The 144,179-nt window shown below is 37.2% G+C and overlaps 1 protein-coding gene and 2 pseudogenes across 2 annotated transcripts; all 3 read right to left on the reverse strand.

Moving 5' to 3' along the window:
* Nucleotides 1–17,272: 17,272 nt before the first annotated feature.
* LOC113925976 lies at nucleotides 17,273–17,603 on the reverse strand (annotated as a pseudogene).
* A 3,453-nt stretch (nucleotides 17,604–21,056) lies between these two features.
* Nucleotides 21,057–99,642, reverse strand: ARSJ (arylsulfatase family member J). Of its 2 annotated transcripts, XM_027600689.2 has the most exons (3): nucleotides 99,166–99,642; nucleotides 98,429–98,579; nucleotides 21,057–26,109 (listed from the first exon to the last, which is right to left on the reverse strand). In XM_027600689.2, exons 1-3 carry the CDS (start codon nucleotides 99,314–99,316, stop codon nucleotides 24,705–24,707), a joined length of 1,707 nt encoding a protein of 568 aa, XP_027456490.1. In that variant the 5' UTR covers nucleotides 99,317–99,642; the 3' UTR covers nucleotides 21,057–24,704. The 2 variants fall into 2 exon arrangements, with proteins under 2 accessions (XP_027456490.1, XP_027456489.2); XM_027600688.2 differs by having other exon boundaries at nucleotides 98,429–99,297.
* Nucleotides 99,643–101,962: 2,320 nt separating this feature from the next.
* Nucleotides 101,963–102,393, reverse strand: LOC113925515 (annotated as a pseudogene).
* Between the last annotated feature and the right edge of the window lie 41,786 nt (nucleotides 102,394–144,179).

Raw genomic sequence — 144,179 nt, forward strand, 5'->3', positions numbered from 1 at the left:
GTTCTATGGAGCAGAGGTTGAATTTCCAAGTTTTGTGGCTTAGAAATTGGGTCTGCTAGAATCATTTCACCCACTACCCGAAATATTTACAAGTATTATTTAAGTATTTTGTTTAATATTAAATGGCAAAATTGAATCTTTATGGCAAAGTGAATCTTTCTTTTACGTTCCTCTACATATCCTTGACTAAACTGGCGTACTTTAAAATTGCCACCCCCCCCGCCCAGTAAAGCTTGCAATGTTTCTAGATGGGTGGTTCACAAAACATCAAGTTGAACATGTCTGAGATTTTTCTGAACATATGGCAAAGAGGTGGGAGCTAACACTTTTAGTTACTTATACTCGCTGGATTTGCCTGGACTGATATTTCTGGAACTTTAATATTACTCAAAATAAAGTAGAGAAAACAGCACAAAGAATTTGATTATTTCTGACTGGTGGTTGATCCCCAGTGTTGATGGAAATCTGGCAATTATAACAGGAAGAGTCTGATGGCTTTGGATTCTTGAATTTTAAGTCATTTCATAACTCGAAGGTGGCTGTTCCAATTTCAGTTCTGCTACTGACTGGCTTCCTATTATTATCACATTGTCCTGGTTTTTTAATGTGTAAAATGGGGTTATAATGCTGATCGTTTCTGCTTCTCTCTCCTTTAGAGTATTTCAGATTTTGAAATTCTTTAAGGTGAAGTATAATAATGCATGTCATATATCCGGATAAAATAAAAATATGTAACTAAGAAAATCACTGCAGAGGGAATACTGAAATGAGAGAAATAAAATGAAACTAGAAGTGAGTAGTAAAATATTTGCCAAGAGATACCGTGTGCTTGTTGGACATGAGCCATGATTTTGACTCTGTGTTCTCTAGCAGCCAACAAAAAGGAAAAAAAAAATGTGGGTCACACAATTCGGAGGGTCAGTATGACAAGAATTGACAGTATCAATAGCCATACAAAACCAAAAACAAAGCAGTTATTCCCAGGACACTATGATCCTGGGAACTTCTCTACCATAGATATATCAACACTTTCATAGGACAATTTCTTATAAAATTATTTGAAATAGACCAATGAGAGAACACCAAATTTAGTATGATCAATCTAGATAATACCAGAATACTATAAATTCAGGTGCAGTCTTTCTGATGATCTGACTTCATCCAGGGATTCACACTGCAGCACTTAGACATGGAAGGATTGCACAACTTTTCCCCAGTCTTCAGTCAGTCATGTTTCTTTCAAATGAGCCTTTGTTAAGAACTGGATTGCAATTGCAACATGTTGCCAGTTACATTTCAAATTAATTACCAGTTAAATTTCAATGGAGCTGGCAAGCAAAACCCACATTCTCCTGTGAAAGCAGAACTTAATAAGGACAGCCGCAACAAAGTAACCTGATTTCTTCATGCAGATGGACTGAAGGGGTGGGCAGGGCCAGGATTCTCCTCTTGAATATGAACCACAAAATGAGGTTGTTCAACAAGAGAGAGAAAAAAAATTAAAATATAATAATAAATGGAAAAACAGACATTTAAAATGGGTGAAGTCTAAAAACAATAGAAGCAGAATTAGAGTATAATTTTAAGGTAAGAGAATTTATCCCAAAGAAAAAATATTAATTTTAAAATATAAAAAAGCAATTGAATTACAAAAATTAAATAGACTTGAAAATAGATTCAAGATAAGAAGTGAGGTCTAATAAGTAAAAAGTTAAGAAAGAGGTTATTAAGACTAAAAGTAGTTTTTAAGAATATAAAGTTTTTGTATTAAAGCTGTAGAAATAAATTTTTAAGTTACAAGAAAATAAGAGCCAGAAAATCTAAGATATAAAAATAAAATAGAATAAAGATTGGGAGTACACAGCATATAAGTTATTAATAATAAATTTTAGGTGAATATTGAGGTGATGAACTGCAGAAATCAGTTTTTAGTAAAGGCAGGAATACCCATGCAAGAAGCAGGCTAATGGGAGTCGGTCATAAGGAAAGGTTTACTTGCAGGCGACTTAAGAGTCAGCTCATTGGTAGGCATGTCTTTCCTCAAAGAGCAGAACTATGCAAATTCCTTCATCTGATTTTAGTAAAGGACCTCACTCCTGTCAGAAAGTTTCACAATTATAAACATTTGTGTATCTACACCTTTACACCTCTGTTTTGTTTTGTTTAGGAAAAAGTTCTGAAAGTTGAGTTGACTAAAGAATATACACATTTTAAAAGGTTTTTAATGATATATGGTGTCAATTTGTCCTGTGGCTGGTAGCAATTTCTATTTAAACTGGGCAAAAAACCATCTTTTTTACTTCCACTTTGTCTAACCCTGGTATTATCACACTGTTTTCTTTGCTAATCTGAGAGGCGAAAGATATCTTGTTTTAAATTGTGCACCTTTGATTGTTATTGAGACTGACCCAAGTTCTTATAGAAGGAAAATTTGGTTATTCAGTATCTCTTCTCTTCCTCTTTCCTCTGTCTGCTAATCTTGATATAAATAGACTAGAATACTTTTAATTCTCACAAGGCAGATAACTTAATTGGCCATGACCTTGGAATAGACATGAAATACACAAGGTATTTCTTCGTATCCCTTTTGTTAAACCAGCCTTTCCCAAGCTTTGCGCTTGCTAGTTAGCTCTCAGATCTGGCTTGACTCCTAAGAAAACGGAAATGATGGTTAGTTAATGATAATAGTTGCTTGAATTCCCAACATCATTTGGTAACATAAAAATGCTGAAATGACTCTTAGGAACTTTCAGGTATTTTATTTTTTTTATTTTTTATTTTTTTAAAGATTTTGTTTATTTATTCATGAAAGAGAGAGAGAGAGAGAGAGAGAGAGAGGCAGAGGGAGAAGCAGGCTCCCAAGGAGCAGGGAGCCCGACGCGGGACTTGATCCCAGGACCCTGGGATCATGACCTGAGCCGAAGGCAGACGCTTAACCATCTGAGCCACCCAGGCGCCCACTTTCAGGTATTTTAATTAAAATTAAAAATGAATCAATAAATTAAACAGTTTTAGTTTAATTTGTTGAACTGTGAACAATCAAGCATAGTTGTCTCATGATAATAAAGTTGTAGGATCAGCTTTTTGTATTTTTTAGTGTTATCAGATCTTGAAATTAAAGTGAAGTGACAAAATTAATACGGTATTTAAATTGCAGGTAATATCCTATGTAATTCAAATTTTATTTCCTGATAACAATGTATGGACTACACATTTATATTATTATCTAATGTGTACAGATTGGCTCTGGTTGGCTTTTGAAATGTTTTCTTACTGCCCATTTAGAGGATATTGAGTATTCAGAAGAGAAGGTCGATGACTTCTGTGTTCTAAGGTGAGCAAAAAATTTGATCTGTATGTTAAGAAATATTGACATCTTTTACAAAAATAGTTTCAATATTGAAAAGGGAAGACAGATGTTCTCACATTTTAAAATTAAATTTCAGATTGCAAGGTATGAAATCACTGGAAAGGTTTTCAATTTCTTAGAGAAAATAAAAATTACAAAACGTTTATTCAAAAATTCAAGTAGCTTCCCTTTCATGGCAATCGCTCAAAATGTACAAAACTATTTGAAAGCCTAAAAAAATCCAAATTGAAATTTCATTAGATACTATTTTAGGATTTTTTTTGTCTTGCTTTTAATAGAGTTCAAGAATAACCTTTAACAAGGAAAGAGACATTAAAGGGTAAATCAAAGACTTTAATTTTCTTTCTTATTTTTTAAATTTTTTTTAAAGATTTTATTTATTTATTTTGGAGAGAGAGAGAGCGAACGGAGGGGAGGAGCAATGGGAGAGGAAGAGAGATTCTGAAGCGGACTCCACCCTCAGAACCCAAAGGTGAGATCAGAGACCAAGACCTGGGCTGAAACCAAGAGGAGTAGGTCACTCAACCACCTGAGCCACCCAGGTATCCCAAAGACTTTAATTTTAGCAAAATGTATGACTAGTAGAGCAGAGAATGCCTGAAATAATGAGTTAAATGTGAAAATGTTTTAAAAATTGTAGTAAATTAAGAAAAATCATCAGAAGGCAGAAATAACAACAACAAAACCCCCCACATATCCAGAACAGTAAGTGAGCACTAGAGTCAGTGTTTGCCAGAGAGCACCTGCTAATTGTTAGTAACCTAGAGCCTGGATTTTTTAAGGCCTGTGGCACAGGCTGGAGGCAGACCACAGGCCTGAATTTCATAGAAGTCTGAGTCAGAGTTAACTTCAAAAATCTGAGAGCCCAGTTCCCAGAGGACAATACCCTAGTGACTGAACATGAGGGGAAATCCCCTCACAGAAGACGCTATTGAGGATACTTGCCCATCTAGCCTTGGGTATTATATTTGTTTATTTGTTTGTTTTAAGATCTATGATACTTTGTCATCTTGGGGCCTTGCTGATCCTTGGAAGACTGCCCCTCCCAGGGCTACCTAATTCCTAGAGCTAGCTAAGGACTTGCCTGTGAGCCTGCCTTTCATATTCAAACCAAATAATCCTCAGTCCATAACCTCAACCACCTCTTTTGTGTAACTGTCACACACCAACCCGACTCCCTTTGCCTTAAATCACCCCAAGACCAGGTACCCAATAATAGGGGACCACATTATAGTCCGGAGGCCCCCCACATTATTCAAAGTATGCGATACTAAGCTTGCTTGGCTTGCCTACCCCTTCCTTCCGGCAAAAATCATGATAAAGCCTCTGCCCTTGTTTCTCTTTTCTTCCCTTTGCCTTCTGGTCAACCCTGGTGATTCCCCACATGGCTCTGCATGGCATGCACGCCCCAGTCTCTGGGAAATTGTGAGGAATAAAGTCTTTCTTTGAGGCAATTTCCTTCAGGTCTGTCATCTTACCGCGCTTGATTAAAACAAACCCCAAGTACACATTAAAACACACTGGGTTTGGGTAGGACAGAATATAAAATTAAAAGCAAATATAAGAAGAACAAAAATCTTTTAAGAGTTTCTAACCAGAATTTTTCTTTTTTTTTTTTAAGTAGGCTCCACACCTAGCGTGGAGCCCAGTGTGGGGCTTGAACTCCCAACCCTGAGATCAAGACCTGAGCTGAGACACGAGTTGGACACTAAACCAACCGAGCCACCCAGGCACCCCTCTAACCAGAATATTTTAACACACATGGAAATGGAGCATGAATTCACACTACTGTGTGACTTTAAAACCAAGCCAATAATTAAGTTAAAATGATTCTGGATTGGTAGTGGCCCCAAGAACCTGACAAAAGAACTTTAAAATCACCTTTCAGAACATTTCCCAGAGTTCCAATCAATATCATCTCCCAATAAAATGTCATTAATAACATGAAGAAATAAGCCATAAGCAAAGTTAGCAGAAATAAAACATTATGAACCTACCTGCAAAGGCTGTAGATATAATAATCAGAAAAATATGCTTGAGTATTTTTTAAATCTTTAAGAGTGAATCAAAAATATAAACAAAGATCAAATTGCTATTGATAAAGAGCCAAACAGAAGTTCTAAAAATTAAAATATAAAATTAAATTAAACCTGATCAATGGATAAAATAACACATTACACAGTTGAAGAAAGAATTACTCAATGGAAGATTGATGCTAAAAAATTATCCAGGATCAGCAAAGAGAGAGAAGGACATGAAAATATGAAAGAGAGGATAGAGGGAAGACTTTCAGATACCCCAAAGATAGTTCCAGAATAATAACATAGAAAGGATGGTGAAAAGGACATATTTAAAGAGATAATTGCCACTTCAGATGTTATCAAATTGAGAAAATTCATTGAGTTTTCTCAATTTGATATCTGAAATTAAAACAAATACACACCTAGACATGGTGAAATTAAAACATTAACGAAAAAAGAGGAGTTATTTAAAGCATGAGGGGGTAAAACAAATTAATCACAATGGAAGAACAATTAGATTAAAATTTGACTTCTCAACAGCAGAAACGGAAGCCAGAAGACAGTGGAATAATATATTCTAGGTACTGAAAGGAAATAATTGTTACCATAGAATTACAGATTAAACAGAAGTTTCTTTCACACATGAGATGTACATAGGTATTTCATGTAAGAAAAAGAATACAAATTCCTGGTTATTAACAGTCTATTTTAGAACATAAATCTTTTAATCAATTTAAGCTCTCCTTTCCCCCAAGCCTAGCCCAGTGGTTCAGGACTTGTGTTAACGGTGGAAGTGGAGCAAACTCTCTTACGACCTTGTCCTTTTTCAAGCTCTTAGTCCTCTGGTGTGGAGGCAGACAGGGAGAAGAGTCAAAATGTGTTTCCATGTGCAACTGTCTATGGATAATTGGCTGATGTTTCCATTGTTCGTTGAAATGCTCTTCCATGACTTAAATCCACTGTGGCAATTTGTTCTTCCCTTTCTGTCAGTTCCAGCTACTTCTCTGTGGTAGGCATCCAAATGTTTGTTTTCTAATGGGCAGATGTTTCCTGGTTCTGTGAAGAGCCCTAATGGATTCTAACCCTTGATGGCCATGGCTTGGAAGAGTCAGCTGAGGCTTAACCCCTTATGCTTCCCATTTCTGCCATGGGGATTTTACTTCATTACCTCTTATGGTTGGGGATACCTGTTCTAGTAGGTAGCTTTCCTGGAGAGTACTGGCAAACTCACTCAATTTCTAACCTATACCTACTGTGCTTGTGGGAAACATAATCTTGCCCATCACACAGTGGGGATACAGGCAATACCCCCTTGTTGTCTCTTCTCCTCTCTCTTGCCCTTCTCTTTCATCACTAACTTTAAGTTTAGGGCAGCAAGTGTCCTGCTGGTTCTGTAGCTTAGAAAATTTTACATGAGGATGACCAGAAGTCACAACTTAGTGGAAGGGATAGTGGTTCTGATATCCTCACCCATGTAGGATCAGAAAGAATATTTTGAATGCTCCTCCTCACCTGTGGGAGGAGTGTGGGAAGCTGCTCCACAAACTCTCATTCCCTTCAATGATGACTTCTAGCCTTCCTTCTCTGTATACAGTTCAGGGGAAGTGGAGAAGTGGAGGGTTGCTATAACGGATGGTTCTAGCTGTGCTGAAATAGTGCCTTTCAAAAATCCTCTCTTCAAAGTGTTTGGCCCCACAGCTGGTAGTTTTTCACCTTAGAATTTGACATTACTTGACGTTAGAATGTGGATTCTGGGCGTCACTTCTGGGAAAACAAGAAAATACACTTGTATTACTTGGTGTCAGACTATGGACCTTTAGGCATCTTTTCTGGGACAGTAAGAAGATTTTCCATGGGTTCTCTACAACATCATGTTATAATAACCTAACTTATCATTGAAGACAAAAATTGTCCTCTGCATAAATGTTATGCAAACATCACTGAAGATCGTTGGATTCTCTGTGCTATATTAAAAAACTGTTTGTAATAAAACAACCAAGTTTTAAAATATGGACAACTGTGGTTGTTGGAGATAGTATCAAACTATAAATAGCATTAGAAATAAACAATGAAGGTAAAGTAGGTGAAATGTACGTAAGAAAGCACCCTGGTTTGCGTAACTGTCCAGAATGAATAGTATACAGAGTCACTCAACCTGAGAACTTTAGGGTGTTCATTTCCTATATAAATTCAATTTCATAACTTTGAGACTAATTCTGAGTCCTAAACTACATTGGACTTGGAAGGAAAATTCATTTTCTATTTTCATTTCTATTCCACTTCTCAGTAAGATTAGTAAAATAATAAAAATTTTTGAGTGACTATGACTATTAGTCTTCTACAAGTTAGTACAAGAAAAAGGCAAATTCTTGCCACACAGAATATTCAGCCAGAAATATAAGTTAGTGAAAAATCCAGTTCAAGTCCTTGCCTTCTCAACTGTTGGCCAAATATTAGTAGGAATTTTTTTTATTTAATGTTTATTTCTTTATGAACTCTCACTAATTTCATAACTAACAGTTAATTTCAGGTTTTGTCCTTCAAGAATGACATATTGTTGAACGAATCAAATTCCTGTCACATTCCACATCTTTCAAAACCATTTCAATTTTTTAGAAAACAAAAAAAAATTTTCAAAGAATCCTACCTTAAAAGTATGACAATAATCTTAGGCATTGATAAATTTCTCAATAAGCAAAGAGTAGTTATCATAAATGAAGACTGATCTTGATGTAATGCTCAGCATATACCTATGAATGTATTCAGCAAACTTGTAGTTGATGTAATTAAGAAAAACAACAGCTTTTGGAAACACAGCTAAGGCTTATGAATCAACTCTTATCTGATGCAACAGTTTAAGCTCTTGAGGGAGACATGTGCATCAGATGAATGGCTGCCAGCTGCAGGTAATTTGGCAATAATTAGTCTGTCCCTAAAGTTTCCATATAACAAAGGGTGATACTTTTCATAAATCCACAAAGCCACACCCTAAAAAAAAGAAACATTTTTAAAAGTTTTATTTTATGGAATATATCTTCAGGATGTATTTCCAGAACTTCATTTTGAAAATATCTGTTACTTTTTTTTTTTTTTTAAGATTTTATTTATTTATTTGACAGAGAGAGAGCATGAGAGAGGGAACACAAGCAGGGGGAGTGGGAGAGGGAGAAGCAGGCTTCCCGCTGAGCAGGGAGCAAGACGCGGGGCTCGAGCCCAGGACCCTGGGACCATGACCTGAGCCGAAGGCAGATGCTTAACTGACTGAACCACCCAGGCACCCTGAAAATATCTGTTACTTTATATATTATTAAAGTGTAAACATACATGAAGATCATTTCAAGTTACTTCACGTTTTCCTGTTTCCACTGGATATTTGGCCAGATAATTGACGTGATGGAAGTGTAGATTTTAACCGTTAGGAGGTGGTAAAAACACAAGGGCTTATTTGTCTTTGTTGTGAGATACGAATTTCAGCCACAAAACTTTGGATTGTCATCTGAGATCTTGGTTCTTTCATTTACCAATTCTGTCTTATTTAAAGTAATGAAGTGATTAACATAAGAAGGTATAGGCCCTCTGACCTCTTTCCAGGTCATCTATTTGAAAGTCCTATCATTCATAGAAAGGAACTAACTCCAGTTAAGGTTCCTCAAGTTGCAGTCTTCAGTTTTGAATACGTAAGAGGAAAAAGAATTATTTATGGGCAAACACTATTCTTACTGATTGTCCATTCTTTTCCAGCAAACTCTAGTAGCTGCATATGACTTGTTTCATTTTGCTAAGAAAAATCAGTTATAGAATTTCAAACTGCTTTTACCCTTTTAAATTTCCATAATTTTGAAAAAGCTACAATATTATACCTTTGTTATTTGTGAATAGACTTTTCTATTCCAATATTCAGTGTGTGTTAATAAGACAAGCAGGCATTTCTTGGGTCCTCTGGTGTCACTCTTCCCGCCTCTTGTAATCACATGGAATAGTCTAATGTATGATCTAACGCCAACATATGGCTTCTAATATTCTTCTCCCCTAAAAGTAATGAGGGCTGCTTGGAGTATAGCTGACTCCACTTAAAGTCAGGAAAATAAGAATGGACTTGAAATATCTTGATGTTATCAAAAACAAGGATGCTTTCAGAAATATCTGAGGTAGTATAAAAAAAAGATAGAGACGCTAGTTTATCAGAGGGCTTCCAGCGGCCCAGTGTATCAATTTTAACACCATAAAGGAAAAAAAAATGATTATGGTCAATTTGAACCTGTGAAGTATCTTAAAGGAGACATGATTCTATGATGGAACGAAAAATGCACAAGTTAAAAAGTGGTTGTAATGCTCATATGTTTCCGAAATATAGATTTTTTAAATACATAAACTGATCTCTCTTCATTTTTTTCTAATGGAGATGAGAAATTTGAGAGAAACATGTAAAAGATGGAAAAAAAATCTTGTTTTCAATGTGGTGGAATGTATTTGAATTAGTTAATAAAAATAAAATGTCAGTGAATCAAAGGAAAAAGAGTGTATAGATCAACAAGACCTTGTGAAAAATGGCAAACTTTGAAGGGGGAAACTGCAGAATGCTTACATCTTCAGGACACAAAAGTGAGACCAGACAGGAATACAGAGGGACTTTGACAAGGCAAGTGTAGGTTTTAAGGAAACAATTGTGCATTTAGGTTGCCCTGGCAACAGGAGTGTCTTAATATGCTAAAACCTTATAATGAGAAAAACACGTGAAGGTGAAGTAAATCATAATTAGAGTGGTCCTATCTTCCTTGGAGATAGGTTTGGAAAAGAATTTGGGACAGGTTTATGCCATTGACAAAAGATGAAGTCATGAGAGAAAATTTGAGTGATGTTCTAAAGAGAGAAGTTGAGCCTGTGTGCTCACGAGCTTCTGAATTTGGCGCAAATCTGTTGTTTTTTCTACCGATTTCAGGTAAGTCAGGGAAAATAAATAAGTCATATACATATATAGTCACATCATCTCAATTACTATATATTAGAATCACCACTGGGAAGGAACATTAGAGAAACTGTGGGAGCTCATTTTTCAGGGCACCTGTGGAAGGTGGCTTTGGACGCAAACTTATAGCCGTCTGGGCTGTGGACAAGTCTCCTGGTATTACTAACACACAGAGTCTGGATATGTCCCCCCACTTAGTGATTCCACTTCTGTTATATTTCCTTCAATAACAGGAAACAGATAGACTTCTGAGTCTGCCATATTCCAGTGAAGGCAGCATTAATTGCTAGAACATTCTGCTTATATTGACCTAAAATTTACTGATTTCGTCTGTTCGTCCTAGGTTTGCTTCAGAGAGCCACCGAAGGCAGTTTAAAAAAACATTTTAATCTCTTTCTGAGCTTTAATTAAGCTAATGCCTCTTATAGTGTGTGTAACAATGATACGTTTAACTATGCCCCTTAGTAACTGTAACTCTATTATTAATCATAATAAATAACAACCTATGTCTATTACTAGCAATAATATTGTTTATTATGTGCAATTATGTACACATCACTTTATATTTTTTTTAAAGATTTTATTTATTTATTTGAGAGAGAGAGAATGAGAGCACGAGAGGGAAGAGGGTCAGAGGGAGAAACAAGACTCCCTGCCGAGGAGGGAGCCCGATGTGGGACTCGATCCCGGGACTCCAGGATCATGACCTGAGCCGAAGGCAGTCGCTTAACCAACTGAGCCACCCAGGCGCCCATCACTTTATATTTTTATAAACAAATAGGAACAGCAACTTTCCCTGGCTGTGAGTGTCTCCAGGCTGAAGAGTGTGAGGTACCGAGAGAAGATTGGTTGAACTCATCATTTGATTGATTTCAGACTTTTGATTGTTTGTTGCTCTGTTAACCACCTCTATCCAAAGGATGATGTGAGGGTCAGGTGAGACTCATGAGTAATGTGTCAAGCCAAGGGAATCAGTGACATCTATTTTTAAACATTATGATTTGTAAAAATTAATTTTGCCTTTTGCTGTCTTGCTTTGATTTAGCCCAACTTTCTTTTTGTGGAAAAATAAGTACAAATAGCTGGTCGAAGAGAATGCAATTTTTCTACAAAATTCTCATGGTTCTCATCTTGGAAGAAAGAAGTAAATAAAAGATCTGAATTTAAGTGGTAAAATTCTTGTGTTCTCTGTAGAGGATATATAGCCAGCAATGTGAAGCCTCTCACTACCTATTTTTCTTCCACTTATATATCAAGATTGGTTGTCTGATCCAGAGAAAGGGGGTAAAAAAGAAATGAAGTTACTGATGTTTTTATAAAACAGGCATTCTCTCTCTTTTCACACACAACTATAGGAAGTTCATTCAGCAACACTGGTTTAATTTTTGACTCCTGGATAATTTTTAAAATGACACATGTGAGGTGATACTTGAGAGAATGAATTTAACCCAGCAAATTTGACCCTATTACTCATTATTTATAAGGTACACTTGTATCCTAAATGATACTTTAAGGTTCTCAAAGAGAGATTAAATAATAATAACAATATTAATAGTACATTTCCTAAGATAAAGAGATGTTAGTACATTTGAATATTAGTTGAAATCTATGTGTTTAAGTTCCTTTACTCCTTGAGGGTGAGATAAAAAAATGGACTTTGGAAGTCAGATTTCAGCAATGTGTATTTTGTATGTAAATGGTGTACATAATACTTTTTAGTATAAGAGAAAAGACAAGCAACGACAGGCAAAATGTTCAAAGATCTACTTGGCAATATTGGATGAGCATGTACAGCATCCAAATCAGCTAATGAAATGCTTCAGCTCGGTAACTGGCTGCCTACAAAGAAATTTTAAGATAAATGTCAAAGAGAAAGACGCTTTAAAGGGCAAATAAATTATGAAGTAAATTAGCATTAATAACAAGTTATAAGGAAATCACAGCATTTTCATATTGACAAAAAAAACCCTTAAGATTTATTTAAGAATTGTAAAGGAAACAGAATAATTCACAGTAGAAAAAATGGTCAAATGATGGTTAGAGGGAAAAGGTGGGGTATAATGTGTTAATAACCTGAAGTTTATTGTAACCATAACTTTGTTTTGAATTGAAATAAGTTATATTTAGAGATTGAATTACATAGCTCATAAAACACTATTGTTTTGTAAATTTATCAGTCAACTTAAGACAATTTAGAATAATTCAAAATATATTTTACTAAAATTATCCTATAATACAGCATAAGCTAGGTAATTTGACAAGTGCATAAATGCTGAAGGTTAATAGAATCTAATTTAATAAACTTTCTTGCTTGAACGTATTAATGCAGTTTAATAGAAAATGGTGATTCATTCTCTGTTCACAAGTATTTAAAATTAAATCTTACATCAATTTTAGTTACAAAAATGATCACATATATAAAAATATTGACAATGCAGACAAACAGAAAATAATACAGATACTAATAATTCACAATCCACATAGCAGAGCCTTGCTTTCTGTTTTATGGTGCTGGATAATAATGTGACTCCATTAAAATTAATTAACATCTTGTCAGTATACATGCCTTTTTCCACCAGGAAATATAACAAGACAAATTTTTGAGCTGCAAATACATTTTCTTATTTAATAGCCAGTAACAACTGTAATTACTTCTGAGAACCATAATTCAAGCAAACATGTGATTATAATTAAGCATACAAATATATTCATAATGATACTTAAGAATCTGGTAATAGTAAATAAAATTCTTTTTTTTTTTTTTAGAGAGAGAGGGAAAGGGGAGTGAGGGGCAGAGGAAGAGGGAAAGAGAATTTTTTTTTAATTTTATTTATTTATTTGAGAGAGAGAAAGAGAGCATGAGTGGGGGTGAGGGACAGAGGGAGAAGGAGAAGCAGTCTCGCCATTGAGCATGGAGCCTGATGTGGGACTAGATCCTAGAACCCTGAGATCATGACCTGAGCCGAAGACAGATGCTTAATGGACTGAGCGACCCAGGCACCCCAAGAGAGAATCTTAAGCAGGCTCCACACCCAGCACAGAGCCGGACAAGGGGGCGCCACCTCACAACCCTGAGATCATGACCTGAGTCCAATCAAGTCCCTAGATTATATGCTTAACTGACTGAGCCACGCAGGTACCCCATAAATAAAGTTCTCTATTGTTGAAATATGATCACTACCTTTGTAGGTAAAATATAGATTTTCAATCAGTAGTCTTTTTCACTCTTAGATTAGGGTGGAACATACTGGGAACAGTGCATCCTAATATGAACTGTTGCTCAAAGACTTTTTTAACGATAGGTGCACAGAACTAAAAGGAGTTAATGTTGAATTTCAACAAGTTGGTTTGTTTAGTTTTTAAGCAGGTGAGACTTATTGAAAGACGAAGAGGGGCGTCTGTTGGCTTAGCGGGTTAAGCGCCTGCCTTCAGCTCAGGTCATGATCTCAGGATCCAGGGATCGAGCCCCAGGTCAAGCTCCCTGCTCAGTGGGGAGTCTGCTTCTCCCTCTCCCTCCCTCCGCTTATGCTCTCTCTCTCAAATAAATAAATAAAATCTTAAGGAAAAAAAAGAAAGATGAAGAAGAAAAGGTAAGCGTGCGAAAGAGAAAAGAACCAAAGAGGAGTGGGGGATAGGCAAATAGAGGAAGTGCTGGAGGAGTAGAGTGAAGAGGGTCAGAGAAATAGAGAAATAGTCATGAAAACATGAGAACAAAAGGGAGGATTCAAGGGGAATTCATATTTTCTCGGTAGAATATCATATAACCAGAGAGCCATATTTGCATAAAGGCATGGTTCTTTGTTTCAAATTTATACTTATTAGTACTTTTGATTAGAATTGAGTTTCAACTGGGATTATTAAACATGAATCAGTTGTGAATGAAATGCATATACAGATACATTTGCATTTAACCGTTCAATATGATTATTCACATTGCCCTAGTTTTATGATTTAATTTTAAAGGATTTGGATTTGAATAATTAACAATAACAAAAGTAGTTACAGCTTCAATCAGTTGACAGAAACCTGTTAGCATGATACCTGGTGGCAGTCATCTATAATGTAATGGGGGTGATATTTATTTAGGCCCCACTGATTTCTGCATGCTGGTTAACATGGTAAAAAGAAAATGATTAAAATATTAGGTGACTCTATTTGGCCTTTTTTTGTTCTGTGTTCAATGTTAATTGTGTACCATAGTGTTCAAGATACTCTGCTAGGTACCTATTAGTTTTATCACTGGGTTTGGGTAAATAAACATCTGGGAGTAGATACTGCTGTGTCATAGGGTAGGTACACAGTAGACATGTCTATTTTATACACCTATCATATATATATATATGTATATACATATATACACACACAAGGAGCAGACCTATATAGTAGACTCTACATATAAAATGAACTCTGGTAGTGGTGGGGTTGGTGTGAAGTATAACAAAAATAAAGTACACAAATCAAAAATGAGTAGCTTAATAATGTTGTAAAAGGTGAACATACTACCATAAGCATCACCAAGATAAAGAATTAACAGAACCCCAAAGCTCCACTTGTCCCCCTTCTCCCACACTCTTCCCTCTATGAAATAACATTCCACAATATGGATATGATATTGTGATATAATAAGAAAAATGTTTGGCCTTCCTCCAAGCTTCTGAACAAAGCTCCTCAAACCCTTGTATTTTCCAAAGTGATAAGAGCCATAGGAACATCTTTTGTTATAATATTTGGTTCTTGTTCCTGGCTTCTGAAATAGTTCCAGAGCCATAAGGTGAAAAGAGTATCATTTCTTGTTCATTATAGGTCCCTTCCAACCACCCCTGAATTTATGTTAATGAGGTAGCTTTTGGAAAGCCCCTAGGGATTAGGGCTGGTTGCCACGGGACCCAACATTATTTGTGGAACTTTCAGCCCCACCTCCTGACTTCTGGGGAGAAATGAGGGGCTGAAAGTTTAGTTAATCACTAAAGGTCAATGATTTAATCCACCATATTTATGTAATAAGGCCTATATTAAAAAAACCCTAACCTGAGGGATTCAGAGAGCTCCTGAGACCCTGAACACAGGAAGGTGTTTGAAGATAGGGCACACCTGCAGAGAGCTTGCAAGCTTTGTGCCTGTCCCCACACTTTGTCCTCCGTAGTATCTTTTCTGTCTGCCTGTTCCTGAATTGTTTCCTTTTATAGTAAACCAGTAATCTAGTAAGTAAACAGTTTTTCCGAGTTCTGTGAGCTATTCTAGTAAATTACTGTACCTTCAGAGGGAGTCTTGGGAATCCCTGATTTATTGTTTGCCACCAGTCAGAAGTATGGGAGGCCTAGACTTCTGATTGGAGTCAGAAGCGGAGGAAGGGCAGTCTTGTAGGACTGAGCCCTTAACCTGTGGGATCTGTGCTAACTCCAGGCAGTCTGTGTCAGAATTGAGTTAAATTGCAGGATATCTAGTTGGTACCCACCAAGAATTGGGGTATTGCTTGGTGTGGAAAAATCCCACATATGTGGCATCAGAAATGTTGGTGAGAGTAGAAGTGTTTTCTTTTTGTGAGTATACCATAATTTATTCATTCTACTCTTGATGGATATTTGGGTGTTTTTCAGTGTTGACCTACTATGAATCATGCTATATCCTTTTGTATGACTTTTGATGACTATAGATAGACATTTCTCTTCAGTATATACCCAGGAGTGAGATTTCTGGGTCATAGGGATATATATGTTCAACTTGCATTGATGGACTTAAGTTTCTAACACAGTTGCACCAATTTACACTCCCATGAACACTCTCACCCAGTTGTTCAAGATATTTGTCAACACTTGGTTTTGTCTTTTTCATTTTAGCCTTTCTGGTGGGTGGGTAATGGTATAGCATTATGACTTTAATTTGCACTTCCCTAATGCCTAATGATTTTGAGCACATTTTCAAATATTTATTGGCTATTGGGTGTGTCATCTTTTGTGAGGGACCTTTATTTCTTTTTTCTTATTGATTTGTAAGAGTTCCTTATATAACCTGGAAACAGATCTTTTGTTAAGTTATAGTTGTTATAAATAATCCTCCCAATCTATGGTTTATATTTAATAGCTTTATTGAATGATTTACATACCACACAATTTGCCCATTGTAAGTGTGATGTAGGCAGGTCAGGTCCAAGGACCCCGAGGGGGTCCCACAGGACCAGCCAAGAGGGTCCTTGGCTTCTTGCCATATAGAAATCAAACGGGAGCCAAGAGGAAGTGAGAGCAGAGTTTATTGAAGATATAGAGAGAGTGCAGATACAGACCGAGCATCCGGGAGACTTGGAAAGGAAAGAGAGAGACTGTCATCTTTGCTTGGTTTTTGGGAGGTTTTATTGAGGATAGTGGTCTGGTGTACATGTCCTCCCAAGCATGCAGGAACTAGTCAAAACAAGGACAAGTGCTCAGGTGCCCTCCATAAGTCACTTATGCCCTGAAGCCAAGAGTCTTGGCATCAAGGTGTCTGGAGTCAGTGGTCTTAAAAAATGACCTCGCCCAGTTTCTCCTTAAATGTTACCTATCATGCTGGAAGACTCCAAAGAAATCAGTAACTCCTTGACCTTGATGAGGAGGACATACATTAAGGCATGGGTAAAGCAGAGGTGCAGGTCCTTGCAAGAATAGAGGCAGCAAAAAAGCAATCCTTCATGGGGTCCCTTCATTTTCCTATCTCAAGTGTACAGTTCAGTGATTTTTAGTACATTGTGCAGTTGTGAAACCATCCCTGCAATTCAGTTTTTTTAATTAACATTTTTTAAATTTAATTTTTAAAAATTACAATAGACATTTCTTTAAAGTAGTACATTTACAGCCCAAATAGTTCTCAATTGTACACTTCAGATTTACCCAACTTCTTAAAAATATTTGAGGGAAGCTGCAACCACAGATTTCAACTCCATGATTATTTCTTTGCCCATTCTTCTCTCTCTTCTGTTTTCAAAATAACTTCTTTCAAGTAGGGTTCAAGTAGAATTTATCCTCCTCATATTTTGTCCACTGCTCATTAGGCATGATCTGCTGCCTCCTGGTCAGATCCAGTGCTCTCTCAGTGTGAAACACCCTGTGGTTATACAGGTTCTCAGGAAGCTTATGGCCTCTTTCACATCCTCATTCTCATATCCTGTATCATCTCACACTAACTCCAGTTTATTGAACCCTGTGGCATTGTGATACCATTTCCGAATAGCCTCCAGCCACTGGCTGGATGCTGCAATAGCAGGCCCGCTTGCCATTTTGATCCCGAGACCCCACAATTCAGTTTTAAAACACTTCCCTCACCCCAGAAGATTCCCTCCTACCTATTTCCTCTCAGTCCCCCTCCAACATTCAGCCACAGGCAACCACTGATCTGTGTCAAGAAGTGGCTGTCTTCATGGTTCTACACAGTTAGGCCTTTCTGAGAAAACATTATTGGCATTTGGGTTAAAGGACAAGCCTTGGAAGTTAAAGGGTATTGGATAGACCTTTAACCATCTGCTCTCATTCAAAGGGTAATAAAATTTACCTCTTCCAGAGCCAAATGCTTTGCGTTCTGTGGTGCAGACTTAATTCATTTACATTCCAAACAATTGTGAAAGCCTGCAGAGCAGAGGCTTCTCCTTTTTCTCAGAAGGGGAGGAGGGGAGAGGTATCCTGTTCCTATATAAAACCCCAATTCCTAATCTCAGGGTTCTTCTCCTGTGGTACGACTCCTGGACACGGAGTCCTAACCATGTGGCTGTTAGGAGGTTACCTCTGGGAAATTGGTGATGTCATCATGAGTAAATAATAACAATGACTCTGATCTCTACCCCAGCAAGGTCAGGGTTTCTTTCGGGATAACTATGAAGAAATATAAATAGTAAAAATGTATCAATTTTGCTGACAAGGATGAGATCCTGTTTGAAACCTGGTTTGCTGGGAGAGTCACAGGAGAACCTCATAGGCGGACTAACAGGATTTGAGAGATGTCAACAGAAGCTAGTAGCTACCATTTTGAAAGGATGGGGAGACCCTTGTTGGCTGAGGAGCGGGAGGTAGGATTGGAACAAGCAGCCCAAATGGTGCTTTTGGTTTTTGTTCTCTCTTCCAGGCAAGGGAAGAAAAGTTCCAGGAATTCCCCAAATTGGGCTGTGGGTAGGTAGACAAGAAGTCTCAGTTGCTTTCTCCTCCAGGCTAGATGAGAAAGAGCAGGAATTCCTAAAGGTGGGCTTTGGGTAGGCCCCAAAGAGTAGAAATTACTTTGTTTATTGCTTTCTCCTGTAGACAGGAGGAGACAGCATTAATTAGTTACCAAAACTGTAGTAAGGCTTTGGGCACTGCAGCTGCTAAGCTGCTCAAACCTGAAGGGAGATAGATCTCACTTGTTCCTATAGAAACACTTTGCTTCTCCCCTCCCCCACTCCCCTTCTACTGTGATCTCTACTGCTAAAGGTTTAAGTATGGGGCTCAGGACTTCCCGTCACCAGGGGATGAGGGTAGCTCTATGCACTCATCTCTTTATGCTGGGGAACTTTAGGAGGGGAGGAATTAAGATGTCAATAATTTGCTGGACACAGGTGTCTCTGTGCCTAGTTCTGTGGCAGGAAGTGGTGTGGGACTCAGGGATGGATAATGAAGGTACTAAAAATGTAAAATGTGGAGCCATAGAGGACAGAAAGAAACAGCGCAACCATAGCCCGGATGCTAGGGAAGTACACAGGCATGGAGCCAAAGAAAGAAAGAAGGGAAAAACCTTTCCACTTATCTACTTACCTAGTCTGATGGTCACTGCAGCCACTTCTCCCCGCTGGAAAGTAATAGCTTATCTTGGCAGCAGTTACTGTAACCTTTGAAAGGCTAAGTTAACTCTTAGGGCTTTGAGCAAAACCTGAAGAAAAGAAAGACAAGTATAATAAAAAGACTGTGTATTTTATTTTTACATGTACGTGGGCACCTTCACCGGAAAATGAAGACCCAAAGAAGTAGCTAGAATTGAATGCTACGTACTAGGTTGGACAAAGGGTGGTAAATTGTAAGAACGTGAGAAAACAAAGGGGTTTGGGCTAGGGCAGTTAATTGTGGAAACGTGACTAGAGAGATGAGGATCAGTTTAACAAGTTTGTACAGATTTCTCTCAGCCTTCAGTCCCCTTCTCTGGTGACGAGAATGTCTTCCTTCCTCCTGGTACAGGAGGGCACTTTTCATGGGAGTTTTATCTCCTGCCTTCCGGAAGAAAAAGAAAAAGGAAGGTCAGAGGTCCCTTCTTGCATCTGCCATTTTTAACTTGCCTTTAACTCACTCAAAGTAACCAATATGCCAAGACAGCATATTTTGGGGTGATAGACTCTGAACCCCTACATTTTGTTGCTGAATTAAGTGTGACTGCATAGTAGAAAATAATGTGGATGCGACATGCTTGTAATTCCCTACCTCCCAGGTGCTAGAGGGGATTGATACTCCAATCACAAAAAGCTACAAATAGAGAAATGTTAGTGGGACATGTATTAGAATGCATCTCCATGACTGATGAATTATGCTATAATTTTTTTGCTGAAAAAGAGCCTCTGGAAGTTCTGGTGATGGTGAGGTGAGAAAATACAGTTTCAGATGCTACCTCAAATCAAGGTTTTGCTTCTGTTAAACTTAGTTATAAAAATTTTTTTTCTCATAGTTGTTTAGGATTTAGAAGTTCAGTTGAAAGTATCCACCAGTCATTCACAACTCTCAAGGTTGAAGGAACATTAATTCTTTATTGTTTCCGGAGAGATTAATATGTCCTCTTGAAAATTGTTTTTGGATTTTTATTCTGAAAGACAAATTTCACTTTTCTTTGACTCATAAGATGTTCCTCACTTAAAATTTTCAGCTAGAGAATTTCTGCAAAGAGTGACTATGTAGACATTTCTCATGAGTTTATGTTATTTTCTTGCTCCTTTGCGGTTGTTGGGATTAGTTTTACACAAAATTGCATAAACCAACTGACCAAGAATATAGGATTGTAGAAAAATTTGAGAGAAAGGAAACTTCAAGTCATAGATATGAAATGGAAGATTAGGTGATGTGTTTGTCTGCCCAACTCACAAGGACATTTTGTTGTCCTGGGTTTAATAATGTCATAGCTAGCCTATAAATCAACAGACTTCATAGAGATGCTACAACCCAGCTTAAGAAAAATGTATCTTCAAAGAAGAATTCCTACTCTGCCAAATTGGAGAAGTTTATAATAGAACACCCAAGGATAGGAACTATAGTCCATGTGGCTTCATAATTCTATGAAGACATAGAGGTTTTTGCTATTTATGTTTTTTTTTTTCCTTTCACCATTTGCTACAAAAAAAATTATTCACAATTTAAGCCCCCACCTCTCCTTTCTGGAAACTCTCATTTCAGCTAATGTATTCTGTGATATTCAAAGTAGTGTTAGAATAATACTGTTCTGCCCTGTTAGGTAATAAAGATTATATAGATAAAATTGGCTCTCAGTTTTGTGTGACTTTTGCTTGGCTTTTGCTATAACATTCTGTTTTTATAACTATACATTATTAGAGTTACTTTTTTATAGTGCTAGAAATGTCTGCATTTCACATTATTGCTATTATTATGAGGAAAGCATTAGGGATGATTAGTTCTATTTTCAACAGTGAAATCCCTTTATAAGAAATGGAAAGCAAACCAAAAAAATGGAAAACAGAAACTCAAGCAAATATAGCTGAACATATGGACATACGTGATTATTTTATTTATTCATTCAAAAAATATATATTGAACGCTGACTATGAGCCAGGTATTGCTTTATACACTGATGAAGCAGATGTAAACAGACATAAACCACTTTTTTAAAAAGAGATTTTATTTATTTATTTGAGAGAGAGTGAGTGAGAGAGCACAACCTGGTGGGGAGGCAGAGGGAGAGAGAGAGAAGCGGGCTCCCTGCTCAGGGCTTGATGCCAGGACCCTGAAATCATGACCTGAGCTGAAGGCAGGCACTCAACCGACTGAGCCACCCAGGCGCCCCAGACATAAACCACTTTTAAGAAGCTTACACTCTAGAGGGAAGAGTCAGGAGAATAAAGAAAATATGTAAGTAAAATATGAACTATATTAAAGGGTGAGAAGTGCTACGGAGAGAGATCAATCAGGGAAGAAGTGTGGGGGAGATGAGGATGTCAATTTGATTTGTGTATGTTTCCCAGGAGAATGTACACGACCTGAAGGCAGGAACTCTGTCTGATGATACTTGTCACCAGACCCTAGCAGATACCATTACATGTGGCACTTCACAAATGTTGAATAAATGGGTGGATAAACTTGGCATTGAATGAATCCTCCCCTTTTCCTGATATACTTTTTCCTTTTCATATTACTTTATATAGTACATATATACAGCAGTCCCAAGACCTCCAGATGCCTGAAACTGCGGATAATATCTAACCCTATATATATACTATATTTTTTTCCTATGCCTACATACCTATGATAAAGCTTAATTTATAAATTAAGCACAGTAAGAGATTAGCAGCAATAACTAATAAAAAATAACAATTATAACAACATGCTGTAATAAAAGTTGCATGAACGTGGTTTCTCTCTCTCTCTCAAATATCTTATTGTACTGAACTCAGCCTTCTTGTGATCCCAAAGTGATGAAATGAAGCAAGGTGAATGACACAGGCATTGGGATGGCAACAAGTGACCTGACGATACAGAAGGAGGATCACCTACTTCCGGACTACAGTGAACTTGGAGTACCTGAAACCACGGAAAGCAAAATTGTGGCTAAGGCGGGAGACTATGTATATAATTTGCTTATTAGTTATGTTCATTATTTATTGTCTGCCTAACTTGGCAAGAGCATAACTTGCACAAAGGTAAGAATTTTTATTCATTTTGTTCATTGATACATCCCAAGCCCCTAGAATTTTACCTGACAAAGAGTAGAATTTAATAAATATTTGTTGAATGAATGTATATCTTTCTGCCAACATCTATTCTGATGGCTACTGACAAATTCACAATTTGGGTGCTCAAGAATCCTATGAATAAAATGCTTAATAAGCTAATCCTGATGCCAAATTCATGGACCTTGGAATAGCAAATGCTAAAGTGTATTTACTGTATATTTATTCAACTGTCAGTGGCACAGTGTTTTCTCTATCCTTCAGATTTTCAAAAAGGGCCTGGTCAAGAAAACTGTAACATTCACTCAATTTTTTGAAAAGGGAAGTAAGAGTATGTAAATATAGATGAAACAACTCCTTTAGTAGACTTGACAGACCTGGGGTGGATGTTTTCACTGGAAAGGGACTATAAGGGTTTGTTGCTTTTTTATTCGAATTAACTGTTTTATATCCTTTCTCATCCAAGATGCATAGCCATATCCACAAACTGTTTTCTGACAAAACTAGTGGGAAACTTATTTTTCAGTCCAGGACTTTCTTTTGGTCTCCTGGTAAAAGGATCAGAGGTTTTAAAGAGCTGCAGTTTACAGTTGAAAGAGCCACAGACAGCTCTAGAAATGCAGCCTGAGAATCATAGTTTAGGAGAATGACACCTGAGACCAAATGTCCAGTATTAACACAGTTTTAATGATTAGAGCATGAAAGTCAACTGTAGAGGATTTCCCTTCCTGGATGTCTTGAAATACCTAGAGGTTTGCTGAAAGCATTTTGGGAAAATATTTTTGATCATTATTTATAGATGACTATTATGTTAGACTTTAGTTTTTTAAGGGGCAAGATAGACTTAAAAAAAAAAAGATTTTATTTATTTGAGAGAGAGAGAGAGTAAGCACAGCACATGAGCAGGGGGAGGGGCAGAAGCAGACTCCCTGTTGAGCAGAGAGTCCAGGAGCATGACCTAACCAACTGAGTCACCCAGGTGCCCTGCAAGAGAGACTTCTCTTAAATCACAGTCTACCTAGGACCATGTGCAGGTGGCAGGTATTCTTACAAATAGCGAACAACATCTGTGAAGCCATTTCCAGATAGAAGACTGTGGGCTAATTTATTTCCATCGAAAAAGTTATGGTCATTAATAGAGAACTTAAAATCACATCCCCACCGTATCTACTTTGTGTAAGAGTAGGATCATTATAAATGTTATAGATTAACAAAATAACATTTTTCTCTATGAAATAGCCAAGCGGAAACACCTCTTATTTGCAAAATCCATATTATAAATAATATACAAATATATTTTATATATTTATATATTTAAAATACATATATATTTTCTATATTTATATATTTTTATATATAAATAATATGGTTGTTAGAAAATCATACCTTCAATTGCCTATTTGTAAAGATTTTTGTTGTAATACAATTTTATCTAGAAACTAGATCAGGAAAACCACACTAAATTTGCTAGTGCTGTAAAATAAGTCATTTTAATAATAAAGACAAATAAAGTGTTTATGATAGAAACAATAAAGTTGTCTCTCAACCCCGTACAACACTGAACTTCCAAGTAATCTGTAAGGAATATCTTCATCTTTTTACATTCAAAATAATGGTTGAACAATGATGATTATCATTTTTTCTGACTTATTTTCTTTTTATATTCTATGAATTCACACAGTATTACAGTAATTTATAGTAGTACAGTGCTTGGTAATCTTGAAGATATGAAATAAACTTCTAACAGTGTATAGAAAATAAAAATAAAAGTAATTTGTCTAACTTTTTATGAAAACAAAATAATTAATATTTTTTCTGTAAAATAAATTATGTACTTTACGTTGAAATGTCATTCTGTTAAAGTGTTTAGAAAATAGTTACATTCACGTTTTGGCAGTGTGCTCAAACATTCTTATTTGCCATTCCCTCATGTGTGATAAAATGAGGTGCAAGCTGTTTACACAGGAGGAAACAGCTTATTTTCACAGGAAAGGAAATGATACATGAAATGGAATTAATTTAAAAAACCCAAGTATCATAAGATGGAGATACAATAATTCACTAAGAAAAAGTACTTTTCAAGGCCTTTTGAGGTGAGGCAACCTTTGTACTTGATGAAAGGTATAGTTTTCATCATGCTACCCTGTAACTTCCATCAAATTAACATATTCATGGATTGCAGTTTAAAGCAAGTGTTTGGTCTGTTGACTGAAACACAACAGCTGAAATCCTTAATGAGCACTTTCACAAAGGAGCAAAAGAAATAAACATCTCCATTCTCCTCCAAGTGTGGCTTGCAAGGGTAGCACCTTTGGCACTGAATAGCCCTGTTTTCCCTGTGGCCAACACATGAAAATAAGCCTGGTGTTATGGTGGTGATATTATTGAGCCAGATTTGCTGGTTTACCTAGAAAACAGCTAAAAAGTCTTGACTAAGACTGACTTAAGTTTAACCAGACAGGAAAAAATGTGTACTTATCCACGGTGATGGCAAACACCAGAACGGCAATTTGGAAATGAACCTGCTTTCTGCTGTTTCTTCTTTGTCTTACTTTTCTTCTTCTTTTTCTCAGCCTTATTTTTGTTTGGCTTCTTTTTCTTGTATTCCTCTTTATACCATGGTCCCCAGACTCCTCCATTGAGCCGAGGGTTACTTCTGGGGTCTTTGGGGGGGTACCTGACAGGCACTGCAGTTTTGTTGAACTGCGAGAGCCTCCGTAGGAGCTGCTTCACGATTCCAGGATACCTGTGAGACAGGTCCACTCTCTCATATGGGTCAGCTGTGATGTTGAAGAGCCATACGCTTTTGCCGGTCGACAAGGTGATTCGTTCGTTGTGCCACCGGTTGGGCCCCAGGTTGCTGAAAGACTGAGGGGGAACCCAGTCACTGTAGCCAGGGTTTCCTGTAAGCAGTTTCCAGTGCTGCACCCTGATGGCTGACTGGATGGCAGTGTTCCAGATGCCGTAGCCTGCTGCCCACGAGCCATTTTTTGCCTTGGTATAAATGGGATCAATGTTGTGCAAAATATCCACCCGCGGTGAACGAAGGCCCTCACTTATGGTTTCCCAGACATCATAGCCATCCAGCTGAATGTCCTCATCAATCTGTCCTTCAGCCAATGAAATCAGAGTGGGGTACCAGTCGGTGATGTGCACAAGCTCCTTACACACCGTTCCCTTGTTTTTCAGAAGTGGACTATGCACAAATCCGACAGCCCGAATGCCCCCTTCCCAGTATGTTCCTTTGCTACCTCTGAGAGGCCAGTTACTTCCTCCTGCTGTGGGCTGGCCGCCATTATCTGAAGAGTATATGATAATGCTGTTGTTATAGAAACCATATGTCTTCAGGGCCAGGGTCACATTGTTGATTGCTTCATCTAAGCAGGAAAGCATGGCAGCATACCTCCGCCTATTTATATTGATAATGGATCTGTAGTGTTCAAAATACCTGCCGGGGGCTTGCAGTGGTGAGTGAACAGCTTGATAGGCAATATATAAAAATATAGGCTTTCTGGGGTCATGAGAAGCTAAGATTTGTTGAACTCTTTGAGTGTACATCTGTGTGGAGTAGATGCCATTGTCATAGTCCCAGGCAGCATTGTCATTTTCATACAAGTCATAGCCACACATCCCAGGACTGTCACATTTGTAGTGTGTATAGTAATCACCACTTCCCAAGAGGGAACCAAAAAAGGTATCAAATCCTCTCTTGGTGGGCATACATTCTTTTCTATAAAAACCCAAGTGCCATTTTCCAACCATATGTGTTGAATAGCCAACCTCCTTCAGCTTCTGAGGTAGGGTTGCGTTGTCCAGAGGTAAGCAGTTGGGTTGGGTAGGTCTTATGATAGAATGTTGAAGTCCGGTGTGTATCTGATACCTTGACAAGAGTAAAAATGTTGTCAGTGCAGTATAAAAGAGGTTTTACAATGATTCTTAAATTAAACAATGGTTCTATGAAGAGAAACTTTACCCCAAATGAAATAGGACCAATTCAGCATTTCTACTGTTGACTCAGAAGTCTTATCCTAATTAGCTTCATATTTAACATTTGAAATACATTTGACTCTAGATTAGTACTTTTGAAACTAAGATTTCACCCCTTATCTCAAAGTACTTTTGTTTTTTTTGAGAGTGCGAGTGGGATGGGGGAGGGGCAGAAGGAGAGAGACTCTTGAGCATGGAGCTCAGAGCCCTACACAGGGCTCGATCTCATGACCCTGATCATGACCTGAGCCGAAATCAAGAGTTGGACGCTTAACCAACTGAGCCACGCAGGCACCCCTATCTCAAGTGTTTTTAACGTTCTTTTAATGGAATTAATCTGAATAAACTTTAATCTCTTAATTAATTATATGACATAGAAAACTAATGTGATGAGGAAAAGGATACAAATGTTAGAGTAGTATTATTATTAGTTTTTAGTCTAGGGACCTCACATTAGCTCCTGAATCATTTCCTGAGATCTATTTCGAGCTAATTCTGAAGCACTAAAAATACAAGCAAAAGTTATATAAAAGTCTGCTGTTTGATTGTCAAAAAATACTTTATAATTAGTTCCCAACCTGTTAGATCTCTGTAAAGAGAAAGGGAATTTTTCTGGCTCACAATACATTATTTTGGAAAAACCATTTTAGAGTAAGGGTTTTAGCTAATGCTAGGGAAGGATTACATTTTCCCAAAAACAGCAGGAAACAAGTCCTTTCATATTTTTTCCGGTGTCTCCATTTAAAAAAAAATTACATTCACTTATAGTCTAAGAAAACAAGGCAAACATTATACATTAAAATTAAATGAATGTTAGTTTCCAGCATTGTTCTTTTCCCAAGGATATATTGCCAAGCACTTTTCCTCAGAGAATGGTTATCATCACATAAGTGTATGAATTTTCATTTGGGTCAAGATGTGTTTATTAGTTCATGACATTTAAAAGCAATTGATTCCATAGTTATTATATAAGTTCAAAAGGACTTTTAAAATAGAAAATACAGAAATTCTGAGAAAATGAAGGTTGCAGAAGGTAGATATGAAAATATCCTTGGAATCAAGTTACAAAGAGTAATATTGAGATCAAAATAAAAAATTTTTTAAATTGATTTAACCTGAAAGGCCAACATGTCATACATACCTTGGGTGAATAGTGCAATTTATTTAAATTTTCAAATGATAGTATAATGTAACTGTGAATTCTTCTGAAGCATCAGTTGCAGTAACATTGATGGTTTTGTAGGATCCATAGGGAAATTTGGTCACTAATGCAAAGCAGCATTCAACATGGGCCCTGTCTACTCTGCTGATCATTAAGCTGTGAAAGTTTCACAATTCGCCCAATTGTGGTAATTTAAAATGTAATAAACTCTCAAAGAAATAAGCATTTCATAAGCGTTATTTAACACCCAATTCATAAAGTATTATTACTATCCTTGATAATTTCTCATGATCCAGTTCAGGATCCAAAACATTTACTTGTGAAACCATCGATTTTGTATGAGTACATGACAAATTGGTAACACCTATCAATGTAAGCATTGAGTAAATTTAAAAATGGAAAAATCTGCATGGGTAAGAATTTTAATTATTAACTAAATTATTCTATGCAGAAAATGTACTGGGCCAGAGTATCTATTCAACTCATTGAATGGCTAACCAATTCAAGTCTTTCTAATCAAACTGGGCATTTTCTCAGCTAGTACTAAAAGCAAAAGTAATTGAGCCTTTTGAAAAGCATGAAATACAGAAAATGCTCACAAAAAGAGTAGGAAAGAAGAGGTCTGCTTCTTTCAGGAGAGGATACAGTGTTAGCAGATAAGTAAGAGACATCATCAAAACTATTAACTGTATGGTTTCTGTTTTCCCCACGACCTAGAACAGTTTTCATATTGGAAAATTTAGAACCAACAACATAAAGGTTGGGCAGCAGCTCATGAATAGAAGCAATCTTTTCAGGACAGACTCTTATTAAATGGATTCAAGACTTTGGGGCCAAATTGGTGGAGTTTGGGGTAGAATTTGTGGCATGGGTTAAGGGTAGAGTTTGGGGGTCAGACAGACCTGGGATTGAATTTGCTCCACTGCTTATTAGCTGTGTGACTTTGGGCAGTACTTAATCCCTCTGATCCTCAGTTTCCTTGTCTGTAAAACAGGGATAATAATACATATTGGGTCGTTGTAGCATTGAAAGAGAGCATAGAATCTGATAAGGAGACTACGTCAATAGATGGCAGGTTTCGCTATTATTACTTCCAAGTTCTGAGTCATATGTTATTTACATATTTGTACAAAGTTTTATTATTTATAGGCCTTCTTTCACATGCATTATTACATTTAGTCCTCACTACAACAGTAAGAAGTAGGATGCTTTTATGTTAATTTTATAGATAGAATAGAGATATAGAGATGACCCCCAACTCCTCCAGCCTGCCCACCAAGCTGGGAAATGTTTCCTGAATGACAGGAGTTAAATCTAATGCTTTAACTCTTTTTAAGAGTTAAAATCAGTACTTCTTGGATGCCTGGTTGGCTCAGTTGGTTGAGCATCTGCCTTCGGCTCGGGTTGTGATCCCGGGGTCCTGGGATCGAGCCCCACATCGGGCTCCTTGCTCAGCGGGAAGCCTGCTTCTCCCTCTCCTACTCCCCCTGCTTGTGTTCCCCCTCCCTCTCTCTCTGACAAATAAATAAATAAAATCTTAAAAAAAAAATCAGTACTTTTTGAAAAATCAAAGAGCAGGGGAAAAATGCCATCAGTTTTGAGAAGCAAATCTGTTCTAACTTTCTAATTAAAGAAAGGAGGGATTTTTGTAAATCAAATAGTGAGGTTTATATTGATTCCAGAAAAATCTGAGAACAATTTTTAAGTAGATGATTCGTGAGCATTTCAAAAAGCTAAGTTAGCTTCATTTTCTTTTTAAAAATTTTTTTAAATTAAATTTTTAAATTAAATTTTTAAATTAAATTAAATTTAAATTAAATTTTTTTAAAATTAAAAAAATTTTAAGCTTCATTTTCTTTTTTAAAAAATGTCAGTATTAGGTAAACAGTTTAGGAAAATGATGGGCATTTCAAAAATCTGCTCACTTTTTTTTTAATCTGCTCATTTTCTTATAAAATAATGAAAAAATAACTGTATGGTAACATTGTATATTCACCATAAGAATGATAATGTTACACATTAATACCAATTAAGGCATACAGATAATTTTCATTTATGTGATTTCTCTGGCTTATACAAGTCTGTGGACTAGGTAGGAGTGTTCCATTTATTATTTTCATCTAATAACAACAAAAACAAAAAACACTGAAACTCAGAGTAATTCAGTGGTTTGTCAAGTTTCACAGCTGTAAGTCTTGAAAAAAAAAAATCTGGAATCCAGATTTTTGGCATCAGAGGCTTTTCCATGAACACGCACAGATTATTGAACAGGAAGACCCATTTCAAGTTTGGGTTAATTTATTTGCATTAATCTTCAGTATTTATTCATTTGCTCAGTTAAGCAGTATACTGGGTGTAAAATGTGTGCCAGGGACTAAGTTGTTGTTTGTTTTGTCTACCACCTCCTGGTACCCAAAGCTTTGATATCCTTAAGTGAGCTCTAAGTCAAGATCCTTCTTGCAATGGGAGCGACTTTAAAGTATGAGTTCTCTGAACCCTGGGATCAGGTGGGGATGGAGACAGTGCTTTTAGTCATGGAGAACAGCACTGAATGCTAAGAAACTATTTTCTTTCTGGAAGGAGATGGTTGGAATCCAGGGAAGAATCTTTGGCTTGATAGTGACTCTGACTTGGCAGCAGCAACTAGCTTGATGATCAATAAGTCTTCAAAATACACTACAAAATAGTATATTGATCAATTGGTTGAAGACTGCTGATCTGGGAAGTAGTCTCTGGAACAGTACAAGAGGGCTCTTTCCTCGGCTTCAACACATTGGTCATTATTATCCACTTATTATTATAATCCATTATATATCCATTATTATCCATGACTTAAATAAAGAAACAGAAGAAATGCTTATCATCTAGGAGGAATAGCTGATATTATAAGTGGTATAATCAAGACTCAAAGTAATATAAATGACCTGAAATGTCAAAACAAAGAAAGTGAGATATAGATTAAAAATCAAGGAAGTGCTCAAAGAGTGAAGGGAATGTCAAAAAGATGCAGAAGCCTGAATGAAGGGGATCTCACTGGCCAAATATGGGACAATGCGAGTATCAAAATAAATGATGGTAAAAAATAGTAAAAAATTATACCCACTGAATAAAATAGAAACCCTGAGTCCATACTAATATAAATTGGTAAATAATAAAAGTTTGCTATGGAATAGGATTAATGACATAGTCGCACAGTACCTCCCCACAAAACATGTAATAAAAGAGTAACTGTACAGGGACGCCCGGGTGGCTCAGTCGGTTATGTGTCTGCCTTCAGCAGCTCAGGTCGTGGTCCCAGGGTCCTGGGGTCAACTCCCACATTGGGCTCCTTGCTCAGTGGAGAGCCCTCCTCTCTCTCGGCCTGCTCCCCCTGCTTGTGTGCTCTCTCTCTGACAAATAAATAAACAAAATCTTTAAATCGTAACTGTACAGTGAAAGCACCTGATAAATGCCATATTAATCTAGCGATCAAAGTTAACATCACCAATAACTGGGACAAACCAACATCATGTGCCTCCAGATAGGATGTAATGAGAGGAGCACAGCACTGTTTCCATGTGTGCCAGCCTCAGTCTCAGCATCACCTCAGTCTCATCCCGAGAAAACAATGGGCAAACCCAAATTGAGGGATATTCTACAAAATAACTGGTCTAAAATATTCAAAAGTGTTCAGATAATGTAAGTCAAAGAAGGAATGAGTTAATTTTTCCAATTTGAAAGAGAATAAGGGAACATGACAAATAATTGCAGCATGTGATTCTGAATTGGAATAGTTATGATAAAGGACATACTTTGAGAACTGGCAAAATTTTAATAGGGTCTAAGGATTAAACGGGAATAACAATGTTAATTTCCTGATTTTGACAGTCTTGTGACCAGTGTAGAAAGAGATTTTGTCAGAAATATAAAGTATTAGAGATGATGGGGCATCAGGTTGGCAGTGAACTCTCAAATGGTCCAGAAAAAATGTTATTTGTGTTGTACTTATAGGGTACTTGACTTTTTCCATAAGTATGAGATTGTTTCAAAATTCTTTTAGAAAGTCTAACAAAATCTAATTGGGACAAATGGAAGGCACTGCATGTTAAAAAGCAATGATTTACATGTTCGTTATGGATCTGGGAAGTTGGATATATCAGATTATGAATTTGAAAAAAAGCAAAGAGTTAAAATGCTAATAAGATCTTACATTACATAAGGGCAGTGTGCAGATTCTAAGAAGTAATAATCCTACTCTGTGCTAATCAGAACATATCTGGAACAGAGTATTCAATATTTAAGCATGCTCCCCCAAATGCATGTACATTTATTTATTTATAAATGACATACATTAGTACTGTACTAATTTATCAACATTATAAGCATACATGAAATAGAAACTAAGAAGAATGGGATACAAATAAATAGAAATAGAATTTCTGGTATTTTTTCTTGTATCCTAATGAATGATCCTGCATTGCCCTGGGGTGTATATATTCCAATGTGGAGACCACTGGTACAGAAAGTTGCTTGTAAAGAGATAAGAACTGAAACAGGGATTAATGAGAAGGCTATTACAGTAGTGTGGGTCAAAGATGACGGTGGCTTGGACTACCACCTAGTGGCAGTAAAAATGGAAGTAAGTGGGTAAATCAGATGTATAATTTAAATTTAGAACTGACAGGACAAAATCAGTGAAGGGAGGGTAGTGGGAAAGGGAGAGGAAAAAAAATCAAGGACTTCTGAATTTGTGGCTTTCATGTTTTGGTGAACAGTGGATGGACCAGCTGATCTCTGTTTTGTTCCAAAGTATACAATTATGACTAATGGATAACATTACAAAATGGTAGATTGCAAAACAACAACAACAATGCAAACAACAACTACAAAACCCCACAACTAAAAAAAGAAAAAAAAAAAAACAACAAAATAGACTACATAATCATCTGCCAGGGATTCTTTAAAAGATGTATTTGAATTGGGAAAGGAGTACAAGGTTACCTCTAAGGTGCCTTCTAAACCTGAGAATTCATGGATCAAGGATGACAGGTCAACGTTTCCTTAAAGAATGCTGTGCAACCTCAGAGCAGCTTTACAAAAACAAGTTTATAATATTATGTACAGGTGTTTGATAAAGAAGTTTCCACAATGCATCCATATATACTTAAGTTCTTTCTTTGAATAATATAAAGTTAGCTTAAAAAATAGGTTTTTCACATAATATTTTCTGAATGAAGTAATCATGACTAAAAACTAAACTAATTTTGAAATTTATTCTACTTTTTTGTTACCATCTGGGTACCATGTGAAGAAAATTCCATATGAACAATAGTGAACCTAGAGTTGATGCCAAATCTGTTAACATCAATAGCCATCATTCTCACTTTCCTGCCAACTTAAAAGACAAAAGCTAAGTGGGCCTTCAGCTTGGGCATTAGAATGTGTAAAGACTTCTGTAATCTTTTTAAATATTAATTTATACCACTGGGTTCTGGTAGTGGCAGTAGTTTTGAATTCTCTTTTGTCTAGGAATGACTAATATAATATCATTGTTTTAATCCAATTACATAGTTAATGTACCCTTATAAATACAAGATTCTTATAAAGATAAAACATGAATCCTCACAGTTCCATGCAGACTCCAGTGTCTAGGATTGTTACAGAATACAAAATCAGCCAATAGTGCAGGAGAAATTGGTATTTTGAATGGAAGGAACCAGGTATAAGACACTGGGTTATGAATCAAATGTCACTGAGATATTTATAAATTAGAAAAATATAATTAATTTTCCATATTCTGAAAGGTGTTCCTTCATCACTTCCTTCCAAAAGACTCTTTTATCTCAAAGACTGTCATTCTATTTATAGGCCTTAATTTCTTTCAGCTTTCAGTTAATTATATCTTCTGACAAGGGGTGTAAGTGGGAGAGAGGTACCATAACAACTCAATGTCCAGATTTTTATCTTATAAATGAAGGGGTATTCATTGGATATTCATTCATGAGATGAAAAACTCATCATAGTTTAGAATGAATCACTTATTTAAAACTCATTCACCTACAATGAGCCAGACACTGCTAACTTGGGGGTCATAAATTTGTAGAAGATGATTTCTGCTCACAAGGCACTCAGTTAGTGAGCCCTCTTGCTCAACTATAGACCCCAACAGTTAAAATCAGAAATAGATAAAATCGCTTAATTCATCCTCTAACTAAAACCCATTGTGCTTATTTCCTATCACACTTTCTTGAGGCATTAATGAAGGTGTCTTGCAATGACTGGAACATTCTAACCACCAGGCCAGAAAAGCCCAGATAGTAATGGACTGCCTAGAAGACTACACATCCCCTTCCCCACCCATGTTCATGGGCTGAACACATACTGACCCCTATCCACAATCATGTACTCTGCCTGCTCTCTTGCACGTACCCCCAACCTCCATCCTCTCCTTATAAAATTTCAGGTTGCCAGTGAAGAGGTCAGTTGTTAAGGCTTGAGCCTGCCACCTCCCCAGCTGCCTGCACCCAAAATAAATTTCTCTCTTTCTCTTTTCCAAAACCCCCTCTTGAATTATTGGCTTCTCTTGTGACAAGTTTATCTGAATTTGTTGGCCAACACTGTTGTTGGCAAACCCAGCCAGGAGCTATGCTTTTGATTTGCTGGGATTCCCCGGGATGGAGCAGTTGGCTGTGGCAACATACCAGGGCTTCCCCTCATTTCCTGAATTAGAGGCTATGATAGATGGTTAGGTAACAAGTCCAGTGTTAGAGACAGACAACAATTAGAGGATTATCATGACAGGAGTAAACACTGAAAGAAAGACAACCAAAGCATTCTCTGAGTACTCACAGAAGGTCAGAAAACGCTCTCAAAAGGGGCCATGTTTGATCTGAGTGCATTCATAGGGGTATCTAGGTGAATATGGGGAAAAGGCAGATATGTGAAACACCCAGAACAATATGGACAAAAGCACGTAGTCACAAGGGAACATGAATCTGAGGTGATTGTTGAGGGAGGAGGTGCCAGCCAGGTGAAGAGTTGAAGGGAAGGCAAAGAGAGTACTTCAATAAGAGGAGCAGAATGTTCAAATGCACAAAGGGAGAGAATTTGGCCCTCTGTGGATCAACAGTTCAGAATATGAGAACAGAGATTCAGACATATCTTGATGGAAGATGAGAATACAGAGACAAGTAGGTGCCAAGTTACATAGAGTTGTGTTACAGCATACAGCTGTACAAAGGTTTTTGTACTTAATGTGACACTCACAAGAAACCACCGAAATACTTTTGAAAAGACTAATACATAATAAAAGTTTGCATTAGAAAAAACACTCTGTAGTGTGAAGGGTGATTGTAGTGGAACAAGACAAAGACAAGGATGTTTTGCTCTAGTGTAAGAGATAAACAGTGACAGTTGAAACGGAGATGTGTGACAGTAAGGATGAGGGGAGGACTCTAACGAGGCACATCTGAGGGGGCTATAGGCTGTGGGGAACATGGGACAGGGGATGTTAAAAATGAGTCCCAAGTGTCTGGGCCGGGTGGTGGGGGTGAAAGGAGTTTTCTTGCATTAAGTTAAGAAATGTAGGAAGAAGAACAGGAATGAATAGGAAGATGATGAATCCTGCTCTGTTTGGTTGGAAGCACCTGTAAGATATCCAGGTAGAGATGTATACGATGAAATAGCTCTAAGATTTGAGACTCATTAGCATATAGGTGGCGGGTGAATTCATGGGAGCTCATGAGGCCATCTAAAGATAAGATGGAGACTGAGGGCCAAAGATGGAGCCCAGGAAATGCTATCACTCAGAAGAAAAGCAAGAGCACCAGTGAAAGAGTTTGAGATGAAATAGCTACTGTGTGAACTAGAGTAGTAAAGGGCAGTTTTAGAGTTGACAGCATCACATACGGTAGAGAAGCCAAGAAAGGTGAGAATTAAAAGACATCAACTGAACTTGGCAATAAGCCTGTATGACCTTGTAGGAGCCAAGGGCAGTCTGCCTCAAGACCGGCTACTTTGGCATGAAATTTATTTTGAGTTAAACACAGCAAATTCAGAAAAAGCTCTTTACCCACCCCACAACTTCCTGGATGTACCAGGAAGAGAGATACTAACATAAATTCCTTTTTACCTAAGAAACTTGACCATATAATAGGATAAACTTTGTTTTCCAAACCTCGCCCCTCACCTTCCCGCTAATAGACTTCCTTTCCTTTGTATCCTCAAACTCTTACCCCCTCCTTAGCTCAGAAAGTCAAATAGACCTCATGTTGCCTGACTGTCTCTGGAAGTTCATGTCTGTGTGGATTTCCCATACATATGAAACTAAATTTGATTTTCTCCTGTTAATCTGTCTTGCGTCAATTTGATTCTTAGTCCAGCTAGAAGGACCTTGAAGGGCAGAGGAAATTCTTTCTCCCTGACAACCTGGTAAACCATATTTTAGTAGAAGTCCAGATTTTAGTGAGTTGAGACCTGAATGGAATATGAAAACTGTGAAAATATTAATTTTCCACAAAAGTGGAGTTGGGAGGCAAGAAGGAACCATATCACTCAACATCAATTACAGGAAGAATTGTCAATTACAGACCCCAGCAAAAGAATCTTCGACAGGAAAGAATGATCAATTATAGGCCCTACTAGGAAAAGATATACACTGCATCCTCTAGAAGAAATCAACTCCTCCAGTTTCTCAGCCAAGGAGAAACCGTCATCACCCTGAACTCTTACTTTTCTTCAATGGACTTTAGTTGAGAACAACCCCTCCCAACTTCCTCCTTCTTCTCTATAAAATAATCTTCCTCTCCTTTGTCTGTTGGACTTGCCTGTGGTTTTGCTGTAGGTTGCAGGTCCCGAATTGTAATTCTTTACCATTCCTGAATAAACCCATTTTGCTGGTAAAATAATTGGCTTTTTTTTTTTTTATGTTGACAAAATGTATAGATGGTGAGTATAAACTATTTAAAGATGTATAAATGGAAGAAGGGAGAAAAAAGAAGATGGTGGGGCTCCAAGTGCTGATGTGGTGAAATGCTTATGATATATTGTTGAGTAAAAGAACATCTGGCTATGGCAGAATGTCTATTGTATTATTACATTTTTATAATAAAAAATGTGTACATTCCACGAGGACAGGGACTGTTTCACTGCTGTTCTGCATCACCTGGCTCATCATATAGGACATCAATAAAATTTTGTTGAATGATTAAATGAATGAGAGTGAGTATATATTCATAGAAAGAAAAAGAGAAAGACAAAATTGTAAAGATATACTCCAAATAGTTAGACATGATTATTTCCAGGGAGATGATAACAAGGGGAAGCTTTCATTCCTGATATATAAATTTACATATAATTTATATATATTATAAATAAAACTTAGATGAAAGGGTGTTAAAAAATTAGCTTACTCTAGTCAGACTAATTACATATGGGACTAATTTTTAATTTAAAATAAAAAAGAAATTAAATGCTAAATGAATGAAAATGTTCATCTCATCAAGGAACATTCTTCCTATTAGGGACATCTACTCAGGAGACCACCTTTAGACAGAAGAAAGCAGATGGAATGAGCTAAATGGATTCTATAATTGTCTTAGAAGCCAGAGAAAATGCTCCATTTAACCAAAAAAATAAATAAATAACTTGTCAAGTAACTTAAAAATTCCTGGCTTTGAATGGTCTTTCCTCATCATCAGTGCCTGCTGTTCATCCTTGCAATTGCCTTGCTCATCCACAGTATGTTAACATTTACAACATCAAAGCTTTTGCTACACTGAATACAGTCTTTCTGGTCTCATTAGAAACATGGCTGCAAATCACATGTTAAGTGACTTCTTTCTGGAAATTTCCCTTTTAATCTTGAAGTCGGTGTCCATCTTGCCAGTTCAGATGAAAGAATGAACACCAGAGGTCATAGTGCCCGAGGCAGGGCTGGACTGACCAAGGAACCTGTAGGAATGCAACTTTACTTGCTTTTAGGTATTAATCAGCACTACCCTAAAGATATAATCACCAGATGCACCAAATGAATCTCTAGCATAAAGAATAAAGATATTTTTCAGATTCTAAGTCTCTTGAGATGGGAAAGACCTCCAGGAGATCAGATGAAGTGGCACCAGAGCACCTGCTAGCATGACCTCATGGACCCCTAATCAATGGTGTCCCCCTTTTCAGGAGACCCCCACCCCCAAATTTTGCCCTTAAAACCCTTCATTTGCAAGCCATCAGGGAGTTTGGAAATTTAGAATATTAGCTCCCATTCTCTTGGGTGGCACCATACCAATAAATAGCTTTTTTTTTTTTAAGATTTTATTTTATTTATTTGACAGAGAGAGATACAGTGAGAGAGGGAACACAAGCAGGGGGAGTGGGAGAGGGAGAAGCAGGCTTCTCACGGAGCAGGGAGCCCGATGCAGGGCTTGATACCAGTACCCTGGGATCTTGACCTGAGCCGAAGGCAGACACTCAACCGACTGAGCCACCCAGGCGCCCCTAGCCTGTCTTTCTTTACTGCAAAAGCTGAGCGTCAGTTTTTATTGTCTTGTTGCACATCAGGTGGATGAACTTTTATTCAGTTACAGTTTTATCTATAGTGTGTATGTGAATTCTTGGTAGTTTCCATCAAAAGGCAAATTTACTTCCCAACTAGAGGTCTTCTCCCTGACTCTTTTTTTCCCTGTTGTCTTTCCTTCTGGAATTATTCCTTTTGAAGATCGATACTTTCTACTCCATTAAAAAAAAAAGATTTAAGGGGTCCCTGGGGGGCTCAGTCCTTAAGCATCTGCTTTCGGCTTAGGTCATGATCCCAAGGTCCTGGGATCGAGCGCCGCATCGGGCTCCCTGCTCAGCGGGAAGCCTGCTTTTCCCTCTCCCACTCCCCCTGCTTGTGTTCCCTCTCTCGCTGTCTCTCTCTCTGTGTCAAATAAATAAAATCTTTAAAAAAAAAAAGATTTAAGACATAAATAAAAGATTACCAAACATCTGTCTAAATGAACAATCATTTATATAATTAGTATGTTCCTTTTCTGTAAAATTATTTACACAGTAAAATTTAACTCCAGAGGTGTATTTATAATTATTTAATTTATAGAGACTATTTTAAGGTCACATATATTCCATAAAGCAAAATGTAACAATACTGTCAAAATAAAATTTTCAATATTTTTTGCTATTCTCTTTACTACCACAGAGTATTATTAAATCAATTTTTTCTAAACGTGCAAGTTTTAATGTCTTCTATTCTAAACAGAAAATGCACCTGAAGGTATGGACCAGAGAATACTTAAATGTTAAACCACATTTCATGTTATCAACTTTACCCTAGAGACAGGATGTGTTAAAGAAAATATCCCTAATATCCTTTGATACTAGAATTCTCAAAGTAATATAGATTCCTTAGAAAAAATTAAAAATCCTTTCAAATATTTTGAAAATATCTCTCCATTTTCTTTTGTATGCATTAGCCCATCATTATTGTTATTTCCCTAGAAATAGGATGGCCATATTTATTTATTTACTATTTTTTTTTAAAGATTTTATTTATTTATTTGAGAGAGAGAGAATGAGAGATAGAGAGCACGAGAGGGAAGAGGGTCAGAGGGAGAAGCAGACTCCCTGACGAGCAGGGAGCCCGATGCGGGACTCGATCCTGGGACTCCAGGATCATGACCTGAGCCGAAGGCAGTCGCTTAACCAACTGAGCCACCCAGGCGCCCCTATTTACTATTTTTTAAAGATTTTATTGATTTATTTGAAAAAGAGCAAGAGAGTGAGAGAGCAAGAGAGAGAAATTGAGCGGGGCGTGGCAGGGAAGGAGGGGCTGAGGGAGAGGGAGAAGTGGTCTCCTTGCTGAGCATGGAGCCCGACATAGGGCTTGATCCCAGGACCCTGAGATCATGACTGAAGTCAGATGTTTAACCGACTGAGTCACCCAGGTGCCCGAGGACTGCCATATTTAAGTCCAACATTTTCTTTATAGTTCTTACTTTGAAGACAAAAAATTATGAAGAGCTTGACATTTATGTTCACCATGTGGCTTCTCTAGGAATTAGCTACCAAAAAAGTGGTAACATTCTTGCATTCTTGAACAGAATTACTTCCTCTTAGCCAAGGTTAGGAATTATCTTTCAAATAACTGCGTATCTTTGCACTGAAATTATCACGTAGGTGAAAGTATTTCATGTCAAACTCCTGTGGAACTCATTAGTGTCTTAGCTGCAAGCCAGGTGAAAATAAACTGAAAGTAAAGATGATTTAGCAGGGAATATGTAACCATTATATAATTGGTGGGGAATGTGATCAACAAGACATGCCTGTCAATTGACCTTTGAGCTAGCCATGGGCATTAGGAGGCTCCTCACCCTCTCCCTGGTCCTGGGAATGTGGGTTCCACTGTCTTTCCTCCTCCCAGAGGCTGCTCCAAGGACAGAGCCTTGAGATGGTGATGTGATGTTGAGAGCACCTGCACAGTATCGGTGACTGAGCCCAGTTAGGGACTCTTAATAAGTTTTTAAGATTTGGAGGGAGGGTGCAGGGATCCATTCATCTTGCTGCCACCCAAGACAGGCCTTTTTTTTTTTTTTAAGATTTTATTTATTTATTTGACAGAGACACAGCGAGAGAGGGAACACAAGCAGGAGGAGTGGGGGGGGGGGGAAGCAGGCTTCCTGCTGAGCAGGACCCTGGGATCATGACCCGACCCGAAGGCAGACGCCCAACGGCTGAACCACCCAGGTGCCCCCAGGACAAACCTTTTATGTAAGTTCCTTTCGCTAGTATTAAAAATGCCACCCTCCCCCCAAAAAATGCCACCTACCAACCTAGAGTGGCCTATTTTTTAGGTCTCCCCTGTTCTCTGTGGATGGTGACAGGTTTCAGATTATACCAGGAAATCTACAGAGAGAGTTGTGAACCTACATTCTTCAAAGCCACTAGGTTTACTAATACTTTCAGTTGATTAGCATTATTTTTAAAAGATGCTTATAATTCAGGGCTCAGTGGGTTGGGTGTCTGCCTTCGGCTCAGGTCATGATCTCAGGGTCCTGGGATGGAGCCCCGGATCGGGCTCCCTGCTCAGTGGGGAGCCTGCTTTTCCCTCTCCCTCCGCTGCTCCCCCTGCTTTTGCTCACTCCCTCTCCGTCAAATAAATAAATAAAATCTTAAAAAATATATGCTTATAATTCTATGCTACATAACAGTTTCAACGAAAGAAAAAGAGAATTATTGAATAAAAATTCCATTAATTGGTATGACCAAATTCTCAAGGCTAGAGCCATGCATTTTCACACAGGCATCATTAGACTTAGAACTTAGGCAATAACTGGCATTATTAGATAATTTTTTTCCTAAAAGCTGAATTCATGGACTTCTGTCTGTGACTTTGCCCTTTTATTGGTTTCTCTCTAAATTCTAATAGTGATGGACTATTGATTCTGTCCTGAATACAGATATTGAACTATTTTGAATAGCTTAGGATTTATCGTTAAAATGGCAGCATTAATAAGCAATTAGTGCTGGCAGATAAGGATGTGGAATTGATATTTTATATTCTGAAGTGTTGAGCTTTATGCATAGCTTTAAATGAGAGTAGGAAAATTAGAAATTAAAATGGACCCCTTGCTTTAATAATTATTATAGATACTCTTTCATCTACCATATATATAACAGGATGATTATAGCTGTCTTAATTTTATGTAATAATTCTTTTCATTCAACTATTTTAAAAAAGATTTTATTTATCTGAGAGAGAGAAAGAGAGAAAGAGAGGGAGAGAGTGAGTGCACACAAGTGGGGGAGGGGCAAAGGCAGAGGGAGAAGCCGACTCCCCGCTGAGCAGGGAGCCCAATGGGGGGCTTGATCCCAGGACCCTGAGATCATAACCTGAGCCGAAGGCAGATGCCCCTCAGCTTTCTTCTTATGTAGAAAAATGCCCAGAGTATTTGTCATATTATTCTCAAAAAGATTTAGTATGTTTGAAATGTTTCACAGTGATAATAAAAATAATGTTTAAAACTAGAAATAAAAAGAAAAAATAAATATACTCTGAAGATCTCTAAAAAAAAAAAAACCTATTGCCTTGAAACATACCCTGGGGAGGAGATTCTCCCCACTCTGGCTTACCATCAGAATACCTTTATCACAGTTAACCTTCATCTAGTCAGCCCTCTATTTTTTTTTTTCCAGGAAAGTTATCCAAACATTACAAGTGGAAAGTAATCATTATACAGGCAGATTATTTTGCTCAGGAGAGGGCTCACTGCTTACAGACTAAAAAGGGCACTAACTGTAAAGTTCACAGTGTTTATTTCACATGTGCTCTGGCAATAATCTTCTTTATTTTCTCCAAAAGGATTGCCCTGGGGGTCAGGGTTGGGTCTACAGCCCCAATGTCTCATAGGAGGACAACCAACCCATTTCCCGGGTAGTAAGTGGGAAAATGTATATCTTTCTATTTGTTAGAAATCAGGGTGGTAGAGGGATTAGTAGAGGCCGTATTTAACTCTGGACATTCTGCCCAATGACTTGACATCACAGGATGTTTTCTAGGATGTATTGTGAAAATAATCCAGCCTATGTGGTGGTATTGAGAAAAACCCACAGTCTTAGGAATCACAATGTCTGAATCCTCCTCCTTACTGGGTATGGAGCCTTGGGACAGCCACCTAACCTGAACCTCAGTCTCTTAGTTTGTAGCAGAGATATTAATATTAGCAATGCATCAACTCACAGGATTCCCCCCTCCCTTTTTGGTTAGGTTTAAATGAAATAAAATGCTTAAAACATATGGTAAACTATAAAATTTTATACAAATGTTGATTATACTAATTATTACCACAACTTATCTTTTCTTGTGCCCTTCCTGTCCATCATCTTTTCAACTCCATCTCCTCTTCCTCCACTGCCCTACTGTGTGCAAGTGATACAACCAAAACCAAACCAAAGCAAGTATGTGATTCCATTGCTTGGAACTAGTGAACTAGTATCTTGCCCATTCTTTATTCCCGGCAGTTTGATTGGAATTTCCAATTGTCAAACTGAAGTTTTGCCCACGGAGTTGCTTTCCCTCCCTTTTACTTGACAAATGTGTCAATTCCTCTAAATGTCTATGAGGAATGCAAAAAATATAATTCACATTGCTCTATTTGCCAATTACTTAGCCTTATTTTTATGAAATAAATACTCTGAATGGAAACAGTTTGTGACAAGGATAGGTGTTGAGTCTATAGGAATATTTAAATTATTCTGAGTTATAATGACTTATAAACAAAAACCAACCGATCTATTAGTTGTCTGAATCATAAGTTCTACTATTAATTTAATACATGCTTCTTGACATATTTCAGAAGTAGAGATAAACTTATTCCCCCAAATTCTATTTTGAGTGCTTTAATATTATTAATTAATGTTTATCTTATCTATGAGAGGGAAGATTTGGTAGATAAACCTAAGGTGGAATACACTATCCAATTTTTTTCTTATTCTTTACTCATACCACAACAGATAGATTTCCAAAATATTATACAAATCTGCATTTATGACCTTGGGAAAGCACACCCATTCTTGAGCACAGGTTTCTCAGCTGACTCTATTCTGGAAAGCTCCCAGAAGGTACCATTAAGATTTGCTGCAGTAAAAACTGTCCTTTATGGTACTGCTTCTAGTGCCCACTGCTCCTTTCTTGTGCCATTGAGAAGAATTATGTATCCTTATGCTATGTTTCTCCTGGCAACTCCTCTAAAAATGTGTGTTATAAGGTCCCAAACTGTTATACCTATGTTCTCGAGATTTTGCAATCCTAGGGAGCTATGTAAATCCTGAAAACCTATGTTGTTTCAGCCGACTTTTTACTAGGATCCCAAACATGGCTTCTTAAAATCAGTTTAAGGTGTTTTTATAGCAATATAAGGGAAAGTGCATACAAAAGTGCAATGTGCTGAAGATTATATTCAGAAGCTGTATTGATGTAGTTCTTAGATGTCATACTCAGAAAAATAACGTATTAGAAACAAGTTGCCAAAAATAGATCATTCTATTTCAATAGACATTATAATTGGAGGCATACTAAGGGAATAGTAAGTGATTTGGGCCTGTTATCTCCCTTTGTAATTTACCAATGTATTATTAGTGTTCAATATGTCATATGCTTACCAGTAACTTTGAAATTCTATTACTTATCCTTGTCATTAGATTTATTTTACTTTGAATTTACTATCCTGTGAAACAATAGAGCTGAGCAGAAACAAGGAAAGTTCATTTTAGAGATTCTCTATGCCTCAGTTTCCTTATTTGCATAAAATGAGGTTAATAATAGCACCTTTGTTATTGAGTTATCAAGACAATTAAATGAATTAGTAGATCTAAAGTGCCTAGAACAGTTTCTAACAAAGAGAAACACAACACAAAAAAATTATAGAGTGCAGTGAGGTTATTAGAATTTTGTAGACTTAACACATTTTCCAACCTATTGGTTGTCTGATCTCACCTAACAGAGTAAGTAAGACTCTCTAAGAAACTACCATTTATCAAATTTTTGGTGTAGTATCAAAGAAGAATATCCACATTTATCTGAAAGCACAGCTTAAATACATCTCCCTCTCCAACTATATGCCTCCCTGAAGCTGAATTTTCTTCATATACTTCAATAGTAAAAGGTATAACAATGAGAAGCCAATTATCTCCTGTCAGACAGAGAGAGAGAGAGAGAGAGAGAGCACAAGCAAGGGGAAGCTGCAGGCAGAGGGAGAAGCAGACTCCCCGTAGAGCAAGGAGCCTGATGCGGGACTCGATCCCAGGACCCTGGGATCATGACTCAAGCTGAAGGCAGACGCTTAACCAACTGAGCCACCCAGGCGCCCCAGAAGCCAATTATCTTCTATTAGACTAGCTGTTAAAGAGATTAGCAAAGTAAAAAATAGTGCTCATCTTCTCATTATTTTTTGGAAGAATGTAGTTATACAGTAGTCCCCCTTAACTGCAGTGTTGCCTTCTGTGGTTTCATTTACTCAGAGTCAACCATGGTCTAGAAGCTGATGATCTTCTTGATATAGTGTCAGGTCAATAGTAGCCTGACACCACATCAGGACACCTATGTAATTCACCTTACTTCATGTTGTTCCATAGGCATTTTGTCATCTTACATTATCACAAGAGGAGTAAATCTAGTATAATAAGATATTTTGAGGGAGAGAAACCATATTCACATAACATTTTTATAGCATATTGTTATAATTATTTTATTTTTTTATTAGCTATCGTTAATCTCTTAGAGAGTTTAATTTTTAAACTTTATCATAGGTGTGTATATATAGGAAAAATAGAGTGTATGTAGGTTTTGGTACTTTCTGCAGTTTTAGGCATCCACTGGGAGGTCTTGGACATATCCCCTGTGGATAAGGGGAACTATTGTATTGATAAAAAGATCTTATTTATGTTAACATGTAATTGATTTATATTTTTAAATGAATTGATAAGCAAATACTTTAATTCTCAGTTTTAATTTCTATTATGGTAAAAACAACAGTTAACTCACATAAACAAATTTCTTTGAGATCCTCAGTGATTTTTAAGAATGCAAGCAGGTCCCGAGACCCAAAAGTTTGAGGAACACTGATGTCATAAAATTCTCTAAATTATTCTATGGTTAAAACTTTCTGAATAGACACATCAGTCATTATTAAAGCTACATAATGAATAATTTCCTGAAGCAGTATTTTATAATAAAAGGAACATGAGATTAGCTGTAAAATTTCCAATACTGAATCCATTATTAACTCTGGAGCAAGATGAAACAAATATTTTTTAGTATAAGCTGACTCTGACATAATGCACATTAGTCGTGAAAATTTTCCATATCACTTCCTTCAGCTTCTAGAGTAGTTGGCTTTGGTTTTTATAAAAAGTTAAAAATGAACACATAAAAAGGACTATTGTTCGTATTTTGGTTGCACTGAAGCTGAGAGACATATCACCTAGACTAGAACATGAGATTCAGCTGAGATCAAAGGCTATAGAAAGAGGTGATCATGAGACTGTGAGCTCCTAGTAATTAACAGAATTCCTCGGGAGGGGCTCCTGGGTAGCCCAGTCAGGTGAGCCACCTACTCTTGATTTCTGCTCAGGTCACAGGATCTCAGAGTTGTGGGATTGCGTCCTGTGACAACGGTCTCCATGCTCAGCGTGGAGTCTACTGGATTCTCTCTCTCTCCTTCTCCTTCTGTCCCATCCCCCACCCCGGCCGGTGCTCTCTCTGAATAAATAAATAAATAAATACAATCTTAAAGAAAGAAAAGAATACTGGACTTCAATAAGATGTAGGTTAGGAGTTGAAATCAATTTTATGTAAGTGAAATTTCAAAGGAAAGGCTAAAGTCGAATGATAATAAATAGGCAGTGCCTTAGGTAAGTCAATTCTGTATGTATCCATATCTGCTTCTGCAAAATGGAATAGTAATACTTCCCTCATTGGGTTATTAAACAGATTAAAACATGTCAGTGCAAATGAAATGTCTATGTAGACGACAATGCGCTAAACAAATGGTTCTTGTTAATATTGCTGAAGTCATGAGTGGAGTCCTGATTCTGTAATGAGACACATGGCTTTCACATCATGCGTCATCATTTGGATTCATCGTTTACCCTTCCTAAACCTAACTTTCCCCATCTGTATGAGGTGGAGGGACATGTCTGAGGTGTGTGGACTTTGGGAGGGAGTCGCTTGTCAGGTGGAGAGCCAGAGAAATGGCAGAAACCTGTTGCTATGCAACATGACCCCGCATTTTCAGAAAAGTTAGTCATGACTCAGAAAAGCACTGGGGATCTTGTGGAGACAGGAGAAAGGCAGAGATTCACGGTTCAGCGTGACAAAGAGAGGAATCTGGAATGTGGGCAGATGAAGGAGCGCAGGCTGAGAAAGGCAAAGAAAAACAATGGGAATGGCTTTCACGAGCCCTGACTATGGAAGGGAGCTGTGGTTTGTAGTTAAATCTCTACCTCGTGTGACACCTGACTTTCACTTAACATGGTCACAATCATACACTCACCTTTCTCTTCAGATTGTTGTGAAAATTAAGTAAGATAATATGTATAAACTCCCTCTTTGAAGAATGAAATGTTATGGAAGTTTAGTTATCATTATTAAGTAACAAGAGCGGGAAGCAAGACAGTCCTGTAGATCCCTCCCATAGAGATAATCTTGTTGAAAGTTTCATATTTAGCAGGAAATCATGCTCTGCAAAGTGAGTATGGTTAAGATTTATTAGTGCTTTCTAGTAGGAACTAGAAATGCACTGTTTCTATTGAAATGAAGCACTTCCTTTTGAGTATTGAAAACAGCGCTCTACATTCCTTTGAATTTCAATAAAAGCGAAGGCAGCTTGATATTCCTTTGTATAAAGCCAACAGCTAGTTTCTGAGAGAAAAATTAATACTAACATTGTGCCAAAGGTCATAATTATTCTCTATTTCTTGGAACAGGCTAGTTTCAGTGTGAAAGAAAAAAAAAGCCTTCTACAGAATATTTATGTTTGCATGAATGTTCAAGTGTCATAAAATATTCTCTAGAAAAGTGTTCAGTAGCTATTAGGTGAACAGGCTTAAAGCACACATTCATAGCACAAAGGAGCAAACAAAAATCATCCAGGATCACTTCACAACATCTCTGTGTACAGAGCCTCCGGGCCTTTCAGTTCTAACATTCTATGAATAAATAATTTTTATTGGCAATTAAAAGCTGAAAGGTGGATGGAATTCTCCTAAGATGAAAACCTGTTTAAAGAGAGAAATCACAAAGAATCCAGGGGCCTATATGTCTCTTCAGAGGCTAAGAGTGGGCCATACTTAAATAAAAGTCCATGGAGGGACGTGACTTATGATAATTTGCCTGTTTTAACTGCCTACTATGGGGAAGTCAATTTGGTATTTCATGTACATTATCACATTTTAGAATAAAACTGAAGTTTTACCCAGAGGTCCATGATAACTACAGAAGTCACATTTACATTCTTGAACAATTTAATCCGGGACACTGACAAGGTTTAGAAGGTATTAGATTAAAAGCAATGGCACCAATAATGACATACTGGAACATTAACTGGGAATGAAATGGGATGGCTGGATGCTGCAGGCGCCTGCTGTGTGGAGTTGAGTGAGATTCATCAAACAAAGAGAGAGAGCAGAATGTTGCTTAAAATTCTCTGAAATAGATATGCAGATACACATTTTAAATGACCATAACTGTGAAACCAGAGTGTGGAAAGAAAAATTAGAAGCTTTAAACTTTGAGTCAGCTTTGCTTAAAATGAAAAGAAACTATAGGAAACCATGGTATTTGATGACAAGCCTTGAGAGAAAAGAATCTTGTTGACACACATGCTCTGCAACTTCCATAAACTGTGTGGAGTATTACTCATTCCTCCAACAGAAGGAAGAACACAAAGAGCCAGGCTGTTAGGAGACTTGAGGGTGGGAGGTGTGTGCAAAAGATTTAGGTAAGATTCTTTGGGTTTATACATACTCTTTTTCTTCTTATCTTGGATGACAGTTCTTCTGTTTAATGTTTGTTGAGGAGGGCAGGGGCAAGAGGCTCTCAGAATTATTCACCTGAAACTACAAAATGTGTTTAATCTACCAGGAATGTAACTTTTAACCAAGAGTTAGGTTAAACATAAAGCTGATTAAACAGATTTGCTCATCCAAGATATAAATGAAGCCACCATCTTAGTGATTATTAACCCATAACTCTAGGAATGATCTCACCAGTCTTGTGTTAATTAAACTTGCCAAATGGCATAGCTTCTCCTCTTAGTCAGAAAGCCATAGTCACTTTGTATTTTGCAAACTACTAAAATAAAGGCTGTAACTCAATATTTTCTAATCCAAATGCAACATAAAATTTCATCTTTCAGACAGCCACATGCATGCAGAAAGCCTGGTGGGCAACGCCAGGAATGGGGTAAGTTGGTGAAAACTTCAGGTGGACAGTGAGTCTAAACAAATAGGCAAATATCAATGAATTCTCAAATAGTCCTAAGAATAAATCAAGTAACAACCATCATGCTTGTACAACGTGAATAGGGCAGATTGTTTTCCTTGTGATTCATCTTCCCTATTCTAGTGGGAAAGAGAACAATATCAACACCACAGTTTGTGTGGAAAGTAATATCTACCACATGGAAAACCATTTAAAAAATATAAGAAATAGGGGTGCCTGGGTGGCTCAGTCAGTTAAGTGTCTGCCTTCAGCTCAGGTCATGATCTCAGGGTCATAGTATGGAGGTTCGGGTTGGGCTCCCGGCTCAGCAGGAAATCTGCTTCTCCCTCTCCCTTTGCCCCCCCACACCCCTCGCCCGTGCTGTCTCTCTCAAATAAATAAATAAAATCTTTAAAAAAATAGAAGAAATAGCTCTGTCTCTACTTCTCTTTCCAAGGGCAGTCCTCTGCTTAAGTAAAACATCATGCCTTAGTCAAAGATGTTATGTTAGGAAAGTAATGAGCTGAAATCCATGGTGTGAAATTAAAAACCAGACCAAATCAAATATTGTTATTAAATTTTAAATAGCTCTAATTACTAAGAGTTTGCAATCAATGAAGAAATGTAATTTAATATTTAATTTTCATATTTGAAACATAAACAGGATTATTAACAGAAATTCTAATTATTCTTTTGTGATTAGCTATTGTTCAATGTTTAATTATGGTACGAGTAACATAATATCATCCTATCAGCTCTATTGCTAACCTTTTCTTTTTTTCAAATATAGAAATATACTAGGTATATTCTCTAGTTATTTGATAGAAGTAATGGTGGCTTCAACTCCCATCAATCACTGTTGTATTTTCACTATGGAGAAAATGATAACATTTAAAGCAGTCTTCATACTTTTACTCATACATTACAGGAAACAAAAAAGTCATGTTTGGTAGTAATTAGATAGCATCAAAGAGTTTTAGAATACCGTGAACCAATATAACATTAACTCAGAGTGCTCTACCTGGTGATTGATTAAACATGTCAGTTTTGTTTGATTATATAAAAGCAACTTACTTTAATACTAGTCAAATCCCTTTCCAGTGTACCTCATGGAACAATGTAATTTGTTGTACTGCATACAAATGTGTTCAGCGAACTATGGGATAATTAATTTTATATATCAACTTGGGTAGGCCATGGTACCCAGATATTTGTTCAAACCTTATTCTAGATGTTTCTGTGAAAATATTTTTTTAGATGAGATGAGCATTTAAATCAGCAGATTTTGAATGAAGCAGATTACCATCCTTAATGTGAGTGGGGATATTCCAATCAGCTGAAGCCTTGATAGAAGAAGACTGATCTCCTCTGAAGAAAAGGAAATTCTGCCTTTGGGCTTGAACTGCAGCATCGACCATTACCTGGGTGTCTAGCCTGATGACTTATTTTGCAGATTTTGGACTTGCCAGCCTCCATAATCATGTGAGTCAATTCTTTAAAATCAATCTCTCCCTCTCCCTCTCTCTACATACCCACACTACACCCCTCCACACACCCCCTCTGTACATTTAGTTTCCTTATATGTAATATGATAATAAGAGTAGATTTACCACCTAGGGTTATTTTGAGAATGAAGTATTATAATGTATGTGAAGTACTTGGCATTTTCTAAGCATTCAATAATTGTTAGATTTTACTGTTAGTATTATTACTATAGTCCTTAATCCTAAAATGCACATTTTTCATATTTAACAATTCCCAAATCGTGAAGTATTTTATAACTGACTTACATATTTTATGTGGTTTTATATAATATATTGGGTTCTCCACTATTAATGGCATCTTATAATCAATAAAATATGAAATATATTTCCAGAGCAATGCATAGGTCTAAAATTTGCATATCAAAGTGATACAAATTCTAAAAGAACCATAAGAAATAAATTAGGCAGAAACATTGAGATGAATAGCTCGGAACAAGATAATTTGTTTTATTTTATGCCATACTATAAAACTTCAAATATATGTCCCTATCCTTCACATTATGAAGGCTTTCCAGCAAATATTTACTTTTGTCTGTTTAAAGGTAGAAGAAAAGACCCATAGCTCTTTAGCCTTCTTTAGCTGTATAACTAACTTCTTTCTTCCCTCCTTTATTTATTCCCTCCCTCCCTTCTCCAACAATCTGCTGCTCAAACAAAGGTGAATAAGACATAGTGCTTTATCTTAAGGACTTTACAGCCAAATAATAAAAGATAAATGTCCAGGTGATTTCAATTCAGTGTGTTAAGTGCTTAAACAGGGGTGATGACAGTGTGATATGGGGACTCAAATGTTTGCAGATCAAGAAAGGTCAAGGAAATGTTCCCTGGGAAATATTTAAGCAGAGACCAGAATGAAGAATGGAAAGGTGAAGCAGGGTGGAAAAGAACCTTTCAAACTGAGGCTAAATGATGTGAACAGGCGCAGTGGTGGAATATTGAGTAGTTCAATACGGTAGGCAAGGGCCAGGGTTGGGGATGGGGGTAAGGGTCTTTGTGTGGTAAAAGCTTAGGTAAAACTAGCTAACTGGGATGTCTGCTGGTATGAATTTGCCAGTAGAACTCTATAGTTTGCTCTAGTTTTCAAGTTACAGCAAGGAGAGAGTACATCTACTAAGGAATGCAGAACCATAAAGTTTCAAAAAGTAGAATCTGGAAGAGACAGGCATGGAGCCATGGGGCTGTCCACAAAATGCAGGATGAGGCAATGAGATATACCAGAAAAGAACTGTGCAATGAGGCAATGGAGCCCAGTTATAAGGGAGGGAAATACTGAAATAGAAAATGGGAGTTCTAAAAGCCAACTTCATACACCTCATTTTTCACAATGTCCGGTTAATCAGATGAAGTTCCACAGAAGGAGGGCTAGCTTCACTGCAGACAATACAACAGTGTGGGTTGCTGTGAAGAGGTATGTGAGAACAGCATCTTCACAAACTCAGAAGGGAAAAAAAAAGATGAACCCTGTGAGAACTAAACTACAAAATTAACATGTTAGGCAGGAATTGTGGTATATGTAAGTCATTTGGTGGCGACTGTTAATTTTACCTTAGCACATATATAAAAAGGAATGAATGTGTAACTCAGAAAGAGGAACAATGATTTGCAAGTCATCCAAAAAAAAAAAAATAAATCAGAGTGGCAGTTTTTAACTTTTGTGTCTCTGAGATTGCCCTGTCATTTGGACACCTCATTTATTGGACTCGTCAATCTGTCCAGGTCCTGAGACAAGTTTACCCCTATAGCGAAAATGCCAGTACTTTATCTTATGATCCTGGCTATTAAGAATCTAAGAATGATCTAATAATCTAAGAAAAAGGTTCATTTTCAATGCAGTGCCTGAAAGATACCACACCCTGAATCAAGGAAACTTAAAAGTTAAATATCATCCAATTAAGTATCAACAATTAAGTACTGCTTTTTAATTTGATTTTTCAATATGGTCCACACATGTTTCTAAGTCTGCTAACTGTAGCCAACAGAAGTATAAATAAACGTGTGTAAAAATAAAGACTGTTAATGGCTCAGCTTCCTCTGCTTTGGCCCAAATTCAATATTCTGAGCAAGAAGAAAAATAATAAGTATGAATTTTTCCTCTTCATTAACAACTTTACACTCCTTTTGGACCTGCCATTATCCAAGATTAAGTGAAGAAGGGAAAAGAATTACTGAGATAACCAAAGTAGAAAAGGGTAGAGGAGGAGGTCAGTCATGCTATGAAAGGAGTAGCTACTGTTTCCGCCTGTTCAGAAGAGAGGACCGCCACCCTCAAAAAGACTAGATATACTCTCCCCTGCTCCATCCCTGATTTATTATGCTACTGAACTTCGTTTAAAGTAAATGTCTCCAAGAAAGTATTTTTACCTAGTCATGATTAAAAATAATTTTTAGATTATTTTGGAATGGGCAATGTCTTTCGTCTGAGGAAGCTTTGTATGCAAGCAAGAACTAATGTCAAGAGGCTCAAAAGATCTGCAAGAAAAAAGTAATAATTATAAGAACAAATAAAAAATAAAAATTAGAATTAAATTGAAAAGCAGGAAATATCTTGATCCAGGAGAAATTAAAATGCACCTCAATGTCTGTATCAAGACAAACTGAAATGTAAACATTAATCTCAATCAGGAAAGAGTGATGACATTGATAAGAAACCAACAGAGACAGAAATTGAACATCATAGCCTCAAAAATGGCAATGAAGAGAATCTGCTAAAAAGTCAGAAAATGACGCAAGAAATGGAAGAAAAGGTAAATAGTTCAGAGACTTAAACAATTTGCTATTATTTAGTTGGCAATCACCTGGTTTTTATTCATAAGCAGAGGATTTAAGAGCATAAATGTAGTTTTTAAGGTTTTATTTTTTTAAGTAATCGCCACATCCAATGTGGGGCTCGAACCTACAACTCTGAAATCGAGAGCCACACACTCCACCAACTGAGCCAGCCAGGCGCCCCACAGTATATATGTATTTTTAGAATAATTAAATCTGATGCATGGACCAGAAAATTGGTTTGCCCAGAGAACTAAGTCCCTTTTACCACAATAAAGCTAAATATTATTAGACTCTGGAGAACTGAAGGGAAATATGGGGAAAACAAATCATATTATGTGAAACTCCAGATTTTCCCATGAAGTCAATGTCAAAACATATGTGAATTTTTGGAACTACAGTATCAGCCTAGATCTGATGAAATTCATAAAAGACATTCCCTAAAAGACCTTTTTTTTTAATAAGCTAAGATCAACTTAGGCTAAATTTCTGCAGAATATCATCAATTTGTAAATTATCTAAGGCAGAATTTCCTAGCAAAAAGTTAGTCTTTTTTTTTTTTTTAGTTAGACTCTATTCTTATTCACATTCTACCTTTCCACTTATGAACATTAAACATCATTTGTTAAACATGTTTATTTCCCAATAGTATATTCTCAGTTCTGTAGGCCATAGGCAAGGTGCTCTCTCACACCACTGACAGGTCTCCACCACTCTCCTGCTCAGCACCAGTCCTCTTTGTTCACACCCCAGGTAAAACCTGGGTCTCTCATGTCTCAGTCTCTAATTTCCATAAGGCCCTGTAATATTCATCTTTCTGTTCCCATCCCTGACTCCTCCCCAGCACACTGTGCCCTCTGGACCTCTCAGCCAGTCATAAGCATAGTCCCCTTTATCTTCAGTCTCCTCTTGAATGGGATCTTTATCTTCTGGTTTCCACTGAAAGCTGGCTCTCTTGTGAAGACACTCCATCCCCTATAACATTCTCAAGTGGTGGCCCTTCTCTTTTTGATACCTCTCACACCACCGGGCCTGGAAGAGCCCTGGAATGCAAATACCCCACTTACACTTTATTACCACTTCCAAACAATTCTCTTTCTTCTCCCTGTAACGCCAAACTTTGAATCCCATGTTATCAGATTATAGAATCCACTGTATATCATTTTTCTAGCACCCCCTTTCCATGTCATTCTTCCCTTTCAGTTCTTGAAGATTTTGTCTCTTACTGTACTGTAAAACATTCTTCAGTTCTACTTCAATATCTACACGAATGATTCTTCCAATGCCCTGGACTCTTGATTTCTTGACTTCCTCTGCTCCCATGGTCTTTTCATCCAGCTACCAACTCCAGTGATCATGCCCTAGAAGATCTTCTCACTACCATTTATGGAAACCCCACTCTAACCACAATTTTAAGCACCTCATTCTCTAATCACTGTTTCCAACTTTTTTTCCTGCTCATTCCTTCTAATATCTTAATTAATAAAAAAAATCTGTTCTCTTTGAGACTAGTAATCCATTTATTATACTACCTTTCCACTACCCCTATACCCAATTGCCTAGTTTAAATTCCACGTGCCATCATTGTATTTATCTTCTTACACATGCGTACCACTCTCTTTCCTTCCCTCTAACTTTATCATACTCTTTTGTTAAAACTCCAATTTTGATTAAATCCAACTCTCTGCCTAACCCATTTCCAGAGAACAACCTAAAATGAAGTGTGCTGGTCTAACGTTAAAGTCATGATCACTGGGGCACCTGGGTGGCTCAGTCGTTAAGCATCTGCCTTCAGCTCAGGTCATGATCCCAGGGTCCTGGGATCGAGCCCCGCATTGGGCTCCCTGCTCGGCGGGAAGCCTGCATCTCTCTCTCCCACTTACCCTGCTTGTGTTCTCTCTCTGGCTGTCTCTCTCTGTCAAATAAATAAATAAAATCTTTAATTAAAAAAAATCATGATCACTAATCTCAAGTGGGCCCTGATGCTGACCCTAGTCTTACTTTATTTTCCTCCTTCATTGCCTCTCACTTTCTTAGATACATATTTCATACCATAGTCTTCTCCTCAGATCTTTAACAGCTCCTCCCTCTCCCTCCCTCTTGCTGGTAGAAGTTACTTATTTCACAAAGGAAGCAGAATCACTCAGATTCTTTTCTAAATTCCATAAGTTACTCACTTTAATCTACCACCTCCTTGCTTCTGTATTCATAACACCCTGTCTTCCTTCCTGTGTTCATGGCTAATGCCAATCCCTCACCTTGTGCACTAGATCTCATCCTCTCTTGCCTACTCAAGAACATCTTTCTATATTCAGCATCAGCAAATTTTTCCTCTCTGTTGAACCATTCCCATCAGCTAACATATGCTGTTGCTATTATTTATTCCAACTTACAAACATCTTCTCTTGATGACCTGATTTCCCTTTCCAGGTATTGCCCTGTTTTGTTTTCTTTTCACTTTTACATCAAAACTCCTTGAAATACTTGTTGATACCTGTTGTCTCCATCTAGTTTTCTCCCATCCTCTTTTGCATATATTCTGGTAAGTTTTTCTATTTACTGTTCTACTACAAGATCACCATTGACCTCCATGTTGTTAAAGCCAATGATCAATGTTCAGCCTTCCTCTCGCTTGATCCATGAGTAGGTTTTGACAAAGTTGATCATTTCCCTCTCCTTCATACACTTTCTTCACTTGGCTTCCAGAATACACTCTCTAGGTTTTCCTCCTAACTCACTGGCTGCTTCTTTTTAGTATGCTTTTGAAAATCCCCCTCATCCACTGACCTCCTAACGCTAGAGTGCTTAGGGTTCATCTTTGGATGCCATATAATCTCATGGCCCTTAATGTCTTTCATGTATATCTTCAGATATAATCTTTTTTCCAAACCCCAGTTTCTTGTATTTAGTTGTTTACCTGACAACTCTACTTTAATGTCTAGAATATGCCTCATGCTTAATAAGGCCCAAAATAAACTTTTTATTTATCTCCCTCCTTGAAATAAGTATTTGTATGTTTCAAAATAATAAATAATTTGAAATTGTGTATTATGCAATTGGGGTTTATATTTTACTAAACTGGAATGGGAACTGGTCTAAGAAAGTAAGAGCAAACAAAATCAGTTTTCCCATAACCTGATTTAGAATACTCTATGTCCTTATTTTGACAGCTTGCTCAACTATTCCTCTACCTTCCCATTTATCCTAAGTGTATACCATGATTCTCAAACTTTCCCTAATATAGTGATTAATAGTATTCTTCTTTATGAAAGTCAGTCTCTCTTAAAACTTAAAATGTATTTTAAACATTCTAAGCCTAATTAATTAACTAAGGATACCAACTGAGGGAATAAAATGTCAAATAAAACCAAATCATTAGAGAAGGTGCTGTCCATTATATCCTCACCATAATTTGTGATGTAAATAAATGCAAAAATGATGCTCTAACCTATAAAAAACATTGTGATCATATGAGCAAGAGCTCTGACTTAATCTTACATTTCCCTTACTCATATAATAAACATATATTGACCAATATCTGAGGGTAAGTAACAATTTTTGATAGCATGAAGAATGCCGAGATATATAAGAAATAGCTAAGTAAGGAGGATGAGACATATATAGAAACATATATAAGACAGAAAATTATTTAAATGTTCCAAAGAGAAGGAAACTAATTCTGGCTGGGTGGACAGAAAGATGAGGGAAGGGTTCATATGTCACATGGTTTATAATTTATTGGAAGGTAGAGTCTGAGTCATATCATCCTGGTTTTCCACTTGGTACAAGCATATTGAAATAAAGGTGTCACTTCAAAGGTTATTGAATGAATGAGGGAATTAATAAATGCATGAGTGTTCATGAATCAATTGGCAATCAAAAGAAAGACAATGTATCTGCTGCCTTAAAAGAAGATATATATTTTTTAAAGATTTTATTTATTAGAGAGAATGAGAGAGAGAGAGAGCATGAGAGTGGGGAGGGTCAGAGGGAGAAGCAGACTCCCCGCCGAGCAGGGAGCCTGATGTGGGACTCGATCCCGAGACTCCAGGATCATGACCTGAGCCAAAGGCAGTCGCTTAACCAACTGAGCCACCCAGGCGCCCCTTAAAAGAAGATATTTACATGTAGAAGTAGACAGCAGTAGACCACATGCATTCCAAAAGGGGATTCTGATTTAGCCAGTAAAACAAATTGGAAGAACATTTGAAAACATATCTATAACTTCCATTAAGTTGCTGCTTTACACACTTCACACACAGACATTTGAGTCTGTAATTTCTTGTGTACATACTAGCTACATAACAAATAAATAAATTGGATGAATGTGTGTGAATAAATGTTGAATGTTAAATAGTATTCTCAATCAAATCAACCTGCTTATTTCCTGTTTAGAATAATCTGAAATTATCTTATTCACTGGGTTCTTACTTGTCCCCTTCTCCCTGCTCACTAGAACTAGTATGTTAAGTTCCACGCTGGTGAAGGCCTTTTCTGACTCTTTCATTACAGTGTTGTTGGTGCATTGCACAGTGCCTAATGCATAATACCACTGAAATAGTACAGTATGTATGTTTTCATGCACAGTCATGGTGGAATGGAGAAGGGAATAAAGTTAACTATTACAAAGAGGAAAGTTACCATGAAAAAGGACTCATCATAACAACTGATACTTGTTGAATATTCACAGTTTATTATTGGGCAGAATGCTATATGGGATTTACATACTAAATATTAGGCAAGGACTATAAAAATTATAGTGTCTTTAACCCCTGTTCATAAAATAAAGACAGTAATGTTGTCTTCCCCGCTATAACCCATAAACACAGAATAACATTTTTTTCATTGAACAAAGAATTATTTAGAGAATGTTACTACATAAAGATACATTTTTAATAGCTAGGATTAGAAATAGTGGCCTAATTTTTAAAAAAATACTTTGGCTTCTACTATTTATACTACATTGAAATAATCTAACCATAAAAGTAGTTATTAAAATGTTTGTTTGTTTATTTTATTTCAAGTTTTTATTTAAATTCCAGTTAGTTCACATATAGTGTAATATGAGTTTCAGGAGTAGAATTTAGTGATTCATCACTTACATGCAACACCCTGTGCTCATCACACTTGTTGTATTAAAATTTTTTTAAAAAGCTAGAATGGATTCTTTTGGAATCAGAATCAGATTCACTGTAGGCTTTCCTTAATCTAAAAACAATTAGAGAGGCATTATCATTAATCATAGAGGTGAAGATATTTTATAATTGCTCAAATATCAAAACTTTTATTTTATAGCTCATAAAAACAGAATAATAATGAAGCAAAATAAATAAAAAATGCTTCTAAGAATTTGATTATTTCAAGTAAAATATTAATGTATCTTTAATATCTTCTGTTCCTATGTTCATGCTAGCACTTTTACTTACGTTGCATTGAAGTCTATGAACACAAGAAAATTAATGAATCTAAAAGACGCTAAAACCTTGGTGAGAATTAGGTCTCACTATATTAAAGCAACAGGAAAACCCTGAGTGCCTAGAAAAGATGGATGAAGACAGAAGACGCAGAGAAGGAGGTGGAGTTACCAAAGATAGATTCCACCCACTTTAAAAGTTGGCCTAAAATTGGCTCTAAGAAAGAGATAAAGAATAAATTCAAAATGGATTATAAATTTGAATATGAGAATTTTTTAATGTTAAATCTAAATATTTTGACAGATGGCAAGCATGTTTCTTGAATCTTGGCATATATGTTTAAAGCAAGGCTCTTAGGGGTTCCTTACACAACTGATTTCCTGTTCTCTTCCAGTTTCTACAATGCCTTCCTAAAGTCAACCTCTAGGTTACAGGGACAAAGACAGCCTTTCAGCTGAGTAGCCTTTGAGGGGTTATCAACAGAAAGTAAACAGAGCCAGGAACAGTGTAGAAGCTCACAAATATTTCTAGAAAGAATGAATGACTTCTTTTTAGATGCAAATGTGACATACACAGCAACATGTGAACACACCCCATATTCTGGAAATAAGATACACTAGTTAAGAGTTTCTAGGGACTTTAAAAGTTGTAAAATAAAACAAACACTTTTCAATTACATAAATAAGCAAGCCAAAGTAGTTGCTTTTTGACATCTTAGAGAATTTAAAGAATATAAGAGTTGTTTCCTTGGTGTTCATGTTTTGATTCAGTGAATGTTTACTTGGTTCCTGCCATATGGTTTCTTCCAAATGGAAGGAAGAAAATCTACTAGGAATGTAATAGGACAATGCAAAGATGAGAAGGCATGGGGGCACCTGGGTGGCTCAGTTGTTTAAGCATCTGACTTTGACTCAGGTCATGATCTCAGGGTCCTGGGATGGAGCCCCACATTGGGGTCCCTGCTCAGCAGTGAGTCTGTTTCTCCCTCTACCTCTGCCCCTCCACCTGCTTGTGCTCTCTCTCTCTCTCTCTCTCTCGCTGTCTCTCTTTTTCTCAAATAAATGAAATCTTAAAAAAAAAAGAAGAAGAAGACATGGCCTATATGCCTTCAAATGAGTTGCAACAAACTAAAGTATCTGATATTGGTGTGTTGTCTAAAAGCCCCCATAATCATAATTCAAGACAGATGTGCTGTTAACAATTATAAAATGTCCCTTAATTCAAATCGAAAACTTAAATGTCTAATGCATAAGGCACCATAATAAACTCTTTGGTGAAAACAAAAATAATATACAATTTCTACTTTCAATTAAATTAGAATCTAGATGAAGCAATAAATCATGTATATAAATTACTGTATAGCAAGACAAAATGCTAAATTAATATTGCCAAGTTCAAACTGCACCAATTTAAAAATACGAATGCTCAAAACCTTTTCATTATTTACTTTGGCACAGTTCTGAGGTGGATGCTATCATTATTACAGATTAGAAGTTAGAGGTTTAGAGAGGTAAGGAACATATGTAGGTGATGCTTCGTGAAAGGAGAGTTGTAGGAATGATGGTGAGAGCAGGTTAGAGAAAGTGTTAGGGACATGACCTCCCTGAAGTATGACTAAACTGAAAGAAGAAAACCGGATACCAGTTACAAGGAATCTTGTTAGGTAAACATGTTTAATTTGAAGAACAGAAGAACTGTCAAGTTTTGCTGGATTGAAAGGAAATGCAAAGGAACATCAGATGATGGGATTACTTGAAGACCATGGATGCAGCCAGTGAATTCACATTTCTACTTTTTCTTCTTGCTTCCTATCCCTTTCTCCTCAAATTAATTTATCAGACAGTTTTCAGTTCAATATTTTATAGATAAATCCCAGTGATATAAGCTTGCTGCTAAAAATCAGTTACCTGCAAAGTACATAAAGTATAGACATCTCAGAATATGTGGCCCTTGAAATTATGGCTGCAAATTTTCACAGACCCAAGTAACTAGTGCTTACTTCCTCACTGTTCTAGATAAACCCAAACAACACTACTCCTGAGACTTCACTTGATATAAATCCTTGTTTTGGTACCACTTCCACATTTAAAGGCCCATCTCATATGCCTCCTCCCCCTGAGGCACAAAGCAAGCACAATCAACAATGACTAGGGAATGTTCTTAGATTTTGGCAAGCAGTGGAGACGAGTGATCTTTTCAGATTTTCATTTTAATTTGGCATATACACAATGCATAATTCTGCTAGAATTTTGGAACTTTTTCTTAAAATGGAAAAGTCATAAAAATATGAAAAAAATGTATCACATTTACTTAAATAGCACCTAAGCCATATGTTCAATCATAGCCTAGAATAATTAACTGGTGTGGCTAACAAATATATGTGAAGAAAAGATCTTGCCTAATGAGTCTGAAATTTACCTAGATACTAAAAAAATAAATAAATAAATAACAATTAAGAGTACAAAGCATCTCAAGATAGTCATTCACAAAGGCAGACTTTGAATCTCTTTGGTTGATTCTAACACATGTCTTGAAACCCAAGCAGGATTTATCTGGAGTCCACGGACTTCCTTTTGGCCAACCTTTATCACCGTGGACCGAGCTGCTCAGATACGTTTTAGAAGTTGACAGAGAGGAGTCAGCATCTGCCATAGACCCCAATGTCAACCTTCTCTGCTCATATTCCTACCCTGGGGCTCCTGTGATCCAAATCTGTGCTTCACCCCTTAGCTCACATCTAAGGACTTACTTGCACCTCCCAGTCCAAGAGTACCTACCAAAGCCCTATGCAGGAATCTTTGCTGCTCTTATGTTCTACGGTATCATGGAGGATTAGATCTATTACTGTCCTGAGCACCATTCCATGATGTTCTCTCACATTACATGTAGCAGTTTAGATTCCTAAACAGAGCAGAAATTCCTCAGTAAATATTGCAAACATTTTACCGATGGGGTTGGGTTTACCTGTGCTTTAACAAATCTCAGTTGAACACCACTATAGGACAGGCACTAGAGTATACACGAACCATAGCTCTGTTCTCCCCAAAGGGGAGTCGGATAATAAACAAACCAGCTGCAAATAAGAAAATTCAGGTAGTAATAACTGCTATGGAAATAATTAAGAGAAGCAATTGGTAGTGACTGACGGGAGGTACATTAGAGAGGGGGGCAAGGGAAGTCTTCTTTGCGGCTGTAGCTTTTGAGTTGACACCTGAATGACAAGATGAAGCTAAGTGAAGGTACGGGGGAAGTCATTCAAGCAGAAGGAGTGGTAAAAGTAAGGGTCCTGAGCTAGGAATCAGATAGATGTGTCCGTGAACAGAGGGAAAGACAGTGTGGCTAGAGCACAGTGAAATAGCGAAGATGCTAGGTAACAAGGCCAGGGACGTAGATAAGACCAGAACGTGTTGGGCCTTGTCCTAAAATTTTTACTCTATTCTAACTGAAATGGTAAAGCCATTGGAAAGCTTTAAGCAGGGAAGTAATATGATCCAATTTAAGTTTTTCAAAAGCTCTCTGCTGACTTGTAGAGAATGCTATTTTGGTGACAAAAGAGGAAACAGTATGAATGATGCTACACTAGCCCAGGCAAGTGCTGTTTGTGGTTTAGAACCAGGTGACTCAGAGAAGTGGTATTTAGGAAAGGAATGATTTGCTTGCAGATCTGACAGGGCTAGACAGGGGATGCGTGTGTACGTGTGTTTCTATATGTATATAACTGTGTAGCTTTATGTGTTTGGGATGAGGGAGATGGATTAGCAGAAGTCAAGATGATTCCCAGGATTTGGAACTAAATAACTGTGTGGACAATGGGAAAACAAGGAGAGGAACACATAAAGAAATCAAGAGCTCTGTCTTAAAAGTTTGAGACTATTATATTAATGCCATTCCTCCTCATCAGGTGGATGAGGACTCGTAAAATGGCCTCGTAATTTTAAAGCTGTCTAGTCACCAAAAGGGATCCATTACCTTAAAAAAAAACAAACAGTGATCAAAACCAATATGTCCAATAAAATTATATACATTGTGAAGGAAATATTTCCCAAGAACGGGAAAGAGGCTTCTGAATGTCCTTTCAGGGCTATGCAGGGAGGTAGCGTGTTCTACCAGATCTTCTGGGGATTATCAGCTCTACAGGAAAATGTGAGTCTTATTATTGGCTAGGCTATTTTACAACTCTGTAGAGGTTAGAAGTTAAGTGTCAGAAAACCGAGGGTAATACAAATGATTCTCGTCCATAGCGATGCAAATGAATTTTGTCTGACAGAGCTACAACTGATCTCTGCCCTATAGAAAAGATCACTCCAAACACTATTGCCCCATGAATATTAACTAGTTTTGCACTTATTAACAAATTCATTTCAGTATTCATGATTGCATATATATCTTCTTCAAATTCTCATTTAAATTAATATTGACATCTTAATGGTTTTCTCCTTAATGAATTTCTTCCTTAATGAACTTAATAAAATAAATCTTTGACATGTTTATTTTATATTTGAATGACAGTATTTTTATCTTTTGAAATTACACATTAACAAGAGTAACAATAGTGCACTAAAAATCAAAGGGGCAATTTTGATTTCCAAATAGGAAGTGATTTGCTGTGATTAGTTCTTTGGTGGTCTCTCTTAAAATGTCAATTTCTGACATTTAAAGAGGATATAATAGAAATTAGTAAACTTTGAATAGTTAGAATTATAATTGACCAGTCGAGATATGGGTAATGTCATTATTGTGATTGAATATATATATAATTGTTCCTAGGATACTTAACATTCTAAGGGAATTTTTTTGTCATTCTTTCAAAAAAGGCATTATGAACACCTATGAGAAAACCTGTTTAATTGCCATCATAAATCCCATTTCTCCATTTTCATATTATTTTTTTAAAGGAGGGTTATTAAATATCTTTTTTAAAAGATTTTATTTATTTGAAAGAGAGAGAAATAGTGAGAGAGAGCAGGAGCGGGGGCAGGGACAGAGGCAGAGGGAGAAGCAGGCTCCCCACTGAGCAGGGAGCCAGACGCGGGGCTCAATCAGGTGATCCCTGATCCCAGATCAGGTCTGGGATCATGACCTGAGCCGAAAGCAGACACTTAACGACTGAGCCACCCAGACGCCCTTCCATTTTCATATTAAAATCCTTAATGCAGTTTACCTTTATGGATCTGACATTTATACAAATAGATGAAAGAACTATTGTTTAGAAGTGCACTGTATACCTGCATTTTGCCCATTCTTTGAATTCTTCTCTCTTCCTAATGAAAAGAAAAATAATTCTCCCAGTAATTTCCACACACCTTCTTTTCTGATTTGAACCAATAATCTTGATTGTTGGTAGAGGATACTGGGGGCTTAAAAATGTCAATCAAAAATCAAAATATCAATCAATATCAATATCAATAGGTTGCAGGCAGAGTGATCTAGGAAAGCAATTTCACACAAACTACTTCCCTTCTACACTTTAAATTTCTCCACCCTAAGAATCACTTTTCCTCCTTGGTATAAAAATAATGTGCCTGTGGTTATTGTAAAGAGTAACTTAAAATGAAAGAGGTGTAGGTCACTTCTAACTGTGTTCCCTTGGCTGAATAAAAGGAAATAAATAAAAAGTGAGCCAGAATTTACTCCTTCACTCTTCTAGATGTCTTTTTCACTGATTTCTTTTCTGTCTCCTTTACACTTTCTTAGAACTGGAAACAATAGGGACTGTGCTCCAAAATTACAGTGAAAACAAATCCTAAATGTAATCGCCACCTTTTAATGACTTGCAAATCATTATGCAAATACAATGATGCAGACACACATGGAAGTTCCGCATAGAGAAGACTCCTTTGCACATCAAGTGGTGTTTTTAGAAGCATTAAAAAATGTACATGGGAGGAAAGAATGTTGAGATACTAAAGATAATTTAAATATGTTATGTTTTACAGTGATCAGCATCCCAAGTTTTGTACATGGTCTCCACTGAACATTTCAGAGTAATCAAGTCCCGCATCAGGCTCCTTGTTCAGCGGGGAGCCTACTTCTCCCCCTCCCGCTGCCCCTGCTTGTGTTCCCTCTCTCGCGGTCTCTCTCTCTGTCAAATAAATAAATAAAATCTTAAGAAAAAAAAAGTTTGCATTAAATACACACAGTACACAAACACATCCCCATGCACATACACATGCATGTGTGCACACACAAACATGCCTGTAAATATGATTTATATATTTAATATGCCAAACTCTCCAACTTCTGTTTTAATTTAGATAATTTTGCATTTCTCCTTGACCTTAATAGCAATAATAATCCATTTATAATATTGTATAAATTACATAATTTTATTTTCACATATATTATTCCAATTGAGCTCAGTGGGTAGCCCATAAGGAAACAAATGCAGTATTATAATTATTTTAGTGATTTGAATTGCAGTTGTTTTGTTTTCCTATACAGTGGTTTCTAGATTCCTATTGTCTTTTCCTAAACATAGTTATGATTTTTATAATTATACAACTTTTAAGAATATTATAATAACAGTTAAAGGTTATTTAGGCAATTTAAAACTTAACATAATTAAATTTTCATTTACTAGAGGGGAGACATCAGCAAAATGAGTGGTATCTAACATTTGATGACTATGTACTAAAAAATTGATGAATATCACTTCTCACCCATTCCATGAACTTCATGGAAAACATTTGACTTTCTTTTTGTTAATAAGATATTTTGACATATTGACATATATTCAAAAGTTTTCAAACTGTGATATATAGGTACTTTAACTGTGATTTATAAATGAAAAAAATGGCTTTTTCTTTATCCAGTAGAGAGTAAACTGCCTTGACAATTAAATAAGGAAATTACACAAACTGTATTTTATAAGTTACTTAATAAATTTTGCTTTTTGCTTTTGATCATTTAGCTTGAGATACTTTAGGCTTTCTTTAGATAAGTGTAATATGATAAACACATATCACCAAACATATCTGAATATAGAGTATTATCTTTAATTTAATAAACATTTGAAAAGTAAGCATTTAAACTTTGTATCTGGTGAAAATATATTAAAATATAATATTTCCCTATTATATTATGAAGTGATGGAGTTCAGGACACGCCACTCTAAGTTATGACACCTTGACATATTGACATAAGATGAAGAAGTTTGAGAAAAGAGTAGCAGTAGGAAGGTCATTCTGGCACCGCTTCTCAAAAAGCAAAAGAGAAACCTCCCATGTGGAAGGTTCTCTCCCTGTACCAGGAGGAAGAAAGACATTCTAATCACCAGAGATGGGGAATTTAGGGCCAAGAAGGCTGTGTAAAGAAACCTTATTTCTTTACCATTCTTCACAAATGTATTCTTTCTTTATTTAAAAGGTATTAAAAGTGTCCTGCTCTGGTTACTTCTTTGGGTCTTCATTCTCTTGTGGGGGCTTCCATGTCCATGTAGAAATTCAATACAACTTGAATGCTTTTCTCCTGTTAATCTGTCGGATGTCAGCTTACTTCTGAGGCCCAGCCGGAGACCCAGAGAGGGTGGAGAAGAATGTTTCCAACAGAAGTAATATGCTTGTGAGTTATTTATGTCTTCATTCTACTATCTTATCTATGAGCCCAGGTAAGGAATTACTTGTCAAAATTTATATTCTTTCATAACTATAGATCAGTAAACCAAAATGGTTTACAATCACCAAGAAATTTAAACCATGAAAAACTTTAAAATTGTTAATCTTTTCTTCAGAAACTTCCTTACAGTTAACAAAGATTGGAGCATTCCCTTTCCATTGCAGGAACCCTCAGCTATATGAAATGTCATATTTTATAATATCTAGGCATTTTTATTTATTTTAAAAACAAACACTTACACTTTGTTATTTCCTGATAATATTTGCAAGCATGCTGCATTCTAGAATTTTTTCCAAGCATACTGTTAATGTTATCCTTATAGCTTTGATTTTTATTGCACTTCACGGATTTTTTTATGTGTCTAGGCAATCATATTTTAGAACCACATTCTAAAGCACATACAAAAAAAAATAAAGCACATAGTGGCAAACATAACAATTTATTACTACAGAAGCAGGCAGAGAAGAGTGCAGTCCTGAGCCACGAATGAACTGGATATTGTTATATGACATCCTCTTCCATGCCTCTTAGATGGTATTTGGCTTTGCTCTTAGAATTTCCTTTCTGTTTTTTTTTTAAGATTTTATTTTTAAGCAATCACTACCCCCAACACAGGGCTTGAAATCGCAACCCCAAGATCAAGAGTTACACGCTGCTCTACCCACTAAGCCAGCCAGTTACCCTTTCTCTTAGAATTTTCTCTCTCTTCATTGCAACAGATGCTCAAAGGGTTTCTTAAAGCCCACCTTTAAGAAATATGCTATCTCACCATGGCACTTTTTTTGCTGGTTAGAACTGAAGATACAGTGAATACCAGAGACCGCCTTTTTCCTTTCTGTTTGACTTTCATCAAAGGAGGAAAAAGAAGCACATGAACGGGAGCTGAGGAAGCACACACTAGAATCTGCCATTTCTGAATGAAGCTCAAGATCTGCACATACTGAACTAACACTGGTATTCAATGGCCCCCACCTTCATTCCACGGGTATTTACTGATTGTTCCCTCAACTTAAAACTTAACTGCCACTTAAAAATAGACAGGAATGATGTTAATAGCCCAGTGCTATTGAGGATTTACCCTGTGCCAGTCCCTATGCTAAGGGTTTTACATCCTTCCTGTTTTTTCCTCATAATTACCCCATGGGATAGATATATTAGTGTCATTTTAAATATGGAGAAATGAAGGCATAAAGAGATGAAGTTGATGGTTTCATCACTCATAATATACTTTTGAAATCTGTACTCTGCTCTATATGTGTCGTATTAGCTCCTGACACCTCCCAGCGCCCCTGCACAGCAGAAGGACATCCTTGTTATTAATGTTCACAGCCTCTCTGCCACTTGATATTAAAGACTCTTTGGAGGAAGAAAAGTGTGGAGATGTGGAGATTTTCTTTCCTAGGTTTTCCCAACTTTTGATCCAGGAATGGAGTCAGACACTGTAAACGCCAGAACTCTAGAGGTCCACAGAAACGCATGCCATACAGATGCAAGCTACATGATTTCTCAGGAAATAAAAATAACTTCTAATAAAATGTACTGAAAAGTAATTACATAGGAGTAGTAAATATTGGACCATCTGAAAGGAGAAACCTACTTGTGAAAGAACAGCTTCTCCATTTCCCTCCCTTTGAAGAGATTTCAGCTGTCTAGAGCGGCCCTGAAGGAAATCCATCACAGAGAAGGACATTTCTGTTCTACTTCCTCCCCATTCTTTTGATGCTCCTCACAAACCTGCCTCCCTCTGCACCCTCATGGTTGCTTTACTGGCAGCTGGTAAAGAGGAAGCTATTCCCAGCACAGCAGATGTAGGAGGGCACCAGCTAGATGAGCCCTGGACCCGGCAGTCAGTGGGGTTTGGTAATGAGGAAACAACTCAAGAGAAACATAGGAACGGGACAGTCAATCATTCTGCTGAGAAACACTATGCAACAGCTGTGAGATAAATCTTGAAAGAAAGAAAAAGAGAGGGAAAAAAGCAGGAGGAATGGAAAGAAGGAATGACGGAGAGAGAGAATTGATTTTGCTTCAAAAGGCTTGCAAATTCTGAAGTTACATACATTCTATTTGGTTCTGTAATATGACTATCAAAACACTACACATAAGCTCCTTAGGCTTGTGCTAAAGTGATTGTGTTCTCTTTATTTTTGTGGCCACTGAATACAAAGGCTTACATATTAAGAAGCTATGCTTTTCTGATTATACCATAACTGGGGATAGGAATGGGAATTATTTTCTCTGAAGTCTGTTCTGAGACAGCATCTTATTCTTAAAGAAATCTGCATACAGTTGAAGCATTGGCATACAGCCTTGGCCATGATATGCTGTAATCCTTTTTATGGCACTGCCGTGTCCAACTCTGCACAAGTTTGGGAGGAGGGATTGGAGAGTAAAAGAAAATAAATGAGGGTTTCTACATTTGGAGAAACAAATGTAAAGAGAGGGAAAGGAAATATAGAATCCTAAAAGTTAAAGATTTGTAAGAAAGGCAGTAGACAGCCCAAACAGTAAAGCTATAAAGAGCCATAGTTTTTTAGTCCTGTGGCTTTTTCTAGAACACTTCCAGTGGCGGGGGGTTCAACTTCTCACCAGACAGCTCATTTTGTTTCTGAAGAGTTTGCTAATAGAAGGTTCTTACGTGGATTGATCCAGGCTCGACTTGTCTGGAATCTTGATGAACGCAGACTCTCTTCTACATTACCGTCCTTCTAATACGTGAAGACAGCTACCATGTTTCTGAGTCAGCTCAGCGATCTCAGCCAGTCCTCGCGCTCTGCACTTGCCAGATCTCCTTGGCACGAGGTTCAGTTTGTCAGTGTCCCTCTTAAAATCTGGCACTCGAATTTGAACATAATACTCCAGATGTGGTATGAACGGTGCAAAATTCAATGGGACTATTACTTTCCTTGATCTGAACTCTACACTTTATTAGGACTCACATTAGCTTATTTGGCAGCTCATCACACTGTTGGCACATGGTGAGCTTGCAGGCGGCTAAAGCCCGACATTATTCTTTTTTCATGTATACTTTCCTTAAGCCAGGTTTCCTGTATTTTGTAGAAGAACAGTTTAATTTGTGAATCTACAGAGAATTTTCCACTTCTGGATGTTTTCTCTCATTCTTCCTGCCATTTAGGGACCCAGCAGATACTTGATTTTGTTATCCAATACCTTAGTTATTCCTCCTCCGTTAATTTTGGCAATATATGTCTTCATCTGAACCATATGTTACAGATTTTGAGGGGACAACACTAACTCAGATCAAAACCTTATAAAATGTTACTGGAGACCTGCCCTCAGGTTAACTTTGATTTATTACTCAATTCGCTTTGAATGGCTCAACTTTTTACTTACCAATCTAATTTTTTTTATTAAAAAAATCCTTTTTAATGAGCTTTTTTTCTATGAGCTTTGTTGAAACTGAGATATAGTATACCTATAACTTCTGCTGATGACATGCATGCCAAAAGAAAAGTAAATGACATTTTAGGGGCATAATTTCTTCTCAATGAATCTAAGATAGATCCTAATGATCAGATTCCATTACTAACTTACTCAATAACAATCATTTCCTAGTCAAGTAGAATTTTTTTTTTTTTAATCAGGGCACTATAACCAATTTATCGGTCTTGTTTCTATAATCTAGACTCTTTTTTTTGTCACTGAGATCCTACACATCTTCAATATTCTGATAACCTCTTTTCAGGAGTCTGCTATGCCTGTTTTTCAATTTTTTCACACACGTTAATGTTTAAAATATGGAATGTAATTTAATCCGTCGTGGACTCTCAATTCAGCTGACTGTTTTTACAGTCTGAACCCAAGTAAACAAGTTTCAGTACAATGATAAACCACCAAATGAGGTAGTGCTTAAAGCAATCACTAGAGGGCAACAGAGGGCTGAGAAATAGGGACCTGTGTGAGTGACAGCGGGTTAGAAGGACCAAGAGACCTATAGGTTAGAGATGGCCAGCCCTCTGTAGGAAAGGCAAACCAATTAGGCTCTCCAAAAATTCCAGTTTAGATATGGTTCACATAAGAACTGGGGTAGAACTGGGACACAATCAAGAGGGATCTCTGTAGCAGAGGCAAATCTCTTAGGCTATCCAAAAATTCCAGTTTAGATACAGTTCACATAAGAACTGGGCTAGAACTGGGACACAATCAGTTGGAGGACACAGCAATGACAACATTCTTTTTTTTTTTTTCTTTTTAAAGATTTTATTTATTTATTTAATTGACACAGAGAGAGAGACAGCGAGAGAGGGAACACAAGCAGGGGGAGGGTCAGAGGGAGAAGCAGGCTTCCCGCCGAGCAGGGAGCCCGATGCGGGGCTCAATCCCAGGACCCTGAGATCATGACCTGAGCTGAAGGCAGTCGCTTAACCAACTGAGCCACCCAGGCGCCCCAGCAATGACAACATTCTTAGGAGGCATTGGATACCAGTGTCAGAAAATAGCTTTGACCACCAGGAATCTTGGTGTCACCATTGAAGTCTATATTGAAAACGAAGATCAAAATAGCACAGATTCAGTGACGATACCTACAATTTATTGAATACAATATCATCTAGCAATAAACCAATAATCTCTCTCATTCTTGGAACAACCTTTGGAAAGTAACAGCATCCGAGCTTTAGACAAAGGGAAACTAGGGATTAAGAAACTGAAGTGGCAGATGTGGGATCTGGAGTGAGGCCTGCTGAGCTCCAAAGCTTGTGTTCTCTGTGCTGAAAGACTGTAGGGTCTACTGATTCAGGAAATCAGGACTCTGGGAAGACAGCATGGCAGAAGCTGTGACAGCCAGCCATCTCTCTTAGAATCTGTGGAGAGCAGACACATCTTACTTGTCTCGTGCTACTATTTGCTGGTAATTGTACTTCATCAGTCCCTCAGTTTGAAGTTCATTCTGCTTTAGGATGTAAACAAAATACATTCTCTTAGTACATTCTATTTTCTTTAAAGCCTTGTGATGAACGTATACTTTTGTAAAGACAACATACGACTCTTTGGTTTAGTATAATGGAGTTAAGACAAATGTAATGCAATGAGAATTCTCAATAATAATTTGAATTTCAAACAGGACCTGTACCTTTTGGCCCCAAATACTGGCCCTACATATGTGGCACCAGATCATCCTAGTGAAAATGTTAACTCATTAATTAAGGGAGAAAATATTTTAAAGGGTAAAAAAAGATTTTCAATTTTAGTATCTGTAAAATCAAAAGAAATGATCAGTGGTAGCACAAGAAAAGAATTTTAGAAGTGCTGAATGTTAAGTAACTTAGATGGAAGTAAAGATAAAGTGCTCTGGGGGGCAAAAGGATCAAAAAGGTAGCAGGAGCAATGATAGGGTCATTGATACCAAAGATGCATCACATAAGTTTGAATAAAATTATTTCAAGAAATGTGAGATTCAAAAAGGCAGTATTTCTAAATATATTAGGAATGAGTTATAGGTCTACATAAGTGAGTGTGGCTCTTTATAGCTTTATTGTTTTGGGTTTCTAATGGCTTTCTCAGACAAGAAATAATTAAAACAATATATTACCACCAAGATCTATTTTAGGCTTTCTGAAGGGATGTCCTCTGGTTTCCTCGAGTCACTGACATCTCATTAGATATGTGACTATATCCATTACATATGTGAATGTATAGAAATCTATTAGCCATGGTCTCCCTCCTCTTTGCCTCCCTCCTTCCCGGTATATATAAAATATTCTTTGTAATTAACACAGAATTTCATTAAAATTAATAATGTTTCCATAATAGCTTTCTCTGATCTTAAAATATATAATCTGCAAGGAGTGTGAAATGGAACAAAATTTTAGGTTTATGTTCTTGTTTATGTTTTCATTCTTTATGAAAATACAGATTTTAAATATTTGTAAAAGAAAATAAATGAAGCGTTTATTTCAAATTCTGTCCCAAACAAAATACCTAAGAAACACTGCTTCCAAAAATCAAATATCTTCCCTTATTTCAGTTAAAGTTAAACATAGATTGTACTTTAGAGGTCCACATCTATCTCCTTTAACTCTCACTGAACAAACTGTCCCTGGGACAAAGATTTCCACAGTTATTATGGGCATTTTTTGATGTATGGGTATTGCCACTAGGTGGGAATTTATCTCAGAGCAGTGAGACAGATGAAGCCAGATCACACAGGGGCAGTGATCCACCAAAGGCCCATTTGCTGAAAATAGAGCCATGCCTTTTACATTTGCACTGTTTCCCAAAAGGTCTATGGATCTTCAACCCCCAAACCCCAGGAGCCAGATGTCTGGAACCTCTTAGAAATGATTTCCAATTTGTTCTAATGCAGTAATGCTTCCCCTTTGCATTTACCTGTCTTGTGTTATTTTGGTCCCATTCTTTACCGCTACAAACAGAGCTGTGTTCTTTTTTATTCCTCCTCTCAATTTCTTGACTGTTTTCTTTAGCATATGTGAGCACACAGCATCTGCTTCTGAGTCTATGCCAGATGGATAAAATTAATTATTGGAGAAATCTGAGGAAAGGGAGATCAAGGTACTTTTAACACAGGAAGGAGATAATGGAAGGGTACAAGTGAAAACCAGAGACACTCATTGTCAGAAACACACTAAACCACTTCTCAAAGTTTTGCCAGATCCAGTGACCCTGCATACATCTAGCTTGAGCAACTGTGGCAGATATACTATACTTCCTTCCCCCTCCCCCAAATTCTCATCAACGTCTATCAGAGTAAGTGGGCAGACAGGTTATTATTTACATATTAACTCAACCAATTAACCAACTTCTTTTAGGTCCTAAATCTGCATGGACTCATGGTAATCTAAATGATTACATAATTAAACAGAAAATTCGGGGGAAAAAAATCAACAGAATTGCTTGGAAGCCCAGGTTCCGTGCCACCCCGCAGGAGTTATGTCATAGTTTTTATTATAACAGAAAGTACAAGGATGAAGTCTGTTTGGTGTTTTCAAGCACCAAATTCATATGGGTACAGCTTGATAAATACCATGAAAATAATACTGACCAACACCTGTATAGTGCTTTCTGGTCTACAAGTTGCTTTGCTTACCCTTCATAAGCATTAGAATCCTCACTGACGGGTAAGGCAACTAAGGCTTAAGGAGCTAAAATGAAATCATTATGATCACATAGCATAAGACAATGTTTTAAGCCATAACTTTTGATTCCAAAATGAGTGGATTTTTTTTTTTAATTCCAAATCTAGCCTAAATTCTACTAAGGTGTGCTGCCTGTCTTTGAAACATTTTAACAAATTCTTCATTGTAAGAACAATAATATTGTAATTATACTTTTTAGTGTTACTTTTAGAAAATGTCTTTTAGTATCTTCCAACAATAGGGGCTTATGGTCTAATAATTTGTGAAGATAATATTTCTGAGCCATTCGTACTATGGAAACATCATTTTTAAACTGAAAATTTGAAAATACTACTGAAAGTTTTTAAACATTTTAACTTGGTTCCACTTGTGACCAAAAATATTTTTTTTCTATGTATTGAAATTTGCAGTTTGGGTAGACTACAACCATAGAAAACCCCAGACCCTCACTCAGGGATCCTCATGGTTACTGACATGTGCCCTAAACAAATGGGCCAACAAATCAGGAGCAATGTAATGCCTCAGAACAAAGAGCACCGATTTAAAACAAAATGTGTTAAGAACATAAAGTTTCAAGGCACACTAAATTTGATCACCTTTGATAAAGGTCCTGTCCCAATTATCAGTGTTTCTAGACAAAAGATAAAGGATATATACCTATTCAGAAGAGGGAAAAATAGATAACCATGTCTTTTAAGTATAAAATGTAATTGCTATAGCAGTTTCATGTTAACCATGTTTGAGCTCACACTTAAAAAACAAAAAAAGCCTGAAATTTTTCTATAGTAAAAACATTCAAGAAAAGTTGAAGACAATTGCCTCAAATTTTAAAGCAAGTATATTCTCTCTAGTTTGGGGCAAAATGTAAAAATGTTTGACTGAAATAGGAAACGGTTTTATAAAGTTCTGAGTAGCTAAAATAGGAATGCTATTCTTTAAACGTTTGAAAATGGCAATTCAGTTATTTTAAGAGAAACAAAGAATGCAATTAACAAGTCTATTTCTTTACAGATTTTGATCTTGTCCAGAGGCCAAAATAAATGTACTCTTCGGTCGTCATCAAACCTCTGATGGTACAGTACAGGTGCCTCCGTGGAAGGTCCATAAACGACCTATACAGCTGCCTTTTTACGACGTTGCCGTAACTCTATCAAATTTCTTCCACTAGTGCGCTGGCATCAGGGACAAAGCCCCACACTCAGTAGCTGTCCGGTGTTATGGTGGATAAGCTATGGAGGCTCCTGCAGCCTATGATGAGCCATGGTGGTGTCCCCTGCTTCTGAACACTTGGTTTGGGCTCCAAGCAGAAGTGGGGAAGCCTGCCTTGGACACATGGGGAGTCAGACTGCATTTGTGCAGGTGCATGAGTCCACATTTTATGGTAGAGTTTGACAGTCAAAATTCACTTCTGTGGACCAGCTCCTCTTAACCTAGCCCGAAATCCAAGTGGCTATAAGGAAGGAAAGCAAATTTCGTTCTATCCTGGGAGATACACTATCCTTTATTCTGGGAGGCTGTAGCCCTCTGCATCATACAGCCTGACCAAAGTACTAAGAGCTACAAAAAACCATTTTGGAATATAGATTATATCATGTTACACTTCTGCTCAAAATCTTTCAGTGGCATCTCCTCACGCTTAGGTTAAGTTTCAAAGTCTTTACCATGGGTTGCAAGACAGACTCTGTCTCTGTTCTCATTTCCCTCCATGCTCTGTTCATTCACTGCACACCAGCCTACTGCCGGTTTCTCAAACATGCCGAGGCATCTCCAATCCCTGGACCTTTGCCACTGTGGCTTCCTTAGCCTAGACCAATTGTACATTAGCTTTTGCTTCATTTCATTCAGGTTGCAAATGTTTCCTCCTCAAAGACACCTTTCCTGAGTACCTTTAGAAATAGGGCAATTCCTTTTGTTGTCTTTTTCCTTAAGTTGCCTTATTTTTCTTCATAGTATCTGCTACTTCTTGGCATTGTATCATCATTTTATTAATGTAAGTATTAGGTACAAAAGTATCATTTTCATAGGTTAAAAAAAAGCCCAAATATCAGGAACTTAATCTAGTAGATATACATATAACTTCATGGACGTATTTTTCTGCTCGGTGAAAAAATTTCATGTAAATCTACTTCTATTAGGAAGAATGCAATGCTGGTTGGATCAGTGTGTTCTATTTTGTCTCTTCTATTCTACCCTGTTTAAGTTGAAAGATTAGTGTCACAAAATTTTGTGTGTGTGTGTCACAAAATGCCTTTATTACATAGAAACTATAATATAAATATAGCTTTATACAGCATTATATAATTTATGAAAGCTAAAGTACTTTGCAAACAATTACTTCACCTCAGACTCTCATTACATGTGTGATCCGGTCATGATGACACAGAAAAACACTCCACAAAAACAAAAGCTCAAGGAAATAAAGGCTAAGGGATGAATTAAGGCATTTATAAGTTATGAAAATGATAGCTTAGAAGTATTCTAATTCCACTGAATATGAAGAAGGATAGAAGAAGCCTAACTGGAATTTACAATTGGTTATTATGAAGGAAAACTTTCCTGCCTATGTGGTTGAAAGTAACCATGACATTTTTAAAGAAGGCTTTGGAATTTTCTTCTCTAGAATTTGGTGGGTTTTTTTTGAATGAAAATTTTCCCCTTGTGGGGATTATTCAGCTATCACGTAACTCCAACCTAAGATACGCAAATGGACTATATCCAAAACTACTACAGAAGAAAATGAAACTTGTTATCTAATTATTCTAAAGTAATAATATATCTTACTTACAAGAAGACAGAAGATAATTCAACCTCTGCTTATTATATCCTGATTTTAATTAGAAAATTAACATATTAGGGGAATATGGCAAATAATTTATAATATTTAATTTCTATTTACATAATAATTTATAATAAGTAAAATTAATGGGTTTTATTCAGGAAGGACAAAACAGTTTTATAACTTTAAAAGACTTGATTTGAAATTTATGGTAGAGATATAGGATAACTGTTTCTCAGCAGGATATATTAATGGTCAAACATGAACAGATATAAAATATCTAAAAGATATACAGCATATTTTTAGGCTTCTTTGACAACTGTACCCAATTGGTAGCTGTTTGGTTTATAGTGTGATCATTTCTTTTTCCCTTTCTCTTCTCTTTGTCTTTATATTTCCAGCTGACTTACATAAGCTCCATTTTCACTAGTTGGAACCAAGATATAAACTATAACCAAGTATTCATTGAACTCCATATCTTCACCAAGACTGGATAATTTGTAGATGGAACAACTTAACAAAACAGACTTGTACTGAAATATAATAATTTTTCAAACCAGCACCAGAGAAGTTGAATATTCATTCAGTTATATGCCCAAGCTGAAAAATAATTATAATATAGTATTTAATTTCTTTGTCTAAAAATGCGAGGATAATATTAAGGGTAGAACTTGCACTGATTTTGAAAGAAAGTGAGGCAAAGCCTTCTTTGAAAACATATATTTAGAATAAAAAATTAGGATCGAAATTATTCATAATAATAAAGGAGACATCTCTTCTTACAGGGTGTGGTTAATATATTATTTCCTTAGAACATAAAGAGGTACTTATCAGTCATTTGACAGAAAAAATAAAGAGAAGTGGATCTAGAATATTAAAATAAAAATACTAAAAAATATTACCAATATGCTAGAATCAGTGGGAACACACTTTCACTTAATAAATATTTATTGACTGTTTGTTAAATGCCATGTAATGCTAGGTACAGGGTGAATTTAAATTTATAAGACAAGGCCTATGCCTTTGAAGAGCTCAGCATACAATGGAGAATATGGCAACGAGTGCTACAGTCCTGGTAAGTATAAATAAAACCTACTAATAAAAAAAGAGAGACTCATCTACAGGAATAAGTGAAGGAAGTAAAATCTGATTTGAGTTCTGAAGGATGAATCACAAACTGAGAAAGGGAACTCCTCAAAAGGAACAGCCTGTGGAAAGGCAAAGAGATATGTAAAAGAGGTAAGTTCACAAAGGTGACATGATCAGTCTCTCTGACTGGTAATTTACAAAGACAATTCCAGGGGCTTATGGGAGGAAAAACGATGGAAAGAAGAGACTGGCGGCAGGAGACCATTTCACAGGTGATTGCAATTGTACAGGCAAGAGGAAACTACATAATGATGTATGTTATGATAAATTAAAGAATCATTTTACTTTAGAATAATTAATGTTTTTAGTAATTGTGGGCAGCTCATAAATATGAAATGTTTTGAGGTAAGGCTAGGTGTGGGGAGGAGGGTCTTGAGGAAGATTCATTACATAGTAAGTTAATAGCAATAAAGTCTTCAATATGATGTCTGACGCCTTGGGATGGTGACTGTTCTTTTATATTCAGTTCTCCAAAAGGTATTACTACCATTTCATTTACATGTCTTTATTTATTTTATTTTTTTAAGATTTTATTTATTTATTTGAGAGAGAGCAAGTGAGAGAGAGAGAGAGAGAGCACAAGCAGGGAGAGTGACAGAGGGAGAGGGAGCAGACTCTCCCAATGCAGGGCTCGATCCCAGGACCCTGGTATCCCCATTTACATATCTTTGTTAACATCCTTAAATATTAAGGGTTTCTTCTTTTAAAAATGTTAAGGGGTCGCAAATAATGAATCATGGAACACTACATCAGAAACTGATGATGTAATGTATGGTGATTAACATAACATAATAAAAAAAAAATGTTAAGGGGTGGGACACCTGAGTGGCTCAGTCGGCTGGGCTGAGCATCTGTCTTCAGCTCAGGTCATGATCCCAGGGTCCTAGGATCAAGTCCCGCATCAGGCTCCCTGCTCAGCAGGGAAGCCTGCTTCTCCTGCCTACAGTCCGCCCTGCTGTGCACTCTCTCTCTCTCTCTCTCTCTGACAAATAAATAAATAAAATATTAAAAAAAAATGTTAAGGAGTTCCTGGGTGGTGCAGTCAGTTAAAAGCACCTGGCTCTTGGTTTCCGCTCAGGTCATGATCTCAGGTCGTGATCTCAGGATTGTGAGGCGGAGCCCACTGTTGGGCTCCGCGCTCCAGGTGGAGTCCGCTTGAAATTTTCTCTCCCTCTGCCCCTCCCTGCCCTCAAGTAAATAAATAAATCTTTTTTTTTTAAGTTAATTTCTCTCTGGAGAAAGCAAATACAAAAACAAATCCTTCATAAGTACAAAACTAATAAGCAATAAGTTTTATGGGAAAATTTATAAAATCTAAAATTAAGTAGACTGATAATCCATTTGAGAATAGCAATGGGTCTTTAATTCTTCTGCAACAAATATAACTTTTAATTTCCTTGAGAAAGAAAATTTTAAATCAGTCTTTCCAGGATAGAATGCTAAAAAAATAAAACCCAACAACTCCAAACCTTCTCTCTACTGCTGAGCACAACACTATAATCACAAATGCACAACATATGTTTCATAGTTCACGGCCACTGATTGGTTTGTATATTGAACACAATGGTTTGCTTCTTTTGTGTTTCTTAAAAAAACCAGTAACTTACAAGAGAGATTCCAAATCACATACGTGAGAGAAAAAACTTAAAAGCCAGATAGAATTTCATCTGCTAGGCTTATATCTTTTAATTTTATGAGGCAATGGAAGTCTTAAAACTCTTATGAATAAATAACAAATCAGTCAAGCACACAGACCTTCTAAGAAATCCTTTCTGGATAACATCTTCTAACTTAGCACTCGGTGATCACCATTCTATGTTCCATACTAAGGTGCTCAAAGAAAACAGCTTCATATTGAGTGACATATACAAGTGCAGCAAATCTTTTTAAATTTGCGTGTTGTTTTGGGAACCTTTTTATAAGGAAATGTAAGCCAGCATATGGAAAGTTATAAATGTGGCCCAAGTCCGGCTGGAATCTAATTAGAGATGCCTTCCAGCTGTTGCCACTGCCTGGAGCCTCTACTTCCTCTTACCAGCTCCTTCCAAAATACCATGGAAAAGAAACTGAAGAACAGTGCTCCTGATGCAACTTGAACTCAGTGAGGTGGTTCGGTGAAAAAGGAGATGACAAATCAGCCACCTTATTGAATGTCCCTGTACATAAAGCATTGCTGTATGAAAATCCAGTCTAATTAGGGAGAGAGTTATAGAGCCAAAATTAGTGTTAAATGAAAAATTATGTGCATAGCCAGTAGTACAAACAGTATAATCGATGCTATGACTAAAGATAAAATGTGGTATAAGAGGTTGCCCTGGATGTAGAGAAATTAAGAAACCCATTAATAATTTTTCTATTTGTACTATGTTCCCCAAACCAGACACCTGTGATAATTATAGAAGGTCTGTAAACCATTTACTTTGACAAATATCAGGCCCCTACATCACAGGTTTTTATAGGTTTTTTCTCTATGGTTGTTAACCTGAATATTTTATTGTTAGCAGTTATATATATATACAAATGCATGCATAACAGAGCTGAAGGTGAGGGAGATTTGGAGAAAGGCAGACAGACGTTGATCTGGCTCTTCAAGGATAAACAAGATTCAAATAGACAAGAGAAGAGGCAACTGTGATAAAAATGTACCACTTCCATTTGTTTAAAGATCTACTTTCCCCTAAATTCCCCTTTATTTTCTGCTATACCTTTACCCACATCTTCAAGCCCATGTCTATCTTGAAAATATCCTCTCTTTGAACCTGCTACTTTTTAAATCACCAGAATATTTCTCTCTTACCTTTGTTTCAAAGTCAAACTCCTCTAACAAATTACACAACTCTCTCCATTTCTATTCCACCAGCCCTTTTAGTAACCTCTCCAAAATCAAAGCCATTTGTGGTTTTAGGTTCTTTTGGGGGAGGGGGTGATAAAAAATGTCTTTCTTCTTAAAATAGCAACTTAAAAGCACTATAAATTTTTTTAAATAATAACTAGAACTGTCTAAAAAGCACATTTCTTTTCAGGCAAATGTTAAATTAAGTAATCTGCCTGAAATTGCTGTAGACATCTTTCTGAGTGGCTCACACAGAACATAAACCTCATAAGCCAAGAGTACACTGTGGAGAAAAATAATTTCTGTTCACCCTCAGTCCAGTGTTCTGTTCTGTTAACAGCTTTACTTCTAAACATACATAATATTTCCTTTAAAAAAATCTTCTGTTTAATGTTTCAAATGTACAGACTAGTTCTGGTCTAGTGCACTGATTCCCTAAGGTTGAATCATTCTGGCCAAACATGAGTCAGAGTCATAAAGCTTTCTGAGACAGTTAGCTATTAAAATGTTAGGGACATACGTGAACCTGTGAACAATTTCACAGTCTCAAACGAGACAGAATTTTTAGCTTTCACAAGAGGCCAGGGTAAGAGAGAAATAAGATTTTACTGTTTTCATGTCTTATCTTTTCTGAATTTCAACATTTACTAGAGGAACCTCAGTTTGCTATAATTTTTTATTTATATAGGATTTACAATGATCATGTGTAGCATTTAAAAAAAATCTTACAGACATTTGCTGTGTTCCAGTTTATATTTATTTACCATGATTTTTTTAGACCATTTGGCAACTACAATGGGAGGGCAAGGATGTGGGATTGTTTCACCAGAATGTGTTTATATGGTTGCATATTATCAAAAGATATTTGGTTTCTGGAAAACAGAATGAAAACATAAAGAAGACAAGCAGCACAGTTTAAAGGTAGAATACTTGCCACCTTGCATTTCAATTAATGTGTACTTTGGATAACGTTATGTGATCCACCAGCCACCCAAAGAGAACTTTCCTGAAAGTCTTGTAGTTTCTCTTCTTTTCATTTCAAGCTATGTTCATTTGGGGATTCAGTAATGTCCATTCTAATACGGATTATCTCTTGAAGTTATGTTCTCTTTTCCATTCTTATTATTATGTCTTTCCAGCTTCTCATTTCTCATCTGAACAACTTCCTACTGATTTTCCTGCTACAGAATTAGAGAGATAATAATGAGGCAGTAGGGTTATAGTAAGCATTTTATTGAATATGCATAGAAAGAGGACAAATTTAAGTATTAGTTCTCAATAACTGTTCTGCAACATGCTTACCTATAACTTAGTTATTAAGTAATAGCTCCCTGGTACTCTCTATTGGGCTACTGAAATGGTATTTGAAGACAAAAAAAAAAAAAAAAAAGCCTTGAAAGTCTGACACTACCTGGAAAGTCTTCTCCACCCCACAGATATTGTTGCTTCATTATTATTTTCCTCATACTTCCACGTACTCTAGTTTGTATATTAAAGTCTTTCATGCCCCTGCACTAGAGCATTACAATACCTTAAGATTATTACTAACTGCATCATCTTTAAAAACTGTGATCAATTCATTAAAAGCATCAGGACAAACATCATAATCTGTAAAAAAAAAAAAATCTGTTGAAACCAAAGCACTGACTTATTAAAGATGTATTGAAGAGATAGGCGGCGTTTTGTTGTTGCTGCTGCTGTGTACTATTTTTATATTTTGTAACTAAATGCCTACATGCTCTATTCTTGAGAATAACTGCATTGTCCACAGAGTACTCATTTGCAGCATTAAGTCAGTCAGGTATCTTTCTTGACCTGTTGGGAAATGACTCCCAGAGTAGACAAAATAGGCCTCAGTATCTCAGACCATGACCCAGGAACCCTGGAGATGGGGCAGAGGGGCCCTGAGCCAGCCTTTGAAGGAAGGGGTTGAGGCTAGGAACCTCTGCCAGACTATCTACTTCCATCTGTTTTATATACTGAGCTTTTCCATCAAAGACCTCACTTGAATAAAAAGTTCCACCATAGAAAAAGAGTTTGTAAGTCACAGAACAAGTTTCAAGTCCAACAAGGAAATAAATCAGTTTACCTGTGGCAGACAAACCTGTGAACCGGCCAGCTCCTCGAGGTCAGAAGGAGGCCCTGGGACAAAGAGGGGACTGTGTGGGTCCTATGCAGACAGCTGGAGGCGTGCGATTACAGCCCTGCCCCGGGCCCAGAAAGGCACCGAAAGGCCTCAGCACGCGGGGAAGCAAGGCAACTCTTTCAGGACAGGTTTCACTAAAGTTTCCCACAAATATTTAAAACGGAGGGATTTTGAGGAGAAATTGTAAAAGACTCTTGAGATTCAGTGGTCTTTAAGAAATAATTTTAAAAATTTCTTTTGCTTCAGTATAAAATTTTTTACAGTGCCTGTCCTTCAAAAGCCAAGAAAGGGAAAGTTTGGGCTCACTGTTATGTCAGATGGAGGGTGGACCTTTCAATCTTAATACTAGAGGGTAACGAAGGTGAATGAACTCACTGAAACAAACATTCACCTCATTAAAACTTGTCTCCGTATCTGCACAGCTGTTAACTCTCTGGCCTAGAAAACAACACAGAAGTCAGCAGTGATACAACTTACCCAGGGTGGCTCACAAATTGTTTAGAAAACAATTTTATTAACTCAGAGAACAAAAAGAAGAGATCACCAACGTGGAAAAGTTTTTTAAAATGACTGTCTTCTAAGAATAAAACCAGATGTTCTATTTTTAGCTATTTATAAACTAAGAAACAAAATGAGCACAGCTCGAATTAAAAAAAAAATTCTTACCAGAAATAAATCCTTAAAAGTCATAACTCCATAATTGCAGGTGAAGATTCAAACACCAAGTGCTACTCAGACTCTTTGGCCTTGACGTTAATCCAGGAGAAAGGGAGAAATGTGTGCGTGTGTGTGTGTGTGTGTGCTGTATACACTTGACATTTAATCTGTCTGAAGTAGCAGCATTTTCAGTGTAATGGCAATAGAGAGGAATGTCCAATTTATACATTGGTTGTGCTTGTTGGTTTCCTTTTTTTAGCAACCATCTGAGCAACTCTAATACTAGTAATGTGTACTGTACCAATAATGCGCAGGGTTTGTGACTTCAAGTTTGAGGTGGCAAAGTGATGGGAATGGCAACTTTACCTAGTTAATGCCATTCTGGACAACTTTGGGGCCAAAGGAGCCCTGTTCTTGTTCTTGTTCTTGTTCTTGTCTTGACAGAGCCGCCTCTTCCACATTCGCCTGCGCTGCTTTATCTTTCCTTTGAAATGTTAGTAAGTGGTTGAGCTAGAATTCAAATACAGATCTTCCAACTCCATCTACTATGCCCTTCTGTGGACCTTACTGCTAAATGAAAAAAATGTATGTGTTATGGCACTCCTTCAAACTGTAAAAACTCAGAGAGTCAGGTAAAGGAGAAGGGAGAAACAAAGGCTCTCGTGTATTGGTGGGCTTTGAAGTGTCAAATGTAATTGCTGAAGGCATTCCTGTAATTTGTAATCAGTAGTAACTTCACCTGCTTGAGCGAGCACATTTTGTTTTTGTGCTATTAGCAGAATGAATGACCTTAAAGTTGTCCTTGACTCCTCTTTTTCCCCCAAAACTATCTGTACTTCATAAAAATATTTTGTCTGCTCTACCTGTGGAGATTCTGTATACTCAGAATCTACTGCTTTCCATCACCCCTCTCCACAGCTATAATTTCCCTACACAGGTTAATGGATGATCTCTGTACCAGGTCTTCCTGCTGCAAACCTTGCTTCTACAATCTATCCTCAACACAAGCACCAAAGCAAATCAGTTGAAACTAAGTTAGGTCATGTCACGTCTCCGCTCAAAGCCTTCCATGGCTCCCGTTTTGCTCACAGTGGAAGTCCCTATCCCGTCCTGGCCTGCACTGCACTACAGAATCCGGCTCCTTTAACCACCTTGACCCCACCTCCTCTTACCCGCCCCAGTCCTCCCTCTGATCAATCCAGCTAGATGGACTTCTTAATGGTTCCTCAACATATCAAAGGTGCTCCTACCACAGGGCCTATGCTTCTACTGTTCTGTCTGCCAGGAGCACCAACATACAAGACTCCCTCCTTCACTTTCTTTCTTAATGAGGCTTTCCATGACCTCCATAACATTACCCTCTTAATCCCCTTTTCTGCTGTATTGTCCTTCACAGAGCATAGTGTCTGCTAGCATACTATATATTTCACTTATTTGTGTTTCCTTGCACTAAAATATAAAAGTCACCAGAGCAGGGATTTTTGTAGGTTGTGTTGACTGATACGTCTCCCAGTGTCTAGAACAGTATCTGGCAGAGTAGGTGCTCAGTACTGAATGAATGAATGCTGAATGAATCTCAGAGAAATAAAAACAAGAAGCCTAATTAAATCAAAGGTGATTACCTCAAGAACCATTAACTGGTAATGGAAAGCTTCACGAAGGTTTACACATGAGTGTGACAAATTAGTCAATGTGTAGTTTTCTCCTTTACAGAACTTCCAAGGGTATGCATTTAACCCTGGGAGACTCCTTTTTAAGACTGAGAAATATTAACACTCACCTTCTTCATAGATTTGTGGTGAGGCTTAACACTGGTCTTAAAAAATAAAAAACCCTCTATTTTAAATTATATATTTATTTTTTTTATTATTTTGGCATCTGCGATCATTCAGAGCCACATCAGAAAAGAGATCTGAGAAGTTCTATTGTTAAAACCAAATCACTGAATTATTTTAGCAAATCTCAGACTGTTAAACCAAATGACCTAATTTCATTTAAAGGTAAATGATGACAATGAATTCCTCAGCTAATTCAGACCAGCTAGAACACTTTAAAAAAATCAGGATATACCTGAACTCATCCTGAAACGGATGCAAACTAGATCAAATTCTTTTTTTTTTAAGATTTTATTTATTTATTTGAGAGAGAGAGAATGAGAGATAGAAAGCACGAGAGGGAAGAGGGTCAGAGGGAGAAGCAGACTCCCCACTGAGGAGGAAGCCCGATGTGGGACTCGATCCCGGGACTCCAGGATCATGACCTGAGCCAAAGGCAGTCGCTTAACCAACTGAGCCACCCAGGCACCCTAGATCAAATTCTTAATTTATTGATTTAAACAAGACCCCAAAATAAATGTCCATTTTCTCTAAGTTGGCATTGTGGTAGAAAGGTTCTAAAAGAGAACAATGTGCTAAAATATCTGTATCTCCTAGCACCTTTAATTTCACGATTTAGTTCTCAGAAATTCAGTTGCTTTTGCTCTTGAGGCAATTGCTTTGCCCAAAATAGGAATCTTTTTTATCATTCATTCTGTGGGAGAGCAGAAGCACATTAATAAAGAAGCTGTCTCTTCCAGGAGCCAGATCTAGGTAACCTGAAACAAGCCTTCAACTATAGAGGATATAAAGAAAACCACATGAATTATTAACGGCACTTGCTACTTGGATGGCATTTAAATTAAACAGCCTTATGCATATGGTGGGTGTTAAATGGTGGGGGAAAAAAGAAAGAAGATGGTAATAAACTGTCATGGAGCCTTAGAGACCAAAACTGTATTGCAGTGTTACTCCGTACTCACTGTGGTCCCCAGACCAGCAACTTCATCATCACCAGGCTGTTTACCGGAAATGAGGAATCTCAGGTCCCACCCAGGACCTTCTGACACAGAATTTCTGGGTGGGGTCCAGAGGAATGAAGGCTTTAACAAGCTCTCCAGGTAATTCTTACACATTGCACTATTACGTACATCTTACGGTTCTAAATGTCTAATTGTTAATATTTAATAGGTTAGGGGCAATAATACATATGAAAAAAATCCTTAAAACTTTTCAAAGTCAAATTCAAACAAAACATTTTATAGGAAGTATTCAACTATTACTTCAAAACACAGTAACAAAACAGAGCTGGGATTATATTTTAAATCCCTTTGGACCACTTAAATTCTTTTTTCATCTCAATATGAGAAAGTGTAGTTTGATTAACAATTTAAGTATTACAAATTTTGAAAGGTAAAATAATAGTGTCATCCTTAATGTAGATATGAAACGAATAATAAGAACTTATTCCAATTTGCCCAAATTGTATGAGAAAGCCAGTTTGAAAATGTTTCTGCTTTTTAGAATAGCTACACCTATTTTAGCCTGTTGTGGCTTTACTTGAACAAGATATTTATTAATTTCCACTCTAACTCTAAAGAGTAGCTATGCAGATATACTAAACCCATCTTGTCAACCATCTGAGTAATGTAGTAGAACAATCGTAGTGTTAGGATTGGAGTTCTAGCCTCATTACTTACTATGGGATCTCGGCCAAGATATTCTACTTCTGTGAGCTTGATTTCTTCATAGATAAAATGTGGATAATAATAATTACCCCTGAGTTATGAGGTCTATATATATAGGAAGAGAGAAAGATACATACATAGACAAATTAGAGAATATATAATATTGAATTATTTATATATGTATATACATATATATAATTTCTTAACACTTGTTAAGTGCCAAATAAATGTTACATCTCTACTCCCAAGATTTTATCTTCAACTAAACCTTTAGTTAGAAAAATTTATTATTAAATTATACTTCAGAACACTGAAAGACAACCAAACTAGAACCAAAGCAAAAAAAAAAAAAAAAGAAAGAAAACAAAAACCAAAACTGATTTCAAGTATTTGAGCTTATATTTTCAAGTATGTTAAAAATTATCTAAACTAACAAAACTTTATTTTTTTTTCCTATGTTGAGGGGAGGGGCAGAGGGAGGCAGAGAATCTTAAACATGCTTGATGCCCAGCGTGGAGCCTGATGTGGGGCTCGAGATCATGACATGAGCTGAAATCAAGAGTCCTAAGCTTAACCAACTGAGCCACCCAGGTGTCCTAAACTAAAAAAATTTTAATTTGATAAGTTTGATACACTCAGTTCACGTACTTTTATTATAGCCTTATTCTGTGCAAAAACCTGGTATGTTCAAAGGATATAATACAGTCTTTAATCTTGTAATATTCAACCCTGAAGATAATTATTTAAAGTCTGATAAAACAATTAAAAAAATTCTTGAGGTCCTCAGATCCAAGATTATGGCAAATCTTTTTATAACTTTCTAATAAATCACAGATTTATTAAAAATGTTAAAATTATAGATAATTTATAGTATATGTTAATATTGTGGTATAGATTATTCATTATTGCTTCTGTCAATGGAATTTTGAGGTCAGGTAATGAGCTCATGATAGGATACTGGCAGTTTGAGGAGATGAGAAATTCTGAAATAGTAGTTCTAAAGAATGGAACATATACTAGAGGAAGTTAAAAAGATCACTGGGCATTTTTGAGTGCCTATTCTGGATTTGTGGGCATGAATTTAATCCAGTATTGATTGCCACTCATGTTCCTGCTGCTATGTACCTCTTGGCTGGACCTTATTGGACACTGAATGTTGCCAAACCATGCTCACAAAGCCTGTGTGGTCACTGTGCATAGACCAATCCAGTAATCCCATAGGGTCCAGTTAGTTTCCTCAGCTTCTTTCTCATCTAGGTCTGTCTGGTTCCCTTACCCTCTCCAGTCAAGTCTGAGAACAACCAAGGATTGAGAAAAGCACATTAATATATCTCTTCAGCAAGAGGACAATAATCTAGTGATTATTGTCTGGCTCGTCTCCCTACTAGGTCCAGGTTCTTAGTAGATTGGTATTGGTGTTATGATAGAGATGCATTATTATTGATTCTGTTTGGTCAGTGGAAAGAATATTCCTATCCATTGTCATAAAATGAGGCAGTTGGAAAAAAATCACATGTGATATCCCTTTGAATTCTAAGAGTTCTATCACTGTGTTGGCTGTCATAATCATACCCAAGAAAAGGTGTATAAAGCCAACATACGGTAAACCCAAAAGGTTCGTGAGTGTTGTCACAATTTTTGGTAAGGCTCTACACACCCCCAATTTGGAAAACATTTAAAAGTGTAGTTGAGACTTTGGAAAGATTTTTCCTTTTCTGTTCAAAATAAATGCCCCGCAGAATTCAGTTAAACCTAAAACTAGAATGTATTGAGCATCTATTATATGTCAGGCAATACTCTATATGTTTTCACCAACATGGTCTCATTTAATAGGATAATCAAACCAGAAAATAATGGTCTGTTAGCTCCTATTACTCTCATTTGATGAGGAGACTCAGAGGCATGAAGTAACTATCTAAGGTTTCACTGTAGGTGGGAACTGGTGTTTAGACCCAGGTCTTCAACCCTATCCCTACTGTTCTTCCCACATAGCACCCTGCTCCTCAAATAACTTCCACTTAACATGGCTGCTTTCGCTGAACATGATAAAGGTTAAAATTATACTTGAACAATTGTTAAAAGTTCCTACCAATCTAAATATTTATGTCCACCTAACTCTATGAAATACAGTATCAAATCCCAGTTGATTAGCAATGGTGATTCAGTATAATTATTGAAGAAATATTTATTGAGAGTCTGCTTATCAACATTCACTATTTGTGGGATAGCTTAAAGTTGCCCAGCATGAAGAGAATAACCAAGATGATCAAGATTTTATATAAATAAATAAATACATAAATAAATAAATAAGTTTCTATGTGGCAGACTCTATTCTATATGTTCCATGTACATAATCCCACTTAACCCTCACAATAAACTCTTTGAGGTAGGTACTATAATTATCATGGCCATTTCCCATGAGAAAATGAGGCATATATAGCTTAAGTTACATGGCTGTTGTCTTACAGAATCCTTCTTTTTAATCAGTAGGATATGTTGTTTTTGTTTAAATAGACTAGTTTACAGTGCAGGGGCACCTGGATGGCTCATTTGGCTAAACATCTGACTCTTGGTTTCACCTCAGGTTGTGATCTCAGGGTCATGAGATCCAGCCCCACACTGGGCTCCATGCTCAGTCTGCTTGAGAGTCTCTACCTCTCCCTCTCCTTCTGCCCCTCTCCCCTTAAATAAATAAATAAATAAATAAATAAATAAATAAATAAAGTCTTTAAAAAGACAGAAGTTTACAGTTTAATGTATTGTTGTGCATTTTGGAATTGGGAGGAAATAGGTACATAAATAATTACAAATATTATAAAAATGTAAAGAGGAGAGGCTGTAGGAACAGAGGAGAATACACTTGATTCTGCCTGGTGTAGGGTAAGAAAATGATCAGAGAAGGATTGCAAGAGGAGATGAAGGTAGGAGAGGGTCTGGAGGGATGCAACAAAGAGGAGAATGAAGGATATTCTAGCAAAGGGAAACCTGCTTAGATGGAAACAGGGGGGTTGGGAGGCATAGTACCTTGGCAGTGATAATCCAGAGAAGGTATAAATGGCAATGTGTTGGGAGATTGCACCAGAATTTTATCAGAAGCCATACTTTGAAGGTCCTCATATAGAATGCTTAGGAATTGGGCTTTAGCCTATAGGTAATGTCGGTTTCTAAAAGATTTTAACCAGGGAAGTGGTATGATTTCGAACGTATTGAAATTTCACCCAGGTCCTAGTATTAGGGGCAGATGCTGCAGGCAACATAGTCATTTAGAAGGTGACTGAAATAGTGGTCACAGAGCATATCAAATTCCAATTCCCAAGAAGCCAAGAGCAATGTCTTAATTCAAAAGAACTTACTGAGTACCTACTGAGTGGTAGTCCCTGGGGTGAACTGGCATTCAAAGCTGAATGAGATATGTTAATGATACGCAGTAAAATTTTAAAGTTGTTGTTGATTGGAGGAATTTGAAGTTAATTAATCACTGGCCTTTCCATTACCCTATTTCCATGTCTTCTCACTTAGTGTTGTACTCTTAATGTCATTGTTTAAATATGCATCTGCTTTCAGTTGTCACAAGCTTAGCAGGGTTCCATCAGATTCTGCCAAGCATGATGACAACAATACGCACAATTTCCAAGTGCAGAAATTAAGAAATATATATATACCCCTAATCACCTTCCTGAACATCTCAGAACTAACAATATCATTTGAAAATAACTTATGTATAGAAATTAAAACAAATGGGATTCAATTTTAACTCTTTGCACCAATAGATTGAAATTGGAAAAGAGATATGACTGTATCACAGAAAACTTTTTAAAAGAACAAACTATTCCTTTAAAGTTTGTATATGATTAAAAATTACAGAGCTATAGCTCTAAATTTAAAAGAATTTTTACTTAAAAGTTCTATAATACTTAAAAGTTTTCACATTTTTCAGATATTACCTCAATTGATCAATTTAAGTTTAGCAATATAAATAATATCATTATTCCTGTTTTACAGGTGAAACCACGGAGTCCTAGAGATTAAACTACTTATTCAAGGTCAGACAGTCAGGAATTTGTTCATTGAATCAGCACTGTAATTCAGATTTCCTCACTATAAATTCTATGCTCTTTCTGCTCTATCACATTGCCTGCCAGAGGGAAATAAATAATCATTTATTCATCTCTTCATTCATTCATTCATTCATTCATTCTTCACATATATACTTAGTGCCTATTAGTACAAAGCACTGTGAGATTTATGGAGATTATAAATCAGAGGTACGAGGTTTAGTGACAGCTATGAATGAGATGCATAATAAGACAGTAATAGAAAGAATTATGAAAGGTCATCACTGGAATAAATTATTCCTGGCTAAGGAATCACGTAAAGCTGTACAGGAAAGGCAGTTTTTTGGTGGTGAGCCTGAGTGGCTGGCATTTGGGCAAAGAGAGATAGGGCATGAATTCCAAGGAGTGGAAACAGTATGTGCAAAAGAAGGAAGAAAGTGAAGTATGGAACATGCTCAAGAAACAGTGAATCATCTTTTTTGCTGGAGGAGAGCGTGAAGCTTGAGAGAGGAAAATAAGGCTAAAAACTTTTTTAAAGACTAGACTAAGGTGCTTACAGTTTCCATATCGGGCAGAATAAGGTGATGAAAACAGCAAGGGTCTTGCTGAAGCCACACAAGTTTATGTTCAAATACAGGCTCTGCTACTTAGAAGCTGTGTGACTATGATCAACTTATATAATTTCTCTAAAACTTTCATATATTATCCATGAAAGGAAGACATCTGTTAAATATTTCATAACTATTTTTCAAAATAATAAAAATATTTTACCTTCAGGGTGGGTGTGAAGATCAAATGACAAGATGTTTGGAAAAGTGATTGGTACAATAAGGTTGTCAGTAAAAATTAATTTCTGTTCCCCTTCTGTGGTAGTCAGGGTTGAACCCGGGAGGGTGTTTGCTGGGGCTGGTGATATAATGAGAGTAATGCTTGAATAAAGCAAATACGCTGGGTGAATCAGAAGAGAGAGGGAGTAAATGATTAGAGGTAAAAAGTCTTTTTTGCAATAGAGCACACAGGGGAATGAATGTCTCAATGAGGTAACACTACCGGGAATGTTTACTATCTAGAATGATAAAAGAACATTGCAAAACACTCTAATTATATCAAAGTAAAATACAGAAAAAGATTACAGTGAATTTAATTCTGGAATATTGCTGTAGGAAAAAATCTGAATGAAACTTTGAAATAAAAGAGGCTTTCATACTGAGCTCATATTAGAAGCAGGGGCTCTAAGTCTTTTGCTTCTCCCACCTTTGATCTCTGGGAGAGGTCATTTGGATGAAAGGAAATGTTCTCAACTCTCCAAACCTGAATAAATGTCCACCTTTCAGAGCAGCCACTCAGGAAACTCACCCAGGATTACCTGAATAGAAATTCATTTCAAAGGGTATCTTTTTTAAAAGACTCATTTAAAATTAGGGACTTTGATCACAAGAGTGTGCCAGTAGTTTACTTGACCATGATTCTACTGTCAGAAAAACCCATGAGGTCAAATAGGAAGAGGCAGCTATTTGTTGAGTGGTCTCCTCTATTGAGCTGTTCTTTTTGAAATGGATATGTGAGGCTTTAAAGCCACCCTCTTCATTTGTTGTTACATTCATTTTCCAAAGCCAAAGTGAGTCTTGGAAAAAAATTGTTTCTTCTAAACTTCTAACCATAAACATTTCTCTAGATGTTTATGCATTAACTAAATATTTACAAATGTAATAAGTGAACTCTTAGCAACTGATTTTTATTGTGTACTCTTAGTATGTAGAACACTACTTAAAACTAGGCTTTGGATAAAAGAAGTTGATGGAAGAGAAAGCATGCATGACTCTTGATGTTATGTTTACAATAGAAGTGGAGGGGAAATGTATATGTGTACCCACATGCCTATGAAATGGAATAATCAAACCCTACTCTCCTTAGCTTCCTTGAATCTTTCTCCTGTGAGAATGACTGAAAGAATTCAATTACTTTTTCAGGGTTTTCAACACTAGCATAATTGTTGATCGACAATTTCATATCTAGAAACAATACTTTGTAAACTCGTGAGACATGTTTCCCTGCCTGTACAGCCCATTGCAGTCTACAGAGGAAGGAGGCCTACATGGATCCTATCTTCCTGGACCAGATGAGGCCCCAAGAGCTCCTGACTGTGCCTGACTATACACAGTATGGTTGCAGTAGTTGGTGATGAACGGTCAGGAGCTCAATCTCCAGAATGAGACTAAAATTAAAACTGAACACTTATCATTTCCTAGGAGATTGTGTGGAGAAAATCCTACAGTGCCTTTCAGCGCCATTTGTGTTTTCACTATAACTCCAATCTTCCCAATGTAACTTCTTTCATTCAGGTTCTAATGTCTATATGTCTCTGTACATCCCTACTCTGATTCAACCAATCCCTCTCCATTCCTAACTCCCTAACCTTTGCCAAGAAGCCTTCTGTTACTGAAAGTCTGACATCAGCAAAATTTACTATGACTTCTCTTTCCTGGACTTTCTCTCCACCTTCTTGCTTTAGTTGATTGCTGACATCCTCTCAACTTGGGGCTGTTCTTTTACTCATACCCCAATTATCACAGAGCCTGAAGCAGGGATGAATGTCCTCCTAGTTCCTCACTGTCACTTTTAGACAATTTTGGCTCTTGTCTTCTTTTAAAAGCTCAACTCCCTTGAAAAGCAAGGCAACAGATTATAGACTATCTTTCCTATTTGACTCCTTCACACACCCAGTTCCAGGCCCTGCCCCTTACCTCCAGCAGCTGATGATTCCAGCACCTAGTTCACCATCCTCTTGAATACTACTTCTCTCATTGTTAATAATTTCAATTTCCACTGAGGTGATCTCCAATACCTTGCCCTTTAAACCATGCCTTCCTCATTTCCAAAGATGTTTTCTTCCATCTCACCTTAGCACCCATTCCCCTATCATTTCCCAAAACTGTACTAGTCACACAATTTTAACCCCAAGCATACACTTCTCCAACTACCAGTATCTATCTAGCTTTCCAAGCTTATTATATATCCTCACTTCAACCCCAGCCAGAGTCAATTCACTGACCTGGTGATTTCTTAGAGAACATTAACCCCTTAAATGTCTTCCCTTTTTCCTTGCCAATTTAGAGTCCATGATCCCACTTGATTCATTTGGCAAAGCCCCAAATCTAGTTAAATCTACCTCTTCAATGGTGCTTCTTCTGCACACCAGCACTGGGCTGTGGCACGAGAAAAACAAACAAACGATGACCAATCTCTGTTTAAATTTATGACTACAAATCTCAAGTGGGCTCAGTTGAGTGCCCTGTATTTGTACAGCATTTCCCTACTTAATTCACTTTCTCATTCTCCTGGAAGAATATTTTCTATTTTGGTCTTTAAACCTCCAGATCTTTATTCTCAGCTAATGACCTCATTTGTTATTTCACTTAGAGAGTAGAATAATTGAGAAAAGAGCTACTCCATATTCCAAAACCAAATCTCCCAACCTTTAGCATTTGTACATCCATATTTTTAAAATGAATGAACTGTTAAAGAAGAACTAAGGCAATTTTGAAGAACAAGTCAGAGAACTTACATTCCAGATATCAGTATTATAAAGCTGTAATAGTTAAGAATGTAGTATTGGCACAAGGATAGACAGAATAATGGAACAGAATAGAGTCCAGAAATAGACCCAAACATCTATATTTTTCTGATTTATGAAAAAGTGACACTGATGTGTAGTGGAGAACGTATGGCCTTTTTAATAAATAGTGTGGGCCAAATGGAGGTACACATGGAAAAAGAATAATCTTGAACCCCGACTTACACCATAACAGAAAATTAATTTCAGATGAATTATAGATCTAAATATAAAAATAAAACAATAAAACTTTTAGGAAAGAAAGACCAAATCATGATCTTAATTTAGTCAAATATACCTTAAACAGGACATAAAAAGAAAAAGATTATTAATTAGACTACAATAAAATTAAAACCTTCTGTTCATCAAAAACACTATTAAGAGTGAAAAAGTAAGCCATGGGGTGGAAGAAGGCATCTGCAGTACAAATATCTGACAAAGAAACAGAATATATAAATAACTACCATAAATCAACAAAGAAGAGCAATCATCTAATGAGAAAATAGACAAAAGACGTAAACAGATACTTCTTAAAAGGGAATATTCAGATAGTCCATAAAAATACAAAAAGGTGATCAACTTCCTTAGTCACTCAAGAAATGCAAATTTAAGCCATAATGGTATACCAGTGCATAACAACCAGAATGACTAAGTTGAAAAAGACAATATTAAACGTTGACAAAGATATGAAACAAACAGAACTCTCCACACACTGCTAAGAGTGTGTATTGGTAGGAGCGTAAACTGGTGGAACCACTTAGCAAAACTGTTGGGCAGTCTCTACAGAAAATGAATACACACATTCCCATAACCCAGCAATCCAAGTTCTTGATAGATATTCAAGAGAAACATATCTGTATGTTCATCAACAAACACATACAAATACATATTCACGGCAGCACTATTCATAATGGCCCAACACTGGAAACCACCTTAGTATCTGTCAACAGCAGAATGGATGAATAAATTGTAGTATATTTATACAAAAGAACACTGTTCAGTAATGAGGATGAATGAATTACATCTACAGGCAACAACATGGAAAAGTTTTACAAGCATAATGTTAAGAGAAAGAAGGCAGACATGAGAGTACATTTTCTATAATTCCATTAAGATAAAGTTCAAACACAAGGCAAAAATTAACCTGAGCTGTTAGAAGTTGGGAGAGTGACTACCCTCGGCAAGAAGCAGGAGTTGCTTTAATACGCAATTAATTTATCAAATATCCTATTACAGATACACATTTGAGTTACCTTTGCATTTATAAAAATGATCACCATGGTAACTTCAAGTAGAAAAATTAATAACAAAGTAGTAAAAAAACAAAATTATTGCCAAAGATATAAATTCAGTTCAGATTGCCGATTTTTCCTACTTTAAAGTCTGCATAAAATGCGTGCCTAAATTTTGCAAAACGTTTTTTTCAAGATTTATTTATTTGAGAGAGAGAGTGGGGGGGGCGGAGAGCAGAGGGAGAAACAGAATCCTCAAGCAGACTCTGCACTGAGTGTGGAGCCCAATGCAGGGCTCCATCTCACAACCCAGATATCATGACCCTGAGATCATTACCTAAGTCAAAACCAAGAGTTGGACACTTAACCAACTGAGACACCCTGGCGCCTCTAAATATTGCAAAACTTTTAATTCTCTTTCTGAAGCCTTCACTATATTCTCTTTTAAGAAAAAATGATGTCATTTATCCATGTCTTTATTTGTAAAACTGTGAAAAACAAAACAAAAGGTGAGAAAATTACTTTGAAATAAATCAAACATAGACAGCCACTTTCTCAATCAACCTTTTTTATCACCAGGCCAACTTTGAACACATACAATGCTGTTTCTCAAAGTCCCATGTACAGAGCCCCTGCATTACTACCTCTCCTGAAATTTTTTGCCATAACTATATAAAATGAAGATAACAACAGCAACTATCTTATAGAGTGTTATTAAGATTAAACGAGATAAAAATGCATTATCCTGGAACAGTGGATGTTAGCACTTAATAATAACACCCTTAATTTGTATTAATACTGTTAACATCAGAATAATCTGAAGTGTTTGTTAAATCACTATTGACTTCTGGGCTCAACACCACATCTACTGAAGCTGAATTGCTAGTTGGGCCTCGAAATCTGCATTTTAACTAGGCTTTTGAGTGATTATTTTTGTAGATTTAAATCTGAAGACCACTATCCAGAGATTAAGGCTTCTTACTTCTTCCTCAGAGCTCCAATACAGGGATCTGTACACAGTGAATGCTTACTGACAGTCTAACTGATATTTAATATTACCAGATGGGTATGATATAAATTATTAAAGCAATCTGGAATTTGTTACACATTTATGCAGTATAGGGGAATAGATTTTGACATTTTGACTTCAGCAAAACATAAAAGGAGGCTTGTTAAAAAAGAAAAAAAGGTAGCCTCAGTTTTAATCATTTTAACTTTCTTCATAAAAGATATTTGAATCCTCTTATATTTTATATAACCCATTTTTCACTTAAAATAATTCAGGACAGTTAGGTTTTTATTGCTTTCTGTTTTTGTTTTGTTTTGTTTTGTTTTGTTTTACTTTAGAAGATCCAGGGAGTATACACATGTGCTCATGGAGAGGACAAATGACCATAATCCCTGGGCTCTGCACCATTAATATTAGGCCCACAACCAGGCTTCTATCATTACTTTCTTTCTTATATTTGTGTTCATTTAAAGGAAGTTTCCAGTCTAAAAAGAGAACTGCAAATGAAAATGTCTTCAGCTATTTAAGTCAAATAAACATTTAAATCAAGTTACAGTATCTTTTTAAACTTTTTGTCTATAAAACAGCTACACAATTTGTCGCACGGAATAGAAAATTTTAATAGGAGAATAAATCTTTTCATTAGATGTTCGATTGCATTGAAAGAACAAGAGAGTCAACCTTTGACAAAAGAGAAAAATTAAATACACTCTGGTGAACATAGCATAATGTATAGAGTTGTTGAATCAATATGTTGTATGCCTAAAACAAATGCAACATTGTATATCATCTTCAATTAAAAAAAAGAGAAAAAAGTAATTATTTCTAGCTTCATTTCTTTTTTTTTTAAGATTTTTATTTATTTATTTGACAGAGAGAGAGAGAGCAAGAGAGGGAACACAAGCAGGGGGAGTGGGAGAGGGAGAAGCAGGCTTCCCACTGAGCAGGGAGCCTGATGCAGGGCTCGATCCCAGGACCCTGGGATCATGACCTGAGCCGAAGGCAGACGCTTAAGGACTGAGCCATCCATGCATCCCTAGTTTCATTTCTGTTTCATGTCATTAAGTAAACATAAAGATTAAAAGATAAAACCTAGATATTTTATCAATGCAAGATAATGTTTAGGAACTAAATGTTCTTATTTGGTGAAAAGCCTTAAAGCATACGCTCTATTGTGAAAGACAAAATTCATATAATTCATGTACATATTTTCAACTACCACTGGCTATCTCAGTAAATCTAAATTCTTTAAATTAGTTGAAGAGATTCAGTGAGTTCTTATGACACATTTATTTCATAAGCCAAATACAGGAGTGGTTGGGATTAGACATGAAGAACTTGACCTGCAGCCACCAGATGGACTTATTTTCCAGCCAAAAATCCGCTCCTTTATAAATATCAAATGCCCTTGACTTTCTGATGCCACAAATAACCTTTAAACTATCTCTGAAGTACAGTGAGACTTTTTTTTAAATCTCTCATTCTCAAGAAAGGAAAGGATGGGATTTTTTTTCTTTTCTTTTCTTTTCTGGCAGAGATGCTACGTTCTGACAGTTTGCTAAGCAGTGGAAATCATGCTGTAAGCAAAAGTCTCTGCAAGACAGAGATTCTTACAAAATAATCTTTATTTTTCCAATGGATAGTGGCTACTTTTAGAGGATCCAGTGCCAAGAACAACTTCACTGAAGCAGGATTCCCTGAGATTGAACTCACAGGATGCATATACTGAACCACTAAGGCTTCTCTTCTACCTCTGTCCAGTGGTAGCTTGACCTCTAGACCTCCTAGTCTATCTCAGTTGCACAGGCTGACTTTGGACATCCAAATCAGTAATAGTAACCTATATTCTAATAGGATAGAATAAACTATGAAAATGAGTGAATGCCTTAAGTAGAAGGTTTAGCTGCTTAGCAAAACAACAAATTAAAAATGCTTTACTTAAGCATCCAAATAATCTGATTTTTCTTAGAGTTAAAAAGAAAATTCCCAGACTTCAGATGAAAGGAGCAGAAAACTTCAGATGAAATTTGACTCCTGTTGAACATTTATCATTGAATTTCCTTGCATCTTGAGAATTGCCTTGGTAATCACACATGGCCCTCTTTATTGATCCAGTCAGAGAAAATTACCTACCAAAGACCCAAACAGAGTCATTTGTACACTGATTTTACGTTGCTTTCCATCTGTTTCCTTGGCCTCTTTTATGTCCGTGAGAACCTATGGTTTTGATCATTCAATTCTAGATTTAAGAACAAACCAAGAGTTGCAGAAAATTTTTGATCTGTCTTTCTTATCAGTGATGGCTATTGTGAATTCTACTGTGAGGCCTGAACCAAATCTGAGCATGCTCAAAAGCCAAAATAGATTTGGAAAAGGAGACCCCTTCTGGAGACATGTGGTTGGTAGGTGAGACTTTTACAAGTACTGATCTCATTTAAAAACTTGGAGGGCACTTCACAGCAGGCTCTGAGAGTAAGCAAAATGAGACTAGACTAGAGAGGACACGTTCAAGATCATTAACAGGGCATCCAATTTGATACTCACCATAACTCAATACCACATTTCATTCATTCACTCGTTCCCCATATTTTCTGTTACTCATTTAAATTAGGAGCTGGGTCTTAATTAAATACTTAGGACTTCTCCAAGGAATAAATATACAAAGTGGTAACACTTACTTTCCAGTAATAAACTGACTTCTGGACGGTGTGCAAATAGGCTGGACATAGTAGTTCTCCAGTTTAACTCCTTCGGCTGCGAGCTTGTCAAGAGTGGGAGTCTTGATCTCCGAGCCGTGGTAACCCACATCTCTAAATCCCTGATCATCCGCTAGGATGAAAACGAGATGGGGTTGGGAGGTGGCCGTTGTGCTGGGCTCTGGTCTCTCTCCAGATTGAGCTCGCAAGGTCCCTTCCTCCTCCTCCTCCAAGCCCTGGCCCCAGGACAGGTAACCGTAGGTGAGGAGGCTGAGGACCCAGAAGGCTGCCAGCGCCCCCATGGCTAGCATCCTTCCCGGCCAGACCCAGGCATGCGGAGGCGGAGGCGGCGGAGGCGGAGGCCCCGCACAGTCCCTGGGGGCCATTCACTTGGGTCGCGGCTGAGACGCCACTCGCCGAACCACTCACCGCGTGCCGCCGCCGGCGCACACATGCAAGCGGGAGGGGTCGACCGAACAGGCGGTGGACTATCTCCACCTGTAAAGAAGTCCTGCGCCCCTCTCGGCTGTCACCACATCCAACAACTTTCTTTAACTTCCTAGAAGTGATGAGACGTCGGAAAAACAAGGAGTCGCTCTTCTCCTTCAAATTTCACTTTCTCCTCCTCCTCGCTCCCCTGAGCAGCTGCCACCAAAAAAAGTCAATGCCTCCACCCAAAAGTTCTCGGGGGAAGAGTCTAGTAAGGAATTGAGAATCACCTTGGGCAGGGGCTTTTTCTGCCCAGAGCGCCCTGGACGTTGAGGAGCGAGGTTGCGGCGGGCGCGCGCGCGCGGGGGTCGGTGGGATCGGCAGTCTGGCCGTCCCCTCACCTGGAAAGCACTGGAGGTTGAGCCGCCACGGCTCGCCCATACACTAGCAGATAAACAGCTGCCTGAAGTGGACCGACTTCCTGACCACTTTCTCCACTTTTCCAGGGCTATTTCTCCCGGTCCTCTCCAAGGCGTTTGCCAATCTCCCCGACACTAGGCGGCGAAGTGAGGGGGGGAAAGCCCAGTTTCCTGATTTCTTTCCACGGCTAACCACCCCTTTTCTGCAGGAACTTCGGGCGCCGAGTCCTCTGGGCCGCTGGAGCGCGTGGGGGAGCGAAGCGGGGTCCCCGCCCCGGTGGCCCCTCCACGCCGAGCCCACTTGGTCTCCGCGGAGTTGGTGCACCCGGCCGAGGCGCTGAAAGATGGGTGCGTTTTGTCAGCTAACTTACTTAGTTTGCGCGCTAGGCGTTCTTGGCCGCCGCCTTCCTCTTTTCTGTCCGGTGAATCACAGAACGGTACTTTCGGCTTTAGCTCCTCCAGGAAGAGGGGGAGGGGTAAGGTTGGTTTAGAGGTTCAGTCTTTCCTTTTTCCTTTCGGGGAGGAGGAGGGAGGGGAGGCTTTGCGGGACAGAGAAAGCTGCGCGCCGCTCCTCGATCCCTGCGGGATCCAGGGGAGTCCGCCAGGGCTAACTCCTCTCTGGGTTTCGCCGGCTGCCCTCCATCATCCGGAGAGGGGGGAAACGACGACGGCGGCGCGGATCGGGAGGGGTGAAGCGGCTGCTTCTTTTCGTGGGTCCGTAAATGAAGAGCTCTCTCGCCCATCCCGAATGCTGCGCTTGCGAACTTTTTCTAGCTGCTGGAGGGAGTGAGAGAGGAAGAGCAGGAGAACCAACAAACTGGGTAGCACACTCTTTCTTCCTCTTCCAGCTTTCCTTTACTAGTCTCTTCCCTCCACCACCACCCCCCATTTTTCCTACTCTTTTTATCCCCGCCTCTTTTTTTTTTTGTTTTAAACAGTCGCGACTACAAGTTTTTAAATCGAATTTCCTTTCCCTGTTGCTGGCCTTGACAGCCTGACTTCCTCATGAGCTTCTCCCTACGTGAAGATGTTGAAATTGTCCCCTTGTTCTTACCTCCCCCCAAACTTACGCACAGGGCGTCTCCAGCCAAGAATGTGGGGTGAAGAGGAGTTAACGCATTTCACCCTCAAGAACTGAGAGCCCAGTCTGCACTCCTGCAGTAAAGAAACCATTTCGCATCTAATAGTTCCAGGAGCTTCATCACTTTTTTTTTTTTTTTTAACTATGTGGAGTGAAACTATTGTAAAAGCTTGTCCTGACTAGGAAGATATGCCTGCTTTTTACTAGAGTCACAGGTTTTTAAAGCCCTGCTCAGTCAGGAAAGGGATTTGTGGTATCTATAGAGGAGGCAATCAATGAGACATGTTTTTCTTTCCCCAAATTTATTCAAGTTATTTACTGAACACCTACTATGGGCTGGCACATAAAAAGCCAGATTCTCCCAATTGCCTAAGCATAAATCTAGGTTTCATTTAGCCATTATTTTTAATTCCTTTCTGTTACTAAAGTTCCCATTTAGTTTCTAGGCAAAACATTTGTAAAATGGAAACTTAGCACCTTTGAAACTTGCAGTGTGCTCCACACAGGTAATTTTGCTAACATGTGTAGCCTTCTACCAGTTTATTTTCTTCCCTGAAGCCATTCTGATTAGTCTGTGGAGGAATGAGCAGTGTTAGAAGGCCTACTTGGAAATATGATCTTGGCAGTTCTGTAAGGTAAATCACCAAATATGTAATGAGTGAACTGAATATTGGGAGATTGGAAAGCACTTGAGGTAAGGCTCCCAGCTTTGTAGGCCTAACGAGGTGCTTGAGTGTCAAAAGACGTTCAGATGAATCAGCTGCTTTTATTTTTTATTTTTTTTAGATTTTATTTATTTATTTGACACACAGAGAGGGAACACAAGCAGGGGGAGAGGGAGAGGGAGAAGCAGGCTCCCCACGGAGCAGGGAGCCTGATGAGGGGCTCGATCCCAGGACCCTGGGATCATGACCTGAGCCGAAGGCAGACACTTAACGACTGCTTTTAGTTGGGGATAGTCAATGACTTAGCACTTAGTCCATGTTGCTACGCAAGAAAGAGGGTCCTTTTCAGTTCAGATTTCAAGCAAGAGTAAATAATGATAATGTTAACATTTATGGCTTACCATGTGGTAACCATAGTGCTCTATATACTGATTTTATATGTATATATATATATATATATACACACACATAAATATACACACATATGCCTTATGGTATTTATAATGTGCTTTACATACTTTATCGCTTTTCCTTCCCTACCAATTTTTTGAGGTATTCTTCCATTCAACAAATATCTGAGGAGCTGGGCTAATGCTAGTAGCTGGGAAAGTAATGGTTAACTAAATCAGGCACAGTGTGTGCTCTTGTGGAACTTACATTGATGAGAAGAGATACACTGATCAATGAATCACCCCCAAACTCCAGAGGTTACCTACTATTCTGCAGTATTCTGAAGCAAAGGAACAAAATTAAAAGAAATTTTAACACAAAGAAATCTGACTTAGACTAGGTGTGGTTAATGGGTGAGGTGGTACAGGGAAATAACCTTTAAACTGAGGGAAATGTTATTTTGTTTGGTATCTACCCCCCCTTTCTTTTTTTCAAGAGTTCAGCTTTTTATTGAACAGATTACGGAAGAAGTTTAGTAAAAAAGACCAAAGTTCATGTCATCGTCAGACTCCTCTGATTCTTCTTTTCTTTGCTTCTACTTTCTTCTCAGCTGGGGCAGCAGTGGTGGAGGGAGCAGGACCTTCTGCTGGTGTGGCACCAGCTGCTGGGACAGGTCCATTAGCCCCTACCTTGCCGATGAGGCTCCTATATTGACACTGGCAAGAGACTTTGCAAACAAGCCCAGCCAGAAAGGTTTAACATTTACACCCGTTGCTTTAATGAGGCAGGGCTCTTATCCTCTGTGAGCCTCACCTCATCATGGTGTAGGATGAGGGCTGAGTAGAAACAGGCAAGCTCCCAGATGAAGGCCTTGGTACAGATGAGGGCTGAGTAGAAGCAGGCGAGCTCTGAGGCCTTGGTGCAGATGAGTGCTGAGTGGATGCTGCCAGGCAAGGTAATCATCACAGGATGAAGTGAGGGCTTCACCCCACCCTGGCCTTAGCTTCTGCAGAAGAACAGAGCGCCTTAGTGGCAGCTGAGGAAAACCTGTTATGCCCTTTTTACAGGAAACTTAGACTTGCAAATCTGTCTGTCTTCAAAACCCACGTTTTTCAAAATATAATCTCTCCACAAGTGGACATTAAGATCTTTTCTAGCCACACAGCACAGAGAGAACACAGCTGCCAGAGTTAGAGAATTCCAATCTTCACACAAGGCATGCATGCTCTCCACATTCAGGATAGAAGGGCAGAATTCTGGCCCTAAAAATGCCATTTCTAGAGTAAACAGTACTAATATTAAGGGAGACTAAGAACTATTTGCAATTAGTAGTAAGAGCCAAGACACACTAATAGTCATGCTACAGCAGACCAAATGAGATGTGACTCAAAGGGAAAATCCATTGGTTGGGTGCCCTAGCCAAACTGGGAAATGGATAATGGTTATTCCCACATCCACAAGGAATACCTTGAGAATGAAATCAGAGGCTTTTGAATGCCCTATGCTTTACTGTACATACACTGGTATTATAAGCACATAAACTTCGCATTTCTCATTACAGGATTGAGTTTCATGCACTCTAAGCAGTAGTTTTAGCGTCCTCATGAAATCCCAGGTTAAAGACCCTCTATAACTTAGCTGTTTTTTTTTTTCCTGACTTTAGAGCCAGCATTTCTGGTGTTCAGGCATCAGCTTCACCTGTGGAACCACACCATAGGTTTATTTCAGCTTAGATATAGTCATATTACACAGTCCTCTAGTTATGAAATGGCATAAAAATTAAAGGTACTATTTGATTCAGTAAAGAGAGAGAGAGGAAATAGAATTGCTTAGAGATGAAATCAGTGTGGACTGATTATTCAGATGAGGCTTAATCAGGAGGTGGGACTGAAACTATGCCTTAAAGGGCAATCAAAATTTGGGAAAGAAGAGAGGAAGTTACAGGAAGGCATTTCAGGTGAAAGGAAAGAGAAGACCAACTGGCTGAGACACATTTGGACTGGGAGAGACTCGTATACGATGTTAGGAAATTCAGATTACACCAGATATTGAGAAGCTTTGAAAAGTTATAAAGGGCTGGAACTTGATTTGAGGGCATTAGGAGTGATGAGGTCCTTTGTGCAGGACATAACATGAAAAAATACTTAAGTAAATCATATTAAGGTCCTTTCTGGGATGGATTTACAGACATAGAAGCAACAAAGTGGCTTCAGTCCATAAAAATTTGAAGAGTTGAATTTTACCCCGAGAGCACTGAGTCTATTAAAGTTTTTTTGGTTAGGGCAAGACATGATGAAAATATAGGAAAAGATTTCCCAGGATGTTTTTAGGGAGAGATTTGAGGGAGTAAAGACTAGTATCACACAACTGCCACAGTGTGAAATTTCTACAGCAATATATTCCTTAAGTTAAAGATTACATCATCTTCTGGGAGAGGGGCACTTGTTAAAAGTTTAGGAAGAAGTAATTAATCACCTAAGAGGAAAACAAGTGACAAAGGAATCAGGGACCCAGTATAGGACCTTCTTTGACGGGACGATGGAAAAAGAAAAATAATAGAATGTATTGTCAGGAAGGTCACCGTCAGAGAGGGAGATCAGAGTAAGACACCACAGTGTGGCCTGGGGCTCTTTAGGGGACAGACCATGGGTGGTGGATGCCAGGGTGGAGTAAAGGAGTGGATATGAGAAGCTCATCAGTAAATGCAGAAGCTAAGAAAATCACAGACAAACACTAAAATGGATAGTTGCACAGTAGTTCTTTGAAACTTCCATGTTAATCCTCACCATAAAGATATTTCCCATCGCCCCCCATATGCATGGGCAGAAATGCCCTAGCTTACTACTGATAAGTAGTTGTTGTAGTTACACCTAGATAAGTTGTTGTTATGTTTTTGCTTACTAAGAGAGCATGCCTGCCACCCTATTTCCCTTTCTCTATAGGCATTTATTTTCAACTAAACATGTACTTAGATGCTTAAAAGATACAGCTAATTTTTTAAATGTAGGCTTAAAAAGTTGTGAAAATAGTCACTCCAGGATTTATAGACTATTAAAAAGATTTAAAACTCAGTTGCCGCTTGTTTGGGTTTATAAGTACATTAAGTACTTAAAAATGAAAGAATAGTCACCAAGTTTAAATTCATGCACAGTCTAAAAGAAACATTTGTCCTAATATAGTCATTTTGATATGCATTCTATATAATCAACTCCTTATTCATCATTATTAACTCTTCTTTAGTCTACAGAACAAAGGCTGCTTTGAGCCATTGTCTCAAGAAACAAGAGCTCTCTGATTAGGGTGGTTAAGTAGCTGATTTAGTAATTGTTAAGTAAAAATCATTTCTCTTTCTTGGGAAGTCTCTGTTGAAATAAGCTGTAATAATTTGAGTAATGTGAGTGACACTAAAGTTTCAACAGTGTATAAACATAGCTACCCAAAAGTAACAAGGTTTTTGACATTAGAAACTCAGAAAATCGGAACTGTCAAAGAGATATTTCTTTCAGCAAACGTGTGAAAGCAGACTTTTAAACAGAATTTTTTTAAAGATTTTATTTATTAGAGAGAGAGAATGAGAGAGAGAGAGAGCATGAGAGGGGGGAGGGTCAGAGGGAGAAGCAGGCTCCCCGCTGAGCCGGGAGCCCGATGTGGGACTCGATTCTGGGATTCCAGGATCATGACCTGAGCCAAAGGCAGTCGCTAAACCAACTGAGGCACCCAGGCACCCCTTAAACAGAATTTTTACAATAGGGAAACCTGGTCATTTCCACAAGTTTAAAATCTGTTCTTACTGCTTAAATTGTAAGTAAAATTCTTTATTATTTACATAGCAATTTTCTGTTTAGAATATCAATTTCTAAATTTGGCTGCTCATCAGATTCCTTTAGGGCCTTTTTTTTTTTTTTAAGGAAATTCCCAGCTCCACCTAAGACCTAAATCAAAATATCCAGAGTTTGAGAATATCTATGTTAAGAAAAGCTCTCCAGGTCATTCTGGTATGTATAGAATTTTGAAAAACACTGATTTAGAAGCCAAATCATCAAAAAGTTTTAATAGATTACTTAATGGATGAGGTTGGTGCCATCTATCAAATACAGTATGGGAAACACAGCTGAAAAATGGGTGGATAAATCTAGAGTCAGAACATCTGAGGGCTGAACAGTGAGTTTCTGTAAGATGGCAGGAAGAATTAAAGTTGGGACATAGCCAAGCCACGAGGATCAAGAAAAGAAGGGAAAGGCATTAAAGCTTAAGTGGGTGAGTGACAGGGGCAATAGCCTGTGCAGGCACTGCTGGATTCAGATGCACTTAAAGGAAAGACTGGAAGGAAAAGCTGAGTTCTAAATCCAGCTCGTCTATAGTGATGTCTTTTGGCAGGATTCATAGTATTCTCCTGTGGCATGGGCCAAAGGTCTAAGGTACTGACCTCCTGAGATTGAAATGTTCTGCTGTCTGGTCTCAAAGAGGCTAGATAGCTGTGACACCTAGAGTCAAGGCTACTCAGTAAGAGTAAGTGCCTAATCTGGCATCCAGAATGTAGCATATTCCCAATTTTAAACTGTATGAATTTATAAAAATCATATGATTTAAAGACTATAAGAATCATGTAAATCATAAGAATAAAAATCATATGGATTTATAAGATATAGTGGTGAAACCAATGGAAGTTGGTGATTGGAGAATAAAAATGAGGGAGGAATAAATGATTATACCTAGTTTCTGGTTTGGGGAAATAGCCAGAATGGTAGTACCACTTATAATGGTAGAAGTCATAAAAGGACTAGCAGATTTGAGGACTAGATGGAAAAAATTACTCTGGTGTTGTTGAACTTGAGATATGTGAAGCATCCCAATAGACGAGTGCAGTAGATAGGTGGATATATGGGTCTGGACCTCAGAGAACAAGGGAGGAGAGAAAATTGTATCCACATCTAGATAGGGTGGGTAAAATTTCCCAAGGGAAGTTGGAGAATAAGAAGTGAGAAAAGGGCTGGGGACAGAACTATTTAGGATAGGGAAGACGAAATATGGCCCACAGGGAAACCAAGAAGTAGCAAGAGAAATGTAACAGCAAAGATGGCCAATTTCATTGAACATTACTCAGTAATGGCAGGGTGCCAGCACTATGCTAAGTAGTTTTTCATGAACCATCCCAGTGCTCTTCACAACCTATGTAGATAGATGTTATTATTACCATTTTACATGTGAAGAAACCAAGGTTAAGTTACATCAGGTGGTTGTACAAAGAGAAAACAGGGGAAGGACATCATAAGAGAACAGAATATCAAATAGCTTTGAACCAGAGAACTAACACATCAGGAGGTGAGAAAGGTCAATAAAGTCAAGAGTGAAGAGTGAGATCAGGAACATAGTAGGTCTTAATTCATTGGAATAAGGTCTCTGCAAATAACTTACTAAAGCTTTTTTCTTTCTCTGAATTTACCAACAGAGACAATGATAGAGCTCTATGGTATTGAGGTGTTGATGAACAAAGTAGGTTTGGAAAGAAAACAGGGTTTTAACTCAAAATGTATGAAAAGAAACTGATAATCATCAAATCATATAAGTGTTAGATGAACTAGGTGAGACATGTGCAAAATCTTTATAAAGAAAAGTATATATTTATATTGGAGTTGAAAATATTTGAATACACAGTTTTGAATACACTGTTTTTCCAAACTAAGGACTCAGTGTTATAAATATGATCAGAAGCATGCACTGTGGAATCATACTGCCCACTTGCTAGCTAATAAGTTGCTGAGTCTCTCCTTGCCTCATTTTTCTCATCTGTAAAATATAGAAAATAATAATACCTGTTTCATAGGTATGTTATTATCTATGAAATGAAATCTATGCCTATTATCATAGGCATGTTACTTATCTATCACCAAACAATGCTGCTTGACAAACTACCCCAAAACTCAAAGGCTTAAAGCAACAATAATATATTCTTATGGATTTGAGGATTTGCTGGGCCAGGTCTGCTCCAACTGTTTCCCGTCTTCTCCTGGGGTCAGTGGGATGGACACAAATTCTTCTCGGGGCATAGCTGAAGCACAAGAGGTCAAGCTGAACCAAGATCAAGGCTCTGTTTACCTGTTTACATCTCACTGGCCAATGCAAATCTTATAACTAAGCCCAGAGTCAAGGGGTGGGAAATACATCCTTCTCAGGATGAGGCTATAAAAAAGTTGTCGATGCCAGAAAAGGTGATGAAATATGGCCAATAATTAAATCGACCACAGTCGTTTGAGAATTAAATGAGTTAATACTTGAAAGCACATAGGACAGCTTTTGTCCATTGCAAGCAGTATTAAGGCTTGTTTTAATTTGTTATTCTTATTATAATTATTCCTAAATAAATTAATAGTGTAATGTTATTCCAATAAAACCTCAGTCCGATGATAATTCAGAACTCAACATATGATAATATTTATAAGAATAGTGACAGACAAAAGCTGTTCCCCAAAACTGTGAGGTAACCACTTTTAACCTATTCCCTATCACTAAGAAAAGTCTAAAGCCATAACCAATCATCGTGAAGAACAAACAGCCTCTGCATTGTCACTATATAAATTATCCGATCAGCATATACCTCTGAGCCTCATTCCACTGTTGGTTTGAAAGCTCCCAGTTTTCTGAACTATTCTTATATGCATGATAAACTCTTACCAAATGACATAAAGTTCCTACCTGACCATAGATAGGACTTATTACTATACAACAATAATTTAATGCTGATGGGTGAAAGAAAGGAGAGGCCAAAAACTGATCTGATGCTATAGGACAACAATATGTGAAAATAAACTTTTCAAAATAAAAGAAAGTAAGCATTTAGAATGATGAACATAATAATTGGATAATTATATAACCACATCAAAAAAGATTAATTAATCCATATCTTATAGCACATACCAAGAGAAAAACATATCTAGTTGAAATTGGAGAGCTAAATGAAAAAAAAGTTAAAGAAAGCCCAACAGAAAATTTAATTGACTATATTAAAAATATGTAGGGAAACTCTTCTATTTTTTGGCTTTTAAATGATAAAGAAATTTCAATGACAGATGATTATAAAATATTTTTAATAGACTATTAAATCAGAAATTTTAACTAAGGCACTAAGATTCAAAGCTGTGATTTTTTCCAAAGAGGTATGCCAGAACAAGATGCCAGTTTTCAAAGATTATTAAAAACCAGTTGGACAACTCTTAACATTCTTACCCATGCAAAGGTAATAAGAGGGTCAGAGCTTGTGGCCATTGGAGAGTATGAGTGAAGAGATATTTTAATAACCTGTTGGTGTGCCCTGAGAACTCCTCACCCTGCTGCCTACATGGGCCTGGGGAGGGAGGTGCTGACCTCCTGAGATTCAAGGGGTCTGGTGTCTGCCTGCTGCTGGAGAAGGCCTCAGGGCGACTGCTGACAAGCCAGAGGAAGAGAGAGTCTCCCAGGGACTGGCCAGCTCTCCCACAGTTTGACAGGGCAAAGGATGCTTGAGGGCTTCCTGGGAACCAGGTGTGGGCCATGTGTGAGTAAAAGCAGGCCTTGAGTTGTCTTTGGCCCTGCTCAGGAAGGTCTCCTGAAGGCTCAGTCAATGAGACTTCCAAAAAAAGAATCACGAGGTAGCTGTCCAATCTGAAAGGCTAACTCTCCGGATTATGCCTACAGATAACTGTTCTCACATCAAAGAAACCGCAGATAGGAGATGGTCAAAAGTTGGTTGGGAGCACATGGAGAAAAAATTACCCTTGCACAACTGCCAGGCCCAGAGTGCATCATACTGGTCATTTAAGGACTTACTAGACTCTCACCTTTCTCCCTCTCTGCACACTCATCCTGGAGGAGAAGTTGAAGTGAACAAGCTAGGGAAGGAACGGTAGAAATACTAGGCAGGGAACAGTAAACGAGAGAAATACTCTAGGTTTCCAGGCTGAAGTAGTCCTGATCTGGGGAAGGGACAAAAGATATGCTTTAAATGAAGTTCACAGTTTTCAGAACTATATATTATTGGGCATCCTAAATCTGAATATCAGATTTTGTGAAGTAGAGTGATCACAAGACTATTTGTTTTTAGGATGGACTCCAGAAGTCTGAAGGGCAAGAGAAGCTTGGCCCACAGAATTTAGAGACATTGAGAAATAAAAACAAAGTTGTGGGTATCTACTGGTTTTTCTTGTTCAATGTAACAGGAAATTTTAACTGTATGAAAATTAATTACAAAACTAAATCAAAAAGGAAAATAAACTGGGAGAATATTTCTAGTAATATAACAAGAAAAGAGCTATATGTATTCCATTAAAAGAGTTCATTCAAATTTTTAAGAAAAATATCTTGACCCCCAATAATAAATATGTAGAGAATTTGGACAACTAATGCAAATAGAAATGGATCAAAAGAGGTAAAAATATTGGTCTTATTTGTAATGAAAGGAATATAAAGTAAAGCAAACTCTCGTAATTTTTATACCTATGAAACTAGTAAAAAGAATGATAAATGATTTGTAATATTAGTAAGATTGGATTGAAACTGGTACTCTGCTGAGATTGTTGGTTTGAGATATATTTTTCAAAAAATAACATGGCAGTGTATATCACAGTATCACATACAAACCACACAAATATCTACACATTAGCTCAGTAGTATCATTCTTTGACATTTATCCTAATAATTCAGTAGAATAAAAGAAATACTTAATAAAAATGGTCATGAGAGCTCTATCTATAACAGGTAATATTGAAATGGTCTTAATTTTAAGTAATAGGAAAATGGGTTAAATAAATTATGAGTCATCAACTTCATGCAATGCCTTGATCACTAGACATGATAATTATGAATATAACAAAGGACATAAAATATGCATCTAAAGTAATGCATAATGAATATAATGTGAAATATTTTGTACACTAGGAATATATATACAAAATATATATGTTAACATACAAGATATATGTATGCATATCTTCTACATAGTTTCAAACTAGTAGCAGAGACTGTTAAAAAGAAGGTGATGAGAAATTAAGAAAAAAAATAAAATTAACTGGGGGAGTAAAGACTATTACATAGGACACAGAAAGAGGGGGAAGACTCAGAGATCTGGATCAGATGTGGTTTCATGGTCTAGCTCTTCCTTCTATCTCTCTGAGATTTAGGGCAACTCACTTAACGTCTCTGAGTTGCAGTGACCTCAAGTAAAAATAAAGAATTAGATGAAAACTATCCCTAAAATTATATCCTTTGATTCCCCTCCCTTTTTTTTTGTTTCCTTTCTCTCCCCTTAATAAAAGAAAGTGCAGAATTTCTAGGGCATACATCAGTTGGACACCTGCCAAATTGATGAAGACAGAGAGATTTCAAACAGAAGCCAACTAGAGGAATTTTTATCTTTTCAAAAAGTGCTTACAACATCTTCTCATGGTGAGATTACATATATGTATTCACTGTAGGTTTACATGTTTTATTTTTTTAAGGAAAAAACCCTCAAATTTTATAAATATATCACCTCTTTCCTTACATGAAAAATAAAAGGATATTTGAAGACTAGGTTCAAATTCTAGTTCTGCTATCCAACATGGTGCAAGCTCTTGGAGTTTCAGTTTTCTCAACTGTCAGGTAAAGAAGTAATATCTTCCCTATCTATTTTTACAGGGTGGTTCTAAGAACCAAATTAGGACAATATATATGAAAGGGTTTTGAAATTATCAAATACCATATGCCTGTATGTTCTTCATCTCTCCCCAATTTTCTTATTTCTCTGAGTTCAGAAAACCTCTAGCCTCTAGGGACTCCTGAGCAAATACATGACTCAGCGTCCATCTGAAAAGAGTAGGTGGAACTCTAAACTTAAGCCAATGGTTGTGGAATAGTCTAGTTAAGTTTCCACATAAAAATAAGAGTTATGGATAGTAAGAAGTCCATAACCAGCCAAGATCAACCCATAGTGAAAGATCATTTAAGAATCATAGCTTTCTAGTATAAGGTAAACATCCTGTCCAGGTCCAACCCTAACATTGTAGGGCTGGTGTCAAGATTAAAAATGGAGGTCTATATGTCATATACTTAAATATTTAATAGTTATAAGTCAAGCTAATAAGTCAAACCTCACTTTGAAATCTCTGACTTCATCAATTTAGCTGGTGTCCAGCTTGTTTCTGCCCTAGAAAGCCTGCATTCTCTTTTGTTATAGGGAGAGCAAAGGAATATATATGGGAAAGAAAGAGACAATTTGAGAGCTGGAAGAAGGTTCAAGATTAGAATTCCTGGACTTAATCAGAGTTCCATGTCACTAATTGGTGGGTTGGGAACTAGTCCCCAGTTCACGTTCACTCTTTTTTTTCTTTCTTCCCCTGCTCCTGCTCCTGTACCACAAGACCCTTGTAAAAGTGTGTAGACACTCCAGATTACGTGGTCAAACTGGCCCTAAACAGTCCTGTCTTCCTCTCCCCTTAATTCAGAGACATATGCTGTAGCTGTGTGATCCATTCTCATGAGGACAGACATCTAGAGTGATCTTTGCATGGAGCTCCCAGGTCCCAGATATTCCAAATATGATCTAAAAGGAGGTATTTGGACACTGGGTGGGCTCCCTACCTTTTTGGGAAGGAGCAGGGCTGGAGGAAGGCCAGAGAATAGCCCTCACAGGGTGGGAACTCCGGGTTGTTGCCACTCTTGCCCAGGCCTACCGTACTGTTTCTGGCCTTTTGATTTAGCAACCACTTTCATTGCCCAATGTCCTACTTACCTCCACTGTAGCCACCCTTGGGCTCAGTTTCACTTTGGGATTTCTAATCCTCAAAATGGGAAATCTTTGCTCATTCCCTTTTTCTACTTTAATTCCTCCCAAATACATCTTTATTTGTTATCATTCTCTCGGTGGATAATCATTTCCTTTGTTAACTTGTGCAGGCAGGCCTCTCTATTTATCTCCTTACTCAGTTCACATCCTCTCAATCAATTTCAAAGATATGTGTGTATACTTATCTCTTTGTTCTTTCCTCTCTCCTGCTTTGCCATTCATTCAACTATTCCCCATAAGGGTCCACGATTGGTCAGTCATTGGTGATACATACAACAGGGTATAAGACAGGCACAGTCCATGTCTTCATGGAAATTGCAGTTTACTGGGAGAACTGATAATGGTGATCAGTTACAATTGTGATGAGTGCTATGAAGATGATGTGTATCTCTGAGAGTCTAAAACAGGGGTCCTAGCCCAGTGTGGGAGCAATCAGACCCCAACCATCCAGTCTGTGGTATTTTGTTTTAGCAGCCCAAATAGACTAAGACACTGAATCATGAAAAGAAATTGGTGTCCACGTTTGCTCCATATGTTATTTAAAACATCAAGATTTTTTTATTAACATATAATGTATTATTTGTTTCAGGGGTACAGGTCTGTGATTCCTCAGTCTTACACAATTCACAGCACTCACCATAGCACATACCCTCCCCAATGTCTATCACCCAGCCACCCCATCCCTCCCACCCCCCACCACTCCAGCAACCCTCAGTTTGTTTCCTGAGATTAAGAGTCTCTTATGGTTTGTCTCCCTCTCAGGTTTCCTCTTGTTTCATTTTTCCCTCCCTTCTCCTATGATCCTCTGTCTTGTTTGTCAAATTCCTCATATCAGTGAGATCATATGATAATTGTCTTTCTCTGACTGACTTATTTCACTTAGCATAATACCCTGTAGTTCCACCCACGTCGTTGCAAATGGCAAGATTTCAATTTTTTGATGGCTGCATAATATTCCTGTGTGTGTGTGTGTGTGTGTGTGTGTGTGTGTGTGTGTGTGTGTGTATACCACATTGTCTTCATCCATTCATCTATTGATGGACATCTAGGCTCTTTCCATAGTTTGGCTATTGTGGACATTGCTGCTATAAACATTGGGGTTCACGTACCCCTTCGGATCACTACATTTGTATCTTTGGGGTAAATACCCTGTAGGGCAATTGTTAGGTTGTAGGGTAGCTCTATTTTCAACTTTTTGAGGAACCTACATACTGTTTTCCAGAGTGGCTGCACCAGTTTGCATTCCCACCACCAGTGTAGGAGGGTTCCACTTTCTCCGCATCCTCACCAACATCTGTCGTTTCCTGACTTGTTAATTTTAGCCATTCTGACTAGTGTGAGGTGGTATCTCATTGAGGTTTTGATTTGTATTTCCCTGATGCCGAGTGATGTTGAGCACTTTTTCATGTGTCTGTTGGCCATTTGGATGTCTTCTTTGCAGAAATGTCTGTTCATGTCTTCTGCCCATTTCTTGATTGGATTATTTGTTATTTGGGTGTTGAGTTTGAGAAGCCCTTTATAGATTTTGGATACTAGCCCTTTATCTGATATGTCATTTGCAAATATTTTCTCCCATTCTGTCAGTTATCTTTTGGTTTTGTGGACTGTTCCCTTTTCTGTGCAAAAGCTTTTTTATCCTGATGAAGTCCCAATAGTTTCTTTTTGCCTTTGTTTCCCTTACCTTTGGTGATGTTTCTAGGAAGAAGTTGCTGTGGCTGAGGTGGAAGAGGTTGCTGCCTGTGTTCTCCTCAAGGATTTTGATGGATTCCTCTCTCACATTGAGGTCTTTCAACCATTTTGAGTCTCTTTTGTGTGTGGTGTAAGGAAATGGTCCAGTTTCATTCTTCTGCATGTGGCTGTCCAATTTTCCCAACACCATTTGTTAAAGAGACTGTCTTTTTTCCATTGGACTGTTTTTCCTGCTTTGTTGAAGATTAGTTGACCCTGGAGTTGAGGGTCCATTTCTGGGCTCTCTATTCTGTTCCATTGATCTATATGTCTGTTTTTGTGCCAGTACCATACTGTCTTGATGATTACAGCTTTGTAATAGGCTTGAAGTCCGGAATTGTGATGCTCCCAGCTTTGCTTTTCTTTTTCAACATTTCTCTGGCTATTCGGGGTCTTTTCTGGTTCCATATAAATTTTAGGATTATTTGTTCCATTTCTTTGAAAAAAGTGGATGGTATTCTGATAGGGATTGCATTAAATGTGTAGATTGCTCTAGGTAGCATTGACATCTTCACAATATTTGTTCTTCCAATCCATGAGCATGGGATGTTTTTCCATTTCTTTGTGTCTTCCTCAATTTCTTTCATGAGTATTCTATAGTTTTCTGAGTACAGATCCTTTGCCTCTTTGGTTAGATTTATTCCTAGGTATCTTATGGTTTTGGGTGCAATTGTAAATGGGATCGACTCCTTAATTTCTCTCTCTTCTGTCTTGTTGTTGGTGTATAGAAATGCCACTGATTTCTGTGCATTGATTTTCTATCCTGCCACTTTACTGAATTCCTGTATGAGTTCTAGCAGTTTTGGGGTGGAGTCTTTTGGGTTTTCCACATAAAGTATCATATCATCTGCAAAGAGTGAGAGTTTGACTTCTTCTTTGCCAATTCGGATGCCTTTTATTTATTTATTTTGTTGTTGTTGTTGTTGTCTGACTGCTGAGGACTTCTAGTACTATGTTGAGTAGCAATGGTGATAGTGGACATCCCTGCCATGTTCCTGACCTTAGGGGAAAAGCTCTCAGGTTTTCTCCATTGAGAATGATATTCTCTGTAGGTTTTTCATAGATGGCTTTTATGATATTATGTACCCTCTATCCCTACATTGTGAACAGTTTTAATCAAGAAAGAATGCTGTACTTTGTCAAATGCTTTTTCGGCATCTATTGAGAGTATCATATGGTTCTTGTTCTTTCCTTTATTAATGTATTGTATCACATTGATTGATTTGCAGATGTGGAACCAACCTGGCAGCCTAGGAATAAATCCCACTTGGTCGAAAACATCAGGATCTTATATATCGTTATAAGTGTAAGAACAATCTAACTCAGTACTGTTTTTTTCATTATAATCACTTTAATGCTTTTTTGAATTTTCAAATATCAAAAATTTTATTTTTCTCCAACATTTGTGATGTCTTGCCTTTTTTTTTTTTTTTTTAGGCTTAGCCTCTTGTGCACACTAGTCTTAAATTCTTCCCATCTCTGTATGCTGCCTCTTTGCAAAACTCCTCCAATTAAGACAAGGAATCTATTTTTTCCTCTCCTTGAATCTGGGCTCAACCGTATGACTTTTTTTTTTGCCAGTGGGACACAAGTAAACTTGATATTAGCAGAGGCTTAAAAAGTGCTTGTACCTGGGGACTTGCCTTTTCTCTTTCTGTTTTTCAGAACTTGTGGGTAGAAACCAGGAATAACCTACTGGAGGATGGGAAATTACATGAAGCAAAAACAAGTCACCCCTTCTTCCAGAGATGAGGCATACTAGAACCACCTAGGTATAAATAAGGCCATTCTAGACCATCAGCCCCAGCTGAGTTACCATCTAACCGTAGAGATCCATCAAGCTGGCCCAGAATCATGAGCAAATGAAGTGACCTGTTATTTCAAGCTTCTAAGTTTGGGTATGGTTTCTTATACAACAACAGTCCTCCTGCCATGGTTCATTCGGCTTCATCTATGCTCAGGCCATGATACAAAGCCTGGCAACAAAGGGATCAGAATTGATGGAGTCTTCCTACAGGAGAAGCATCCCAAGATGGGAATGAAAAGACTAACAAGGACTGATTGCAGAGACCAAAGTGAACAGGAAGCTGAATGTCTTCTTAGAAAGGAAGTAAAAAACTAGAAGGAAAAAATGTCTCCTGGGAATAAAATTATTGAATATAATGTCCTTGGTAGAAAGTTTATTCTGATCTTAACCTTCATCAGATAGTAAAAAGAGCTTTTCAAAAGAAATCTCTTCAATATTCTGCATATAGAGTTTCAACATATGTCTGGCACATGGTGAGTAAACAGTAAACATTTGTGGAATAAATAAAACATCAATGGATATTTTTCATTATGGTATTTCAAGATTAGCATACTGCACAGTGCTATCTACTTTAAAATTATTTTATATTAGATTTCTTTGGGTCAGAAACATAATACCATCCTCGTGATATCTTTCTCCAAGAGAATACAAATTACCATATAAACTTTTTTGCCCCAGAGAACATTAATTGGACATGGAAAATGAGATAATCTTGTGAAAGCATCATGCACAGAATCTGGCAGGAAGTGAAAAGCTCACTGTAACTATAACACTTATTGAATGGCTTAGTGGTGCCAGGCACTGTTCTTTGTGCTGTGCCGTTATTAACATATTTATCCTTGCATCAGCCCTGTGAGTTGGTAGTATCTTTACTTTTCATTTTATAACTAAGGGAACTGAGACAAAAGGAAATTAATTAGTTATATAGATAATATATTGGAATAGGAATCTGAACCTAATCCGTCTGGATCCCAAGCCACCTCCATAAAACCGATCTTTTTTTAGCACTTTCGTATTTCAGGAATTTTGCTAAGGTTTCTCCAAAAAGAGTCAAATTCTTTAATTCTCATAATTTCACCCTGAAGTACTATGGCTATCTGCATTTTATAGTAAGTGCTCAAAATGTGCTGGATTTGTGTCCCTCTTTTCCCTTTTTCTCTCTGCTTTCAGTGTTGCCCCCTCTGCTCCTGGTTCTGCAGTGACTGAGAGAGTCTCCTGTCTCCCAGTGTGCCAGCTTCATTCTCCAGACACTCACCTGAGCTGCCTTTCCTCTGCTTCATCCAGTCTTCATCCAGTCTGCTGTTGAGCCCTTCTAGTGTAATTTTCAGTTCAGTTATTGTATTCTTCAGCTCTGGGACTTATGTTTGGTACTTTCTTACATTTTCTATCACTTTGTTGAAGTTCTTACTGTGTTCATTCATTAGTTTGGTGAGCAATTTTATGACCGTTACTCTGAACTCTTTATCTCTGTTTCCTTATTTCTGTTTCATCTTTTTTCTGGAGGTTTGTCTTGTACTTTCATTAAAACATATTCCCCCGTTTCCTCATTTTGCTTGACTCTCTGTGTTTCTATGTATTAGGTCTAACAGCCACCTCTTTCAGTCTTGAAAGAATGGCCTCATGTAGGAGAGATGAACCTTATCATTCAACCTTGCCCTAGCTCTTAGTAGTCTTTTGAATCTTTGTGATTATCTAAGCAGCCTCATTTATTTTTTATGGCTTCCAGTTGTGAGGGTGTCCCAAGACCTGTCAGTGTCCCAGACGGGGAGATCTCAGCACCTAGAATCAGACTGATTAGAAGCCAAAGCCTCGGTCAACAACTTTTAAAGTATGCAAATATACACAGTCCTGTAGGACCTGTGAGCATAAACCCTGCTGGGCACCAGAACCAGGTGATGTAGAGGTGTCCCCTGGCAGCAGCTACAAAAATCAGGAAATTGGACAAAGATGTAAGGTCCTTCCTGGAAGATGCCAGGGAGAAGGAGCAAGGCAGAGGGAAAGCACAAAGACTGAATCTGCTGGTCTCCTTGCCTGAGAGCACCTCTGTAGGCTCCTATACAGTGAGCTCAACCAGAAGCCTGCCCTTCAGGCCAAAGCTCCCAGACAACCAAATAGGCCTCTTTATCAGAAAAACAGGGCGTGTGTTTTAGTTGCTATCTGTGCAGGGCCCTGAGTGTGGTAGTCTGGCAAGAACTGTCTGACTGTTACAGTTTCAGGGGACCCAGGAATGCAAGTCTCCCTGACCACTAGAGCCAGGAGTTCAAAGGGTGCTCCCTGGGTTACAGCTGCAAAAACCAGGACACCAGACATAAAAACCAGGGCATCAGCTGTGTGTATAAAAGCCCCACTCCCACCCCACCCCAGAGAAACTGGCCTTGTGGAGCATTGCAGAGGGAGAGCATGAAGAAAGCACCCCCAGAATTAAAAAAAAAAAAAATTGCCTGACACATATTGGCTTTAAGGAACTACACCTGCCTGCACCTTATTCCCCAGAGAGTATCCTAACAGGCCTCTGCTCATCCGGTGGACACTTTAAGATTAGCAAGTGAATCTCCATCACATATAGACTGGGTGTTTTTCAAACTTCCACTTCTGCTTGGGGCCTGGGAGCGAGTGAGTCTGCACATGATCCCTTTAAGGGCAGTTTCTCTGTTTGCTACAGCCCTTTGGGTCTTGTGGACAAAAGCCCTATTGGTTTTCAAAGTCAGATATTTTGGGGTCTCATCTCTCAGGTGCAGATTGTAAAAGTTGAGGTGCCTGATGTGGGGTACCAACCTTTCATGCCTCAGAAAGCAGCTCTGGATTTGTAAGTTCTCTTCTGATTGTGAGTTGCTGTGCTGGGGCTGGGGTTTATGACGAGACCACGTCTCAGCCTCTCCTCCCCTTTTCTCATTTGTGGCTGAGAAGGAAACGTTTAGCAAGTTTTCAGGTCTTTTTCTGAGGGAATTTTTCCATGTGTAGCTATAGATTTGGTGAGTCTGCAGGAGGCAGGTTCAGGATCTTCCTAGTTTTCATCTTGGACCGCCTTCAGCTGGGTGGCATCCTGTGTGGTGCCTGGCACAGGCCTGATGCTTCGTGATATACCCCATTCCTTTTGGTAATAGGCTCAGCCAGGCCTAGCTGGGGTGTATTTCTGTAACATGGGAGGATCACACCCAAACTCATCAATCCTGGAAACAGCTGGTAACCATTACTATATGTATTCACTTCACAAATGAGTAAAGAGAGTCTGGCTTCAAGTCATTCCTTGACTTTTCAAGGTCACATAGCAAATCAGTGACTGAAGAGTCAATGAAAGTACAGACCTCTTGCCTCTGCTTTCCTTTTTCACTACATCATGCTCTTGATTATTATTTTTTAAAGTAGGTGTCTTCCTTCTTGTTTATAATTAAAGGCCGGAAGATTTTAATTAAAAAAATTAAAACACAGCACTCCATAAATACATCATTAGTAAGGTCAGTTCTTATACTCAGTTATTTGGAAGGAATTTAATTTTCAGAAAATAAGTAGATTTGGCAAAGAATATGCTCTTATATTGTGATGTATTCTTGAAGAGGACCTCTCCTTCTCTCCCCTGCTTAGCCTCCCCACCCCCAACTCTTAGGAAGCAAATGATTTTAAGTCAATGGGTCAGAAGCAATAACACCACCTTTTGGCAACATTAAAACAAATACGGATGTCTTGCAATATTTCTTGTCCAAAATGGGGAGCACTAATTTTGCTGATAAGATTTTTTTTTCAAATGACTTTTAAAACAGCATTCCCTATTAAAAAGTGTTGTCAGCTTTTCATATTAAAATAATCTCATGAGAAGGGCCCTTCAGTACTTTAAATGTTATTGCAATTAATATAATTTCCTTTTAATATTGAAGATCTGGCTCATAAAAATAAGATTTTATAAGACATGTTTCCCTTTGTGGCTATCTTGTGTTTACTTACCACAATAGAAAAAAAAACACAGAATTTTTGCAGATGTTCTTCTTAACATATTGAGGATTTTGATCCACACAGTGTTTTATAAACTATATGCTCCTTGGGGTGCCTGGGTGGCTCAGTCAGTTAAGTGTCCAACTCTTGATTTTGGTTCAGGTCATTAACTAGGGGTCCTGGGATGGAGTCCTCTTTCACAGGGAGTCTGCTTGAGATTCTCTCCCTCTCCCTCTGCCCCTTCCCGGCTCATGCTCTCTCTCTCAAATAACTAAATAAATAAATCTTTAAAAAAAACCTGTATGCTCCTTAAAAGCCTTTGGAAAGAAATTGAATGTATTTATTGTTTCTTTTACTTTAATACCACATCAAAACAAGTTTTGTAACATTCATAAATTTGGAATGATTTTAAGGAATCTGTACTTTATGATGATATGTTAATAGTTTTTATAAAATTTTACATGTAAATGTACATTTAATCATATAGTATCTCTGTGCAACTATACAATTAATTTATGTGTATTTGAATTCAACATAAAAAAACAATAATTATATGTGTATAGCTAGTGTGATGAATGCTTTTCAAATTCATAATTAATAGGTAGAAAATAATTCTGATTTTGGTTAAGCATACTTTCCCTGTGTGGTAAACTTTGATGTCATTTGTAATGAGAGGATTTCTAGTTCATACCTCTTGAAGTAGAAAAGATCAAATGCAAGGGAAGGAAGTAAATATAATGTCAGAGACTTTCTAAACTTTAGACTGTATAGGGAGTGGTAAGCAAATAGTGGTGTTTCAATTAATTTGAGGTTAAATAGGAAAAGATCATAGAAGAATAGTGGAAGAATAATGGAATTTTCAGAGACAGCACATATACAAATATGTATTATATAAAGATGGAAAGATAAAGATGGGAAATCTGTCTCATTAAACATTTTGAAATATATTTTATTTGAATTACTTTCAGGAGAAAGTTATTTTCTTGTACTATTCTAATTTAACATTTCTGTATCATGTTTGTTAGCTGAATTTCCTGTCAATGTTATTTTCTGGAAATAACTAGAGGAATCTATTGTGATGGTATGTTTTATATTATGGTTTATTTTAAGGATCCATGTTGACCTAATATTTTGATTCAGAAATAATAACTAGTTGAATCTAGTCCCACTGGTAGCCATAGTCTGAAACTTTATAGAGCAAATGAGTAGAGCAAGTTTTAACAAAGGGGGCTTGCTTATCACCCACTCAGACCCTACTCCAGCTAAAACATGCATAAGAAGAATACACAATAAACATCAAAAGTACCATGAACATAGAGTCGTTTTGCCTGAATGTTGCCCAGCTTACATGTTTTCCCACATAGAATATAAAATTTATTTTTCAAAGTTCCAGACAAGTGCACATAAAATGAGGTTTCTTCTATGTGTACCTTTATTAACTAATATGAAAAGTCAGTTCCCTTGCAAAGCAACATTAGAACATTTTACTACTGAGTAATTACTTGGGTTTCCTCCAATTGATTTTCTACATTTAGCAATTATGTTTTAAAAAAAAATCACAGATCTCATTATGCACCAGTCCTGCCCTCCATCTTCTCCATATTCCTTTTTGTCCAGAATGTTTATTTCAGCTTATAAAGACACTGTGAGTATTTGATTAATGCCAGTCCCCACACTGGAATAGGGACTAGGTTAGGTTTTGTTCACTATTCTAGGCCCAGGGCTTACCATAGTTCCTGTTTCATACCAAGTACTTAATAAATACTAGCTGAAGGAAAAGGGGGCCATGGAAACTGATGTTGCATGAAACAAAGTTCCTTCCTATATTATGTCTAATTATCTTCAGTGAATATGAAAGTCCTGGGATATTTGCTATTTCTTCTTAGCTTCTAAAAATGCCTCAGTTAAATGCCCAATCCCCACCTTTGGAAAGGAGAGATTGGTTGGGAAGCTCCTGATGCTGCTAAGTTCCATCAAATATCTGGCTGAAAAAATTGCTGTGGTCTTCCACAGGTACACTGGGATAACTTAACTCTCAGATTTATTAATTTACTCTTGGATTTCCACTCAATAAATATTTAAGAAGGATATTATGGCAAACATTAGAATAGAGGGTAATGGAATTCTAACTATCTACCCAGGTCTTCTTTCTCAACTAGCAATATTGCAGAATGCAATTGTGCATTGAACTCATAGGGCAATTTCCTTACTCAAGAGCTTGCTCAACTGAGAGAACAGTTTCCTTTCCAGAAAGGGTGGGTTAAAGAGTTAATATGCAGCTTAGCTGGCCAGCAGAGGTTCTTTCCTCTATAGGGGGATGGAGCCCAAATTGAAAAATAACCCCGCCATCCCTACCCATTCTTTCCCATATGGAAACTTAACATGAAGCCCTGTTCAAACCAGCTTACATAGAAAACAATGTATGTATCCATTTCCTATTGCACAGTTAGCCAAGCAAGTTAAGCGCTGTGCCCTAAGAGGCAAGGTTTATGTTACCAATGCCAGCCCTAAGTAGGAGGATTCAAAGCTGGAAGGCTGTTTAAGTGGCTGGTGGGAGAGTTCCTCCTTCCTGCCAAAGGTGAATGCCAACATCACAAACAGACTATACAGCATGCTTGAGAGACGGAGAAGGCTTAAGGAGCACTTCCCCACACATTCTGCAGGTCTAGAGATGAAAGAGTTGCTAGAGTTAATGGAGGGCATAAAACCAAAATAGAATGTGAACACTTCAGTAATATGAAAGGAACACACATCTGGCAGTAAGAGAGACAGACAAAGAGAGAGAGAAGAAATTGACAGAAGATACAAAGAAAAGCCATTCTGTACCACTGGAAAGACATCCGTTGAAAGGGTTCATCCTTTGAAAAGATAATCTAATACTTTTTGGAGAATTCTAAAACAATCAGATGCATTGCTAATAATGAAAGATGCAAGGAAATCTACTGGTCCTGTGAGGAAACAAGGATTTATGAAAGCTGATGACATCTGAAAGGGTCTGAAAGACCCCTTGGGTAGTTGGGAGCTGCCTTCTTCAAGCATATCTTTGAGAGATGGGAATAAGGCCACGGGAAAAAGGCAGTTCAGAATGTGATAGATAGACTCGTATACAAGCCCTGTTCTATCAATTGCTAGATAAAACCTTGAATAATGTGCTTGTCTAAGTGTCTCAGGTTTTTTTATGAAGGTGCTAATCAATGTTCTTTATGAAATTGTAAGAATTATATGAAATAATGGGTATATCCCAGGAGCTTCAAAGTGTGACTACCATGTTAACATGTTATTTCTATCCTTCCGAGATTTCTCAAAGTTCATGTGGGGATGAATGATATTCTCATGAGAGAATGTGGAGGTATATTTAAGATGTATATAATTTTGGGGTAGGAAATTAAAAGGTTTCAGTCATAGCTAGAGTTTGCACTGCCTCTTCCTACTGACAGTTGAATCTTTCAGAGGAGCTAAAAAATGGAGCTCTGTACTGCATATAATATGAGTGAGTGAAATTTTTCTGATGGGCTCTCACCTTTTAGTTAGATATGGAGTTAAGTCTCTAGTATCGTCTAGAAAGACCAGCTTTCGTTCAAGGGTGTGGATTCCAAGGAATGGGGATCACTGAGGGCCATCTTAGAAGCTACTTACCACAGCAGCCAAATTGTTTTAACATGTCCATGTAGATAGTTGGAATTACTGCCATTTTCAGGAAGGACTCTGTATTATCACTGCGAATATAGTGTTGCCTTGAACTAACCATGATTTATACTTCCTGGAATGAATGCATTATTTAATACATTTGTAAACTTGACCTTAAAATTTACTTTTCCTGACCTTTTATTTTTGTGTGTGTACTGATTTTCTACTTTTTTTTAAGATAGATTTATTTATTTTATTCTATTTTATTTTATTTTTTTGATTTATTTATTTTAGAGAGGGAGAGAGCACAAGTGGGGGGAGGAGCAGAGGGAGAGAGAGAGAGAGAGAGAACAAGAGAGAGAAGCAGACTCCCGGCTGAGTGTGGAGCCTGATGTGGAGCTTGATCTCACCACTTTGAGATCATGACCTGAGCCCAAAACAAGAGTCAGACACAACCGACTGAGCCACCCAGGCACCCTTACTTTTCTACTTTTTAATAGCATTTCATTTTTACCAATTCTTTGTTATCACTCCCCTTCTTCTCCATGGAACAGGGGCCTGTAAAAGTGTTTGAGAACTACTGGCAAAAAAATTGGATAGGGAATTTAACTGTATTTCATTTAGAGGCCAAAATAGTAAACTATAGTTGACAGATTGAACTCCAAAAGTCATTTCCTTGAAAGTACACTTGAAAATATACTTAGTCAACACTAGGGTAAAGTTGCTTCTTTCCCAGTTCTAAAATTTTCTGAGTATGATCAAGGAACTTATTAGAACAAGGACAATTTCCTGGTTTTTCCTATAGGTAAAATTTAAAAGAGACAGAATAAAAATCAAAATATGTAGCTGAAAGGGAATCTTGGAGATGATTTACTCACTCTCATTTTGTAGAAACCCCTTACAAGCCTCAGTTTCAAAGCTCTAGCAGTCTAAAGCCAAACTCATGATCTTCCTTGAGAACATGTTCTATTTCAGTCAGTGGTGATATGCAAGCCCCCAAATTGCAAGTCCCTGCTGATGCTCTCATCTACCACATCCAGTCTATCATGAAATCCTACTGATTTTATTTTTCAAGTGAAGTATATTCTGAATCCATTTGTTTTTCTCTCTTCCTACTGATCCAAATGGCCATGATCTACATTCTAGATTCCTGTAATAGTTTCTTCCCTGATTCTGCTCTTGTATCTTCCTAATCCATTCTCCACGGATTTGGCACAGTAATTCTTTTAAAATGCAAATGTGATCACACCAGTTCAATTTCTTCAGATTGCTATTAACATTGAGACCAAAATCACTAACAACTCCTAGTAGATCCTACACGATATTACAGGTATGCTTTTTGATACCTGGAATCTCTCTTCCTCTTATCTAGGGGCTTAGAATTCCTTATTTAAACTACTCTGTGAGGGTGCCTGGGTGGCTGAGTCAGTTAAGCATCTGCCTTCAGCTCCGTCATGATCCCAGTGTCCTGGGATGGAGCCCCATATTGGGCTCCCTGCTCGGTGGGGAGTCTGCTTCTCCATCTCCCTCTCCCTCTTCCTCTTCCTCTGCTCCTCCCCCTGCTTCTGCTTGCTCTCATTCTCTGTCAAATAAATAAAATCTTTAAAAATAGAAAAAATAAGTAAACTACTCTGCCTCAAGGCTTTCCCTTACCCTTTTCCTTGCCTGGACCAATCTTCCCTGTTCCTGACCCTACTACCCTGTTATTTCATTTCTCAGGTTAGATGTTGCTTTCTCCAGAAAGCATTCTTTAGCCTCTCTGGTGGAGTCAAGCTCTCCTACGTCCTAATGCATTTTTCACATTTTGTAATTACATTTTTATTTGTGTGATTATCTGATTATCACTGGTGAGTTCCCCACCAGATTGTGTCACAAGAGTGAGGACAATAAATACTTCGTATGCCATATTCTTTCATTATCTGGCACAGAATTGGAGATTTAAAAACACTTATTGTGGACGAAGTCTGAATGAATTAGTTGGGTTTTAGACTCAGGCCCTTGCCCTCGGGTCCATTGATTTCAGGAGGGTATGGAATTCTAGCTTATTTTGGACAAAGTCTGAATGAATTAGTTGGGTTTTAGACTCAGGTCCTTACCCTCGGGTCCATTGATTTCAACCACATTTTGCTGCCTTTTCCTCTCTTGTTCAATAAATAATTCTTTTTTTAAGATTTTATTTATTTATTTGACAGAGAGAGAGAGTCAGAGCAGGAACACAAGCAGAGGGAGTGGGAGAGGGAGAAGCAGGCTTCCCGCTGAGCAGGGAGCCTGATGTGGGGCTCGATCCTAGGACCCTGGTATCATGACCTGAGCCAAAGGCAGACGCCCAACAACTGAGCCACCCAGGCGCCCCAATAATTCTGTCTTTTAACTGAAAACAAAGGAACATGAGAATCTGAACTTAACAGAGAATTTATAAAAGGGGAGGCGAATACTTGAAATAAACATAATTAATCAGATTATTCATAATGGAATTGTGTGAATAGAAAAACCAAGCACATACAAGTCTCAGTGCTAAAAAATATAGAAAGACATAGAGGCAACAAGGGAAAAATTAAGGATTTTTCACCATTATCATGATAAAATAAGAGCAGAGGCTATGTTTATGTATGTTGCAAGTTGGTCCAGTGAATAAAGTAAATTAGGAGGACACAGGGGCAGAAAAAAAGCATCTGTCACTCTACTATTGCTAGCATACATAAAGATAGATGAGCCAAACCATAGCTTCTTTCCAACTCTGAAATGTAGTTCACAGACTTGCTATTTTTCTGTAGCTAGTTCTTAAAAACCACAGAAAAACTGATCTGTTGATATTTGGTTATAGTATTTTTCCCCTAAAAAAAGATTTGCTTAAAATGAGGGAAAAAATTTCAATGACCCACTAACCTAGTTAGATTATCAGAGTCAACATTTAGCCACAAAATGATTCCCTGTGATTTACAACGGCCTCTGAGTAAATAGTCTAAAATTTTTGATGGTAGCTTTTCAAAATCACAATATGTGTTGCAAATGATAAGTCTTACTTTGAAAGTTATAAAGGAGATGCTTGGAATTCTGCTGTTCCCTGTGGAAGAAGCAAATAGAAGACTGCTAAAAAAAAATACTGAAGCATCTGGGAAGAATGGGCTCTAAGCCCTCTCTCAGGAAATGATCATGCTTTATATCCCACACCTGGGTGGAGTTTTGCGATTTTACTACATCCTGAGTAGGACTGTGTTATTTTAAAACTGACAAATGAAAGACTCCCCTAGACCATATGTGATTGTGTAATACTTATTAAGGAGGGCTACTTTAACATCAAGAAATTGCCATTACACAAGTATTTACAGGTAACAATTCAATACTTTTTGGATTTGATGCAGATGTAAAGTCAAGAAATAGAATGTAAAAAATACTTATATTTGGAGAAAAGAAAAATCAATTCTAGAAAGGAAAGAGGCAAGAGAAAGAAAGATTCTTGTAACTATTTTTGCTTCATATAAAAATCTTTGCTATTTATATATGCTAGGTGAAAATTTCTCAAAATAATGACATACTCGCATCTGTTAATTTCTATAGAAAATGCCTCACTTGAGTTTTATCCTAAACTCATGTGCACGTTGTATCTGGTTGTTCAACTTCAAGTAAGCAGAGTATATTAAATCAGTAATTATATTTTAACCTCAAAAATCAATAATTAGGAAGAAAATTCCTCTTTCTGTTATTTTATATTACATGACAATCCTTCAAGAAATAGTTTACTTGTGATATGTGTCAGTGACACCATTGAAATATAAGCCAGTAACTTTCATGACAAGTTATTTCCATTTTTTGTGTTTTAGTTTCTTAATCCATAAAATAAGGATAATAATTAATTATCTCATAGGGTTATTGTGAGGATTTAAAGTATACATATATGCCTATTTTAAGTACTTTATATAACTAAGTATTATAATAAGCAGCAAAATTAAACTCTAAAGGAAAACTAAAGAAGTAGGTAATTAAGCATACCTCAAACACACACAAAGAAACTCAATTTCCAGGTCTCCCCACCTTTTTGTTAGAGGAGAAGTAAAAACATTTTTGACTTTCAAACGTCCATTTTAGAGGTATTTTACTTTATTAGTGACTATATGTTAAATAAAAAGAAACCACAATAAACCTCCCAATGTCAGGGTTTAAATTTGGTTTGGATTTCATAAGTAACTCAGTGGAATGTTTTTCTACCTACAGACCCCCATTTTCTAAGGCTTTATGAAGCAAAGCTTGGACATCCTCTGTCCCCACTCTCCCAGCACAGCAAAAGTGTTAAAGCTTATAGATGAAGTAAAGAAAACATAACAGATGAAAAAGTATATACACTTTCTATAACTGGGAAATTTTTATGGCATAGAAAATAGTATTGTTTCAGTAAGGTGAGGGTTTGACTTTTAACTACAGATTTGCAGAGAAACCTTAAAAAGTCATTAGATACTGATTTTGTGATACATAAATTAATTGATAAGAATCCTGAAATACCTCTTAGAGATGCTTTGTCTGAATGTCAAATTATAAATATAAGATTTTTAAAACTATCAAGTTATTATGCAAAGAGGGCAATCTTTTGACAAGGTGTAAAGCCAATGGAGTTTAACAGAACAAAATTAGAAACATTCTCCTTTTGCTTAGCTCTCCAAGGCATAGATTAATTTTTTTTTTGGCTCAGGTTTATACATAATAGCTTGCTTTGAGCAATATTAATATGTGTGAAGAACTAGAGAATTTCTTCTTCCTTTGAAATTCACATTACTAAATATAGGCTGTGGCCAGTTGGTAATATGCAGTCTCTAGCACTTGACACAATCCTGCTTTGTCTAGAGTAAAAATACATTATGAATAAGTGAATGAATAATTTTCAGAAATTCAACACTAGTATATATGACAAATTCCCATCCTTGAAAAAAGATGCTATTTATATTAAATGTTGAGATCTTTCTCTTAGCCTATTTTTTAGAGTTCACAAGAGGTGTAATTCCAGACAACAGGTCAGAATTTAGAAAACATGGTTTCTCTGTTAAAGGAACACAGCATAACGAAAGTAGATATGCCTTGCTTTATGGAAATTACCCTGACCCAGCATGTTGTGGATAAAAAGAACAATGAGATAGATGATTAAACCAGTAAAACATCAGCCCATCTGACCTCGTTCTCCTTTGCAATGGGCATTTTTCAAAGCTGGGCACATTTTTCTGCTTCTCCATCTGCCTGGTCTTCCTGATTTAGTGATGTGTTTGACTCTCTCCATTCACAAGCCTGATTCATTTCCTGGCTTTTAAACTCTTTCCTGGCATAGTGCCCTCTTGGGCTGCCATCTCAGAAGTAGATTCTCGTCCTTCTTTGGGTTTATTCCAAAATCAACTATATTCAACTCAGAACTTTTATGTGGAGTTTTGACCAACCAAGGTCCAGATCTATTTTCTTATAGTGCTACCACAGATAAAATAACCAAACAAAAGCAACATACCTCATTTGGTCTTCTTTACTTTATACCTTTTTTTTTAATGAGGTATAATTGACATATACCATTATATGAATATACGGTATACAACATAATGATTTGATATTTGTATACATTGTAAAATGATGACCACAATAAGTCTAGTTAACATCTGTCAACTTAGATAGTTACAAAATGTTTTTTTCTTGTTCTTGTGATGAGAACCTTAAAGATCTACTCTCCTAGCAACTTTCATTGTTATTAATTATAGTCACCATGGTGTACATTACATCCCCATGATTTATTTATTTTGTAACTGAAAGTTTGCACCTTTTGACCCCCTTCACCCATTTTCCCCATTCCCCCACTTTCCACCTCTGGCAGCCACTAATCTCTTTTCTGTGTCTATAAGCTTTTATTTTTGTTTTAGATTCCACATGTAAGTGAGATCATATGGTATTTGTCTTTCTCTGTCTGACTTATTTCCCTTAGCATAATGCCCTTGAGGTCTATCCATGTTGTTGTGATGGCAACATTTCATCCTTCTTATAATGACTAAATAGTATTCCACCCCCCCCACACCCCCCATATTATCTTTATCCATTCATCCGTTCATGGACACTTAGGTTGTTTCCATCTTTGCTATTGTTAGTAAGGCTGCAATGAATATATGGGTGCATATATCTTTTTGAGTTATTGATTTTTTTTCTTTGGATAAATACCCAGAAGTGGAATTGCTGGATCATGTAGTAGTTCTATTTTTAACTTTTTTAGGAACCTCCATAATAGTCGCTGCACCAATTTATATTCCTATAAACAGTCCACAAGTTTTCCCTTTTCTCCACAGCCTCACCAATACTTGTAATTTCTTGTCTTTTTGATAAGGTAAGGTGATATCTCATTGTGGTTTAGATTTGCATTTCCCTGATGATTAGTGCTATTGAGCATCTTTTCATGTACCTGTTGGCTATCTGTATGTCTTCTTTGGAAAACTGCCTATTCAGATCTCCTGCCCATTTTTTAAATTGCTTGTTTGTATTTTTTTGCTATTGAGTTGTGTAAGTTCTTTATACATTTTGGGTGTTAGCTCCTTATCAGATATATGATTTGCAAATATTTTCTTCCATTCAGTATGTTGCCTTTTCACTTTGTTGATGGTTTCCACTGCTGTGCTGATTTACTTTGTACTTTAAACATCAGTTTTTAGATTATTTTATTGACCTGTAGGAAAAACACAATTGATAATGTCAACTAAGAATTCTGTAACGATGGGAAAGCAAGGTAGGAACATTAATGTGAGCGTCATGAGGCACTGTTGCATTTAGTGAGCAATCATAAGTCATACATCCTGGGTTTCCTCTCTGTATCTTCCAGTAAATTCTAAATTGATTCAGAGAATTACTGGATATCTCTATTCCTTATTTCTCTCTCTTGCATAAGTGTGGAAAAAATTATGGTCACTATCATGTTTGGTAAAATAGCTATCTAGATGCTTTGTTCTTATTTTTTTAATCCATCAGTATGAAGATTCACTCACTATCCCCTTAAAATATCTGAGTGTTTAATGATTCATTTGATTAAGGAGTACAAGTAGCAATATTAATTGCAACTATCCTATGCATCTCAATTTACATTAAAAATTAATACTTGATTTCAAGCTACGAAGCACCTAGAAGGTCTCAGAGGAATGAATTATTTTTGCCTCTTGTTTTTAGTTGGAATATAGTGACACAACAAAGTATATCCTCAAGTCATGAGAAATGTTCATGTTTATTTTCTAGTAGAAAGATTTATTTTAGAATAGTTAGGTTAAAGTTTGATCTCGTTGTAGGAACAATACAGTTGCATATACTTCTTTGTGCTAATGACTAAAAGAGCATACTGTCACCGTATTATTATTTTCTCCTAACACACAATGTAAACTTGTGTCCATATGATTTTGACCTCATGGTCATGATTTTTGTTTTTATGTAGGTCTTCTGTGCCTCAGGAGAAAAATTCTCACTCCAAGACTACTGGCGTTAACCAACTGCTCTTCAAATTTGAGGTCTGGGTTAAAAGAGGAGAATATGGATGACATATAATCTGGAATGTGTAACATATTCTTCAGATAAGCATAATAGTACATGGAAGGACCCTGAGTAAAATTACACTTCATAATCTGTAAGAACACACTGCCATTTTTAAAAATGATCCCAAGTTTCATTTTAAGGGTGGTGTGCCCCACAATACAGGTTACACATAGTATGGTAGTGACAACATGTGCAGTAGCATGGTTCCCAAACCTGGCTCATGGTTGAAATGTCTCGGCATAGCCCCTGCAACCACTACAATCAGAAGTTCTAGGATATGTCCTGAGAATCCTATTTTAAAAATCTCTCTAGTATGGGAGCTCCCACTGCAATAGCCAGAAGAGACCTGATGTCAGAGATACTAAGGTCTAAATTTGTTGAGTCTCACTTTTCTCATCATTGAAAAGGGGGAAATGATAACCTGCTATATAGATTAGAGTAAATCATATGTAAAACACCTGTCAAAAATTGATACTCAGAAGATAACCACTATTTTAAAAATTGATAATAGATCTTATAAAGATGAACTTTAGTCAGGTGAACAGGATTTGTCAAGTAGGACTAAAGAAGAGTTCAGAAGCTAAGGGTTAAGAAATAATATAATAACAAAAGAGAATGGTGCATGAGGAAGCAGATGAGTAATTCAAAGTGATGGGGGAAGCAACAAAGTGGGCAGGCAGGAATAGTGAAGGTCAGAGCCATGAAGAGAATGAGAACCAAATTGTCAAATAATGTTGAAGGATCAGATTGGAGAGACAACCAATCCAAAATCTAGGGAGAAAGCCCCTGAACTCTTGGCCAAGAACCAGTGCAGAGAGACTGGCAACAGAGATCAAAATCCAAGGAGAACCAGCCACCTCCATGAGTGTGGCACACAGTCCAGCACTAGGTTACTGTTGGAGCAGCTTTCCTAGATTTAGGGGATAGGATCAGGCAGTGGGGAGCTCATAATTATGGATCATGGGTGAGCACGGGCAGTTCTGGACCACGGTGTCTGAGGTGAGGTGACAGTTCTCCCCCATTTGCTTCCCATTCTGTGGATATGAAGAAACTGGGCAAAAGAACAGGGCAGTTGAAATTCTTTTCATATTTGAAAAGAACATGAAGAAATAGATGGGCCTTTCATAACAATAATATGATACCACGTTTTCACTAAATAGCATAGCAAGGTTTTTTCAGTGCAATGGTTGGAAAAGTGGGTGGCTTTGGATCTGAGAGAGAAAGGCAAAAACTTGCCTTGTGAGGAAAGCATGAACTGAGACTTGGAGGTAGGAATGGCAGCGTCATTTCAGAGAGAAAATTGGTCAACCAGCAGTTACTAGTAGATGGGAAGTGAGGAAATGATTGAAAATAGAACAATCAGAGTATTATTGCTATCCTGATTTAGGTGTCTGAAATTTTACTACCTGGTCCAGATCATAGGACTATTATATATTAAAAAATGTTTTTGTATTCTTTCTATTATTTTTCTGGTAAAGACATTTTTTTGAGGCTTATTACATTATTCATATGATTTTAACCCTGCTATTTAATTGTGTTTCATTGTTGTTTACTCAAAATGTTTAGCAATGCCATTTGGATATTTGGTTGGGGCATGACCATTTAAATGCCTTCATAGAGTTTAGGAACTCTTAGAGATCTGATTCTCTATTACTATATATCAACTATATTCATATGCTCCCACATCCCACATTAAACATTATTTATGTTAAATTGATTTTCAGTGCAGCTGAATAGTTTGATATAATGCACTATTTTGTATACATTTTATTATCAATTAATAATTTCAATGTATAATTTAATTTTCATATTTTTAGCCAATAATCTTTTTAAGGGTCTTTAAAATCTAGCAAGCCCAAGATGCTGTGCTTTTAAATATTTATGGAAAAATAATTAGTGTAGGATATTTTATACATGTAGGATAACCTCTTAGGAAAAATGTCTTAAGATTCATTATAAAGGAGTATGAGAGAATGTTTGTTGATCTATTAAATATCCCATTTCTCAAAATAATAGGATTCAGTGATTAGTTTTTGGTATGTTTTAGATTTATGTGGCTTCTCCTCGAAAATATCTTATAAACTTCTTGAAGGCATCCCTTCCTTCTTAAACCACATTTTATCCTTAGGATCAGCCCAGTGACTTCTGCTTAGTAAGAGTTTTTAGATTAATTGTTCCTTCAGATCTAACCATTTCCTTTTTTAAAAAACAAATTTGCTAAACTTTTGCTTAATATTGTAAGTAAAGTTCTTATATTGGTGCCAGTTGGCAGAAATCATGGAAACATGTCACTAATGGATTGATTGTGTAATATCTTAAGAATTTACTGCTGATTTTCTATGTTCTGACCAACAAAAAAAAATGAAAAGGTCGACATATGGATTTTTGTATTAAAAATACCTCAAAGTTTACATCTTTGCGTATATGACTGAGTTTAATGCCAGCACTGAACTCAATATGTAAGTAGAAACGGAACATCTGCCAATTCATAGATTTGCTAATAAGGTTCTGTTACAAATTAGCTGGTTCGTTTGTACATATTTTCTAGTATGAAGACAGTTTATCTTAAAAACATGGTAAAACACAACCTCTATATATAGATATATATAAATTTTATGCCAGATCTAATCTCATCTACTTTTTCTTTTCAACTGGCAAATAGGCTATATAAATCAATTGGTGGTGTCAGGCTCTGTGCCACATCTGAGCCCGAGAATTACTTTCGAGCTGCCATTTGGGTGGAGGTGTGAAAACAAACCAGTTCACAGCTTGTCCATTGTGAAAAGGCCATAGGGACCACTCATTTCATGGTTTTGGGCAGACCTGGAAAATTACCAAGGCTACAACATTGCCCCTTCCTTACAGAAGGATACAAATGAAGAGATCCAGTTTATCAAATAGTGGAAGAGATGGAATGGGCAAACAGGGCATAAATGTCCTAAATCATTGTTATGTAGTGGAACTGATTTTCATGTTGAAATAGAATTCTTTTTCTGTAATTAGTTTATTGTCGTTGTTGTTACACTGTTTTAAAGGGAAATTGTATTACCTGCTCGAATGTCGCCCATTTGGAAAAACATAGAAAATACGCTATAGATATCATTTATATACACCACTAAGAGAGATCAATTAAAAATTGTATTCTATTATATGGCATTTAGGAGCAAGAGAACAATAAAATCATTTAACAGTTTTTGAATCGGCAAAAACATAATGTGAAAAAACAAGTAAACACTTCTAGCCAGCTTAGTTCATTAGTGATTCTTATATGTCTTTATGCCTGACAAAGAAACACAAGCAAATGAATATTATAAAGGATGAAATATACCATTTTTTAATTTTTTTAAGATTTTACTTATTTGAGATAGAGAGCACAAGAAGGGGGGACGTGCAGAGGGAGAGGGAGACGCAGGATCCCCACTGAGCAGGGAGACAGACAGGGAGCTCCATCGCAGGACCAACGGCAGATGCTTAACCGACAGAACCACTCAGGTGCCCCTGAAATACACCATTTTAATCATAGCTTCCCAGGTATTTCTTTAGTAGGTTTTAGTTACATCTAAATGCTTCTAAATAGAAACAACAGAACTCATTAGATTTTTGCCTGAGTATATGCAAGAAGATATCTTTTTTTTTATTCCATGGAAAAAAGGAAAAGAATGAAATAAAAAATGCAAAGAGAAGCAGGAGAAAAGGCATCTGTGTGGTCTGATAGAATAATGTGATATAGAGGCCTGTAGAGAGATCCCCATGGACTTGAGAAAGTGCTGGAACTCCTGCAAAGAGCTTAGTCTAAGTAAAATAAAGACATTCCCAGATAAGGAGGCCATAGAGTAGGGTCCCAAAGTATATTTGTTGAGCTTAATTGAATAGCTTATGATATATTTGAATATCTGGTTCTTTTTTTTTTTTTTTTTTTTAAGGCACAGTTAGAGAACTCTGTAGCTGCTGCTCTCCTTCCCCAAAGCTGCTGCCATGGAAACTACCCCTTCACTTCTTTTTTTTTTTTTTTTTAAAGATTTTATTTATTTATTTGAGAGAGAGAGAATGAGAGATAGAGAGCACGAGAGGGAAGAGGGTCAGACGGAGAAGCAGACTCCCCGCTGAGCAGGGAGCCAGATGTGGGACTCGATCCTGGGACTCCAGGATCGTGACCTGAGCCGAAGGCAGTCGCTTAACCAACTGAGCCACCCAGGCGCCCTACCCCTTCACTTCTAAGTAAGGATGACTGTTTTAGTCTCAAGTACTTAGTGAAATCTTTTGACCATTTTCAACATGGTGGCTTTTCTTTCCTTAAGATTAAAGCCAAACCCTGATGCAAGAAGTCCTGTGATGAGAACCAAATGTTCATCAGCTACCCAGAATCAACGTTGAATTCTTCTGAGCAAAGGGGAAAGAATTTAAAACTAAGGATTGAAGAATTTTGCTAGACCAACCCGTTATGGTTATTTATTTGTGTGTGGGTGCTCTGCCTGGTTGAAGGGAGGATTTCCTCTAGCTGCAAGTTGGAATTTTCTAGCAGTAGGCTGGAAAGATTGATAGTGAAGGTAATCTACATTGAAATTTTTCTTGGTACTTACTTTCCAAAAGAAACTTTTCAGTGAAGGCTTTCTAGTTTCTCCACTTCTTCCTTAAGAAAACTTAATTCAGGTCTGAGAAATTTTTGTTAAATGGAGATAAAAATACTCAACCTTTCAGTGTAGCTATGAAGATCAAGTAAAATAGTGTTTTTAGATGAACACAATCATCACGATAATAACACTAAGAATAACTGTTCTGGGCCAAATTGTATTCCTCTCAAAATTCATATTTTGAAGGCCTAATCCCCACTGCTTTAGAGTGTCTGTATTTGGAGATAGGGATGGGGTAACTGGGTGATGGGCATTAAGGAGAGTATGTGATGTGATGAGCACTGGGTATTATATGCTACTAATGAATCATTGAACACTACATCAAAAACTAATGATGTGCTATATACTGGCTAACTGAAGTTAAATAAATAAAAGAAAAGAATCTTTGTATATTCAGTGAACACAGGAAAAAAAAAAGATAGGGCCTTTAAAGAGGTGATTAAGTTGGGAAATGCAGCCATTACGGTGGGCCCTAATCCTACCTGTTTAGAGTCCTTATAAAAAGAGGAAATTTGGACTCAATAGAGAAGCACCAAGCATGATCCAGCACAGAGGAAACACCATGTGAGGACACTGAGAGAAGACAGCCACTGCAAACCAAACAGAGAGGCCTCAGAAAAAATCAAACACACTGACCCCTTTATCTTGGTCATTCCATCTCCACAACAGTGAGAAAATACATGTCTGTGGTTTAAGGCACCCAGTCCGTGGTATTTTGTTATGGCAGCCCTAGCCAGTTAATACAGTAACTAACACAGACTGAGAACTTACTATGGTTTTTATCATTAGTAATATTTCTTGGGAGAATTGCTGAACTAATCTGGAGAATGGATGAGGAGGAGGAAGAGAGCATACTTCCACCTTTGCCTTTAACTTCCCAGAAGACTAGTTGCAGTTTAGGCAATTTATTCTATCAGTATTTTTATTGCAAGAACAAAGAGAAACCATCTCTGACAGTAACTGACAGGGCCTTTCACAGTTTGTTATGTTACTTAGTTCTGAATGGAATTGACTTAATTATCAAATCAAATCTGCATAATTTATTAAAGTTGTATTCACCATTCTCCCTGTGGAAATGTAAATACACAAGGGTAGTTCAGATTTTTCTTTTCCTTTAAATACTGTGATATTTTGAGTACGGGATGAGTGAAAGTGAGCATCCATTCCATAGGATATATTTGTTTGCTGTATTCTTGCAAGGCATCCTTTATATTGGCCCAACTTGGAAGGTTTACCCTCTTTGCTCCCTGTTTAAGTATAGGTATAGTCAGTTTTACTTCCTCTCATTTTAATATAAATTTCTCTGTAGTAATGAATATAGATATGTTTATTCTTCCCTTCTTGACAATCAGAAAGAAGTCTGAATCCCAATTTAAAATGCAAATTTAGTCAAAAATTGGGGGAACCCACTAAATACATGGGAAATGGTATTATGGTGCTCTAAGAATGCCATTACAATTTCTGTTGGTTGGGGCGCCTGGGTGGCTCAGTGGGTTAAGCGTCTGCCTTCGGCTCAGGTCATGATCCCAGGGTCCTGGGATCTAGCTCCAAGTCAGGCTCTCTGCTCATTAGGGAGCCTGCTTCTCCCTCTCCCTCTGCCACTCCTCCTGCTGGTGCTCTCTCTCTCTCTCTCTCTCTCTGTCAAATAAATAAATAAAATCTTTAAAAAAATAAAATTTCTATTAGTTAAGATTTATGTGTGGGTATATATATTACATATGCATATATATGTATATCAATTACATATTAGAGATAAGCTATACTGGATGTTTATCTGTTATCTATTTTCTATTGTATCCATTTTAGCATAGGACATAGATATAGATTAGGTAATGATTAACGCTAAGAAAATTAATTAAAATGAGAATTCCTTCAATGAGGTCACACACATCTAAAGTCGTAGGTACCAACCTACATGTTGTTTTCAGTGTTGATCTTTTCCTTTAAAGACCAAGTAACATTACCATTTACTTTTTAGGCTGTTTTTTGACTAATATCTTGGCTCACTTACCTAAAAGAGAAAAGAGCATTTGAGAAGACCCATTCAAAGGCACATTGACTACAAACTGTGGTAATGCTAGAGTTCCTTAAAAAATCAAGTATGTAAGGTTTAGTTGATACAAGTGACTAATGCCTAGGGACATCTTAAATTTGCAGTATGTGTACACCAGTTTATCTGAACTTTAATTTAATAAGGCATACTTTGTAACCAGCTTGTTTTGGCTGCTGTTAGTTTCTTCATGACCCTTCTAGTTTTTTTCCATGGTCTATTAGTTTTTTTATGTTTGTTAAGACACATGTTTAATCTCAAAATTACATCATTTAAACCAAAGAACAGACATCTTTCATAGAATATTCTAATACTACTAAAATTGTGGTAATTTTGTGTTGTCTTTGCTGTGTACTTTAAAATAAATTTTGAAAGGCCCTTAAATTCATTTTCCCCCTACCCCTGCATATTTACTATTTTAAAATCAGCTACTGTTGCTTATATACCTGGGTAGGAGAGTAATTTTTGTGTGTTAAAGAGCAGAAGAAACATTTAAATATTTTTGGTTTAGGATTGGAATAAACTACTTGGAAATATAAATCAGTATAAACAAATATTTTAAGATCTCCTAGGTACTTAATGCATAATAGAATTATAGTAGTGTTTGTTGGATGAATAAATGAACAATGATTTTAAATGTAGCCATCATAATTTAGACAAATCCCAATTTTTAGTTTATCACTTTTCAAGGATCATATATGAGGCCTACCACTTTTATACATGTTTTGGATGGCAGATTCTTTTTTTTTTTTCAATTAATAGCTCATTTGTAATATAATGAAAGTTGTAGTTTGTTGAGAAAAAAATTTTTAAAGATTTATTTATTTATTTGAGCGAGAGAGAGAAAGCACAGTGGCGGGGGGAGTAGAGGGAGGCGGAGAGAGTCTTAAGCAGACTCCATGCTGAGCTTCAAACCTGACACAGGGCTTGATCACCCTGATGAGATCACCACCAGAGCCGAAGCCAAGAGTCCAAGGCTTAACTGACTGTGCCACCCAGGCACCCTAAGAAAAAAGTTTTGATAACTGCTCAAAACTAGTTGAGTCACACACTGTGACTTTTATCCACATTCCATGTGAAAATGGATCAGCTTCACTACTACTGAAAATATGTGCCTTGAGATCCTAAGAACACCAGATCAGCCATTCTTGATCTGTTCATTCTGAGTCTGACCTTTAGCTAATGACAGTGGTTGTGGTGGTCATATGGAAGGGTGTGGTTTTTCTTTCTCAACCCCATCCTCAAAAGTGGAAAACTTGCTTCAGATTCCTTCCTTTCTCCCTCCCTTCCTTCCTCTCTTTCTTTTTCTTCTAGATAGTGTATACTGGTATCATTTTATAGATCCATCATTGTTATAAATATATACACAAAACACCTCTTTATAAGAAATACTCCGTATTGATATATTGAAAGCTTTCTGATACAAACAACTGTGTCTTATCAAGGTTTGTCCCCTACATGTATCTACTACAGGGTTCAGAATCAATAGCAGATACTAAATATCTGTTGAATGAATGACTGGCCTGAATATCCTTCTGAGATGAAGTGTTCCATTATTAGCTGTATGAGGTAATGCTTTCAAGTTTTAAAGCATAATTCCTTAACCGAGTATTCTAGAATTAGTGAACATACCTTATAAGTACTATTTATGTGGTTTTAGGAAATCCATAAATGTCTGAATACACCTGAAATTGATCATATTACATTTCTTCCATTAAGAGGAATGGGCAAAATCTGAGTGTAGTTGAAGAAAAATAGAATTGCTATTTGTAGACCTTAATTTGCAGTTTGAGAGATGTATATCCTAAGGATAAAATGTGGTATCTGCATTTTATGAACGTGTTAAATACTTGAAACAATGATTTGCATATATATGTGACAATTCCTAGGGCTAGTTGATATGTGGTTAAATAATGAGAAGAATGGTGCAGACAGTAAAGTGTCCTAGGAGTTCAAACACTATGGTTTGGAGAGGTGAGAAAAATTTCACCGAAGGAAGTGGGACCTGAGAAAAGTTATGAAAAATGCTTGGAAGCTATGGTACACTATATGGTTCAAAGTCCTGGGAATTGCTACCAGCTTGTGAATGCTATCACACTTCCTTGGAGGCATGGAGCCTTTGACTACGCATGGCTACATTAGTTCGAGCCTTGTGGGACTCCTATCTAATACGCTTCGATGTCACTGAGGGTAGATTCTACTCTAGATTACTAAGAATATCGCCCTTCTTTCTCCAAGACATAGATCGATGCTATCATATGTCATATCCCTGTTTAGCTCATTCATATCTAGAAATTTGATTACAAGAGCATTCATCTTTACAAAAACACAAAACCCCATGCTGTTTTGTCCAGCACTTAATTTGGTCCTCCTACTCCCAACCTATTTCCCTTAAGAAGCCTTGTTCTTTATCAGAAAACTAGCCTATATGTTCCATCTCTTCTAGGAACATTCTTTATATTCTTGCTATCCAAAAAACTGCCTGTTCCTTTATCCTGTTAGCTTTAATGTGACCCTCTCAAAATTAAGCTGTTTGTTATTTCTCATACTAAATGAAGTATGAGAGGTTGGGTTGGTGTTTCTGTTTCCACTACTTGCTTTTCATTCTCCCTCCTTTAGACACCTACTACTATTCTTGAGCCTCATGTCACTGAATTATCTCCCTCTTCCATTTTTCTGTTATTGTTGTCTATTTGCCTACTATTCAAGAATATAGATTCCTAAATCCTGTGCATTTGTGACTTCAGTGTCCACATAAATAAATCATCCAAAATGTTGCCTTTTTGGTTCTTTGGTCTTATCTTCAAATATCTTCTTATTTCTCTTGGCCAGCCATTTTTACCCTGTTTTTTTTTTTTCAGCCCCAGAAAATACAGCACTTCTGAAATGTTGGTTTTAAATATCTCATTTTCCTATAACCACTATTATTTTTCTAACACATTTATTCAAGTATCTCTATTGCCACAATTCTTCGAATATATTAAGACTCTGGACTCTACTTACATATTTTTAGCAGTAAATATATGTCAATATGTCAAAATATCTTATTGACAAAATAAAATCAAATGTTTTCCATATAGTTCATGGAATTGGTGAGAAGTGATAGTCATTAATTTTTTTAGTGCGTAGTCATCAAATGTTAGATACCACTCATTTTGCTGTTGCCTCACCTCTAATAAATGAAAATTTAATTATATTAAGTTTTAAATTACATAAATAACTTTTAACTGTTATTATAATATTCTTAAAATTTGTATAATTAAAAAAATATTAGGGCACCTGAGTGACTCAGCCAGTTAAGCATCTGCCTTCAGCTCAGGTCATAATCCCGGGGTGCTGGGATTGAACCCCCCATTGGGCTCCCCGCTTCTCCCTCTCCCTCTGCCTTTCTTCACCCTCCCACTTGTGTTTTCTCTCCTGTGCTCTCTCTCTCAAATAAATAAATTCTTTAAAAAAATAATCATAACTATGCTTAGGAAAAGAAATAAGAACCTAAAAACCACTGTATAAGAACACAAAACAGCTATAATTCAAATCACTAAAATAATTTTAACACTGCATTTATTTCCCCATGGGCTACCCACTGCACTCAAATGTAATGTGTATGTGAAAATAAATTATATAATTTATACAAAATACAAAATATGATAAATGGATTATTGTTGCTATTATTAAGGTTAAGGGGAAATGCAAACTTATCTAAATTAAAATAAAGTTGGAGAATTTGGCATATTAAATATATAAATCTTATTTACTGGCATGTTTGTGTGTGCACACATGCATGTGGGGGGTTGTGTTTGTATACTGTATTAATTAATTAATTATTTTTTAGAGAGAGAGAGGGAGAGAGAGAGAGTGTGAGCAGGGGTAGGGGCAGAGGGAGAGGGAGAGAGAGAATCTCAAGCAGATGCCATGCTAAGCTGGATGCAGGGCTGGATCTTAGGATCCTGAGATCATGACCTGAGCCAAAATCAAGAGACAGACCTTTAACCAACTGTGCCACCCAGGTGCCCTTTCTTTGCATCTTTAACGTACTTTTCTTAGGTGATGTCCTCATTTGGCATAGGTATAAATTCAGTAATTATTCTGATGACTCTCAAATGTTTACATTTATCTCTGAGCTCTTGACTTGTATTTCAAACTCCTTATCTGACACCACAGTTAGATCCTTCATATATCTCTCAAACATACCTATTAAAAAAGCAGAAACTCATGCTTTTCCACCCTAATCTCCTCCTTAAACTCTTCTCATTCTTTGCCACCTTAGCAAATGGCATCAAAATCCATCTAGTTGTTTCTTCTGAAAGCAAAAGAGTAATTCCTTTCTTTCTTTTCCACACTGTACCCAATCTTTCAGTAAATTCTGGTGACTGTATCCTCACATTATTCTCCAAATCTGTTTACTCTCCATCTCCACTTGTTTTTAAATCTCAGTTCAGTTTACTCTCCTCTTTTGCCTAGAAAATAGCTTAATAATTTTTCTTTATGTCTACTATTATTCTTTTCATATCATTCCCCACAAAACAGCAAATATGTTGTTTTTATTTTTTTAATAAAGATTTTATTTATTTCTTTGACAGAGAGAGACACAGCAAGAGAGGGAACACAAGCAGGAGGAGCGGGAGAGGGAGAAGCAGGCTCCCAGCTGAGCAGGGAGCCCGATGCGGGGCTCCATCCGGATCATGAACTGAACCAAAGGCAGACGCGTAACGACTGAGCCACCCAGGCGCCCCAGCAAGTATGTTTTTAAATTAAATCTGATCATGCCATTCCTCTGCTTAAAACCCATCAATGTCTTCTAATTTTACTAAGAATATCAGATATTCTTAGTAAAGAATATCTGCCTTTCCCAGGCAGACTTCTTTTCATGACCTACAGATCACACATGCTCTGGTCCCTGCCTCCTTCTTTAAATTCATTGACAGGCCCCTTCTGCAATAATTCACTACGTTATTGATACTCTTTCCTTTTAAAAGGTTAATGAGCCCATCGAGCTCTTTTCCAACCAGATTATTTGTAGTCATTGTTGCATCAGCATGAAAGTCTTCTTTTTGTAGGATTCAATGTCAATGCCATTAAAGTGGCATTTTTGTCTTTCTCATTCATTGTTGATTTCCCAGCACATAGAATGGTTCTTGTTACACACTAGGTGTTCCACATGCATTGTTGAATTAGATACATGATTACATTTCATCCCTAAGGTCTTAGCTACGATTTCCTTTCCTCAGATGGGCTTTTCCTAAGCACCCTTTCTGAGGTTACCACCCCCAAGATTAAATTGCACTTTATCCCTTATCATTTTAATGGTATTCCATACCCTTTTAATTTCTTTCACAGCAGTTTTCACAATCTGCAATTATCTTGCTGATTTATTTCTTTGTTTGATTATTGTCTATATTCTTTAGTAAAACACAAAATCAGTGAGGGCATCTTCTGGCTGGTTTACACTGAAACTTTAGTGCCCAACACACTATCTGTACACACTAGTCCTATACAATAATCCCCAGTAAATTTATGAAACAAAATTAACAAATAAATAAATGAACATAAAGAGCAATATGGAAAGATTTCTGAGGAAAAAATTAGGGAAGGTAAAATCAAACTGATAAACAAGTTTAGCAAGTAAATATAAACAGTATATTGTTTACCCCATTAAGATTATAAAAATGCGAAATTGCAAATGTTCTTATATTAATTCATCTGGAGTGTACAATTTCCTTTTTATTTTTTTCCCCTTGTTCTGAGCCAATTTCCTCTCCATGACAAATGTTCCTCTAAACCCTAGTCATTTTGGTAGAAATTTTTTCCAGTCTTTGATATGGAAATTTTCAATGGTTTTTGGAAATTTAAATAGCTTAAGTTAATCAGTTTTTTTCTCCATAAACCAGGAATGTATTTCCCCTCAGAATTTTATCAAAATGTTTCATTTGTTTGAACTTGACTCATATCTGTCCCTATGGTTTCTATGGTTGTCAAACTTCTCTACAAAAAATATTATCTACCATGGTTTTGAGTCTTTAATGTAAGATATAATCCCATTTTTCAAGAAGTGCACAAAATATGAATGTAAAGATCAATGATTATCCCCTTTCCATATCAAGAAATAGAAAATTACCAGCACAAAAAAAAAGAAAGAAAGAAAAGAAAAAGAAAGAAAGAACAAGAAAGAAAATTACCAGCACTACAGAATGCCTGCTCCCTTAGGCACTCCCAAATTCTATCCTTTCCCTCCTCCACTATAGTTTGGTTTGAATTAAAATTTATATAAATGGAATCATAAAATATGTATTTTTTGTGTCTGGCTTGTTTCTCACAACACTATGCCTCTAAAAATCATCCATGTTCTTATGAGTAGCGGTATTTTATTCTTTGTCATTGCTGGTTTTTGTTACACTGGACAGAGGTATCACAATTTATCTCTTCCTTTCACTGTTGACGGAAATTGATTTGTTTCCAATTTTTAGCTCTCATGAATAATGCTGGAAGTTCTTCTACATGCCTCTTGAGATACATGTGCAAGCATTTCTGTTGGGAATATTTTAGTAATGGAACTGCTGTCTTATAAGGAGTGTTTGTGTGCAGTTTTAGAAGATATTACTTAACAGATTACTAAATTCCTGGTATCAATTTAACATTAGCCAAAAGAATGTGAGAATC

The sequence above is a fragment of the Zalophus californianus genome, chromosome 2 (genome assembly GCF_009762305.2).
Source record: "Zalophus californianus isolate mZalCal1 chromosome 2, mZalCal1.pri.v2, whole genome shotgun sequence".
Taxonomy (NCBI): Eukaryota; Metazoa; Chordata; class Mammalia; order Carnivora; family Otariidae; genus Zalophus; species Zalophus californianus.

Excerpts from the sequence above, each read along its gene's own strand:
- ARSJ (XM_027600688.2), bottom strand. The coding sequence starts at position 98,832 with ATGGCCCCCAGGGACTGTGCGGGGCCTCCGCCTCCGCCGCCTCCGCCT. Across the intron at positions 26,110-98,428 it reads AGTCAGTTTATTACTGGAAA|GTATCAGATACACACCGGAC; the intron begins GTAAGTGTTACC and ends ACTCTTGTCAAG.